Source organism: Cavia porcellus, unplaced genomic scaffold, assembly GCF_034190915.1.
Source record: "Cavia porcellus strain 051 isolate PalLab524CR breed Dunkin Hartley unplaced genomic scaffold, mCavPor4.1 scaffold_5, whole genome shotgun sequence".
Lineage (NCBI taxonomy): Eukaryota > Metazoa > Chordata > Mammalia > Rodentia > Caviidae > Cavia > Cavia porcellus.
The window spans coordinates 4,628,704-4,772,882 of record NW_026947488.1 but is presented as its reverse complement, the minus strand read 5'-3'; the positions used below and the strand labels follow the sequence as shown (position 1 = coordinate 4,772,882).

The following is a 144,179-nucleotide window of genomic DNA, read 5'->3' as shown; positions in this document are numbered from 1 at the left end:
AAGAATGTTAAGAGTGTAGGTCAGCTGGTGAACCCAGAGCCCAGGATTGCTGCTGACTCTGATTGACCTCCTGATAAGGTGTAATGAAGGTTTAAAAAATTCTTAGAGTTAAGGGTTAAGAAGATTCCCTGCCAAGCTTTTTCTTTCTGAGCACTGGGAGAGAAAGCTTGAGTAGTTAATATTATGTGATTTAGAAGATGATAAACTAACCCTGTCTCTTCTCCTCCTGAGGCTATGTTCTTCCATCATCCACCTTTGGACCCATTTCTGCCTTGTTTCATGGCTCACATGTGTTTAAACAGGACAGAACATCCGTGAGCCAAGCATTTGTCCATGTCCACCATACTATCGGGCAAATGAGGAAAATGAACATAGAGGTAAAGGCCAGAAGCTTGCATGAAGTCTCCATCCGCTGGGCTTCGTGGCCAGTCTGCTTCCATGGGTCTCCTGAGGCCTGCAGCTGTAAAGAGCACAGCGGGGCTGGCCTGAGGAGGACAGGCAAGCTGGGTGGCGGGCCTGCCAACAAGCAGAACTGCAGTGTCCTCCCGTGGACCCCGCTCTGTCCACTGACCAAATCATTTTCACGCAAGAGAGAAAAGGCGGTTACAAACACTTGCAGGTACTCACCTGGAGGGCCAAAGACAGTGGACTAAAACCACGGTCTCTTCAGCTCATGCGTTTCATGGAACTTTGCATAACGAGTATCCTTTCCTTGCAGTATTCAAGACTGCAATAACTTGGAGGATACCACAGATGGGTGAGCTCTTCAATGTAGCTGGCCCAGGTGGCCTGTGGCCACCAAAATAACCTTGGCAAGGCTGCGGGCAACAGCCCCAGGGCATGTTCCAGCGAGAGGGTGGCCCTTGGAACTTCCGAGTGCAGGGGGCACCCCTGGCGAGGTGGGCTTTCTGAGTCACTGCTTGCCTAACCAGATCATTTTCCTCCCTCAGAGGCAGAATGTTCCCAGGGGATTCTGAAATTTTAGAAGCTTGATTTTAAAACAGTACCGTTCCCATGAGACAGGTGCCCACTCTCCCCTGGGTCGGAGGAAAGACATGTTTGCTGCTCATCCCTGACTTGTCCGAGTGGAACAGGCAGCGATTCCTGTCCCTTGCTGGCATAAAGGAGCCCCCATGTCTCAGTGACACCGTGGAAGCCCCCGGGCTCAGGACTCCATATTTTTTCTTTGAGGTCCCTCTACCCCGGGGAAGATGCTCATTCTCAAAAGCAGAACCGAAGCTCAGTAGCAGTGTAAGATTTTAAGCATGACGAATTCCCTAATAAATAAATACCTCCCAGGCATCAGGCACACCCTTGACCACTGTAGTGCAAAGCCCATAACGTCCGATGCAGGCAAAACTGCAGAGACCAGAGAGGCCACTGTGAAAGCACCCGGTCCACAGAAGTGAAGTCACAGAGAAGGCTGCTTTACCCTGGCTCCCTCAGCTGACAGCAAAGTCCCCAGGGCACTTCTTTCCTGCCTTTCCCCTCCCTCCTCCCTCCCTTTTCTTTCCCTCCCTCCCTCTTTCCTTCCTTTTCAGCTGGAACATTCCAGCTCAGTTGTTTGTATAGCTGAAATCAACTGGCTAATTGTCAGATTTTCTCTGCTTCGTAATAAGTAGTTCTTACCTGAGCTGCATGCTTACTCATGCAAGATAATAAGAAATACAGAAAGCCACAGAAGCATTTAGAAGACAAACAGGTTATAGAATTGCCTATTAGGAAATCCAATTTGAAATCATTTCCAAAAGGTTCTACATTCTTTCCCTTTGCACCCAGCTGCCAGCGCTCCTTAAAGCTTCCTGCGCCTCGAACAACAATGCGGATGTTTCCAGAAGGTCACATGCATGTGGCTCCGTGGGGGCCTCAATTACTTTTTCCTGAAAGGAAAGGAAGGTAGAAGGAAAGCACTGAGACATTCTGGGGACGTTTTAATTAGGTACAAAAAGGCAAATGCAAATCTCAGATTTATTTTTTTAGAGACCAAGATGGAGCTGTGCACTGGTCTACCTGTTGCCAATGAAATTGGAGGCAGCAGGTGGGCGGGGGGGGGGGGGCGTCTGTGTGAACACGAGCCCGTGCTCGGTGGCTCAGATCCGGGTCCGTGGAAGGGCCGTGCTGCGTACGCCAAATAATGCGTTCCAAAGATTTTTGTGACCAAATGGAAAGAAAAATATGTTATTTTCATGTTATGGTAATGTGCTTTTCCCCCCTCCTCCCTGCCACTAATTATGCCATTTCAAGAAAATAATTGGAATTGGCTAAGAGAAATTAAGAATAGAAACTCGCAAATTATGTAACCTAATGAATCTAACTTTTGGTAATGAACCTAGTTGCTACTTAGCACGCATCACTGAAGCCTGCGTTAAACAGAGGAGCCCTGCTAATTCTTTTAATTCAACTGAGCCATCTTTAATAATTCATAATTAAGTCTGGCTCAGAAATGATAGTCTCCATGGCAATATTGATTTATTTTCTTTTTAGTGTCTCTGCCAAATGTCGAGGATGTCAGGATTCTGAGTCACAAAGGCACACACCGTCAACAAAGATCACACAAACAAAACAATAATGAGATCGCTTCACCCCAAGCTCTTTCTCTCCGAAGTCCCAAGAAAGATGAGCTATAAGTGAAGAAAATGGAGTAGAGGCGTGACCAGCGCTGATTAGTTTTCAGCATGAGTAACAATGATGCAAACACCTTGCTACCAGGAAAATAGAAGCCATTTAGGTGTGGGTCTGAGATGTGGCAACAAATGTTCCCAGTGATGGGAGAGGAGACCCTGCCCTCCCCGTCTCCATCTCCGGCTCACTTTTCCGCTTGAGGGAACGCCAAAGTCTGCATCGGCCGAGAAAATGAGCTGCATGAGGACCAATTCAAAAGAACTGCCCTATTTGGTCTCCATCACCTCTTCCACAGGCCCTTTAATTGAATGCACTGTAGAGCTGAGAATATGTGCTATTACTGTGGACTTGCAATTCTCCAAATGGCCCTCCAACGGTGCCCTCCAATGGTGCCCTCCAACGGTGCCCATGCGTCTTGCTTGCTTTTCCTAAGAATGTGGTTCTGCTCCTGCAGAAATAGTCTCCAAAGACCCACCGTCTGCACCCTGACCTCGGACCCTGATGGAAATGAAGTCGCCTCCAATGCAGTCTGCAGAGCAGCCCTATTAATTTTAGAACGTGTAGTAATGAAAACAGTAATACTTATAATAAAACTAATAGGCTCAATTAAAGTCTATCTTCAGAAACATAAATGGGAGTCACACAGTGTATAAGTATTGTATTTTAAAACTCCAATTAAAAATCTGCCTGGAAGAAGGCTAGAAAAGAAACCCAGAGCCTGGTCAGGACCTGCTCAAACATGTTAGGTCTCAGAATATCCAATTCTTAGTCAAAATTGCATTAGCTTCCCAGGATCTGCATGTGATTTATGGTGTGTTTGCCCCTAACGCCTCCCGCCAGCTGAGCAATGGCGTTTTATGAACAAGAGTCTGATGTGTGCTAGGAGCATAGTCAAGGCTTTGGAAAGTGGTTTGAAAAAGTCAAAGACCAGCAGCTTCTTGCAGATGCAATGGCTGGGCAGTCAGAGACACAGACAAGGTGCTGTGCTCGGGTGAGGGGCATTGCATTTGCAAAGTGGGAAGGGGCTGCACACACTCGGCCCCCTGCGTAGCACCAGCTGTGACTAAGTCCTGAATGAGTGCAGTGATGTGTGCGGGGTAGGGGCAGGCCTGGAAGGACAGTCCGATCTGCCCCACCGCCTCTGCATTAGCCAGCTGGGCGATCTGGACCAGAGTCAGGACGCGTCTCAGACCCTGTCTTCCTCTAGTCAGGAAGCAAACACAGTCACCTCTCCTCTGCCTGCTTTGAAGTTTGTAGGAAGAACGTGGAAAATAGAAAAGCGAAAGGTAAAGTGTAAAGCAGTTTGAAAATTCGGACGCCAGCTCCTTTCTTACCAGCTGTGTGGTCTGAAGTCACTTAACCTTCCCGCACCCCAGATGCCTTATGTATGAAATGAGTGTAACAGTTAAATCCATCTCGTAGGATTGCACGACCATGAAGTGAGTTCATATGAAGTGCTCAGGATAGTGCCCAGCACATCAGAAATGCTAACAAGTGTTTCCTGTTAGTGCGCTTATTAATGTATCATCAAAAAGGAAAATAAAAAAATGTTTAAACATCATCTTTTATTTCTTAAAAAGTACTCAGCTTCCTTCCACAGTGCCATGGAGTTTTCCACAGAACATCCTGGGAGGCCTCTGAAATACATCCTGAAAGACAAGGTTGTTAAGAATCTTATCAAGGATATAATTTTAAAGCAACGTGTGACTCCCACAAAGTAGAAACGAATTAGATTTTACCCTCAGCAAGTGAATGTCCAAGTCAGTCTATGCAGAAGTCAACATTTGTTTAGTTTCTTGCTTTTTTCTTTTTGGCAACAACTTTTTAAAATTAGAGCACATTGGTAATACAGGACGGGGCTACTTGTTTCGGGAAATCGGTTTGCGCATTAACATACCACTTGTTGGGGTTCACTGCGCAGTGACTCCTCGAAGAAGGCTGGCGGTAAATCCACCTGGAGGCACCTTCCAGGAGTTGCAGCGTGGTGGAGGCCGGGGCGGTGATAAAGCCATGGGCTGCTGAGGGAGGAATGAAAGGGCCGAGGAGCCCTTGGGAGGAACTAGCAAGTTACTTCTCCTGGGTATAAATGATGAGGGTTGGGCAAACCTTGGAGCTGGGGAAGAGCTTGGATGGGATGGAGAAGGGACTGGCACATCAGCAGAGCGAGGAGTGTGGAGCCAGGGCAACATCGGGGAGGGCTGCTGACGGCTTAGGGAGCCGAAGCACAGGTGAGCCGCTGGGCAAACTCAAGAGGAGCCTACAGAACCGTGCTCAGCGGGCTGAGTTTCTCTAGAGACAGCGTCAAGGCTGAGAACCAGGCGGGAGGAAACGCACCTCCAAGGCAGAGGAGGCAAGGAGGCTGGCCTGGAAAGGGCAGCCGCGTGAGCCCTGAGCAACCTGCCAGGGCAGGGCTGGCTGCCTTTAACCCACATCAGACTCCCTCATCTCCTGACTCCACATGGCCCCATGCATTCCCATCTTCAGATGAGGGATAGCGAGAAAACCAACAGGCTAGGAGAGGAATTCCCTCCTGTTGGCAGGACTCCCGAACTGGGAAATCCAGGGAACTGGAAGACAGCGTGAAGAGGCAAGAGGGGAGGGAAACTGAGGAACAAAGAGTGGGTCTGGAGTCCTCCCATCCACCCGCTGGGTTGAAGAGAAGGCAGGGAAACCTCGGTGTGGTTTCCCAGGTGATGAGGCGGAGCAGCGTCTGCAGCGGGAGCAGCCTGGATGGTGGACACGGAGGTGTTGGCAGTATCACCCCAAGGCGCTGGCCCGCCCGGCTGCCCACCGCAAGCTCGGGACTCTCCAGCCCACACCACAGACACTGATTGGTGGAGCGGCATATGGATGGATGCACACATTCCTCAGAGGTGTACATCGCTGAAAATAAAGAGCCGACCCAAAAGGAGATGGGGAGATGCAGCTCCATACTCTGAAGCTGTCCTAAGCCTCAGGCACATCCACAGGTGGCCTGGGAAATGCTTCTCTCCCAAACCTTGCTACTGACTCAAAGTTTCCTGTTTTTCTATTCCAGCAGCTTTCCTGAAGTTTGGAAAAATAGAAAATATTCCTCTGTGTACAAAAACATGAATTTCAAAATGAATAACCTGGTGAAACAAAATTAAAAAGTTGTCTGTAGAGATAACACGGTTGTCAGGCACCGGGGTTTTATTATCAGGGCTCTTAAAACTGAACTAAACACAAAGCAAAATTTTTTCCCTCCGTGGTGTACCTGGAGGGTGTTAGCTCCCTGGCTCTCAGATTCAGGCTGTGGGCAGCTCAGACATTGCCTACACCTGCTCAGTGGGACATCGGAACTATTCTCTGTCTCTCTGTGCTGTCTCTGTCTCTGCTCTCTCTTTTCCCTTGCTTCCTTCCTCCTCCCTCTCTCCCTCCCACCTCCTCTCCCTCTCTTTCCAATAAGCAAAGCCTTCTGATACAGCTGAGATTCAAAATGTCAACCATATCTGAAATACAAATCAAATCAACAGTGTCCAAAATAACCAACAACAACCAAGGTGCTAATAGTTGTGAAGTGTCCCCAACGGCCCCGTGGACAGGACACTGATGCTTCCTTATCTCAGAAGTAGCCTTGGGGCAGCCGAGGGATGGAATCGGCTACACCACGATATGTAACGCCAGATGATGGAATGACATTCGAAGTTGAGTGTTTTTCACATTTCTTAGGGGATGATGATTGCTCTTGGCAGAGATATTTGGATCTCCTTTCTCTCTCGAGGACACAGCTATGCTCAGCCCGAGCTGGAGCAAACATTCAGCCAGGAGGGGAGGGATGAATTATGACTTCACCTCATACAAGATGTGATGCATTGGCACATAGGCAATTAGCAGCGGACTCCTCAAACAGATGTCAAGATTCACCCTCCGTCTGCGAAAAAGTTCCCGGAGACAGCGGGCCGTGCAGCCGGAGGGCCTCAGCTGGAAACCTGCTCCACTGTTCACTGACTTTATTATTCAGTGGTGAACTGAGCCATCCTCGGCCTCGGCTCCTCGCTTATAAAATGCATTTACACTGCTCACACGCGATGGAGGGGTGGTGCAGCAGCGTGAGCAGCCCAGGTCCAGCACCGTGTCTGACCCGTCCCTGCGCAGTGGCCTCCTTTCACTCATTTGCCATTCACATGTTCCTCTATGATGAACTTTTCCTTCTTTCTTGCTTTTTATTTTTTTGGAGACAGTCTCAGTTTGCAGCTCAGGCTGGCTTTAAGCTAACCACATAGCCTGACCTGGCCTTGAATTCTCTGCAACCCGCCTGCCTCAGCCTCCCAAGTGCTGGAATTACAGGTGTGCGGCACCATGCCCAGCGATGAACTGTTATTTATAGACGGGACCCTGCTGAGCACAGAGCCGTGAACAAACATCTCTTCTACGGCACAGCACAGTCTGCAGAGCCCACAGAGCATTTCCGGACTTAGGCAGGTGCTGAGAAGGGCTCAGGGCAGAGGGATGCTCAAGAGAGTGTGGGGCAGGAAGAGAGAGGTCCAGGCCGGTGGCTCTCAGTGGGGGCAGCTGTCACAGCAACCTCCAGGTGGCGCCCAAGCTTCTGTGAGCACCCATCTGCGCCAGGCATTGGGCCAGGCTCTGGGAACACCACTCCCAGGAAGGACAATGTGGCTACCACACTCATGAGGTCCATGTCTAGGTGGGAGCGATGGCTGCTACCATAAGTGGCACACAGCAAGTAGAAGGTGACAAAGCTGACGTGGGCATGGACACCCAGGACAGCCTTACAAGGGCATCTGGCCTGCCCCAGGCCTCTGGGAAGGTGGGGACCTGCAGGCCCTGAAGGGCTGGGCCATGCTACCAACTGCAGCCCCTTCTGTAGACTCAGGACCCAACTGGGCATCAGGTCATTGATGCGAGCTGCGGACAGCCTGGCTTCCAGTCCTCTGGCTCCTTTCCCACCGCGCCCGTGTCACCCTCCCTGGGTCATCGAGGACCTAAGGAGTCCGGGGTACCTGAAGGACTTGGGGTAGAGGAGGCTGCTCACCCGTTTCCTGCTTTTGGAGTCACCGTACAGCTGTGTGTGTCCTACTCTTTTGGGCTGCTTAAGTGAAGCCGACTACATAACCATGTATGAGTGGCAGCATAACCTGGGTATTCGTAACAATGTTTAAAGATTGGGGCTTGAGGATCGGGCTGGCTAGGCACACCGCTCCTCACGTGGGCCTGGCTCACTAGATCAGGTCAGGTGATGCTCAGGATGGGTCACTCTCTGTGGTGGGGACCATTCTGAGCACTGTCAGGTATTTCACAGCATCGGGGCCTCTGTCCACCTGATGCCACTAGCACTCCCTCCCCAAATGTCTCTAAATGTTGCAGAATCACCCTCCCGCTGTTGTGGACCACGGGTTAGGACTTGTGGGTGCTATGTCACATTAGCCATAAGGAAAGAGAGGAGGAAGGAGCCTTTTACTGGTGAGGACTTCCAAGCAGAACAGAGAAGCATCCTTCTTTGAAGTTAGCGGTTCAGGGTGAGGAACTCACAGTCAGCCCCCTTGTTGGGGGGCTTGGAGACAGAGCAGGGTACAAACCCAAAAAACACAGCAGAAACAAGGAATGAGGACCACGTGGGGGCCATTTCCCTCCACAGTGCTGGCTCTGCCTGGAGGAATAAAGGGCTAAAGCAGAAGAGCTTCGGAGTAAGCTGATGAGGAGAGACAGGACCCAGCACACCTTAGCTTCTGGCTCGGCCTCCAGCTCACTGGAGCCCGGGAGGGAGGCCCCGCTGTGCTGAGGTCTTGGCCCCGGGACCCCGGAGCTGGCCGCAGACCCCTGCCACCTAGCCATTCTAGGATCGAGTGGGCAAGGCTGGATGCATGCCAGATCATGTAGAAAAGCTCCATCCTGGGAGTTATCCTAAGCCTCCCGCGATGTCCAATTATTCTAGTTGGCATCAAATTAGCACGTCTTGGCTAATAATGCTCATTTTTGCAAGTGGTCCTTATCAGTTTTATTTTAAAAAATTCAGAGTAGCCCCCAAGAAATGGACTAGATTAGCTGGCAGAGCCATCCACATTGCAAAAAAGGTCCATTTTCATGAGCTCTGAATTGACGCATGCTTTTCCATAAACGCAGGCGTAGGAGGAGTCGTGCTAATGGCTGCCTTGTTTGCTTCCTTTCTTTGTCTCTCTGTCTCTGTCTCTGTCTCTCTCTCTCATGCATAAATATGAAAGAAAAATACATCTCTTCTCTGCTATCTCCCCCTGCTGACTCCTGGGCTCCAACAGACTTATTGCTGGCTTGCTGAAGCCAGAGGCCGGGGTCTTGGCCTCCTTTTGCACGTTACAACGTGAAACAGCCAAAACCTCTCACTTGTGGGAGTTCTTCCCTTCCCTAAAGATGGGGAAAGGGTCCCTCTCTGGTCATAAAAAATGCGGCTTAAAAGCCAGGAACATCTGGCCACACTGATTGCTTCATGCGATCTTCTCCGAGGCTCCCTGCCTGCAGGTCTCCCCGGGGTGGTCCAGATGTTAGATCCACACAGCCCAGCCCAGAGGAAAGGGCCAAAGCAGGAGGGCCTGGAAATGTTGGCTTATAGAAAGTGCTCCTCTGCACACAGTGAGGGGATGTTGGGGAGTAGAAATGTCACCCTGGAGGGGAATGGTGGCCCCCTGTAATCCCTGCACTCTGGGAGGCTGAGGCAGAAGGATCTCAAGTACCAGTCCAGAGAGACAGAGAGGGAGGGTAGGGGGACATGCAGTTCAGTTGGAAGGCTTTGGATTCAGTGCCCCATAAGGGAAAGGAAGGGAAGAAGAAGGAAAAAGAAATGGCATTCAGAGGTTCAGGTCACCTACCCCTCAAGGACTACCTACCCCTCAAGGCCCTCAAGGACTGCAGCAGTGGGCAAGGGCACTGGTCAGGGGACGCTGCTGCTCAGCCCAGATGCTAGCCTCTTGCCAACAGCCTGCTGGAGACTTAGGCAGACAACCAGCCACTCAGGTTCTCCACCGAGAGGACAGTGCACTCTGCTCCCTGGGTCAGTGTGAACATCAGAGGAAGTATTTGTGAAGCACAGACCAGGCTTTGACAAGCAGTGACACACTGCGGCCACCGCAGTTACCGTCGGTGGTCACTAAGTCGGAGAATTCTTTCCCTTTGCCCCAGCTGTGGAAGTACAAAGTAACCTTCCCTGGGAACCCGGCACCCTCAGGAGGAAAGCTGAGGCTTTGCCAGGATTCCAGTCTTGTTCATGGATGGAAACTTCGAGTCTTTGGATCTCAGAGAGGAAAATTTTTCCCTCGGCGCCTGATGCAGCTCATTTGTGAGGCAACAGCACCCCCTCTGGTCAAAGAGCAGGATTTCCTCTAGAATTTTCTCTGGCATCCAGAGAGCAAAGCTGAATTACTGAGTGAGGGAACTGTGCCTGGGAGTCAAGGCAGCCTCAACCCCTCCTGTTTGCGCGCCCTGCATCTGGTCTCTCCAACTCACCCCAGATGTTACTCCTTTTGAATCTGTCAGATGGTGCGGACAGAAGTGTTCATCGGAGGGAGCCCACTGTCCCCCCACCTCCGCCTCCAAGGTTTAGAGTGTGTAGACCCCTCTCCTTGGCCCCCTCCCTGGCTCTCTCTGCACCAGTACTTACTTAGTGAAATCCAGTTAGTTAACCATGGCCTTTTGCAATGCTCCTGGGGGCTGTGATTGGACCCCTGTCCCCTTCCCCTATTACCGTGGAAACTTGGGTACCAGTGGGTTCTGTTGGAATTTGTTAGCTCCTGGAACAACATGTAAACAAAAGAGAAAAGGGGGAGATTTTTTTTGCAGCCAGCAGGCTGCAAAAAACACCCTTTGAAGGTTTCCTGGTGGTCAGTGAATGGGCAGTAGGAACTCCAGGGTGTCCACTTGAATCCAAGCTCCATGGCCTGGGCAGGCAAGTTAGTCCTCTGCAAAGCAGCCTCCTGCTTTGTGGGGCTGCTGTGAGGGCCACATGAAGCCATATTCGACTACATCTGTCCCCCAAGACTCCACCGTTCAGTCTGCTCCCCTCCAAGCGTATCCTTCATACTGTGGGTGGCGTGTGCCCTACCTCAGGAATCACCCTCCCATGGTCCAGGTGTTACCCCTCTGACCACACAACATGGCTCCATGGCTCCCTTCTTACTGGGAAGGGTCTAACCTGGCCTGTGGGGTCCCCCCACAAAGTAAAGCTCTCATTCACCAGTCCCATTCTCCTACTTCTATAACCACTTTTGCTCTCCCATGGCCGTGGAAGGTTGGAGAAGTGACTCAGAGCATGCGTGCTCAGCAGCTCCTCTCTGCTGCTCCTAGCTGCCTTGAAGCCTCAGACACCTCCAGGAGCTAGGTGACAGCCCTGCTCCTACCCAGCTCTCAGTTCCCGTGATGGCTGTCAGAGAACGCCTGCGTTAATTAGTTCTTCCCTGGTTCCTATTAAGTGGCGCATTAGGTAATTATCCCGGGGTGGATCCCAAATGGAGTCTATTTAAAGTGTTACCCGAATTTGTGAATGAACTTGATGGTGGTTCAGTCTCTGCTCTACCATCCCAGGCCCCAGAGGCGCGTGCCACGGTGAAGCCAGGCCTCAGATGGCAGCGGGTCACACCCACCAGGCTCTGCATGCTCAGGTGCTTGCTGAATGCGATTGGTATTGGCTTCGTCATGGTCTGCAGGTCTCTTCAGGCTGCACGCCTGCTCCTCCAGTGAGGCCTCTCCTCGGGACGGGCAGGGCTCTTTCATGTGTGGTTTCTCGCCTGCCTTCTGTCAGGGCTCCTTCTTCTGGCAGTGGCAACTTCTTTCTGCTGGGGAAAGAGTCTGCTTCAAGTGCTTGGTTGTTTTTGTTTTGTTTTGTTTTGGGTACTGGGAATTGAACTCAGGGCCTCCCACTTGCCAGGCAGGCGCTGTGTCACCAAGCTACATCGCCAGCGGCCTGAGGCTCTTGTCCGTGTGGTTCCCAGGGGTCACCCTTCTCCCTCCTGGCCTGAGGGTGAGCACATTCGGCCTGGCTCATCCGAATCCTAGCACTTGGCTAATGATGGCAGGCGCTGGGGCTGGGTTTGCCGAGATCACTGTGGGACTGTGTGACGTCCCGTGGTTCCCTCCAGGCTCCTGCTGTGCCGTTCAAAGAACTGGATGGAGACAAGTGATGAATGCAGAAGGATAAAAGAAGGAAAAGGAGAAGTAAAAAAGAGAGGAAAGATGGACGTGAAATGAAGAGAGAGAAGACACGTGCTGCACCCGGAGCCATCACTGGACGAGTAAGAAGACAGTGCCCACGCGGCCGGCCTTGCCTCTGGCATCACCTCCGGGCCTGCAGATGCTGTTCGGCACGTGGCTGGCAGGTCCCGTCCTATTGTCCAGCCTCCTTGTCTTGCCCTCATCTCCTCAAAGTGACAGAGAAAATTCTTCCTTCCCTGCAGGAGTCGCAGGCTGGAAGGCCGGGAAAGCACCCACAGTCACGCACAGGCTGGTGCTCACGCCTCCGGAGGGCTACGGAAAGGACAGAGCGTGGCTGAGGTGGGCTCAGTCAACAGCACTGCCGCCCGCCTCAGGCTCTTAGATCCCTTTCCCACGCCGTGCTGTAAGGCCCCTTGAGCACTGCACAGAGAGAACCACAGGAAAGGAGCTGAGGTGAGCCCATCTGCCCACAGTCATGGGGCACCAACTTGGAAACTGATTTCTCTGCATCACCAGGATTGAGTTGCTGTGGTTTGTATACCCAGGTCTTGGAAATAACCTCCATGCCCACTGACGGAGGAAAGGCTGAAAAAGGTGTGGTACTTTATACAATGGAGTACTACTCAGCTATAAAGAAGGATAAACTAGAGACTTTTATAGGTAAATGGATGCAATTTGAGGGCATATTCATTAGTGAAATACGTAAGACACACATGAGTAAACATCACATTGTCTCACTAGTGTGAGAAGCTCAAAGAAACAACATGTATATTGCATGCAAATAAAAAACTAGTTAAAGTAGTTATGCTACTGATTTTTCTGAGTTCACTGAAAAGAAAGATTTACGCTGATATTGTCTGGACAACTGGACGCAGATGTCCTGAGCTCTGGGTGAATGATTTGGGGATGACAGTGCGCAGTGTGTACCGTTGTTGCCCCCTGTTGATGTGTTTTGAAATTTTGTTTTTTCTTCTTTTTTTTATCTTTGAAATAAAGTGGATTTGAAAAAAATATTTAGGTGCTGGCAGCTTCAGCGACTCCTGGCTGTACCCTTAAGGGAGATCTCCAAACCCCAAATCACTTCTGAATTCTTGATCCTCAAAATGTATGCCACACCCTGAGAACCCCATTCCGGCTGTGGAGTGCATTGTTTTTTGTTTCTTTTTATTTCTTTAATTTATTGCAAATATAGTGAAATGCAATGCTGAGAGATTACTTTTAAAGGTCTTCTTCTAATTAAGGTGTCATGTTTGCACTTTCTTATGGCCTCAGTTGTGTATTTTCACGCAGGTCCTGTGTTACCTCGAAAGTCAAACCCAGCCTGCCCTCTGCCCTCCTGCTCAGGCGTCTGCAGCCCAGCTTCACATTAACACTTGCACGGGTGGATCACAGGCAAGAGGCAGCCCTGCTGGGAGCACTGTGTACAGCTAACTGCAACTTGGGTATTTGAAACAGTCTTGGCTGCCACCACAAGGTCTGAAAATCAATGTCATTGTCACAGGGAAACTCCAGCTCTCAGCCCAGGTGAGCTCAGCAGAAGGCTCCTGAAGAGAACAGTGTGGTGTGGACACAGTGGGCAGGAGTGGAGCAGTGCCCTAGCCAGTGTTGAGGTCACCCGAGTCCCTGTTCCTCCAGGTCCAGGCTCAACCCCAAGAAAGACTGTCCTTTCCCACGCACTGAGCCAGACTCCACCCCACACCTCCTCTTTGGCCATCTCCCTCCTTCTTCACAGGACCAACGCGGTAGCCACTGTTGTGTCCCCACCCCACAGAAGGACACACGGAGTCACAGGAAGCTGAGCCCTCCGGGCCAACAGCAGTTGGAAGAGCCTGATACCTGCGCTATGCAGGGACCGTCAGACTCTCAGACTACAGCTGGGAACAAGACAGCAGCTCTGTCACTGGTCATACCCGGGGCACCGACAGGCGTGGGGGGCAGTGAGGAGCACCTAATAGTCCAAGGAGCAAACCTCTACAGGCTTGGGGAAAAAGATGCAGGAAGCCGAGGTGATATTAAAGGGGGTGCTGGTGTGGAAAGGAGGGGGCCAGGGGAGGTCTGAGACCTGAATTAGACAGAGTGAGCAGCAGGGCATGGACCCGGGCCACAGCCTTCTATGCAGAGGGCGATGCAGGTGCAGAGGCCCTGTCGAGGAAGGACTCAGGTGACCGGGAATGAACAGAGACAGGCTTCCTGAGCTATGGGCAGGGTGAAAGCGGGGAAGCTGATATCCAGGGCTGGGGTGACCCGAGCACTCTGGCCTCACCACAGGGCTGACAATAAGATACCCTAAAAATAAAGTGGCCATCTCCATTCCTAGTAACAGCCAAATGCTCCACTATCTAACATCCAGGGCTTAAAGTGTGAACTGCTACCTGGCCAATGAGTATAAAATGTACATGAATATACCCATGGAATGAGTGATCTGTGTCTCATCAGCAAAGCCTCTGCTGTCAGTGGAGCAGAACTCGCCAGAACGTGGTGATGAGTCCACAGTGATACCTCTGGTTAGCAGTAGGGGGTGCAAAAGTAGCTTAGGGTTTCAAAAGTGATCCTGGAAGAAGAAGGAACCATTGTCCTGCCTTTCCCATCAAGCTGCCCCAGGGACTAATGGCCTTGCCAGGCCCAGGGTGGATTCAGCACAGCAGCAGATGCTCCATGACTATGAGAAAACCAACACAGGCAATTCCCAGGGCCCATGCAAGCTGAGTCTGGATGGATAGATGATGGACGGATGATGGGTGGATGGATGGATGAATGTATGAATGGACGGAAAGACAGATAGAAGGACAGATGGATGGATGGAAGGATGGATGGATGATGGACGGAGGGATGGATGGGTGGATGACAGACAGAAGGATGATGGATGAATGATGGATGGATGATGGACAGAAGGATGGATGGATGATGGATGAATGATGGATAGATGGATGGACAAATGGATGGATGGACAGAAAGACAGATAGAGGGAGGGATGGATGAATGGATGGATGGTCAGATGGATGGATGGATGGATGGATGGACTGATGCAGTGCTTCTGTGTGCGGGTGGAGGAGGGAATACGGCTGGCCACAGGCAGAGACTACAAAGGTCTGCACATCTGCTTTCAATTAATGTCACAACGCTGCTCTATTTTCTCTTTTCAAACTCACCCCAAACCAAACAAAATAAAACAAAGGACCCCCTTTTTTCTTAAATGAAGTTAAGAGTTTTAAAGGCCGCCGAATGTTGACTGGTTAAATTCCTTTGCAGCAGTCTACAGAACTGCGTTTGAGGCCCAAGCCCCTAGGTGCCTCTCTCTGGCTCTGCCCATTCTGGCCTGGGTTAGAATCAAGGTGTGCTGGGGGGTGGTCCCTAAAGAAAATCAAGGGGCCATTCCCAAAGAATGGGGCAACAAGCCCAGTGGGCACAGCCCCCTGCAGTCCACTAGACTGTGAGCTCTCCTAATTGCTGGCATCTTGGAATCAGAGGAGGGTTTGAAGCAGAGCAGAGGCCCCATGTGGCCCGGGAATCTGGATATTAAACCTTCCCCAGTGGCTCTAATGAATAGCAGAGTGGATGGCCTCCCCCAGAGAGCAGCTGCGAGAGTAACGACTTAAAAATCCAGCTATTAAGCTGATAACAATAATAGCAATTATTACTATTATCTTCAGGGAGAAAATTGGGGCTCAGAGAAGTCAGTTGGGACAGCCAATGTGGGCTGAGATATGGCTTCCGTGGGTCCAAAGCCCATGCCAAGACAAAATCTATTTTAACTTAGCCAAAGTGAGAACACTTATGTGATTTCTCTTCCAGTCCATAATCAGCAATCACTTTATGTTTTTGTTTTTCAAGCAGTAGGCAGTTGACAGGGCTTGAGGACTAGGAGGGGAATTAAAGCTTTCTTCCTGAAATGTTCCCAAATTCCAGATTCTGAACAACTCACTGAAGTTGATGGTTGCTGAGTGCAGTCAAACCGGAAGCGGTCGCCCTGTGGCCTGGGGCGGGGCTGGTCCTCCCTGGGCACCTGCTAAAGAGAGGGAGGCACACGTGTAGGGGGGGCATTCATCTCTTTGGAGTCACAAGTGGGTTCTCCTGGACCAGGACAGGACCCGAGGGATGATGCAGGGAGACATTCAACAAGTGGCCCTGCACACTCCCCCACAGTGGGCGGGCTCGAACTTCTGCAGGAAGGGTGGGGGCGCAGTGGGGCTCTTGTGGTCAGGGCGGAGAGCCCAAGGTGTGGTATTACCCATACTGTCACCAGCTTTCCTTGCCTGCCTCTCTCTGTGTCTCCCCTTGACACCAGTGGTAAGCGGGCATCTGTGTCACACATCCAAGCTCGCCTGTCCCAGAACTCACCACCAGGCACCTTCTCCCATTTTGAAGACAGGGTACTGAGTCAGGGTAACCTCTAGGGTGCAGGGACTTGAATCTGACTGTACACTGTGCCCCCAGAGGCCTCTGAACTGGTGGTGCAGGGACTACCCCTAAACCAAAGAAATTGGCGTCTCTGAGCTGTCACCCACGTGGAGGCAGAAGGCCCTGGAGTCACTGACTGCCTCACTCAGGGCTGCATCACACAGACGTACGGCTTCTTTCCACTCTTCTGGGGGGTGTCCAGCATCGCTTGGATTTGAGGAAAGAGCCTTTGCTGGGGCCTGGAAGAGCAGAGAGCCCCCCACACCTGGCTAGTCCAGTGGCCTGGAATCCTTCCTCCTGTTAGTGACCACAGCTGTCTGCAGTGGAGGGTGCTCCTCCCCATGCCCCGTGTGTGGCCCATTCAGAGCCGAGACCTGGCCAGCACAGCACCCCCACCCCAGATGCATCTCAGCTTCTTGCAGGGAGATCTTGCTTCTGTGGGGTGTTTTGTCTTGTCTGGTATCTTTGTTCCTTTTGTTTTGTACTGTAGCCTAACCGTGTGTTCTCCATCGCCGCAGTAACAAATCACAGTGAGTGCATCCATGTAAAGCCTGACTTTTTAGGGTTTCAGCTCTAACACCTGAAGTCCTGGTGGGCTTGGATCCTCAGCTTTGGGTTCCAGGGGACTGAAGTGTAGATGTCAGCAGAACTCAGTCTTCTGTGGGATCCACCTCCAGGGCTGATCCTTCGAAGGCTGGATTCAGGTCCTTGCACCCAAAAGACTGAAGTCCTGGTCCCTGCCGGAGGTGAGCAGGGGGGGTTGTGGTGAGGTCGTGTATAGGGGTGCCTTGGGACCGGTGGAAGGATGACAGGTCTGCTCCCCTACCTGCCCAGAGCAGAACTTCTGCAGGACAGGGAGGAGCAGCTTCCGGTTCTGACCAGGTGTGCTCCAGGGGCTCCGCGGAAAGGCGAGCCCTGTCGCCAGCCGAGCTGCACTTAACCTGGGGCAGAGCAGGAGGGGACCCTGGCTTGCAGGGTGGGGTGCAGGAAGTGACCGGTGGTGGCTCCACTGCTACTTAAACTTGTAGCCTATTCAGAATGAACGTGTGCCTCTAGGAAAGTTTTCAAAATGACTAGTTTTTGTAATTTTCACCAGATCCCCTCTCCCTCTGTGCAGAGGGCTGCCTGGGCTCCCCCCCAATCCTAGTCCCTGCGAGTTTTCAGTCTGGTGGCTCTTTTCCTCTGTGAAAGTCTCCCCCTGGTGGCCGCGTGGAGAACAGTCCGAGAAACCTGTAAGCCGGGTGATGATTGGGGCTCAGCTAGGCTTGTTGTGGCAGGTGGTGGGGAGCGGTCCGATGTGGGTCTAGTTGTAGTTAGAATTTCCAAAAGGACTAGGCACGGGACAGGAAGAAGGGGAGAAGAGTCCTTGAAAAATTCCAAAGTTTGGGGGCAGGAGGGAAAGGAGAAGGTGCAGACACAGGTGAACTCAGGGGCTGCATCGGCGAGAGGGCCTGTGGGCCTCAAGGTGCAAGCCAGAGCTCGGGACTCTGCAGACCCGCAACTGCTCAGGTCCATGCACAGCTCAGGCAGCTGCGAGCGCCTCCAAACCAGAATGTTCTGAGGCCTTTGCGTCCCCGTCAGGGCAGAGCAAGCGACGCAGTTGCCCTGGTTGGTGTGGGAGGGGCCGGAGTGCCAGGGGTGCAGAGCCCCACCCTCAGCGCCTTGTACACCGTGAGGCCCGCTGATAGACTCCAGCCTACGGCCTGCCGCGGTGCAAGGGTCCTTGTGAGGTCAAGGGATAAACTTGAAATTGGAAAGTTTAAACAATTGCATTTTCTAAAATTTAGTCCTATGAAAAAGTAAAAGATAAAGCTAATTTTTGAAAACTTTTTCTTTTTGCTTTGCTTTGTGATAGACAAAGCAGAAGAATTCATGGTCACCTTAGGTCACCTCTTGCTTTGGAGGTCTGGGTCACGAGCTACAGTCTCTCCCCTGGCAGCCAGTGGAGAGACGTGCAGTCACTTCTAAATTGACAGCATCCCTGAGATGGTAGCACGGCCTGGGACAGTTGTGTAACCCTGTTTTTCATGACGATCACTCAAACCTGTTCTATCTCTTCCCTCTCCCGGGTTTGATCAGGTGGGTCATCCTCCCACCTTCCGTGAGCCGTAAGGTCAGCATGTGGCCACCTGGGCACACAGGGGCGCGCCTGAGTTCCTCTTCTCTTCTTCAAGCTCCCGGCCCTGTATAACCAATCAAATCACACCATTCATGGCTGGCGGAGCAGGCTTTCTGCTTCCTGGAGCTGAAAAGTTCCCCTTTCTTTTCCTCTGTTGAGCTCTTTCTGCCTTTGCCTGCTAATTATCCTTCCAAGCACAGGCTGAGGGTCCCTGATCCAAAATGCTGCCAACAGGAAGGATTTCAGATTCCAAACTTTTGAGTATTTGCATGTGCATAATGAGTTATCCAGGGGCTGAGGGCCAAGACTAAGCAAGAAATTGACTTATTTGCATGCATACCTTATATACACAGCATAAAGGTGATTTACATAATATCTTTTCTGCCTTAGCTCTATCGCATGAGATCAGATGTGGAATGTTCCACGTGTGATGTCATGTTGGAAAATAAAAATTTATGGTTTTTGAGCATCTGGGATTTAGGGTTTTCAGCTTGGCAATATTCAGCTGTGTGTACGTTTAATTTGGCTACGATCCTTTCCACTAGAACCGCTCCAAGACAAAACTCTCTCCGCCAGCCTTTTCCACGTCTATTTATATGCAATGGAAACCTCACGTTAAAGTGTTCAGATTAATGACTTTAAGGCTGCTATATATTTATGCATGTGCACCTTGTCTGCTTGGGGACATTTCCATCTCTTCCTTGGCCTCTGGGAGGCTTTTTTTCAGTATAAATAAGTTTTGTATTTTCTTCATTTTTGTGTCAGTGGAGTTGTACATTTTTGTCTGGCTTCTCTCACTCTAGAAAATCTGCTTTGACATCCTTTCGTATTTTGAGTGTATCTATAATTGTTCCAGTTTTTTAGTGCTGGAGTTCAGTGTGCGGCTGTATGACTGTCCATTTGTCCACTGGTGGGCTTCTACCTGTTGCTAGCTGGCTGTTAGGAAGCTGTCAGGCCATGCAGGGCTGGTCTTTTTCTATTTCACTTAGACTTCATTCTTATGTGTCATACAATTAGACGCATCAAATTTGAGAATGTATCGGTTTTTTATGTATTTTTATCAGGCCTAAATACTATGCCGAAGTGGTGGGGCTTCTCTATGTTTCTGTACACAGCTGATACTATTAGCTTTTGGAGGAGTGCCAGGGAGCAAATCTAGGGCCTCATGCGTGCTAGGCAAGTGCTCTGCCCCTGAGCTACGCCATAGCCTGTAATACTGGGTTTAATTTTTAGGTTTGTGTCAAATCAGAGTTAGGAGCTGTAGAGATTATGTAATGAGAGTCAAGATTCTTTTCTTTCATCATGTGAATGCTCACTTCTTCCAGCTCCAATGTCTGAAAAGATGGCTCTATCCCTTGGAATTTGCTTTGCTCCTTATTGAAAATCAGGCAGCTACATATGTAAGAGTATGTTTCTATGCTTACTCTATTCCTCTGGTCTGCTCGCCAGTCTTAATGCAGTAGCATATTGTCTTGATTACTGCCTTATGGAAAGTCGTGAAGTCTATTAGTTTATAGTCACCAAATTTGTGTACAAAGTTGTTTTGGCTGTTCTGGGTCCTTTGTATATCTATGTGAGTGTTAGCTATAGCATGTGCCATGCCAGATTAATTTTTTAAAATGCTGCTGAGATTTTGACTAGGCATATTTTGAGTTGACAGAGGAGTATTTGATCTTCCGCTCCATGACAAATTACATGTATTTATGGAGATCTTTTTAGATTTACGCAAGCAAGAAGACTTTCTAGTACTCAGTGTATTGATTTTGAATCCATTTTGTTAAATTTATTATTATTTCATGCTTTCTGATGGTATTGAAAATATTTTAAAATTTGTTTCTAATTGTGTGTTCATATATGGAAATATAATTTTGTGCATTGATTTGAAGCAATCCAAATAAAAATTCCAACATGCTATTTTTGACAATAAATAGCTGCTGTACTAAATGACCACATAGCCCCTAGTTTTTATTGCCTACTGGTTTGAGTGTGCAGTACAAGGGATCACATTCCCCGTGGAGTGCTGAGGCCTGCACACGAGACATCTCAGTTCTGTTCTCCCTTCTTCCTCGCCCATCCCTCCTGCTGCCTCCTTTCTTCACTGTCTTCCCTCTTACAAAAGATCTACCTTCCTATTTCCTATCGTCTATCTTTTATTTTACTCTTTATTTATATTTTATGTTTTTCATGTAAGAGAAACCATGTGATACTTAAGCTTAGATGTCTGCTGTATTTCACTCAGCGCTTTGGTCTCAAAGTGCACCCATTTACCTACAAATGACTCCGGTTTATCTTCCTTACTGCAGTGTAGTACTCTATTGTATAGAAATACCATACTTCCGTTACCCACTCACCCATTGATGATATATAAGTTGCTTCCAACATTTAGCTGTAATGACTTATACATAAACATGGGTATGCATGTATCGCTGTAATCTGATGTTTTTAACTTGTTAAGCAAGTTATCTAGAAGAGATATAAGTGGGTTCAGTGGAATTTCTTGTATAGTCATTTCAATTGACTATTTTTGATTGGGTCTTTTATTTTCAGGAGGTCTAATTGTTTTGAGTTCTTTATATGTTCCAGTATTAGTCCTCTGTCTGAGGAATCATTGGCAAAATTTCCCCATCCCGTCCCGTCCCATCCCGTCCCGTCCCGTCCCGTCCCGTCCCGTCCCGTCCCGTCCCGTCCCATTCCATTGCATCCCATAGTGTCTCTTTCCTCCATTGGTTGTTTCCTTCACTGTACAGACCTTTTTAATTATATATGATCCCATTTGTTGATTCTTGGCGCTATTTCTAGTACAGCCAAGGTTCTGTTCAGAAAGTCCTTACCTACACTTATGTCTTCAAGAGTTTTATCTATTCTGTCTTTCATCAGATTGTTTCTGTTTTAACATTTGGATGCTCGATCCATTTTTATTTTAGCTTAGTACATGATGAGAGACTGAGTCTGGATTCAGTCTTTTGCATGTGGCCAGCCAGTCTTCCCAGCACCATTGATAAAGACGGTATCTTTCCTTCAGTGTATATTGTGTTTCACTGATCCCCGTGTCTGTTTTGGGCCACTATTACAGACTTTTTACCATCATGCTTCAGTAATATGACTTCAAGTCCTGGACTGTGCTTTCTCCAGCTTGCTTTAGCTACCCAGGACTGCTTGTGCTATTCTGGGTCTCTCCTGGTTCCATGTGAATGTCAGCATTGCTTTCTCCGGTTCTGCGAGGAGTGCTGTTAGCCTTTGGATCGAGACTGTATTAAATCTGTGTGTCAGTTTTGAGACTATGGCCATTTTGACTATATTTGTTCTGCCTACCCAGGCACAAGAGACGTCTTTCCATTTCTCCATTTGTTTTTTTTTTTTTTTTTTTTTTGGTCTTTTTTTCATTTTTATCGGTACCGGGGATCGAACTCATGACCGCCTGCTTGCAAGGCAGGTGCTTATGCCGCTGAGCTAAACCCCCAGCCCCGTCTTTCCATTTCTGATGCCCTCTTTAATCTCCTTTTCCAGAGTACAGCAATTTTCATCATAGGAGTCTTTCACTTCCTTGATCAGGTTAATTCCTAAATATTTAAATATTTTATGCTACTGTGAATGGTATTGTTTTCCTAATTTCTTTCCCAGTGATTTTGTTATTTGTGTATAGGAACACTATTGATTTTTGTATCCTGCTACATTGCTGAGTTTGGTTATCAACGCTAGACATCTTTCAGTGGAAATTTTTGAGTCTCATTGGTAGATTGTGTTATCTGCAAATAATGACAATTAGACTTCTTCCTTTGCTTCACGGACCCCTTTTAGTTTTTTTTCTCCCCTAATAGTTCTTGCTAATTCTTCTAGTGCATACTTTATTGAATAGGAATGGTGATAGTGGGACGTCTTATCTTTTCCATGGTTTTAGAGGCAACCATTTCAGTTTTTCATTATTTGATGTTATGTTGGTAGCAGATTTCTCATTTATCAGGTTGTGACAAGGCCCCTTCTGTAATTATTTCATTCATGGTTCTTTTCATGAATGGGTGTTGGGTTTTGTCAAAGGTGTTTTCTGTGTCTATTGGGGTAACCATGTGACTTTTGTCCTTTCTTCTGCTTATGTGATTTATTACATTTATTAATTCATATATATTGAGCCGCCCTTGAATCCATGGGATGAAGCCCACTTGGTCATGATATGTGATCTTTTTGATGATTTGATGTACTCTGTGTATCAGTATCTTGTTAAAAACTTGTGCAGCCATGTTCATTAAAGAAATTGGCCTGTGGCTCTCTATTTTGGTTGGATCTTTGTCTGATTTTGGACTAAGGGTAATGGTAGCTTCCAGGAATGATGTTGGGAGTATTCTTTCCCTTTCAATTTAATTAAAGAGTTTGAGGAATAATGGGATTAGATCTTTTCTGAAGTTTTTATAGAATTCAGTGGTGAATCCATGGGGTCTTGGGCTTTTCTTAGTTGGCAGAATTTTATTGTTATGGCTTCAGTTTCATTGTCTGTTATTGAATTATTTAGGGGTTTTCTATAATCTGGTTCAGTTTTGGCAATTCATATATATCTAGGAATTTGTACATATCTAGGAATCTATCCATTCATTCTGAATTCTTCAACTTATTGGTGTACAGGTTTGCAAAATAATTACTAATAATCTTGTGGGTTTGGTTGGTCCATTGTGATTTCATTTCTAGTTGCATTGATTTGGGCCTTTTCTTTTCTGGGATAATACTGGCTTGTAATACTGGTTTGTCTGTTTTATTTATTCTTTCAAAGAAACAGTTCTTTGATTCATTGATTCATTTTTTAGTCACAATTTCGTTAATTTTTTCTCTGCTCTTCATAATTTTCTTCTTTGTACTAGCTTTGGCTTTGGATTGTTCTGTGTTTTCAGGACCTTTAGGCACATTGTTAGTTTATTGTCTTGGGTTCATGCTATTTTTCTAATGTGGGCATTCAGAGCTGTAAATGTTCCTCTTGGGACTACTTTTATTGTGCCTGACAAGTTCCGATTTTTTGTATTGGCATGATCATTTGGTTCTAGTAACTGTCTAATTTCTTCCTTGATTTCCTCTGTGACCCATTGATTATTTAAGAGTGTATTACTTAATTTACATATGTTTGCATAATTTCTATGCTTTCTTTTGCCAATGATATCTAGTTTCATTACTTGGATAACATACATGGTATAAGTTCAGTTCTTTTTCATTTACTTAAGCATGCTTTATGGATTGGCATGTTTGGAAGAAAGTTCCATGTACTGCTGAGAGCATGGATTCTGTTGTTGAATGGAACACTCTACAGATATCTGTTAAGTCCACTTTTTTGAAGGTTTGGGTCAACTCTGATATTTCTTTGTTGATTTTTTTGTCTAATTGATAGACAAAATTATCTGATATTGAGATATTAAAGTTTTCTGTATATAATTGCATTGATGTGTATCTGATATTTTATGTTAGAGTTTGCTTTATGTAGCATTTGTTTTATAAGGTTGGGTGTGTCAGTGTTTGGGCATACATGTTTATAATTATTATCTATTCCTGTTGAATTATTCCCTTAACCAATACATAGTGATTATCCTTGTCAATTTTGGCTTGAAATCCACTTTTTCTAAAAATAGGATAGCTATTCCTTCTTACAGTCAGGTTCCTGTTGCATGGAATATCATTTGATTTTTATTTTGAGTTTATAAATTTCTTTTTAATTAAATGTGCTTTTGTATAGAGCATATGGTTTAATTTTGTCTCTTGAGCCATTCTGCCAATCCGTGCCTTTTGGTTGGAGAATTGAGACCACTGACACTGAGGGTTATCAGCGAGAGCTACTGGCTCATTCCCATCACTGCGTGATTTTCCTGTTGCTGATTTTCTTTTTCTGTTGTCCTTCATGGCTTTCATTCTCTGGTAGAATCATTCTATTCAACTTTGGACATTATTTGCTTCACAGTCTCTTCCTTGAGAATTTTCTGGAGTGCTTCTTTGGTGGTCATGAATTTCTTAAGGCACTGTTTGTCATGGGAAGCCCTGTTTTTCCATCAAATTTTTGTCTGTTTTTTTGAGTCAAGGTATTGCTGAGTAATTCAGGCCAGTCTTGAATTTACTTTATAGTTCAGCCTGGCCTCCAACTCACTGTGACTCTCCTGCCTCAGCCTCCAGAGTGCTGGGATTCCAGACTTGTGCCACTGTGCTCTTTGCATCAATTTTGAAAGATGATTTTATACATTATATCAATCTGGGTTGGAAGAGCTTTTTTAATTAACACTTCATTCCAAGTTATTCTGGTCTTTAAAAATCCTATATTTCCTCAAATTTTTTGTCTGTTTGTTGAGAAATCTGCTGTAATTCTAGTGGGTTTACCTCTGTGAGTGATTCATTTCTTTTCTGTAAGGACTTTTAAAGTTCTGCTCTTGTGTTGAACTTCTGTGATTTTGATTATGATTGTCCTGGAGAGACATGCCTCTTCTGGTCATGGCTATGGGTTTTATATTTCTCACTTCCCTGTATGCTAAATTCTTTCCCAATATTTGGAAATTTTTCTACTATTACTTCTGTAAATAGGTTTTTTATGCCACTTTCACTGTGCCAATTTTTCATTAATTCCAATTAGTCTTAGTCTTCTTTGCATCATGTGGCAGTTTTGGGATCCACTTTATGTGCTCTTTTGTTGTTTTAAGTTATCTCTGTAAACTCAGTCACTGACATCACCCTGTCTTCCAGTTCTGAAATTCTCTACTCACACTGGCCACTTCTGCAGCCCGTATTTTTAATTTCGTGGTTTCTGTCTGGTATTTTTTCATGGGCTCTAATTCTTCATTAAACTGGCCATTCATGTCTTTTATCATTGTTTAGCTTCACTTAGCTTTTTAATATTGTCTTCTGTAAACTCATGGATCACTTTGTTCACTAATTCTATTATCCATTTAGTTACATCTTCTTCGAGCTCACTGAGCACTTCATTGATCTGTTTATTTTATCTCCTCTTTTACCATTACAAATAATTCACCTGTGTGACTTTTGATTCCCTCTCCCTGTACGTTCCTTGGATCAGTTCTGGGGAGCTGGGAGTTTTGGGAGGTAATTTGTTGCCTTGTTCTCATGTTTCTATATTTTTGTTTGTTTTGTGCTGAAGTTTATGGGCACTTACAGTTGAGAGATTTTTGTTGGTAGTATCGGGACCTCTTCAGTGAATGTCTGCTTTTTAGTGATTCATTCCAGGCATGTGTAACTGTAGGTCTTTGCATATGCCTCAAGATTCAGCTATCTCCACTAATTTGGGAGACAAAAATGCAGTGTAATTCTCACAATATCTAGTTCTCCAGGAATGGGCCGCAGTATTGTTTATGACACTAAGGTAATCCTGATACTGGCATATGGAGAAAACCAATTAATAACAACAACTTTGCTATCCAAGGAATATCAATAAAATCAGTAACAACAACAGCATCTAAGATGGATACTGGCTATTGATGTACCCAAAGAACCAACAGCATACCATAATTAACCCTAACCCTGTATTTTTAGTATAAGCCCTAAGACAAAGAAAATGTTGGCATACAGTAAATTTCTACTAAATGTAACAAGTGTACCTTCACTAGCAGTAGACAAGTGTTCAACCATAATAGCATAGAGTTAACTATCTAAGTAAAGATTAGTAAAGCCTGACAGTAATACTTGCAAGGATAGAAGGGTTGGAGAATTGAAGAATGAAAAAAGTAAGTTTGAAAAGTTAACCAACAGATAATGAGAAAAAAATTAGAAAAGCAAGCTAAAAGATTCCACTAGAGAGTGAAAAGAAATTCATAGAATTAGGTAAAAGTTACAGAAAAGAATAAGAAAAAAGTGTAAAATAAAGGAAAAGAGCAAAATAAGAAAAATTACAAGGAGAATAAAAGGAAAAAAAAAATTAAAAAAAAAAACCCTAAACCCTCCAAAATCAATGAAGGAAAAAGAAAAAAAAGACAAAATATATCCTTTGTATTTTTGAATGAGCAGTGTCTTAATTAGTTCCTCATGGCTGGGACAAAATATCTGCCACCAAGAGTTAGAAGAGGCTAGTTTTATTTTTGTTCACAGTCTGTAGTGGCTTCAGTCCATTGTTGATGGCTCCAAAACAGGGAGGCGCTGCAGAAGGGCGTGGCAGAGATAGACCAGCAGGCAGGAAGCAAACAGTGATCAGGGAGGGGGACGGAAGACACACCTTCCAGGCCATGTCCCGTAACCCACTTCTCCCTCCAGGCTTCACCTCCCAAAAGCACATTGAGTGGTAAACTCACCAGTGGACTAATCCACTGCTGAGTACCCTGCACTCAGGATCAGTCACCTCCCCAAGCCCCACATAGGAGTGCGTGAGGCTTTGGGGAAACATGTAGATATAAACTGAACATTCCACTTTGGCCTCTAAAAGATCTACGTGCATCCCTTTTGCAAAATGCATTTCATCCTCTCTAAGAGTGGCTGAAGTCCTAACAGTTTAATTTTGTCCCAGGATCTGCAGTCTTAGAATCCAGAAAGTCATGGTTCTCTCCAAGTTATAGCCTTTCAGCTTTTGCGGTGCCCCTCTCCTGCTCCAGAAGCCTCTGTCCATAGACTGCAGACTGTAGCAACAAGCTAAGGCGCGTCCTTGCTCGTGTTGGTAGAAGGGGAAATCAGTGAAACCACTGGTTTCTATGTAAGCAACAGAACAGGGTTTCAGGCAGACTGCTGGGTTTCCTGCAGCACTTTGAGATCCTCTGAAAGCTACGCTTGTAGTACCCGGCTTCTTACCACAGAGGACCGGGCCCCTTGTCCTTCCCAGCCTGAAATTAAACTTTTCAGCAGATCTGTGTCTATCCTGCTTTCATGGCTGTCACTTGTGACTGTCTCTTACCTAGTTGGTGTGATAGGATAATGTTAGAAATCCTGAAGTGAAGTTTTTCTGTGGTTCAGTAAAACAATTTATCCCTTCCCAAAATAAATTCAATTAAATTCTCTCCAATACAATAGGTGCTGCATGGAATTTCTTCTCCAACCCTATCCTACCTTGAAAAAATCACTTTGAGTAAAAAAATTTCATGTTGTTTTCATCGGTTATGATAGCTGGGGGCTTTTTTGGGGCCAGAGTTGGTGTGGTCTATTATGTCTCCCTGGACCTGCTGACTTTTTTCCTCAGGTACTGCCCTCATCCACACCAAAGGTTGACTGGTTGGTTGGTGCTCCATCCCAAGAAGAAACAAACTGTAGAGCAGGCTAAGAGCTGGTGAACGGCTGCAGCCAGGGTGCAGAATCCACGGGTGCAGAATTCTGTGTGCAAATGCACCTCCTATCTGTATTGAATTCTGTCTCAATCACTTTTCTCTCGTCACCGAGGCAAAATACCTGACACCCAAAATTAAGAAAGAAAAGGTTTATTTAGGTAATAGTTTATGCAGGTTTCAGTCCATAATCAGCTGTCTCCCAGCCAAGGTGGTGCGGCAGCAGGGCAACCATTTATGTCAGCAGAAAACAGGCCAAGCAGCAAGAGCAAAATAGAGCTCTTTCTGTGCCTTATAGTGTATGCAGGTACTCACCCTAGGCTGCACGTAGCACTCACACCCATAATCCCAGCATTGCACCATGAATGAGTTACAAACTCTAGAAGCCGGCTCCCATGAGTGTATGAGACTTTGGGGGACATCCAGACTCAAACCGTAACAGTTTCCATCCACATTGGCAGCTTCCATTTGTGGTGCTGGTTTCTGACTGCAGTGGTGGTGTCAAGCCTATCAAAAAATAGAGCTTTCCAATTTATTGTTATTTTCCAACACAAGGCAATATTGGTGCGTGTGGTTTTTAACTATTATTTCAATTTCTTAACTGATATAAAGACATTGAGTTCTTTCTTTGACATCTGTATTGGTACTTTTTGTCTTTCAAGGAATTTATTTCATCTAATTTATTGTCATAAAGTTGTTTGTAATTATTATCCTTCTAATGTCTCTTACCTCCTTAGGGCTGTTTATTTTCTCATTTCTGATGATTATTATTTGTCAATCTCCTTTTCTTGATACATCTATAAAAACTTACAAACTTCATTTACTTTTTTAAAAAAAACAGGTTTTTTCATGCTAGTAGCTTCATTTTCCTTGCTGTTTAAGGTTTTAATTTTTTATTAATTTCTAATCTTATTTCCTTTTATCTACTTTCCTTTAATTTATTTTTAATTTACTTTTTATTTGTGGTGAAATATGCACAGCATTCAATTTACCAGGTTAACCATTTTTACACAGTTCAGTAGCATGGAGGACACAGACTTAACATTACTGTACAATTGTTGCTGCATGAAATTGTTGCCACCATCTGTGTCCAGAATGTTCCCATCTCCCCAACTGAAACTCTAAACCCCTTAGGAATTAACACTCTGATTCCCCCATCCCCAGTCACTAGCAACCAGCATTCTACTTTCTGACTCTATGAGTTTGACTCCTTGTCTTGGTTACTTTTCTCTAATTGTTGAGAAAAAATACCTGATGCGCAACATGAAGGAGGGAAAGGTTATTTCTTACAGTTTTTGGAGGTTTCAGTCCATGCTCAGCTGGCTCCAAGGCAGGATGGTGTGGCACAGGGGCAGCTGTTCATGGCACCCGTAAACAGTGAGCGAACATGGGGAAAGAGAGAAAACATGCCTTCTTCCCTCTTCTATATTGTATGCCAGCACTGTCCCTGGGTGGGTGCAGCACTCACACTGCCAGTCCCAGTGCTAGACAACAAACCAATCACAAGCGCTAAATTCAGCGGCCTCCGTGACTGCATGAGGCTTGAGGGGCCACCTACACACAAACCATAACACTGCTGTAGAGACTTTAAGTAAGGGGAATAATACAGTGTGAGTCCTTTTATGACTCACTTATTTAGCATAGCAATTTGAGTGACTCCCCTTGAATGCAGAACAATTGCTGAAATTTTGATTGTATCAAGACTTATTTCCAGAATCTGATATACCAGAACTGACTATGGTGTTTCCTTTTCTCTTCAGTTGATTCTAAGCATTGCAAATAAGGCTTGTGAGGAAGTACTCGCTAAAGCCATCAGATAGTTTCTTGTTTCCTTGCATAGTAAAGGAATATCTGTAAAAGATATGAGCACAGCAGGATGGCAGAGCCACTCAGCCCCAGGAATGTCAGCTGGAGCCTCAAAGCAAGAGGTTATTACTCCCCAAGGCACAAAAGTTTACATACCAGAAACTGAAGCAACAGCCTCCAAAAACAATTCAATTGCTACCTTAATTGAATTATGCGGATTGATCTTTCTGCATGTCATTATCCCTGAATTTTGCAAAGATGCTTTTCTCCCTAACCAGCCAGCCAGCTCACGATGCTCATTAGTTCCCACCATCCTCACTGTCACTCATCCTCAAGCCACCCCCTTTCCACAAGGTAACAAATTCTGGGAGAGGCCTTGGATTGGGGCCTTTGTCTGCACATCCTCACAGGGATTGGACTTAGGCCCACTTGGCTGCCCTTAACTTGGAATATGTCTTGGTGCCTCTCCTCTCACCTTGGCTTGCATTGGAGTTGGTAGATTGGAATTAACTTGCTGGGATTCCATGTCTCAATGGAATTGTAAATATAACTTTTTGGATTGTGAGGAGGACTGGGAAAGAGATTACAATACTTGAATTATGATAGTCCATATTTGGGATTACAGTATGCATTTGTAAGAATTATCCATCAGACATTCCTTTCTATCTACATTCCGTGTGGGGATAGGCCAGGTTTTGTTTATCTGTTTATCTATAATGGACACTAAGGTTGCTTCCATTTTTTGGCTGTTTTGAATAAGACTGCTGCAACACAGTATACAAATATCTGCTCTTCTTTCACTTCTTTGGGCTGTGTATCCAAGTGGAATTGCTGTGTCATTTGATGATTCTCTTTAATATTTTAAAAAATTGCCATATTTCCCATAGCAGCAGTACCAATTTACGTTCCCAACACCAAATGCACAAACTTCCAATTTCTCCATATCCTCCCCAATATTTATTTTCTGTTTAATTCTTATTCCTGTTAGAATAGCTGTTCTAATGTATGTGAAGTACAGTCTCATTGTAGTAGCCTTAATTTAATTTTAATGTTTATATCTTATTAAAGTTAGAAACTTTAGAAAGTACAGTATTCTCTGTCCTATTCTGTCATTCTACTTCTAGTGAAATTCAACTTCTCTACAGATTTGGAACAAAAATCTGCATATCAAGACAAATTATTGTGAATTGATCCCTTGTAAATATCCAGTATATTTTAAGGGAATACAAAGCTCTATAAAAAACAGAGTACTTAAGGCAAATCACATTAGCCTCCCTCTTTTGGTGTTAAACAAGAGTTGGCTGGTGGTGCCCTGTCAGAGCTGCTGGTTAAATTTTCAGAAACTTTGTGAGCTACTTCTATGTATTATAAATTAAAAATGTCAAACACATAATTAAATTATATTTAAAAACCAAAGCAAATGATTACTTAGGAGTCATCATGTCCCAGTTATTTAAATAGATGTTTCTATTAGCTGTGCTCTGGGGGTTGTTTATATCTGCCTGATGAAATGCTGTAAGATCTTGTCACCTCCCCCACCCTGTTTTCAGTAATGTCACACTAGTAGCTTGACATCTGCAACAATAAGAATATTTACTCTATGCAAATCAGCCCTTGATACATTGTTTTGTGTCTAGACTGATGGAACTGTGGGGAAAATGTTAATAATACAAATTAACCTTAAATGTGTGTCATGTCTGCATTGTGAGTAGCACATATTGTGAGTAGCACAAGAAAAAAACCTGGGGAAATAATTCTTCTAATGTTCATAAACTATTATCTAATTCAGCAAAAAAGTTGCTCATATCATTGTTTAGGCGTGAAGTTTTGACAGGTCATTGTGATTTTGCTTTCATCTTATTAGTTGACATAAATGAAAATATCAGCTAGCATTTAGGTTGGAAGCGTAACTGTTTGTCAGTGCTGAGAGCCCAATTCTTTGCTGAATTGGGTATCAATCAAGTATTAATTTATAGCCTGGTGATGTGGTTCTATTGTTGGTAGAATTTTAAAAATTGGTAATGGATTTTTGTGAGAAATAGCAAGTTATCTGAAGTTAAGTTGTATGGAATCCACAATAACTTATTATAAACCAATCACTTGCAGGCTATTTGCTGCATGTCTGTTAAATATATAACAAATGGGACTTCTGGGAGAACATGGCAGATAGATAACAGCAGCTATGGAGGCTCTCTGAGATAGCCAGCTTAGATTTCAGGAATGGTGCGGTGTGGGGAGTCCTAAGCAGGGGGAAATATACCTTGCTGACCCAAGAACAAACTAAGCTGAGAGAAACCAACTGGAAATGCAATCCCAGTGCTATGACTGGAACAGCTAAAGTCTCAGTGCCAAAGCTGGAACCTGCGCCTCTGGAAACCACGGCTTGAATTTCCTGCCACTGCTGCTGCATCTGAATCAACACAGCAGGGATAGAGACATGAAAGCTCTGAGAGTGGCAATCAGTGAACCGAACTGAGAACAGAGCTGGCAGGGAGCCCTGCATTGACCTTCAGTGAGTGAGAGGAACAGGGGCCCTTCCATAGACTAGGTGGCTCCAACAGAGGACATTCTGGAACCAGGCAGACTAGCCGGAACAGGATGTTGCAATGACTTTAATCACATATTCCGCTCTCAAGCAGGATTGGTGGGGAGCGCTTGACCTGGGTGATGCCGCAGACTAAGACCCAGTAGGCTAGCCCAAACCAGGTCGCTGTGCCTGGCAGTGCAGCCTAATGCAGTGAAGCCTTCAGCAGGTTGACTGACCTGGAGGGGCAGGTCCAGCGTAGGCTACCCAGGTCTGTGTCTCCCTAGTACACTGCAGTGGGTGAGAACACCTAGCTGGCATGATTCAACAAACTGTAACCAACAAAGAAAGAAACAGGGCCTCCTATATATGCTTGTATGGAAGGAACAAAAAGTACAGGAAGAGAGAGCAACAAGAAAGGGTCCTCAGTCCCCAATCCTGAGAACACTGATCCAGGAAAGGTAAATGCAAAGAAGAATGAGGACAGAAAACATGCAATATCAGGCATGGCACCAACAGACATAAAGCAATATCTCTGGGACCTCATAGACGAGTTCAAAAGTGAAGTATTTAACCAAGTAAAGCAAGATATAAGTAGAATAGTTAAAGAAATGTTAAGCACCTCCCAAGAAAAAGCAGATGATGGAATGGAAGAACAGAAAAAAGGGGGAGAATTATTTGATAGAGAAAATAGAGAAAATGTACAATACATGAAGCAGGTTCAAAGAGATTACCAGGAAACTAAAAACTCTTGAAAGCTGGCATAACAGCTTGAAAGAAACTAAGGACAGATCATCTGAACTGGAGGACAGATTTATAATGTGGGAGCATGAAAGCAAAAACTTCTTAAAAATAACAAGGAAACAAGCAATAACAATACAAAGGATAGAAGATGATAAGAGGATCTATAACTTAAGAATTAAGAATGTAAAAGAAGAAGCAGGGAAAACAAACAAATGAACTGCAAAGGCTATTCACAGGAATAAAGGATAACTTCCCTAATGTAGGAAAAGGTAAAGATACTCAGATCTATGAGGCATACAGGACCCCAGCCACCTACAACCCAAACAGAACTACACCAGGCATATAATAATCAAAATTCCAGAAATCCAATATAAGAACAGAATATTAAAAAGCCGTCAGAGACAAGAAACAGATCACTTACAAGGGAACACCCATCAGAATTACAGCAGACTTCTTGGCACAAATCATAAAATTATGAAGAGCATGGGGGGAAATATTCAAGCTTTGAAAGACAATAACCTCCAGCCAAGATTGATATATCCTGCACAACTGTCCCTAGAAATTAATGGAGAAACAAGGTGCTTCCAGGATAAAGAGGAACTAGGGCAATTTGCAACCACCAATTCAACTCTACAGAGAATACTGCAGGACATTCTAAAAGAGAAAAATACCTGGATTCCAGAAACAGTAGCAGAGAGGCCACAATGAATGGAGCAGAAAGCAAAATGAGGAAGACAAACTGACAGCTAATGACAGAAAAAGAGCTCAACAGCAATGAGGCAGAGAAGGTTGGATGGTATGAACAGCTATTTTGGAGAAAATAAGACATCATAATAGCTAGTGCTGATTTAATAACATCCTGTTTTGAAGTCCCAACAAGCTTTTGTTCTTTTGTCTCCATCGGTCTTAACATGTTGTATCTTATTGGATTTTATTATATGTGATAATATAAACAAAAACTTTTATAGACAAGGAGATTATACAGAAACCATTGTTCACTTTCTGTTAGTTGGTTCTAAATACCCTGTAATCCTGTCATTCTCTTGAATGGTTTTACATTGTCTTGATATGTTTGATGTGACAGTATACGAAATTATATTCAAAGATTTCAAGGAAAGAGACACTATGGTTACTACTTTTATGTCGGGATAGCTTGTGGTGAAACACTATTTTGCTTAAATGGTTGTGTTCTGACCTGTGCTGTTTTATTGTTATGTTCTCTTTTATCTCAATCTCCTTTTTTTATTTTTGTCTTTTAATTAAGGGAAAAAATAAATAAAAATAGCAGGATATATTATAGTAACCCACTTTGATTTCCTATTAACTTGATTTGAAACCTTGCTCTCACCATTTTGTTTTGACTGATTTTACTCTATTTTGTTTTGCTTGATAGTACCAAGTTTGAGAGTATAGGCAACAATTGTGAAGACAATAAGATTCACTATGATGCCCATTCTGGTTGACTATTATCTTCTTTTGAAGTCCTGTAATGTCTTCAATGTTTTGGTTTTATTGGTTTTGTTCTTTACTGTTTTGTTCAATTTTCTTAGAACTGATGATATAGGCAATTCTTTTTAAGATAGCAAGAGGCATTATGGTAACCATTGTTGATCACCTTGTATTCTGTTTTTACATTATGTACTATGTCCATCCTTTTGATTCGACTGACTCTGTTTATGTCACATTTGGTTTTATTCTCTTCAAAAAAAAGTAATAAGAACTGTGGGAGTAATAAAACCAAAAGTGTGCAATTGTCATTGTAAAAAAGAGAGGAAAAGAAAGTGCTCTAAAGGATATAACTGCATGTATATTTAAGCGTGTAAGATAGATAACCCTATTACTGAGTTCTTGTTGGATCATTGAACAGAACTATTTGCAGTCTCACTGTTTGAATGTCCACTGTATATGCTTTAATTTTTTAACTTGAACAACTATTTCTAATAAAACAATATGTAATCTATTAACTAGTGATTTCCTACTGCTTTTTGAAATTCTGTATAATTTGTACCCTTTTTCTGTTTTTTTCTCTTTTTCTCAAGTAAAATTTAAAAAGAAAAAATATATAACAAAGTAAGGAGATAAACTTGTAAACGTTTTAATTTTTCTGTTTTGCCGACTGTAGTTACCTCTTTTGCTGCCTCCAGTCCTCTCTGGTGGCTGCCAAGTTCTTGTGACTCTAGGAAGGGGCAGGACCAACTGTAGAAAACCGGAGCCCTGAACTTTCAAGTAGCTGCCAGACGAGGGCTGTTTCTCAAACCTTTGCCAATCACAAGCTTAGGGAAGTAAATCTTCAAGGATATCTTGGACACATCAGAGGCCTCCGGTTTAAAAAACATGGACTGAAGAGTCCCAAGCTTAGTGTGCAAAGAATTCCCCTAGGGATGAACACCAGAGTTCACCTTCCACGTGAGACAACCAGTCAGGCAGGTCGTTCACAACACAAGCGTGTGATTTGGGCAGGTTAACTTTCCTGGGTCTCTGTAGCCCCTGCCTGTGGAGCAATAGCCTTCTCCTTCTTGCAGGGTAGAAGGAGCATGGGCATGAGAAGAACTCTGCTTCCCTGGTACCTGATGGTCTCTGAAAGGACTCTGCTTCCCTGGTACCTGATGGTCTCTGAATAAATGCAAGATGCAAGCTCATGGTTAAAAAAAATCACCTTTGTTCTGTGTATTTCAAGGTCCTTCTGTACTTAAAGGAGGTTTGAAGGGCACAAAGTGGTGCACAAACACAGCAGTGCTCAGAGGTATAGAAAAGCTAACAAGGGAAGGTGAAGAGGGTGAACACCAGGATGTGCAGGAGATGGGACCAACAGGGCTGGAGTACAGAGCATCACCCATGACCCTCCACACCGTCCAGAGCGGCTGGCCACACAGGGAGGGCACGCATCTGTGCCGCCACAGCTGCTGAGCCATGAAGTCCTGGAACCTACCTGGTACGGCTTCTTCCTCCAAGCTCTGAAATATACGAATTATGTTAATGACAAGCATGTTAGTCACTTTCTGTCCAGAGCCGTACGCAGCTTAAAGGAGGACAAGCCCGTGGTTTCAGAGGTCTCAGTCCCTGGTCACTGGCACCAAGGCAAGAAATATGGCCAATATGGCACGGCAAGGGAAAGCAGCTCAGTTCCTGGGAGGTGTAAAGCAGAGCCCAGGGGAGGGGAGCAGGCCCAGATGTATTCCCCAAGGCCACACCCGCCATGACACACTTGCTCCAGCAAGGTCCCACTTCTTCATAGTCTAGGCAGCTGTGAACCAGCGCTCTCATACTCTACCGTCTCACCAAGAGTCTCTTAAGCCAGTTAAATTAAGAAGGATGACCAGCATAACAAATATATCCATGTGTATATTGCCATGTAGACCCAAAAAAACATAATAGGGAGTAAAATGTGAAAATCCCTTGAGTAAAAGTAAAAGCATAAGAAAAACATTTCTAAGAAATGTAATGCATGGGTGTCCCCCACTCCTATGGCTTTCTGCAAACTCCTGGAAGGGTCTTCTGTCCCGCTGTACAGATTCTTGGGGTACCTGCAGGAGCCTGAGGGACCTGGCCAGATGGGTGCTTTCTGGGAGAATCAGTGCATAGAAAAATGAAGCAGTGAGCCAGACGCCCCTGCTTCCTCCTAGTTCTGACCTAACTTTGTGACTGTGCTCCTTTTCTCCCTCATCATCCTCCACCAGTTTTGGTGCTTTTTAAGTGGTCACCAAGACCACTTAGCTGGGTTCCAACCACTAGGAGAAAACGGTTCTTTCCCCTAGGAAATAATAGCGCAACGTTGGCAATATGGTAGACCCATTTGGTGTGGCAGGGGGCTTCAAAAATAGGTGTTTGTTCAGAATCCATCCCTAGCTACTTTCATTTAATTCTGATATTAACTAGGCATATGTCATATGAATATATAAACCTAGTAGATTCCAATTTAAAGCCTGATTGGAGAAACATTATCCCAGAGCAAACAGTACAAAATAAGCAGCTAACAATGATAAAAAGAGACTGATACTGGCACCAAAACCAACATATAGATTAACAGTACAGAACAGAGTGTGCAGAAACAACTCTAGGCACTTTCAGCCTGCTGATCTTTGACAAAGGGGCCAAAAACATACATGGAAGAAGCAACGGCTTCTTTAACAAATGGCACTGCAAAAACTGGTGACACACATGCAGAAGATTGAATCTAGATCTGTGTCTCTTACCATGTACTAAACTAAAATAAAAATGGATCAACCATCTAAATGTTAAAACAGAAACACTCAATCTGCCGGAAGATAAAACAGTAAAACTCTTGAAGACCTAAACAAAGGCAAGAACTTTCTAAAGAACACCAGTTGCACAAAAAATAACACTGAGAGTCAACAAATGGGATCCTACTAAATTAAAAGAAAATCTTTTGCACAGCAATGGAAATGACCAACAGAATGGAGAGACAGCCTGAAGAATGGGAGAAATTTTTACCCACTCTATTCTTTGGATACAGGACTTGTCTTAGTTACTTGCTGATTGCTGAGACAAAAATACCTGACACTCACAACATAAAGGTTTAGTTGTCTCATAGTTTGTAGAAGTTTCAGTCCCTAGATGGCTGGCTCCAAGTCAGAGTGTCATGGCAGAGGAGAGACAGGCCTGGCATGGTAGGTAGGAAGCAGCAAAGCTTCCTTTTTCTTTCCGTTTTTATTCTACCAGGTTGCAAGTCTGTTGGTTGATGCCACCTACACCTAAGTGGGTCTTTCCTTTTCAGTAAGTCCATCATCCACACCTGTAACAATGCCAAGCCAATCAGTGGACAGATCAAAAATCACACACTCACGGTCCAGTATTATGCAACCGTGTCCCAGTCACGTACCAAAAGTCCCCCCGATGGGCACATGAGCCTTTGGCTGGACAGCTAGATACAAGTCATTACAAGACTAGTGTGTAGAATATATAAAGAACAAAAGATTAGAACTCCCAAAAGATAAGAATCAATTAAAAGTAGGCAACCAAAATGGATAGATACATCTCAGAGGAAGTACAAATGGTAAATAAATGCATGAAAAAATGTTTGACATCTCTGGCTGTTAGAAAAACATAAAACAATGCTGAGATTCCACCTTACTCCAGAAAGAATGGCCATCATCAAGAAATCAAATAACAAACGCTAGCAAGGCTTCAGGGAGAAAGGGATGCTTCTCCATTGTTGGTGGGAGTGTATATTTGTACAACCACTGTGGAATCAGCATGAAGATTCCTCAAAATACTAGCAGTAGAAATTCTACTGGACTCCGTTATTCCTCTTCTAGGAATCTTCCTGAAAGAGCTAGAGACATCGTATTACAGTGACATTTGCATGATCATGTTTTTGGCAGCACAATTCATAACAGCTAAAGCTTAGAAGCAGCCTGCTTGGCCCACAGATGAATGGATAAAGAAAATATTGCATTCATACCCGACACTATTCTATCCTAAAAAACAATAAATTCGAGTCATTTATAGGGAAATCGGTGTACCTTGAGACCATGATGTTAAGTGAAATAAATCAGATAAGACACACAAGCTTAAATATTGCATGATTTCTCTTATATAAGAAACCTGAAATATAAATAAAGAGCAAAGTAAAAGACAGATAATAAGAAATAGGAGACAGAGCTTTTGCGAAAGGACACCAAGAGGTGGAGGAAGGAAACAGGAACAGGGAAAGGGGATGAGAAGTTAATTAAGATGTCTTATATACCTGGGCCAACTCTTTGTGGGGAATATAATCATTACTGTACACATTCACCAATAAACATTTTTTTAAATAAGCAGCTCACGTGCCCCTACCCCACCACCATCCTGTTAGACAGACATCTCTCTAGTCGCCCATGTGACAAGCAGGTCACAGGTCACTGTGAGCTGCAGTCCAGGTCCACTGCCTCTGTTGCTCACTGTCCTGCTTTCTACCATCTTCTTCGTCTGCATCTGGGGAGAACCAGAGTCTGGCTGCTGCCCTCAGAACGTGCAAAGGTGGCAGTGCCCCTCCCTTGGCCAGGTTACACCGTGAGCAGATGCACAGAGGAGGCAGCCCTCGTGAGTCCTGCTGTCTCTACAGCGGGTTACCTGGCAGAGAAGAGGGGTCACCGCTGGGACTGGACAGTGGGAAGCTGACAGTCAGAAGCACCAGGAGTCCTCAGACCTGCACCCCTACAATGCAAGCACAGCCAGCACCACACTGACAGCTCAGAGGTGGACTCCGCCCCGTCAAGTCCTGTGGAGGCCCTGGCTGTGTGTCTGTGTGGCTGAGCAGAGACGCCACAAAATCACACCCAGACTCCCAGCCCCTGTAACCCCGAGGTCACGAGCAGTGCTGTTTTAAGCTGCTAACTTTCTGGCAGTCTGTCAGCAGAGCACACTGACAGTCCAGACAGAAGTGATCTTGCAGCCCTGTGCCTGCCACTCCAGGAAGCCGTACTCGGGCATCACAGGCGGCCTCTGGGAGGATCCCCAAGGACCTTTGCAACATGTCTCCTGCTGCTGTAACCCAGCACCACAAACTTAAGCAGCTTAAGCAACAAAATCTTTTTAGCTTTTGGTTCTGCTGGTCAGAGCCTGAGTGACCTTCCCGGGCTAGTATCAAGGTGTCAGGAGGGCCACGCTCCTCTCTGGGGTTGTGTGGGACATGAGCCCTGCTTTAAAGCTGCCCACATCCCGGCCCCGGCCCCTCCATCATCTCAGCAGACCTTTTGCACATAACATCCCTCAATGGCAAGGACCCTGTGCCGCCCCTGCAAGTGCTGAGGACACCGTGCCTGATGAGCCAGATCCTCTTTCTAAGTCTTTATGACTTCTTGCCATGTAATAGAGTGAACTCAAAGGTTCTATTAGGAATTAGGACCAAGCCTCTTTAGGGGCAGGGCACCGTTTTGCCTCCCAAATCACCCTGCACCTAATTTTGAACCTCTGTTTCTCTGTAGAACCCCTCGTGGCTGGAAGGCTGGGCCTGCAGCTTGAATCCTGCTGTCCTGGCTTAGTCATTAGTAGCAACTCTTTTTTCCAAATTGTCCCCAAATTGCCCCCACCTTTTTTGAGTATCAGTTCTTAATCTTAAAATAGTTAGTAGTTTCTTGATATCAATACTGAGTTATTTTTTTCACTCCTCTAAAGACCTCATGGATTTTTTTCTTAATTGTGCATTTAAATCAAGTCAGTTGAGAGGATTTTGTCCCAGTTGACTGGTGTCTTTCCACAGCTTCTTTATTGTGATCAACAACCACCTATTAACAAAATAAATCATTTGTCTGAAAAGATTCCCCAAACCTGGATTTTGCTAACTGTGTCTTCAATGTGGCCTTTCAACAGTCCTGAATTCTTTCCACCTCTGCACTTCCCATAAATCGATAGTCAGGTCTAGAGGCTTGATTTGTTCAAGTTTGAAGTTTTAAACCAATTTTTGAAACATTAAGCTGATTTCCTAGGATTCTTAAAATGTGAGCAATTTAGGCTTTGTTTGGTGCCATTTTAACATGTAAACTTAAGCATTGTGTATTTTAACACACTGTACTTTCTGTTCTCACGGATGTTGAAATCAGCCCATCTCCGGGCAGAGTTTATTCATGTTGGTTTCTAGGGCTTCTCTGTGCTGCATTTGATCGTGCCCTCCTTTTCTGTTAGGAAAAAATGCCCGGGCATCATCTGGGCCGTTTCTAATCCCAGACATGAGCTCAGTAACTTCTCCAAGGATTTCAGTTTCATTTTAGAGGCGAATGATGTACAGTCCTACTCTCTGTGCCTGGGCATTTGTCCCTGTTGCAGTGGTCATTATTTCAGGGTCTTTCCATTAAACAGGACTAGGAGATATGCACACTTAAGGGTAAAATACGTCCCAAATTCACACTGATTTTAGGCATTTGACTGAGCGTTGCTGGTCTTGCTTGCAGATACTGCCTTCTAAGAATCTGAGCTCCCAATGTCAAAGTAATGCTTGCAGTTACTGCCTTCTGAGAATTTGAGCTCCCAATGTCAAAGTAATTGTTTCACTGCTTTCTCTCCCACGATGTCTACAAAACACTCTCGGAACAACAACCAAGCACTCCTGGCACAATTAGTGTCGCTGAAATCAGTCTAAGATGTTTATCCAAGCTCTTTCCTCTCTGGTGTAAGCTATTAGGCTTTACAGTCAAATAACGGTGTTTTACAGTCAACCAAGACAACCTGTGCATGAGCTGTTCTGCCAACTCAGTATGCAAAGAGGTTTATTTATTTCAATTTGACTGTAATTATCGGGGATTGCTTTTTAAAAATTTACATGTAATTATATGATTTTAGTACATAATTATATAATTTATTACTATTTATTATTAATTTTGTATAATTATAACTAATTGCTTATAATTATGTACAATATTTGCATGGCTGTAATCATGCTACTAACTGAATGTTCCCTGAGAAGACTTCCTCTTCACCTCCGCCCTGACCCTTTCTCCTTCTGGAAGCAGACATATCTTTAACATTTTGAGTTTTCACTTCCCCTTTTAAAATACAAGCAAACATATTTCTGTGTTGTGTGTTTAGGCTGCTACCACACAGTGCCCTGTGTCAGGTGGCTTAGACGTAGAAATGTACACCCACGGTTCTCAGACCTGGAAATCCGGGGTGCAGGTGCCAGCAGTCAGTGAGGTCTGGTCCTGGATTTAGAAGGGTGTCTTCTCACACAGTGGAGGAGGTGAGAGGACCCCTGGGTCTTCTCCTTAAGGGTTTGCACCCCATTTACCACGGTGTCAGCCTCAGGACCCAGGCAACTCCCAGGCCCACCTCCAAACTCCACCACACTGAAGGTAAATTTGTGGGGGGGAAGGACACAAATATTCAATGTAGAGCAACTCACACACATATTGACGCCATTCTTTGCTACATTAATAGTAATGTGCTGTGTTCTTTTTTTTTTTTTTTTGTCTTTTTCATTTTTATCGGTACTGACCACCTGCTTGCAAGGCAGGTGCTTACGCCGCTGAGCTAAATCCCCAGCCCCTTCTTTTCTTTACACTGCAGCACACTGGAATTACTCCATGCAGTCCTGCCTCAGCTGAGTGACCCAACATTGTGTGGGTGTGCTGCTGTGTACTCGTGCTCTCATAGTGGGCATCTGAATTTTTCCATATGCTGGATATTTTTAAAAAGCTGATGTGTGTGTGTGTGTGTGTGTGTGTGTGTGTGTGTGTATTTCTGCCTATGAATATTTCTTAGAAATGGGATTGCTTGGCTAAAAGATTTGTTTTAGCTATTTTTCTCTTGCAGAGATAAAACACCCGACTCCCAGAGTTAAAGGAGGAAAAGCTATTTGACTCACAGTGTGTAGAGGTTTCGGACCACAGTAGGCTGGCTGCAAGGCACGGTGGCACAGCAGATGAGGGTTACAGAGGAGATGCCTTCTCCAGCAGGCAAGCAGGCAAGAATGACCAAGCATTCCTTCCTTGACCAAACAGCTTCCTTCTGCCCTCTGAGTGCTCTGTCCAAGCTAGAGGACTAGGGCAGTGCCAAAGCAACCAAGGGACTGAATTAGTAACCAGGCACCCTCAATCCCAGCATCACACACTCTAGATCTGGCCACCTCTTAAAAAGCCCCACCTGTGACCACACGAAACTTTGTGAGACATCAAGACCAAAGCCTTAACACCATTTTTTTTCTTTAAAAAGCACCTGGTTTCCTTCACAGATATTGTGCTGTTTGTGTTCCCTACTGAGTAATATGTGCGAAAGCCCATTTTACAGTCTTGACAATAAAGAGTGGAGTCCATCTCTTAGAAGTGCAGCAAACCGACAAAGAAGGTGCACACATCACGCCGGGAGGCTCACGCATCACTGCTTTGCTTCAGTTAGGCCGAACTTAAACTGTTGATTTCCGCATTCTTGGCTTGACCGAACCAGGAACCGTCCCATTACTGTTTCACTAGACAGACTTGGCATCCACTGGCAACTCTTGCTTGGATCCAGTATTTTATTAGGGCACCAAAAGCGGAATTTGAAAAAAAAAATCTGTCCAGCACATTAAATTTATTACCTGCCACTTCTCTCATGCCTGTTGGGTTACTGTGAATTTTAATAATGCAGGGAAGTGTGACTGAGTGTTTTATTTTCTCCTTTTTTCATAATTATTTACAATAATACAAGGGAGAACAGTGCTTAGAGAATGCAGTCTGAGGCTAGGAGTGCGGGCCGTGTTAAATACTAGTGAGTTGTATTTTTCTAAGCCTTTATAGCAGAAAGAAATATTTAAAGAAAAAACTTGACTTCCTCTGATATTTTCAATTCAAGTTTAAGACCAGCAGGTATTAATTCACTTCACTGATTAAACATTTTTATGTCTCTCCTTCCTTCCTTCCCAGCATCGAGGACTAAATTCATGGCCTTCACTCTGAGCTATATCTTCAGTCCTTCATAAGTTTTTAAAAGTTTCTAGACAAGGTTTCACTAGTTCATAAAATTGCCCAGGCTGGGTTCACACTTGTGATCGCCATGCCTCTGCCCCCCAGAGTGCTGGGATTAGGGGTGTGCACCATCACCCCGGATCATGACTTCTTTTTTATTACACTGAAAGTGTTGGCTTCTAACAGCTAAGAGAGCAAAAGATACAAAGAGCAGAAGAGTTCATCATTTGCTTTATCTCATATTATGTTTATGGCAGTATCAAAACTACCAGGTCCACAATAATGCAGCTTTAAATTTCTCAGTCGTGTTTGTCCTCAGACTACATCCTGTCAGGAATACACAACCTACAAACTGCGCTTCTGAGTGGACTGAACCAATGCTTTCCTTCAGGTGTTAATATGCACCCAGCTCTAATTCGGATTTTTAATTATACAAAAACATACAGATGCTCCTGACGTTAAAACTATGAAAATCGCATGCAGAGAACTCTTGCATCATCTCGCCCCTCCATCCGATTCCATTCCTGTGAAAAGTCACCTTGTTTACTAGATTTTACTTACTTTCCTATAGTTTCATTTTCATATTATAAGGACATACATTCCACTTTTCATATATTTTCCATTGCTTTTTTGAGGAGAGTGAATCCTAGGAGCTGCATCAGTGCACTGGAATAAAATTTGTACATAGAATTTTCCTCTGTCAAGTCCTCCTCCCCGGTCTTTGCACTTCCGCTAGAAATGTTCGAGATTGCCTGCCTCTCTGTATTGTCAACAGAGCCCGCAATCAAATGTTCAGATATTTTTAAATTAGGTAAGTGGCAATTTTCATTAGTAATTTTCATTAAAACTGAAGCAGAGCGCTTTCTCGTTTGATTAAGGGCCATTTGCATTCCTTTTTTTCTGTGAATGCTGTTGTTTATATCTTTTGCTTGATTTTTAAAATGTTTTATGCTTGAATTCTTTTAAGATATAAGCATTCTCTCTATATTAGAGTTACAATAGTTTTCACAATCATCCACATAAAACATGCACCATCTTGTTCATTGTTGCTGAGTAGCTTTCCGCATGCCAAAACTTGCTTATTCACGGATTGATGGAGATGTGAGTTCTTATAATTGAGGACCATTATGAATAACGCTGAATGTAAGTATGTGTGTTCACTTCTTTTGGATAATTACCTTTGAGCAGAGTCATTGGGTGTGTGATCAGCATGTATTTGGCTGTCTAAGAGTTTGCCACACAGCTTTCAAGTCAGCTGCATGATTTTGCAATCTCATCAGCAAGGCAATGGGTTATGAGTATTAAAGGAATTAATGCTGAAATATTTTAAAAGTGTAAGGTGTCATTTCTACTACAATATATGTTGTAGGTAGGGGTTGTGCAGAGAACAATTAGAATCAGGACATGGAGTTTATAGTATTGTTTTATGATGATCACTCGGAGTTAACACAAGAAAATGCAGGAAATCTATCCACAACACCAAAGACATAGAATATTTAGTCAAGGGCCTAAATCCCATAGCAATGTCCCACATGAGTCCAGATGAAGACCCAGAGCTCATGACAGTGACTCCCACAAGTCCAACTGGAGGTCCAGAGCCCCCAAGAAGGACTCACACCAGTCTTTTTTATGGATCCGTGCTGGGAAGGCCCAGAGGTCAGTGATGGAAGCCAGAAAGTCTATGCCAGCAGGGTGAAGGAGCTGTGCTGGTGGGTTGAGGGTTCTATGCAGGAGCCAAGAAGTCACACTCACGACAAAGACCAGGGCTGTCCTGAAAGGAACCACAGCTGTCCTCAGCGACACGGAGGCCCCGAGCTTCTCCAACGACAAGCACAGTTGGGTACATGCAGGAAGCCAGCGGGACGAGTTCATCCTGGAGACCAAGCAGTACACGTCTTCCCCACCAGAGCCAGAAAGCGATGCTCGATGTGAGGACCAGAGCTTCTCCAGGAGAACCAACAGCTCAAACAGCAACACGTAGGAGAAGCCACAGTGCCTCAATGCTTCAATGCAATAACGCCTCCCTTCTCCTTCTCCACATCTCTATTTTGCTGGCAACTTTCCTCAGGTGAAACATCTATGCTCAGTACCATGCTGATGTAATCCAGCGTTAAGTTGACCACCAGTTCTTAATCCATAACAATATACTTACCCAACCACCCATCCATCTGTCTATACAGGCTGCGTAGAGCCTATATAGGGACTTGAGGAGCCCAAGTCCCTTGGGATCCTCAGCATTTTTTTAAGACTGCAAAGGGGTCTCAAGAGAAAAATATGGAAATGTGGCTGCTATAGAGAACGTTTAGGAATGGAGCATCCATGACTAGCTTTCAACAGGGGACCCCTATTGTTGCAGGCAGCTGAGTTAGAAATATTAAAGGCGGTGAGACAGGGCTGAGTCCTCAAAGGAGCCGGTGCAGAAGCCCAGATACCTTGTAACCGTGGGGGAGACAGACACCTCCTGTTGAGAGCCAGGCCTAAAGACAGGAACCATGTCCTAAGGGACTGATATTCTAAATAGTTCCCTATCACCCTGAGGAAGCCAGGAGTCACCATTCTAACCCCCTAGGGAAGCGTCACAGCTTTTTAAGAATGCCCGCTTTCTCACTTTCCCATTTGTCCCTAATGTAATCAATTTTGCCTGAACTATTAATCTTATTGGCTGACCATAGTTCTGTCCTACCTTATGATAAGGAAGGGAACTGCTCTGGAGGAATCGGGCCTGACCTCAGGGCTGCAGACCTAAGTCACGAGCCGCAGGAAGCAGCTGCTGAGCCCAGCGGGAACGGGAGTCCCGGCCTCCACAGGCAGAGGGCGCTCCCTGCCTGCCCGGCCCCGGGCTCAGAGCTCCTGCAAGCTGCGCCCTCTGCAGGGCCCGGCTTCCGCACCCTTCTTCTCTGGTGCTGGGTCCCTCTGCAGGGCGCCGCCCAGCCAGGCCTCTGTGCACACGGGGAGCCTCCCTGGCCTGGCAGGGCCATCAGGACAGATAGCAGATCCCGCTCCACACCCAGCACCCGGGGCTGCTCCTGCCCTTCTTCCTCCTTCCTCAGAGGGGACACAGGGCGCAGAAGGGCTCCCGAGGTTCAGAGTTGTGGAGGGGACAGGGGGTAAAGACAAGGGCTGGGCAGGAAATGGCCGTGGGCAGGCTGGAACAGTTATGCCCACCTGGTCCTGCCTAGGTCCTGGGTGAGCACCGTGGGCTCCGAGCTCCTGGCTCAGCTCCGGAGTTGCTCACTGACTGCTGGGCCTTGGTTGGTCTTGCAAGTCCTGTGACGCTGGGGTGCAAATGCGGGACATTGTTTTCCCTGGTCATTTAAATTTTTAAAATTTCATTTGCTTAGAACAATGCTACCTGTATTAGCAATTAACCAGGAACCAACAAGTAGCAAACACTGCTTATGTAAAATTTCCATGACTTTTGAAAGCTTGAACCGAAGCCTGCTGCGGCACGCCTCGCCCTGCGCCCTCTGCTGGGCATTTGAGCGCATTTCTTGGAGAAGGCTCCGACAGAAAGGCGCAGAACCTGGGCCGCGTTCTTTGAGGCGGCCGCTAGAGGGCGAGTGACTTGCTCCAAAGTCCAGCGTCAGCTCTAAACCCTCCTGCTGCCCTATAGCAGGTGGAAGCCTGGCAAAGGCTAAGGGGACAGAGCGAGAACTTTGCCGCGTGCACACGCAGGTGTTCACGGTCTACGCAGTCTGTTTCATCGGGTCCACTTTTCATCAAAGAATCCTAAAGCAAACCCAGATTCTGCACCCAGTATTTTCTACTGTAAATAATTCAATGTATCTTTCTTCTAGAAATCACTTCTCAAGTACTCTGTGGTGAGCACAGTCCCATGACCAGTCACACCTTAGGAAATTACTGCCAGCTCTATAATATCATCCACTGCCCGCTCCAGCCTTTGTAGCAGCTAGATAGTCTCAGGAACGCCTCCTGTAGCTCGTGGGTCCAAACGAAACCCACAGATTTGTGCCGAAGGTATTCCTGCCAGGTCTTCCCCGCTTTCCTCGTTGCTGGTGGTCTGCATATTGGTTAGTTTTGTTTTTGTTTTCACTTTTGGGGTGACATGTTTGCTGCAGAATTGGGATACATATCTTGTTCCGGGGCATCCTAGGTGTGGTCCAGCTGCTCTGGTGGCCTTTGACTCCAGAGATTAAGGTTGGGTCCTGATGCCACCTATCAAAGGCAGGTGCACTAGTCAGGTCTCTCCCCTCACCATGATGTTGGACTGCAGAATCAGGCTTCTCAAAGTAAAGTTCTCTGGCTACCATTCACACGGAGGTGTGAGCGGCCACCATCTCTGCCAACTACAAAGAAGCAGGGCTCTAATTCTATCCTCTGAGCAGCATTGTAGCCGGAATTTGTTGATTGATAAGGACAATTTTCCTGACAAGGGATATGGCTTGTATTGTGAAGTTAGGAGCAATGCTTTTATGTTTTTTCTTGAGTTTTTTAAATACAGAGTTTGTATATGAGTAATTTTTAAAGCTTTACCCCCTTTGGCTCCCTGGACAGTAGGAGCCTCCACAGACTGTCCCCTGAAACCTCAGGCAGGACCCTGCTGTCCCCTGGACACCCTCTCCACCAGTGGTGAATGAGGCCAGCTCAGCTTCCTGAGCCTTCCGCCCAGCAGTGAAACCAGCCCTTTCTGCAGGAAGCAACCATGGGTGCAGTGAGGTGTGACGGGGGAGGATGGCGGGTGTGGGAGGTCCAGCCTCACACGGATGCTCAGGGCTTAGCCAGCTCTCACTGTTCCATGTGTAACCTCACTGCACCCAAGAAGGTTTCAAGAACCATGCATGGTCTCTAACTGCCCGAGTGGGACAGAGCTTTGTCCTTGGTGAGAGAGAGGAGGCCGAGGGAACCAAAGGAAGGTAGGACATGAGTCATGGCTGCTGTGTTCCGGAACTCATAGATGCCACGGTGCTGTCCCTCACTGTCCACCTGCCAGCATAGTCACAGTGTGTACAGGGACATTACTGACCCTACCTCGAGGAGCGTCACTTGACATACAATCTGTGCCCCTGGAGCTGTGTTCCAGGAAACAGTTCAGTAGCCCTCGATGCTGTGCACGGCAGTTGCCTGACCCAGGCCGTCTCTGTCCCCACATCACCTCAGGACAGACATCACCAGTCAGTCTCAGAGCTCTCTTCCAAGAGCCCTCAGGTATCTTGTGTCCTTAAAAGGAATGTTATGATCCTTGAAAAGTGGTGAAGTGGCATCAAAATACATCTTGGGTTTGTTTGTTTGTTTGCTTGCTTGTTTTTTGTTATTTTTCCACCTCTCAGATCCGAGGCTATATCTTGGCCATCAGGTCTGGTCTCCCTGGAAACCTAGTGTGTGGGAAGTAGAGTCCCACTGAGGGGGAGCAGCTCCTGAGAAACTCCCTGGCAGGGTTTCAGAGCTGAAGGGCAGGTCGGCTCTCCAAGACAAAGTGTCCCTCTAGTGGCAAATGTAAGAACTGCGTGGGACTCCAACTTTCACACCAAAGGGAGAAGCTCCCAAAACGGTTCCCCAGTGGCTGTGGGCAAGAGGGTAGACGAACAGGATTCTGGGAGCAGCAGAGAGCCCTTGGTCAACAAAAGGGCTCCATACCAACTCTTAAAATCACACATCTTTTGAATGTGACATGATGTCAAATCTCAGTTTTTGTGTTAATATACAATGATCCATTTTTAAAAAAATCTGAGTAAAATGGATGTCCTAGGACAGTGGTGGCAAACCCAAGGCACATGTACCTCTGCAGGCTGTTTGTGTGGCTGGAACCTCTGAGAGATTCGCCATCCTGTCCTAGGAGGAGGCTGCTTTCCGAAGTCCAAAATCTTTGCTAACGCCTGAGACTGCACACCAAGGGGACAGACAGAAAGCTTCCTTGGGAGAGGACAGCTGAGCAGAGGAGCAGGCATGTAGCCAGCCCACCTGGCAGGATTTCACAGTACAGTGCTTTCCCCTGTGGGCCTCGTCTGTCTCATCTGTCGACTCCAAATGCCTATTTTGATCCTGTCTTTTCTGTGCATACAAGATCCACGAAGCCCTCTTTCCAATAAAATGGGTTATAGAACAGGATGAAAACCAAAGATGGTTTCTTTTGGGTGTGTGCTTTGTATACGCTTGGATTTTTAAAAATTTACTTATTTATTTTTACTGGGAATTGAACTCATGACCCCACATTTGCCAAGCAGGTGCTTATGCCGCTGAGGTATATCTCTGGCCATATGCTTGGATCTTTAAAAAGGCATCTGTGCACTCCATTTCCTCTGGTCTCCTAGAGGCACTTTCCCGCTAGGGGTAGTAAACATTCAAGCCTGTGCATGCCCTTCAGTGACAAAATTATCTCAGCACAAGCAGAGAGTGGCAGAAGAGCAAGATCATGCTGCACAACTGTTTTACGTACACAAATTAAACGAAAGTGTCACCTTAAACTTGCAAAATGCTAAGGTGAATTTAGAGCCTTAGACGATGGGCCTCACAGGCTTTCCTTAACCCTTCGGGCCATCAGTGAAGCTTCTTCCCTTCCCTTGCCGTCCCGAGGCAGGATTCACCTGCTGCCTTGCCTTTGTCAGCACGTTAGAGGTGACACGGTGCACAAGAGCGGCCGCCCCTGATATTAGCCCCCTGGCTTGGGTGCAGGCCCTGGCGGAGCCCAGGCCGGTGGGGTGGACCTGACCCCCACCACTCCCACTCCCTGCTCTCAGCCGCCCCATGCACCACCGCTTTCCCAGGCTTTTTCTAGCTCTGTTCCACCAGCGTTTGCTTGGCATCGGCTTGAGCTTCAAGCTCAGCCCATGCTTCTGTCTCCCAAAGGAGCTCCCATTGGCATGTTTGCTGTGATTTTACACTGCTTTCTTTCATTTTTACTTTTATTTTTTGTGGTCCTGAGGATCAAACTCACAACCTTGCACTTGCCAGACAGGCGCTTTTGCCACTGAGCTAAATCCCAGCCCTTTTCAACATCTTTTTTTTTTTCATAGCTTTCCTTTAAATCATGTTCATTAACAAATAACAACATTTTTCCTAAAATCTGGGGCACTTATGGGAAGCTTGGTACATGGTTATTCCCAGATATCCATAATTATCGTCACCCATCCCCATGGTGCCCTGCTGGGCAGTATGTCCCATCGGCATCCAAAGCTCTGCTGCAGTCCTACCCCATATGTGCTGCTACAAGGGACTGCAGTAGAATCCCTAGTGTGCTAGGTGTTTGGGGGAGCCCCACACTAATGGTCCAGAACAGTCCCATTAAGGAGGTGCACCACAGGTGTGACAGGAAGGAGGACAGCCTCCGGGGGCTGCACAGGGCTCATCTTTCAACCTGTCAGGGACATGTGTGGTGCCAAGACTTCCGTGAATTTCCTGGAGGCACATAAAGAAAGTGTCTCTTTCTGATAGAAAGTTGCTGACAGACCAGAGGATGACATGGCCACGTCCAGCTTGACGACTGGATGATTAGGGTGATTTGTGGAGTGGTGGTTAGCTTGCGAATCACCACACAATTGGTTGTGTTGCTACCCACACTTACCGAGTTCCTATTTTATGGGGCTTGGTGTTTCACAGCTAAAGTGAGAGCAGTCTCTGTCCCCTCCTCTCCTCCGCTGTTCCTCTGAAGCCCTATGCCTTTTCTCTAGTCAAGAGAGGCTGGGAATTCCTTACTCACATGACAATTATGGCCTCACTTCAGCTCCCGCACTCCAGTCCAGCTGGAGCAGGGCCTTAGGAGGCCTCCATGGAGGGAGAGCAGCAGCTGTGTCCACAGGTGGTGGTGGCTCCCTCTGGCGGGCCTGGTCTTCCTCTGAACGGGTGAGAGAAGATAGACCTCATCGTGTGCTCAGACCGTCCTAAGTAACTTCGTGGGGTTAAGAAGATTGAACACACATAGTAACAGCTACATTACAGCATCCAAAGACAGTGATTTGATAAGATTAATGGCCATCTTTAAAATCACAGCAGGAGGAACATCTCTAGCAGTGCGTTTAATTGTAAGGAAAAATATTGTGAATATCTATGTTTACCATGATAATGTGAAATTACCTGAGCAGTGAATATACAGTGTGATAAATTTTATATGCACCCATGCTATTGCAAAACTTTTATGCTTTTTATTGTGTCATGACTGGCACAGCCCCAATGAAACAGAAGACAGGAGACGCTTTTGTGGACGACAGTTAACTGCTGCTTTATTCACGCGGGCTCTGGTTTATATATTTGGCCGTGACCAATCACAGGCTGCCACGAGGAAGCAGGGCAGGAATGGGACGCAGGCTCCGGCTACCATATCCAGCTGTGGCCAATCAGGAGTTGCCACAGAGTACGGAGTGAGCACGAAGTGCGCATGGGTTGGCTAATTTAAAGAGGGACGTAGCGCATTGCGGAAGCTGGCGTGGTCCTTAGTCCCGGGTGGGGTATGGTATGTTGAGCGCCTGTGCCCAACAGTGTCACTTTCCCCTTAATTATGTATTGTTTTGTGACTTGTCCTTTTTATCTTTTTGTATGCTTGATACATTATGAGCTTATGGGCTGAGGAGCCATCATGGCAGTATGAGCATTTCTGATCTAAGTTACCACCCTTGGACTAGTCCTCTACTAACTATAATCATGTCTGAATACATGCTGCTTTACATATTCTCTTGTGACTCTCCCTGTGGCTATGTATTCTTCGCAATGACTTTATGAATGCCTTCTACTTCATGTAAGCACTTGTGGCACTTACTCTCATTGGCTTTGAGATCTGCCTGGGGAATTTGTGGCGCGCACGTCTGGGTGTACCTGAGTCATCACAAAGGTGGGGCATTGAAATCTATCTCTGATGTTTCTGGCCACCATGGACTAAACAGCTTTGATTAATCATGCCCTTCGGTTACTGACCCAGAAGACCAGGGACTGAATCCACTGAAAGCCTGAGCCATATGAAACCTTTTTTCTTTAATTTGTGAGTGGCTGGTATTATTTCCCAGCCAAAGTCCTCTGATCCAGCACAGATTCTTTCTTTACAAACACTTGAGTATTGGGAAGAACCCAATGAAAGGTCATGGAATTTTGTTCTAAGCCTGAAGTGTCTGGCCATTGCAAACACTTTCATTTCCTCAATAATTCCAGTTCTGACCCTAGAGACTAAGGAACTTTCCAAATGACTTGCGCATCCTTGGTCATTATAAATTAGATTGAATTGGTTCCCAGCCAGACATTTGCATGCATATTTTCTTTGTATATTTAGCTTAACTTATGTGTTGCACTCATAAACTATAGACAAAAATGATTGGCCCTGGCTCACGTGTTGCAAGGGGTAAATAAAAAGACTTATTGAGATTTTGTTTAAAGTATCCCAGTACTGGATGGGGACATAGCTCAATGATGGGGCCCGTGAGGTCCTGGATTCAAACTCCAGTATTGAAAGAAGAAACCCACAAGTAGGCAAAAGAAGCAACCTAGTTTATTAGCACCTGTGTTACTGTGATCCCCTGAGGCACATGCTCACACATGGCCTCTCACTTACACCTCCTCTTCACAGCTTTACAGAGAACATTTTGAAAACCTGGAACATAAACTCTAAGGGTGAGGTGATTCTCTGAGAATTGGGCCCTTGTCATGTGTGACTGTGAGGTTCCTCACTGCCCCCCATCACTTGCCCACCATCAGGATAAGGCAGGCTGCTGGTTCACAGACTAGACCACCTTGTGTAATGAAGTCAGCTTCTTCTGGTTCATTTTAAACTGTGGGCTTGATTGGACTAAGAGACTCTGGGCTAGTGTGGTGGTATATGCTAACTCAAGAGGATTACTAAAAGTTTGAGGCTGGCTTGAACTACATAGGAGATTCGGTCTTTAAGAAAGAAACAGTTTTGTTATGTCACATTTGGTTTTACTCTCTTCCAAAAAAAGTAATAAGAACTGTGGGAGTAATAAAATCCAAAATGTGTAATAGTCATTGTACAAAAGAGAGGAAAAGAAAGTGCTCTAAATCATATAACTGCATGTATATTTAAGTGTATAAAATAGACACTGATATTACTGAGTTTTGTTGGATCATTGAACAGAACTGTTTGCAGTCTCACTGTTTGAATGTCCACTTTATATGCTTTAATTTTGTAACTTGAACAAATATTTCTAAGATGACAATCTGTAATCCATTAACTAGTGATTTCCTACTGTTTATTTTTTTTCTGAAATTCTGTATAACTTGTACCCTTTTTCTGCTTTTTTTTTCTTTTTCTCCTTAAATAAAATTAAAAAAAAAAAGAAACAGAGAGAGAAAGAAGGAGCCTGGATTTGGGGGAGACATGTTGGATCATTTTGCTCTACCACACCCTTCTGTCGTGTTCTTGCCTTGGAGATGCCTAACCACAGACTGAAATCCCTAAAACTATGAGCCCAAACAAACTCCATCTTTAATGTATTTTCACCAAGTGTTTTGTCTCAGCAGTGAGAAAGCTGTCCATTACACCCATTACACATCTTTTAAAACTCTCGACTGTTACTTTGTCTCAGAAATTCTTCCATATATTACACATTTGTCACAAATACCCTTAAAATAGTTATCCATGATGAATAAAACCTTCTAAAATTTGAACAAGTATTTTTGTTTGTCTGCTTTGTTGTTTTTGTTGTTTTTCAGGTCTCGATTCACTGTCTAAATATAATGCTTGAGTCCATCATTTGTCAAAAATTAAATATCTGTTAGGTGCTGGAGAGTTAGACCGAGGCGAAGCAGCCCAACTCCATCAAGAAGACGTGGCTGAACAGGAGGCAGAGCCAGAGGAGCTAAAAAGACAAACAGAGAAGCAGAAGATGCAGCTAGAGGAACAGGAAAACACTCCTGTTCAGCAGAGTTTTGCCATCAGGGTCTCCACGGCACACTTTGTTTCAGATACATTGATGTTACCACCTCCTACGTCATTGTCCAACGCGGAGCTGTTCCCACAGGAGCAGAGGACCTGGCCAGACTCAGGGAGTCCCCAGAACAAGCAAAAATTTAGACTAGAGGCAGAGTAGATCCTGGCAGGCCTGGTACCTCCTGGGGATCGTGGTCCCAGCAGGCAGAGCACAGGGTGCAGAGGGAGCTCCGCCCAGGAGCGAGCTTCCCTCTGGAACACTGCGGGACAGTTGGCTGTGCCAGCCTGTGGTTCAGAGTATTCAGTCCTTGTTCCTTGAGCAGCAGGTGAGAAGGCTGCACTGATGTCAAAGCAGATTGATCAGAAGCAGAAGGACCCCCAATCTGTGTCCTACAGGCCCTGGAAAATGTTGATACTTGACAGTTAGATACATCAGAGCCAGAACTATCTGGAAAGTAGAGATGCGAACACTCCGCAAAATCATGTGCAGAATTTTAATCTTTCCCTGCAAGAGAGCCTTTCTCAGTCCTGGTATTTCCTTCTCTGGAAAATTCTCTAGGCTGAACCCTGGAACTGATTGGTGGGCTGTCAAGAGTGATAGCCCAGCTGCTGCCACGGAAGGTGACAGAGTCACAGTCCAAGTCTGGCCAGGGCCCTGTCCTCTTTCACCCGGCTGAGCACAAGGGAGGGCTTCTCAGGTTCAGTGTGCAGGGCAACATGAACACCTACTTGGTACTGTCAGCGGGACAGAGGGCCAGCTACTGGGGGACCTTAGCAGGAACTGGAGTCGGGACAGAGTGGGAGAGAAGCCGACCAAGGGCAAGAGACAGAGAGAAGGGCTGCAGCTGAGGGTGGGGGAGAGGCGGAGGACAAGAGCCCAGGCAGAGCAGGCCTCGCTGGGGGACCAGCCAGGCCTGAAACACAGATCAAGACTCCAACAGGAGTCAGGTCCCACAGCAGACAGCATGACTGAGGAGGCTGGGACAGGGACCCAGACCAGGAAACCAAGGCTCTGACTGCAAGGACCACAGCCAGGACCACCAAGACCTCTGATGTGGCACCACCCTGCTCACGCCTAGCACTCAAAGTGCCCAGGGGCGGCACTAACAAGAGAGCCAGCCGTTAGCTAGATATGAGCACAAACTGGGAGACTGGATCTGGACCCAGGGAGGAAACTGTCAAAAGACAGTGACCTGAGTTCTCCCTTCCTAATTCCCAGTCTACCTATTGTCACAATCATACCTTGGTGTGCCCAGATTCCATCTGACCTATGTTGCCCCTGTCTGATATAATCACCCCATTTACATATGTTTATAGCGCAGCTTTGAACGCCACCCGCTTGGGCTTCAGCCAGCAGGCTTCTTTGGAGGAGGACTGTGTAATTTCAAAAACACCACCATCTGCCACCCTCACGGTTGGTTAGAAGCTACACCAGCCACAGACCTAGACTGCTCTGTAACTCTAGTAAAGCACACACACATTAACACTCTGGGCACCGCCACCTCTGCCTCTGCCCCTGAATCTTTCCCTAGCCTGCTACCCTTTCTGCTTTGCTCATTATCCAGGGAGTGCTTGCTAAATCCTCTACTTCTGATTCTTCTTCCCTTGCAGGTTTTCTTGGGGAGGATCCAAGAGCGAGAAATATCGTACAACTGATATCATTCAGCCCCTGAGGATGGTCTCAAACTCCAGTAACAACGTTGGTTTGATTTATTTGAAAACAGTTCTTGCTGGCCAGTGTCCTTGAGAAAAACTCTGGCGGGCATGGTTTCTTCTGTTTCACTGTGGAGCTGGGAACTGAATCCAGCACCTTCACGCTGAGCTACTTCAAGAGCCCTTTTGTTTTCTATTTTGAGGCAAGGGTGTCGCTAAGACTCCTAGAATGGGCTTGTACTTCCAATCCTCCTGCCTCAGGAGGAGTAGTGTCACTACAGTCACTGTTTCTGTATTCCAGCGACTTTATATTGATTTATCTCTTCTAAGTGAGTGTGCACCCTGGTCTTTCACAACCACAATTTGCCATTTAACTAGTTCTATTGTTTTGAGAACAAACTGCCTCATCGTGTATGGTGGGAATCCCCAGAAGTCTCCTGGAGTGCTGGGATGGTAGGCATGCACACAGACTTCACACTGGAAGGTCATTTTAAAAAGTGAAGTTAATAAAACATCCCTATCAAAGAAGAGACTTAGAAATAACTAGAATACCTTTATAGAATATTCTAGGGTTCAAAGACTACCATAAATTTGGATATCCCGGTTTCTTATGAAATTTCACATTTGTGCTTTCCGCGGTTGGGGCGTGGCCACCCCCAAACAGGGCGGGGCCATTCTGCATCTGGGCGGGGTCTCTCAGAGGTGCGATCAATGGGCGTGTCCTAAACCAGAGGGCGTGGCCGCAATCCCGCCCTGTAGGCCGAAAGCCTTCAGGAAGCCTGAGCGCCAGGTGCTGCCGGTTGGGGCGGGTCCGCGTGGAGCACGGAGGGGCGTGGCCGCCAGCATTGGCGTTGGCGACTGTGGGCCGCGCAGGCGCGCTGGGCGGCGCGCGGCCGTTTGAGTGAGCGGATCGCGGCCGTGCCCCTCAGGTCCCTGGTGCGCGTCGCTCGGCGTCGTCGCCCGGGGGTCGCCCGCGCATTTCCTCAGCGCGGACGGCGGGAACGCGGCGCGGGGCGAGCCCGTCGAGCCTGGCGGGGCCGCGATGGAGGAGGCGGCGCTCGGCCCGCGCTCCCGGGACAGCTGGCTGAGGGCACGCGTGTGACTCGGTTCCCTGTAACTTCTGGCCCACAGCGGGGCCGCCGGGGGAAGGCCGCGGGCCCTGAGGAGGGCCGAGGGCTGAGGGCCGAGGGCCGAAGGCGGAGGGTGGAGGGCGGAGGGCCGAGGGCCGAAGGCGGAGGGCGGAGCGCAGAGGGATGAGCGCGGAGGGCTGAGGGCTGAGGGCTGTGGGCTGTCCCGGCGCTTCGCGCTTTTCTGTGCCTCGCGGGTCGGGTCCACGTGGAGGAGGGCGCGAGTCTCCTCATAGTGGCGCACCTCCCGTGCTCCCGAGTGGCCCGGTTGAGTTAGAAGATGGCCCCTGTCCTGCGCAGGGTTGTTTGCTCCCAACTTTGCTTTGTTGTTGACGTAATCGCAGCACCGTTGTTTCACCGTGGCAGCCCACCCTTCCCTCTTTGGCTAAGGTGAATTTGTATATTCTGGCAATCTTGTCGTTTGTCGTTTTCTTCTGAAACCATTTGCAGATTCACTACTGATGAGTCATTCGGGTTTCGTTTTTTTGTCTTTTTGGTACCAGGGATCAAACTCAAGGCCTGGTGCTTGCCAGGCAGGCGCTTATGTCACTGAGCTAAGTCCCCGGCCCAGGTTTTTTGTTTTTCTTAGGGTTTTTTTTTTTTTTTAAATCCCTTTTGTTTTCTTTTTGTTTGGTGAGAGAGATCAAACCCATACGGACCCTGGCCCTATTTACTTTATGCATGTTAGAAAACGACTATTTTCAGAAAATGTTTTTTTGGGGTGAAGAAGTATGAGGTGATTCTTTTCCTGTCAGCACATTTCAGATGTTACTTGGCTGTGACTCCCATTGTGTCTGACATGTCTGCAGTTAGCCTTAGTCCCTTTGTTGGTGAGGCCTCTTTTCTTTGGCTATTTTAAGATTTTTCAGTGATTTGATTGAGATTTGATATGGATTTATTATTTCTTGTGTTTGCATTTGCTAAACTCTTAGAGGTGAAGTTTGTACTGTTACCAAACGTCATTATTTAGAATGTTTTTCCTGACCCCTCTGGTGTCAGATCTCCCAGCCACTCTGTTGAGAGTAGTCCTGCAAGCTGCTGTGGTGTTAATACACCTGGGTGCCGTGGGCTGATAAGCCGGATGGTCACTTGAGCCCATCAGTTGGGAACTAGCCTAGGCAAAGTAGTAAAACCCCATTGTCCAGTGGCACAGATGCGTGGTTTATTCTCTTGGCTCAGTTATATTTCATATGACTTATACTGCTATGTCCTTGGCACCTTATATCCATGCTCTTTTGTTTGGTTTTGTTTTCTTGTTTCCTTGCCTGATGTTTTATGGGAGCAATGCATTATTTTAATGTACATGTATAATTTTAAGTTTTCCTATGGGTCACACCATGCCCCATTGTTGAATCTCTGCATTGCATTGATTTGTTTGTTGCTATCACACAACACTTGCATGGCCAGGATTATCTTGTAATCATTAACAATGAATGTAGGGCTCAGGAGCCGAGGGGCTAGGCTGAGATTTTGTGTTTCCGTTACCATCACTGGATAATTCAGCTTGCACAGCTCTGCCAACCATCTGTTACTGGCTTGACATGCATCAGGTTCTCCTCTGATTATTTGCAGGATTTCTTACTGCTACCTACCTTCACTCCTGTGCTTTTAGGATGCAGTGGTTATCGTTTCAGTTAGAGATGATTCTTTTGGGGATATACTACCCGCAGTGATCCTTCACACAGATCATAGGGAACTCAGCATGAAATTAAAACTGTGTCACTACAGTCACTGTTTCTGTATTCCAGTGACTTCATATTAATTTATCTCTTCTAAGAGAGTGTGCACCCTGGTCTTTCACAACCACAATTTGCCATTTAAACAGTTCTATTGTTTTGAGAACAAATTGCATCACTGTGTCAGGTGGGAATCCCCAGAAGCTGATTCCTCCCCGCATCCAGTATCCTGGAAAGCAGACATGCTTGTGGCCAGTGTTGGAATGATCCAGATCCTTGCTGACTTTCCCACCTGTAGGACATAGTGTCTGGCATTTTTCCCATGTGCATAGGAACAAGCATATGTTGACAGAAAGGGAGATTTGGGAATTCACGTTTTCCAAGTTAGCACACCAACTCATTGCAGCTGATTTTCCTCTAAAATTTTAGGCTCCCATAACTACTATGACATTCTGCTACTCTGAATAAAATTATCCCTTAAAGGCTCATGTGTTCTGAGAGAGGACATTTGGAGGGTGGTTGGGTCATGAAGATGCCGAGTAGATCAATGGGTCTCATTAATGGTTAGAATTTATTTTGTAAGAAGAATCCTGGGAGGGTCTGTGCATGTTATGGTCTGTGTTGCTGTCATATTCACAGTCCTCCTCCTCAAAGATTTTATTGATGTCAAGCTTTATCATTAGTAGTTTTAAAATCTTCACTTTTAGATGTTGATATGCCATGATCTGATGGCAGCATTGGGAGGTGATGTAAACAGGAGGTGGGTCCTAAGTGAAAAGGGTGCTTCATGGAGCCTGACTGTGGGGATGACATCAGGTTCTCTGGTCCCTGGGGTCAAGGGGCACTGAACTTAGATTTTATATCTGTTTCCCAGCCCCTTCCTTACCCTCTGACTGTTTCTCTCTTTTTATGTTTCCTGTCTGCCGTGAGATAAACTACTTCCCTGTGCCACGCCACCTCAGCTATGAAGCTTGCCCTCGCCACCACCCAGAAACAACAGAGCCAGTGACCATGGACTGAAACCTCTGAATCTGTGAGCCTAAGTACATCTTTTGTCTTTTATGTTAATATGCTCATGTGTCTTATCACAGTGATCACATCCTACAACACTATCCAAGAGGATGAGCTAAAAAACAAGCTACACAGTGACCTAGAGCATGCACACCTGTTCCTATGATGACTTCACCTGTTCACTCAATGTTTTTGAATCCTGCTGGTATTTCCTTTTTATATGTAGTTTTGTGGGTGCCTGTTTTTATATAACAGGGTTTTAGTATACTGTTTTCATACATGTGTATAACCTGTTTAGATTATATCCATCTTCCCTATTGCCTTATCCTTTCTTTCCTCCCCTTGTCCATTCTTCTTGCATCATAGTCTCCCTTATTTTCTGCCATTTATTTATGGTTATAGGTGTTAGGTAAAAACATGGAGTACTTTTCTTAGGATAGTTTATGTCACTTGATATGTTGACCTACAGTGTCACTAATTTTCCTAAAGTGATATAATTTTTTAACTTATTTCCAAGTACTACTTATACGTACAGTACACGTTATCCTTTCATCCATTCATGGGCACCTATGGCTCTTGTGAATTTTGTCACCATAAACATGACGCTGCAGTTATCCTTATATGGTTACAGTAAAAATCAATACAGGAATTCCTATGTCAGTGATGGCGAAACTTTTAGTCCTTTCAGTGATACAAATAGCTTGCTGCAGCACGCATGCTGTAGGTTCACTACCCCTGCCCTGTATAATCACTGCAGAGGTACACAGTGCAGTGACTGATTTAATTTCTGTGGTTATGTACTAGAGACTCTTAGAGTTGGCTCATATGGTAGTTGCATTTTTAGTTTGTTTTGTTTTTGATTTTGGAACGGAATCCACAACCTCACACTTGCCAGGCAGGTGCTTATGTCTCTGAGCTAAATCTCCAGCCCCGATTTTTAGTTTTTTGAGAAACTTTTTACTGATTTTCATAGTGACTACACTAATATTCCCTCAGCAGTGTAGGCAAATATATTTCATATATTGTTAACAAGATTTATCCTAAGTAGGGTGAGATTGAATCTCAATGTATGTTTGTATTTCCCTACTGGCTAAAAGTCTTAAATATTTTTTCTTATATGTACTGGCCATTTGTAATTTTTTGAGAAGTGTCTCCTCCATTCATTTGCCTATTCATTGACTGAGCCTTTTGGAGTTGTGTTGTAAACATATTTAAGTAATTGTAGATATTAATGCTGTATTGGAAGAGTAGCTGGAGAAAGTTTTCTGGCAATTCCTAGGCTGTGTCTTCGTTCTCTTTTCCTTTCTTGTGCAGAAATTTTTAATTTGATGTTGTCCCATTTGCCGACTTATACTTTCCTGAGTGTTGGAATCACATTCAGAAAATCATTCCCTGTGCCTTTGTTTCTTTTGTGTGTTTTTTTCTAGTTCTTCCAGAGTTCCAGTTCTTATATCCAGACATTTGGTCCATTATGAATTTGTTTTTGTACAAGGCAAGAGATAGGGATCTAGTTTTAATTTTTAAATACAGATGTTCTGTTTACCAATACCTCTTCTTAAAGAAGCTATTTTTTTCTGCAATATGTATGTTTGGCCCGATTGTCAGGAATCTGATTGCTTTCATTGTGTGTGTTTGTTTTTGTTTCCTCTCCTCTCTTACCCTGGACCAGAAGAGACTTTTTTTTGCCAGTGTCGTTCTGCGTTTGTTATTATGCTTGGTGGTGTAATTTGAAATCAGATGTCCTGATGCCTCCATCCTTGTTCTTTCAGCATAGGATAGTTTTGACTGTTCTAAATGTTTTGTTTTCCCAAAGGAAGTTTAGGTTTCTTTTCTAGTTCTGTGAAGAATATTATTTGAATTTTGGTGAGGATTGTAATGAATCTGTACCTGACCTTTGGTCATTGGGTCAACTAACCGTAGTAGTTCTGCTGATGCATGAACATGGTGGGGATCTTTCCCTCTTCTGGTGTCTACTCCACTATCTTCCTTTAGTGCTGTTGCATTTTCATTGTAGATGTCTTTGACTTCTTTGGTTAGGTTGGTACCTTATTTTATTTCATTTTTAGCTACTGTTGTGAATCTTCCTTTAGTGCTGTTGCATTTTCATTGTAGATGTCTTTGACTTCTTTGGTTAGGTTGGTACCTTATTTTATTTCATTTTTAGCTACTGTTGTGAATGGTATTGTTTTCCTGGTTTCTTTCTCAGCTAATTCACTGTTGGTGCCTACCAAAGCTGTTGGTTTCTTAGTGTTAGTTTTGTGATCTGCTATTTTCCTGAGTTTATCAGCTTACAAAGTTCTTTCATTGATTCTTTAGAATCTTTTAAATATAAGATCACACCATCTGCAGATGAGGATAATTGACCTTTTTCCTTTCCTATTTGTATCCATTTTATTCCTTTCTCATATCTAATTTTCTGCCTAAAAATTCAAGTACCTTATTCAGTGAGAGTGGTTGAGAATATATATATATAGTTAAGTGTATATATAAACTATATACATAAACTATATATATACACTATATATATAAATTATTTATATATATATAGTTAAATATATATAAACTATATATGTACACTATATATATAAATTATATATATATAAACTATATATATATATTGTACCAGGGATTGAACTCAGGACCTTGTGCATGCCAGGGAGGCGCTTATACCACTCAGCTGTATCCCCAGCCCAAGAATAGATATTCTTTCCTCATTCCTGGTTTTGGAGGCAATGCTCTAGTGTTTTCCCATCCAGTATGATGTTGTCCATAGGTTTCTTGTATATAGTCTTTATTATATATGGTATGATCCTTCAACACCTAGTTTCTTTGGGGCTTTTGTCATGAGGCTATTTAAAATTTGTTGATTATTTCTGGATGTATTCAGATAATCAAGTGATTTATCTTTGATTCTGTTATGTAGTGCATAACATTTATTCATTGGTACAAATTGAACCATTTTACATCCATGGGATGAAAACAGCATGATCATAGTGTTATAGGCAGCTAAGTTAGATAAACATGTTATAGGCAATCAGATAGGGTTAGGTCCTTGAAGGAGTCAGTGCAAAAGGCCAGATACCTTGCAGCTATGGAGGGAACAGACATCTCCTGCTGTACGCCAGACCTCAGGACAAAAGATAAAACAAATGTAACTACATAATTCCTAAGGATAAACATCAGGAATATTCTAAACAGGTATCAGTTACCTTGAGGAAGCCAGGAAGAGCCACTAACCCAGCAACCTATAGGAAAAGGCCCTCTTCTGTATCACGCCTGCTTGCTAGGTGAGTCGGCTCCCCATCTGATCCCTATTTGATCAGTTTTACCTGAGCAGTTGTACTCGTGATCTTACTGACCATAGTTTGGTCCCACCTCATGCCCATGCCCACCTTGTGATTTGCCATTTTTCTCCACCTTGGACCTGCTTCACCTTATGGTTTTGCTCTGTAAAATCCCTAGAAAAGGCAGGGTCTTTGTCAACCCTCTTGGGATCTCTTCTGTCTGTCTGTCTGTCTGTCTGTCTCTCTCTCTCCCGGACAGAAGCTTTCTTTCTTCAATAAAGCTCTCTCTCTCCGACAGAAGCTTTTTTTTAAACCTCTGTTGTTCCTAAAAGTCTTTTTCTGATTTTAGAGAACATGACTTGTAGTGGACATCTAGCATGTTGGGAGTTTCTTTCCCCTATGTTATCAGTGTGTAATCTGTTTAATAGGTGGTTGAGTTTGCAATTATTTTATTAAGGATTTCTACTGCTATTTTAATGAAGATATTGGTGAATAGTTTTCTTTTTTCTTATGTCTTTGTCCAGTTTTGGTATCAGAGTGTCATTGACCTAATAGAATTGGTTTGGAAGTATCCTTCCCTTTCTATTTCATGGAATCATTTAGATACAGGGATGGTGTCATAGCCTCCAAATATGATATAAGGGAAATATTATAACTTTCAACTTGTTAGATATCTGATATGCTGAGTTATCTAAAATAAAATAATAATTTCAGGACAAAGAAGGTTAAGAGTAGGAAACATTTATGGAGAGAAAGCTCCTGCTGAAGGGACAGGAGGGGGAGACCCCTGGAAAGTGGGTTGCCCAAGGACCCCACTTCTCAGGGAAAGTTTTATAGAGCACAATCATGTGGGAGCTATGTAAGTTATAGCTGTGATCAACTAGTAAGATTATAAGTATAGCTGCTTAGGTAATATTGATCCAAGGGGGAAGCAAGTCATGTAGCTAGCAAGCATAGAAAGAATGAAGATCTCAGGTAGGTGATTGATCTGGGAGTCTTGGTTGTCTGCTGAGGTGACTGATGCCTAGCTAGTTTTTATTAGACCAGGTGTTACCACTTATCTCTTGGGGAGTATGGAGGCCTACTCCTTTTGTTGTTATCTTGAGGCCTGGCCTCCCACTGATGTGTCTCTGGCCACAGTTGTGTGTTTTCACATTTTGTCCTGGCTCTCTTGAGGACCTAGGTCTATCTGACTGCCTATAATATTTTACCTAACTTAGCTGTCTATAACAGTCCCTGCTCTGAAGAGGTATCCTGAATTGCCTTATTGATGACTGTTCTGGCTACTTAAGACTAAAGGGGGTTGTAGTTGTGACTGGCAGTCAGGGACACTCTTCAGAGGGCCTTTGATAAGGCCTTTGATAAATGGCAGGTGTTTTTTTCTTGGGTAGATGTATAGCTTTAAGTCTGGAGGAGATAAGGCCAAAGAAACAGTTAAGTGTGCTTGGGTCAAACAATAAAATCAACAAGGCTATTATGAATATAAGCAAAAATATTTTTTTCCAGGAAGAACCAGTAATAGCTTCACACAAAGAGAATAGGGAGAAAGCCTAGGGAATTTCAGAACCCAATATGGCATTAACCTATCTAATATTTTGAACAACCATTAAGATATTAGGAAAAGTGTCAGGAATGTACACACAACATTTCACTTTTATAATTGTACAAGTACTCCCTTGTGCTGCTGTCAGGATGTCTAAGGCTGTCCAGTTTTGGAGGACAGCTTTGTCTCATTAATTTTATTTTTTATTTAGGAGACAAAGACCAGTTGAAATATGTTAAGGCCCAGTGGGTACTTGACAAGGGGAGCAAGCCACATACCTAGCAAGGTATTTGTTGTAATGACTCTGCATATTCCTGTGCCCACGCTATTAAAGGTATCTTTTATAAGTTCTCAGGAGTATTTAGATGACTGCTCACTCTCAGAGACAGTCTCAGGTTCCCCTGGTGTGAATTGGGTGTGATGTCTCCAGAGTCCAGGCCTGCTACCTTGACAGGTAATGGAATCAACAGGATCACATGTACTGTCTTTCTTAAGTTGGTGTTTGAGATACTTTGTCAGCTCCTCTTTGGTGTGTTCTACACTGAATAATCAACACTTCAGAGGGCACATGGAAAGATGAAAATTTATCTATCTCTTTTGGTTTTAGTTTTCTGTTGGGTATTTCAGATTAAGAATGAGACCTGTGTCAGTCAAAGTTAATCTCTTGCTGTCTCCCAAGGTCAGGTATGTCTCCTCAGGCATTACTTTTGGAGCTATATACAGTCTCTCAGCTCCTGCATCAGCTGCCAGGGTGGGTCACAGTCTTGCTTGACCATGATGCTTTCTGTGATGGCATAGGAGGCTTTTCTCTCTTGGGCACTCTGTACATGTGTTGATCTCTATCTTATGGGTTCAAGCAGTCTCCCCACCCAGGAGATTAGGTTACTTGCCAAGGTTGTAAGATCCTGTAGGAAAAGTTCTCATTGGGTCCTCATTAATCTTGGAGGGTCAGGCCAAAATATTGACTGTTGTCTTATCCCAGTTACCTTTCTAGCTGTGGTCTCTGTACTTTCATTGTGGAACACCCAAAAGAGAAAATCAGTGTTATCAGTGTTGCAGTAGGAGCAGTGAGCTTAACTATTGTAATCTCATCTGAATATCAGGTACTGTGAAGTATAATGTATAGCCAGAGGACTGTTACTTACTTACTTATTTATTTATTTATTTATTTTACCAGTTGTGGTTGGTTTGGTAGCTGAATCCCTGTAGAGTATCAACAGACAACAATTATAAAATTTTATAAAGAAAACATAGTATTTTGCCATGACAATCAAGACATTGTTGAAACACATTTAAACACATGTCTGTCTTAGTATAGAACTGCTTATTTAGTTTTATCATCTCTATTTAGCATATAAAGAAGTTCTCACCTAATATGGTAGCCTTTAATAGGACATCATCAAAGAACAGTGTGACGTCTGGACTCCTCAGTGTTTGAGCATCTCATATATAACATGCATCACATAGGCTTTATTTTTAGTCTGTCATTTGACTGGTGGTCTCATGCTAGTTTAACATATACCTCCTATCACAACTCACTGAAGCACAAGAGAAAGGCACATATTTGAGTCTACGAAAAAGGTTAAACAGTTCCACTTTTACTCTTAGAATACCTGTTTACCCAGAAGGTATGAATATGTTTAATACACAATAATATCAGCAATAATAAATGTCCCTGCTATATGGAAACCTTTATCTTTTAATTTAGTTTTATATTAAGGACATTTTTAAACAAGAAAACTGTATTGTCTTACCCACAGAAAACTCAACCAAAGTAAACATATTACAAAAAAGTAAACATAGTAACATGTTTAGTAATGTTTACTGAGGTGTGTCTCCCATAAATCAATAGAAACGGTTGGGGTCCCATTAATGATTAAAGGCTGGAAAAAGCTGTTTCTAGGCATCTGCTCATTTATTCACCAAAGGGAGTCCTGACCAGCAGTTTTTCTAAGTCCAGGGGTCTCTATTTAATTGTTTTAGCACTTTTTGGATGACTTAGGAGAACTGGATCATAATATTTAACATATTTATTTTAACCAATGAAAGACTCCAAGTACACAGACAACAATATTGTATCATATTTGTGAAATCAACCTTGGCATCATTTTGATCAGCTGGAAGCCTGAGCAAAAGTATATCTTTAACTCTGACATTTACCTATCAGTCAGCTTAAGTTACAGACAAACAGCTTAAAAATCCAAAAGGCAAAAGACAAAAAATTGTTGCACTCAAACAAAATAGCTATAAGTATTATAACTGGTGATTGATTGGACAGACAGATGGACGACCACACATAGGACTAGTTGTTTGTAAACCAAGGCGTACTTGGATATAGTATTTGGCCAAGTCAAATTATAATAATTCTTTTACAGAATAAGACTAGTCAGAACTTATTTATAAGTCAATTAACAGAGATCTCTTATGATAAGAGTCAGAAGAAGTAAAAATGTTTTACATTTGTGAAAGCAAAGATAGTTTTTAAGATGAGCGCCAGGATGATAGTTTATCTGATTGGAATATCTAGCTATATCTAGCTATCTAGGCTTCTAATTGTTCTTTTGATAGTCATAGTTGTTGAATAAACACAGCTGATAGCCAAAACTGCCATTTTGATAGCCTCATCTAATTGTTCCTCTAGAGGAGCCGACTGTGAAAGGTACTTTTAACTGTTGCCAGGTGTGGGTGCACAGGCCAGGTTTGGGTGTAGAAAGACTAGGTGGCACTCTTCAGAGTAAGTATGCATTCTAAACAGAGGGAGGAAGGCCTGCCAAGGCTTTTACCTGCCCTGCTATAGCAGGATACATGGCCTGTGACCCTTGGACCATATTTAACTATAAGCCTTCCTTTTTAGAACCTCAGTTAGCATATCTTCGGGAATAGTGGCTGGCCTGTTAAGATATTCTAGAGAGAAATCATGACAAGAGAGGCAGTCCTCTGGGAACTGGGGCTGTGCCTATTCTTTAATAATTGTCCTCATTTAAAACTGTTGTTAAACTCGTAAGTTTCCTTGGAATATTTTGCTGTATCATTGAACTTCTCTGTGATATAAAAATCAGTCAGCATCATTCTTGAGGAGAAAGGGAAGAGGAGTGAATCTCCACTTCTGTCTAAGACTGAAAGGCAGATACACTTGAACTAAAACCTTTGTATTCATTTTTAAGAGTTTTAATATTAAAAATAGACCAGTTTTTTAAAATATGGTCTGGAGATAAGTGAAAGTCCCACTCTAGAAGGGTCCTAGAGCGGCAAAGCTACCGGGGAAAGAACTGTCTTGGATTAAAGCTATTGCAAACTGTGTTATTTCTCAGGGGCAAGGCAGTAGAGAAGGGACAGAGGAGTGACTGTGTGGCACAGGAACCTAAGCATTTTAGGTGTAGGAAGACTCTCCAATCCTAGCAAAATGTGTCCAGAAACAAAAGCTATGATTGACTCCAACTGCATTGCCAAGTAGAAAATTAACCCAATAATCAAGGGACCTGAATGGGTGCTTCTTTAACCTTTTGAAAGAGAGAGAGAAAAACATGATAGTGTTCCAACTCTATTGTTTAGGGCTTACTTTTCAAATAAAAAACCTGGAATCAAAAAGTTCTAAAATCCAAGCCTGCACAAGATACTTATCACCATCTCTGGGAATAGACAGAGATAATGTTAATAGTCCAGAAGAAATCTCAGCTCTAGAACAGATAGGTCTTTGGGAAATTTTGGGTTCTTCATCTAGTCACGTAGGTAACTTCTCTTTACTGCAGTGCTAGCTAGGATCTGTTTAAACTCACTCTGAAAATACATATCACTGGATATCTAATACACTTGAGAAATTCTCGGATTAAAGTCTGTACCCATTCTCTCTCTTTAGAAGCCAATGCTTGATTTAAATGTAACATTGTATCCTTCCATTCTAGTTCAAATATCTGAGTAGACTTCTAAAGTCATGAATGTATTTATCAGGGTCATCTGAAAACTCTTTTTTAGATCTTTCTTGATCTATTTTAAGTCACTGAAAGAAAAGAACAGGATCACGGGTATAGTTGAATTTGTCATTTACTCCCTACACAAGAAAGAATTATTTTTCATGCAAAGAAAGTCTGAGTACAGCGAAGTTTTGATCATTTTTCTTCTTTCTTCCAGTATTGTTCTAGCTGTAAAATACTATCATAATTAATATTTTGCTGTACATTCCATTTTGTTTCTAGAAGAGTAGGCAGGCCATGAGCAGGTGCTCTTTTTTAAATATGTGAGCATTAAACACCTTCCAGTGCTTAATACATTCTAAAGGAGTAAGAGACTTTGACATTGTGTGTCCCATTTTGAAATGCAAGGAAAAATGGGCATCCCTTGATTTCCACTTGAGTTTTGTGTTCTCAGGGCAGCCCCTGAGTTGACTCAGCTCCAGGGCAAGTGGCTGCCATCTGGAGAGGTCCAGGAGATAAACCCAGCCACAGACTATCTGCCCTTTTACCAGCATGTGACTCTGTCTTCCTGGGAACTCAGATTTTAACTCCAGCCTAAGTTACAGTTGATTTCAGCTGTAACAGTCATGTTTAAAGAAAGAACCCTTCTAGCAAGACCAATAATCAAGAGACCTAAACCACTGCTTTCTGATTCTTGAAGAATGAGAAAATACCAGGAGCAAGTTAGAAACAGTTGGAGCACTTCTCCTCCTGTGGAAGAGATCGCTTCTAGACACGAGTGGTTCAAGGAATTCCACGCTGGACCCGAGGCTGAGAAAGCCTCTTAAGACATTTGAGTTATCTATCTGATCACCTAGGCCACCTTTCTGAGCAGCAAGACAAGACTACGGCTGTTTAAAGTCTGATCTAGAATTTCTGTCTCGGAAGCTCACAGGTTAAACACATACTAGTCACCTAGCAACCCCAATTTACAAGTCAGCAAGGGCTCATTCATCAGTTTTTACATGCACATGAGAAAAAGAGAAAGGCTGACTAAAAATCTCTTGTTTTCTCTTAGCGTATGTAAGGCACAAGTGTAAATTGTTTCCTTATAGTTGTTCTCTTCTGTAAAAGGCAAACAGTTGTTGCCAGCTGCCTCAGTTTAACCACCTGGAGTGAAGAGTGATCTCTAATCAAGGAATTTTAAAGTTAATTTCAGTGAGTTGGAGAAAGACTCAGGAGAATTTAACTTAGACCTTTGTCCTAACAGGGATTTGTTAGGGTACTTAGAGAGTTACTTACTTTGCCTGCCCCATCGGGGTCTACCTTATTAGCAAAGAGAGAACAGTCCAAACCTGTAGCTCAACTCTTCAATGGAGGCTTTAGGAAAGGCTGTAATAGTGTTGTCTCTGGTCACTCTGGGACAGAGGATACCAGAAGATCATTGAAGGTTCCCTCTCACCTGCCTGAGGAGTTCAGGTCGGGTGATAGGTACCTGGAGATTTATCTGCTGGTTACCCAGTCAGGATGTCAGGACTCAGCTTCCACTGAGGAACTTTTGGGTATCTGCCAGCATCGCCTTTCCTCAGTGTCCTCTCAGTTTTCATGGTCCACAAAACCAGAGATGTGTCTCTAGGAAGAAACCTAGCTGTCAGTGTCCTCTAAGGGACTGAAGAAAGAGCCTGACTTCCCTGTCTTTGGTGTTCACAAATGTTCATTTTTCTATAGGCTCAATGTAAAGGTTCTTAACTTGAGAGGGTGGGAGTGGTCTACTCTTTCCTTCTCTACTGGCTCTAAGAGGACAGTAGAGGTGGCAGAAAAGATGAAAAGGAAGTCTTTCTTCTCATGCTTACGACGAGCCATCGAGACAGCTTGCTCACAAGTCTTCACTCTCAGCCTGGAAAGGAGCCCCAATTGCTTCCTCACCAGCGGGAGGTCAGGGCAGAAAGGAAACTGAGGCAAATCAGGCTCAACATTTTCTGTGGTGTGTAGAGAAGGATTAGGCCAGAATATCTCAGTGAGACCTGTGCCCCAGGTCTAAGAAGTGTCCCTTGACATACTGTCTTTTAACTGATGGAAGGGGCCTGTGATAATATTAATAGGCATGTGTATTTTCAAAAAATATAAATTTAGAATTCATAAAAAGACCCATTTTACAGCGTTTTCTAAATTTACTCTGTAGTTAGTATCAAAGCCCACGAGATGGTGCGTTAATGTTATTTTTTTCTGAGAAAACCTCAGCCTTCAAAACAAGTCAAGCCAGTGTAAATGTACTGCATATAAAGCAGGACTGTAAGATTGTGCCAACCAAAGTAAAATGTCTCATGAAAGATCATGACATTTCCATGATCTTTTCATGTTCTCAGATTTACCATCATTTTAACAAAAGGCAAGAGGCAAGCAGTTGACAAAATGCTTAAAATTTAAGAAATAAGCAACAAACAAGAGTGAGGATTTTGATTACCTAAGCAACTTGCAATCCATAATCTATGCAACAAAAGCAAATTCTTAGCTCCATCCACTTACCTGAATGGAAAACTTTGAAAATGATACAGGGATAATGATATCAGAACCTCCAAACATTAATACAAAGGAAATATTACAACTCTAATCTGTTAGATGTCTGATACGCTGACTTCATGTTCTCTAAAACTGAAGAATGAATTCTAGGAAAAATGGATGTTAGGAATACAAAATATTTTTTGAGAGATAGAAAGCTCCTGCTGGAGGGACAGGAGGGGGCACCTGGAAAGTGGATTGCCCAAAGACACCACTTCTCAGGGGGAGTTTTAGAGAGCACAGCCATGTGGGAACAGTGTGGGGTATAGTTGTGGTCAAACACCGAGGTTACGAGGATGTGCGCTTAGGTAGCGCTGAGCCGGTAGGGAAGTAAAGTCAGCTAGCGAGCAGGCATGGAAAGAACAGAGAACTCAGTAGTTGATGGATCTGGGGGTCTTGGTGTCCTTGAGGATGCTGACGCCTATTTAATTTTATTGGACAGGTGCTAGCCTTTCTCCCTTGGGAAGTATATATATATATAGGCCTGTCCTTTTTTGTGTTATTTTTCAGCTGCTGTGTCTCTGGCCACAGTTGTGATGCATTTTCACTTTTTGCCCTGATTCTTCATTGAGGACCCAGCCCTACCTGACTGACTGATCTTAGAGACAATGCTTTAGTGTTTTTCCCATCCAGTATGATGGTGGCCATGGGTTTTATGTGGTAATTATTACATGTGGTATGATCCTTCAGTACAAATTTCTTTGGGGCTTTTATTGTGAAGTTATGTAAAACTTGTAGATTTTTACTGGGCAAATGCAGAAAATTGTGTGATATTATCCTTGATTCTATTATGTTGTGTGTAACATTTATTAATTGGTGTAAACTGGACCCTTTTGCAACAATGGATTGGAAACATCTTGGTCATAGTGTGTGATCTGTCTTTGTATGTTATTGAAATCAGTTTGCAAGTATTTCATCAAGAATTTTTACAGTTATGTTCATGAAAATACTAGTGAATAGTTTTCTTTTTTCCTACGTCCTGTCTTTTTTTCCTGTCAGGGTGTTATTGGCCTCATAGAATTGATTTGAGAAATATCCTTCCTTTACCATGTCATGAAATCATTTGAAGAGCATTGTTAATAGTTCTTATTTCACTGTTTCATCACTATTACACATAAATTCCTGTGTACCGAGGTTTTATTTTGCGATAACCTTATGTTACCGCTTCAGTCGCAGTGATTTTTTTTAAAAATCTACTTAGGATTTTTGTTGTATTTTGGTAACTCATAAGTGCCTAGATACTAATCTTTTTTTGTATGTGCTCTACTTTATTAAAATACAGGTTTGAAAAATAGGCACTAATTATCATCAGTCTTTCACTGTGGTCTCTTCACATCTCTCTTTTTCTTTTTAATTGTATCGATTTAGGCATTTTCCCTTTTTCAAGATTTTTGGATAAGAGATTTTCAGTATTTTCTAAAAGGCAGCGTTCTGGGTTGTTGACCCTTTATTCTGCTCTGGGACCCTGTCTTACTCATTTCAGTTCTGATGCGCATTTCTTTCTTGGAGTTGGCTTTGGTTTTAGTTCATTCTGTTTTTCACTTGAGATACATCATTAGGTGGCTTATCTGACATCTCTGTGATTTTCTGCTGTAGGAACTCCTGGCTAAGGATTTCTAACTTTGAATTTCCTTCTCTGAAGCTCAGGGATCCTGGTATGTGGTCTGCTCATTTTCATCTCACTGCAGGCTCCTTTCTGAATCCTTGAAGTGGGGAAGGGGAGGGGGAACTCTGACCATGACCACATGTAGGTCCTGATGAGATTGTGATGGGCTCCTGTGGCTGTCAGAGGCATGTCTGGGTCAGCCCAAGGTCTGGCTCAGGCCTGGGTGAAGCCTGGGTGGTCGCTGTCCCTTTAAAGGGAGGTGGAATGTTTGTCCATTGTCTGAGGTCACTAGGGAGCCCCAGGTAGGGCAGGCCAGTTGGAGCCAGACAGAGGGAGAGGTAAGAGGTGGGCTGTGCTCAGGAGAGAGGCTGTGGGGCCTAAGTGGTGGAGAGATAAATCCCCTGAATGTGGCTCCAGCGGCATCCCCAGGGAGTGTTTAGACCCAGGCTGTCCTAAGGCATCTGGGAGGAGCAGTGTCCTTCCTTCCACAGAGAAGCCCCACCCCGCCCCTCCCGCCACCCCAGGGAGATTTAGTCACCATAAACACTGGCTTTTAAAACTCCTGATAGGGTGTCCACTAAGTGATGCTGTAGCCACAGTGTTAAGAGGTTTACAATAATTGTGGACATCATTTTGTCCATGTGCTTTCTATTTTGGGCCCTTGTCTCATGCCCGAGTTGAGTTTTCCTGAGTTGGGTCCCCTCATGAGCAGGCTCTACTGGGGCAGAGGCTGCTGCCCAATTCCTGACCCTTGAGGTTTGTGGGGGCTACTTTCTAGGCCCTGGGCTGACCTGGTCCCCTCTTGAATGTACCTGGCATGTCTCCTACTGGCCGGAGGCCTTCAAAGACAGAAGTGGACAATTTCCACAATTTCCAGACGCCCTGAATGTGCCTGTCAGTCACTGGCATAGTGGAGCACTTGGGAAGTTTGCATCTCCCTTTAGTTTTCCTTCATCGGTGTTACCTGAGGGCTGTGACACATTTTCTTTCCCGTAGGTGCTCTCCCGGAGGACCTCTGCACTGTCTGGGGCTCTGTGCCCTCTCATTGGCCAGTGGTGACTGACTGAAGAGCAGAGGCCTCGCTGTGGGCGGGACCAGGCCGCTTTGGCAGTCTGGTTCCTGTTGTACTGAGGATTTGAGGAGGTGTTGTCCATGTACTCAGTGCTGGGACAGGTAAAGAGCCAGTCCCATTAAGAAGTAGCAACGAGTTAGTGTCTGTGTTTCCACCTTCAGAGTCACATTCTTTGCAAAGAACCAGATGCAAGGAGCCTTCCTGGTTGTTTGAAATGCCACCAGCATCACCCAAGGCAATGGCTGGAACATTGATTCATCTCCTAATCTGATTCATGTTTTTTCCACTGGGTGTTTTTTTAGTGTTCACCCCTAAGTACAGTGAGTCTCATCCCTGATGATGGTGGATTTTACTTATTTTTTGTTTATGCCTGTATACTGTGTGTGCCCCCTTTGAGGAGGGTGGATTCCTTTATCAGTGCTCACAGCTGTATATTCTAAGTCCCCATTCTGGTGATAATATTAGTGCTCACATTTATTAGTGCTCACATTTCCTCTCTCTGATGAGGGTGGATTACAGAAGAGGGTTGTCCTTATAGGAAGCCATTCCCTGATGCAGTGTCAGTGAGCTTCCTGGGGTCCTGTCTGTGTGCACCCAGTGCCGTCTCCCCAAGGCCTGATGGGGCCCCTCTAACAGTGTCTCTGGAAGAAACTCAGTGTTCTGTGCAGAACAGCACTCGACCCTCTTCAGGGTACTTCTCGATTTGGTCCCTCTGGGCTGGGGTGTGACAGAGTGTGTTTTTAGTGAGCTCTATTCCCTGGGTGTGAGCCCCTGCACCACCTTAGAAAAATAACAATTTGGTACAAACTGTTGGTTTCCATGAGCAGGAAGAGTTCCCCTGAAAGGCTTTCTGGTGGCAGTGACTTGGCAGTGGTGACTGTTGTCCTGGGGCTCTGTGCTCTGTGTCTGTAAGGAACCATTCTCAGTGCCTCATAGCAGTGGAACTGAACCAGCCCTACTGGGAGAGAGTAGCTCAGGGCCCCTGTGCTGGACGCCTCACACGCGGGTTCTGGGCCCACGATGGGGCTCTCTCCCCTGCCTTAACTGGGCAGTGTCCCTCCAGCGGTGGGCCCCCTTCCTCTATCCTGTGATGCATTCCTGGCTTCTGCAGCCTCTGGCTGACTTTGAGAGTGGTTCAGGCTTGCGTGAAGAGGTCACCCGCAGGCGCCGTGTATCACTAGTAATAGAGTGCCACAGGGAGAAAGAAATGAGTGCTCTGAATTTTCAGTTTTATGTATTTTGACTTTTTAGGGTATCATTGCCTGCCAGTCCACCCCCTAGGATGGAGCGAGGAATAAAATCAGAAACATAATCAGCATTGATGTGTGATTGATAGCTGGATAGGGTCGAAAGGACCCATCCAGGTATGTACCATTTTCTTCTACTTCTGTCATTTTAAGCAGGAGTAAAAGTCTGGCGCACACGCTTTAGTGTTGCAGAAAGAAAGTGAAACAGAGGCCCGGAATTGAGGCTGAAGCAGTGTCTGCGTCCAAGCACAGAGGGGACTAAAGACCATTTCCTGCCTCACAGCCCATGCTCCACAGTGGGCTGTCTGATCCCTCGATGGCCTGAGGCTATGTCCACTCTCAGCCCCCTGTAGTCTGGTGCATAGGGCCCTGAGCACAGCTTCCAGAGCTAGAAGGGACCTGGCCCGTTCTTGCAGTGGGCACAGAAGTGGCCCAGTGCTGGACGCCCTGTGCTTGTGGGCAAGGCCAGTCTTGCTCCCTGTCATGGGAGGGGCGGGGCCTCCAGGTGGCCCTGGGTGTTAGCTGGCCGCACTGTGGAAATTGCATCCTCATCCCCTCTTCCCAAGGGCAGACCAGGTCCTAGGCAGGTGAGCGGGGCACTGTGTGGTGTTGGGAGTCTGGATTGTTCTCCACTGAGCATTTGCTATATTCTTAAAGTTCAAGATTCGCCCAGGGTTGCCTCACAGCCACTGCTTAGGCAAGGAGGTCAGCAGCCTACAGCTCATGTACAGCTGCACCTTTCCCAGTAGGGATCCGTTTGATTTCCTGCTGTTCCTATTTCCCCCAAGCAGGCACCAGGCATCAGGGTGCACCCGAGGAGGAACTCGGGGTTTGTGCTCAAGGTGCGATTGCCTCCCTCTTCAGGCATGGATGATGCGGGGGACCAGAGCAGTGAGGACACATCTGAGGCCAGCAAGCCCCTGAGGAAAGAATTCAGGAAGACCTGGGGGAGCCGGAGAATCTTGGCCCCACAGCGGAAGGGCGCTGGGGACAAGGAGGGGAACTCTGCCAGGCAGAGGCTGTGCAGCCCCTCCCCGCGCCACAGCAGGAGGCCAGGGCGCAGGGAGCTGGCCAGGGAGTTCCTGAGCACAGTGTGGCCACCAGGAAAGGATGTGGTTGTGTCCCTTGAAGAGTCCACAGAGCCAGCATCCTGTCTGGAGACCCCTGTGCAAAGCGCCTTGGGAGGGTACATTGAGAGCAGCCCCCGGATGAGGAGGGGACCAGTGCCCAGCTCCCGCTGTGTGAAGGAACGCCCCGCCCCTTCTAAGAAGGCCAGAGGATGGGCTGAGCCATGCAGCACCTCTGACAGTGCGGACAGTGAAGTCCGTGATGGCTTCACTTTGGAAGCACTTCAGGATCACCTTCCTGGAAAGCCAGAGCCAGAAGCAGCAGGGGGGCGGCTGCAGGGTGTCCACAGTCGCCTGAGGAAGCCGCTGAGGGAGGGGCACCCCAGCTACACTGCAGAGGCCGAGGCAGGCAGTGCCGGCCACAGTGCGCTGCCCCGCAAGCTGGACACTGACACCGAGGCTGCCCAGAGGGCTGTGAGCCAGGCAGCAACAGATGACAGAGCGCATGCATTGGAGGCAGCAATGAAACGGGGACCTGAAGACAAAGACCCCAGGCACCTGGGCAGACCTCAGCCTGAGGGCGAGGGCTGTGACCCCAACGCCATGTCCTGTGTCTGCTGCCAGCCTCTCAGCAACAGGTGGGTCAGAATGATGGGCGGGGAGCTTCCTGCTGGCTTTCAGAAAAAGTCAGGGTCCTACCAGGCAGAGTACTCCATACCTTCTCCAGCGGGTGGGATTGGTACACAGTTAGACTGGAAAAAGCTGCACAGTCCCTGGGGGAGAGACAGAAGCTGAAGTGCAGATGACTGCCTGCCACCAGCCCTCCACGCTGCTGCCACCAGCAACACTTTTTGCTTAGTTCCAGTGTTGAGCAGCAGACGGCGGGCAGAGCTCATTGCTCCATCCTAGAGCTACCTGCATCCAGGGCTGTTGCATCGGTGGTGTGGGCGCATCTGCCGTTCCAGATACCCAGGGCAGGGGCTGGGCAGCCCAGACCCTGCAGAGTGAAGACCCAATGGTGCCCATGTGGCCTGTGCTGGCACAGGTGCCCGGGAGGCTCGGGTGCCCTGTGGACCTGTTGGGGATGGTGCAGTGTTGCTGCTGTGTGCAGGCACACACACAAGCCACGAATTCACTGTGAAAAATTTCCGGTGGAGAAAATGACGGAGCAGGCTGGTTGCATGTGACTGAAAGGGAGGGGAAGGACGCACACGTCACTGACCTGTGCTTGGGCCGGTTTGGCCTCCCAGCCTGTTGGGCAGTGATTGTCGCCATTCCCTCCCCGTCCTGAGACACCGCTTTGTCCTCTCAGGGTGGTAATCTTCTGTGACCGCTGTGAGGAGTGGTTCCTGGGTGACTGCGTGGGTGTTTCTGAGGCTCGAGGGCAGCCCTTGGAGAAGAACAGGGACGATCACCTCTGTGCAGCCTGCACTACCCTGCAAACCCAGCACAAGGGGACTGCAGAAGCCACCGATGACCAGGAGCCTGGGCGCAGACCCAGAGGTGCTGAGGACATAGAACGCAGGAGCAGCGGGCCAGGCACGCAGAGTGCCTGTGCCAAGCAGGGGAGCCAGGGCGGAAGTGAGGAGACTTCAAGCTGCAGCGGTGAGAAGCCCGCGAGGACGGCCTCGCCTGTGAGTATCTGGAAGCCCTGGGAGTGTGCAGGGTTAGCCCTGCCCATGGCGGACTGGCCGTGAACAGAAAGCCAGAGCCCAAAGGGGTCCTCCCTTCTTCCCGAGTTGGCTTTGCTGGCCATGCAAGGGGTGTGGCCTGGGGAGGCCCACAAGGAAGTGTCCTTCTCTCAAATTCCTGCTCAGTGCCACGGGCCCCAAAAGAGCCCTTAGGACAAATAGGTTGCTGACCTCCTTATGAATGTTGGCTACATTTTCCTGCAGGACTCAGACTTGACTGCAGGACCTCAGCACCGAGCCCACCCCAGCCCCTTCTTCCGTTTCTGTTCTGAGGCAGATTTCACCAGGCTGGTCTGTGTCCAGGCTCTGTTCGAGCTCATGCCCTTCCTGTTTCAGCCTCCCAGAGTTATGGGGTGACACATGTGGTCCCCCATGGCTTACTCTCCCAGTTACTATGCCAACACCTGCCCCTCTGCCTGGGCTTGAGGTCCTGTGTGTTTTGCATGTGTTCTTTGGCTCAGTGCCTCTTTTCCCTGCCAGGGGGTCACTGCCTGCATGTCCTTTCCCTCCTGGCCATGGCTGTCACATCTGCTGCCCTCAGCAATGCTGGTGAGAGCTACCCGCCACTGCGGTATCTCTGGTCCAGTTGTGTGACAGCCGACTCAGCGCAGTTCGCCTCGAGCCATCCCGGGCTCCTGGCTGCCTGCCTGTTCTCCGGCAGGCACAGAGACAGTGAGGTAGGGGGGGCCATGTCTCTGAGCCTCTCTGCCTTGCCAAGCTCGCCGTGTGTGTGCTGCACACTGAGGCTGCAAGGTCCTGGCCACTGCAAACCAGAGGGAGGACGTATTAAGAGCGACTGCCTGAAAACGTGGTGTCCTCTGGTAGCACCCATTTACTAAGGGAGGGTCCCCAGTTTTCTGTCTTCAGCATCATAGTTTGACCTGCCCCACGTAAGCCGATGTGTCACTCAGAGACTGGGCTTTGGTGCAGAACCCTGTGCCCTGCTGATGTGATGTTCCCTGGGGAAATGTGAGGGGTGGCTGTGTGGCCTGGACCTTCAGACAAGCTTTAGGGTTGGTCAGCAGGCGTGGGCAGGCATACTGCTCCTCATGGGCCAGTGCTCTGTGAGGAGTCACCAAGGTACAGCTGGAGGCCACACACCAAGGCCCCATGTCCCCAGCTCAGAGCCTGGACCGCTGAGCTGGCCCGAGACCTCATGGGGCGCCACTGGGGTTGGAGACTCTGCTGGGGAGGTGTCCCTCCTGGAGCCCTCGCCCGTGCAGAGCATGCGTTCCTGCCGCCTTGGTGACGGTGGTACTGAAGAATCATCACTGGTTTTCTGGAGCCCCTGTCATCCCTGTCATCCCTGTGCTCCTGTCTTAACCACCTCAGCCCCACCTTCTGCCAGGGCCTCTTATGTCCCTCCAGGCCCAGGGCCTCCTGTCAGACTTTTACCTGGTTAAGTCTCAACTTTGCGACTCCACGTTGTCTCACCAGGGTGGGCTGCCATTTGGTCCCCAGATGTCCTCAGTGGTGCTCAAGCTGAAGGGGAGGGAATTGCAGAGTGTGTGCACAGCGACAGCCTTCTCATCCCACTCAGCATGAGCTGCAGGAGTGGTTACACAGTGGTGCCCTGTGCAGCGGACAAGATGTGCAGTTTGCTTGAACAAAGATGATTTCTATTCGCGTTGAAAGTTACTGTTAGAGAGTCTCTCACAGATGTAACCTTGGTGTCATTCATAGCGTGTGACAAGGTACATTTCATGCCCGCATGGTGCCCATCGTCTGATGCCTCCTGTTGGCTTCTGCAGGTCACAGTGGCTCCTGGCGCTGTGCCTTGCGCGGGCCCTGGGTGCTCCAGTGTGGCGCAGCCTGGCACAGTGTACTGCAGCAACAACTGCATTCTCAAGCACGCAGCAGCAGCTATGAGATTGCTCAGTGTGCAGAAAGGACGCAGGCTGAAGCCTAAGAAGAAGTCCAAGATGAAGCCCAGAGAGCTCCATCCCCCAAAGCCTAGTGTGCAGGTGAGCTGAGCCAGGTGACCACTGGGACCTTTGACACAGCCATGTGTGTGACAGTGTGTGTCCTGTGTCTCTGTGCTTATTTACTGAAGGTGTATAACATGGGCATTGCAGGTGTCATGCAGGTCCCATGCCCTTTACCTCTGTCTCCTGCCCTTAGCTGACAGCTCAGTTAACCTGATGCAGTGCAGGAAAGTGGCCACCATGCAGGAATAAGGGCCATGCAGGATTCCCAACGCCAACGCCATCTGGGTACTCATAACCACCCCTTGTGTTTGTATGTGACGCAGGAGGGTAGGTAGGTCCCAGACAGGATGCTACTTTTTCTAGCTGTGATCTAGAAGAATCAGGGATGTTTCAAAATGAGGAGCTTTGTGTTAGTCACGAGTTATCCTGAGCTCATCTGGAAACAACCGTCAGTGCTTGGCCTGTGTGGACTGTCCAAATCCTGCCTCTACCTGCTCTCGTGATCCCGTGCATCGCCTGTTGCCTGCTTAGCCTTGGATGCCTTGACTTGAAGGCTTCTCATTTAGAATCCCACAGCTGCCAAAGGTCAGGGCCAGAACACAGAGTCAGGGAACAGCAGACCAAAGGTTCAAGACTTTCCCTCAGCATCTAAACCTCCAGAGTTTCCATCTAGGAGTAAAATGGTATTTGCTTCCTCTTGCTTGCGCATCCCAGCACCTTTCTGGGGCTGAGAGCATCCTGACACCCGCGCAGGCCGTTTGCACCATGCCAGGGCTCAATCCTCTGCATCACTCAAGTGGCTCACCGTCCTCTTGTCCAGCAGACAGATGTCTGCAGAAGGATATTCCATCTCAGCTCTGTGACCCAGAGACCTGAGCTCTGCAGCATTCAGTGGGAATGTGAGGACCCCAAGTGTGCAGTCTTGACCACAGGAGCAGCTGTAGCGGCCCAGGGTGGAGGAGGTGTCTGAAGGTGAACGAAAGTAGTCTTGTGACATTAACTGCTGTGTAAGCGACAGCAGAGGTGAGGTTTCTGACCTTAACCACTGGGCTTTACTGATTATCCAGGCAGGGGTTACAACATCCTCTGTGCACAAGCGGCCACCTCCAGATGAAATCGAAAACCCGGTGAAGAAGGCAATGATAACTCCTAGGGGCGACACCATGGGGAAGGAGGCAGCCAACAAAAGCAGCATGCCCTCCCGAGCCAGCAACCACCAGGCCAGCGCTGCAGTGCCGCAGAAGACTGCTGCTCCCTCCCCACTGTGCTGGAGCAAATGTAGGTGTCCCCCTATGTGAGCCTCTGTGTGCCACCTGCACTCTGGATGGCCACGGGGGTATGTGGGATGGGCAGTTGAGGCTATGTTTTAGTGCAGTGTGGACGCTCATCACCATTAGCCCAAAGCAGATGCCTGTGTCCCGGGCTACTCCAGAGCCTGACTGACTATCCCTCACCTGTGGCCCTTCCAGTGTTAGCCAAAGAAAAGCCTCGCTACTAATGCTCCTGGTCGGGGTGCAGTTCTTAGTGTCCTGCTACGTGCAGGGGGCAGGCTCTGGCGAGTGCTTGTATTATATCCAGCAAACCCGGGTCCCTCAGGGCCTGACCCAGGCACAGATCCACTGCTGCTGAGCTCACTTCATCGTGACCCTGCACAGAAACCGAGCTTTCCCCATTACTCCTTTGCCATGCTGCAGGCATCTCTGTGCAAACTAGTCAGATAGCTTTGGTACAGTTTTAGAGTTCCATGGAATTTTTGACTTGACAACAGACATTTGGTTCACACAGATTTTCACACATTACGCATCACTAAAGTGAGCAGAAAGAGCTAAGGCACCAGAGTGGGTGTGGTCCTGAACTCAGAGAGCAGTGTGCTTGCTGAAGGGGGAGCCATGGCGTCAGGGGTGTCGGGAAGATCTTGGCTCCTCTGCAGTGTTCAGGCTGCAACCCTGGCCCAGGTTTGCAGTGAGTGAAATGAAGATACTTCAGGCTGGTGTGTGAATCCACAGTTTAGATCACACAGCTTGGACCTGTCCTTGTTTCTCTGTCTCATGATTCAAAGCTGAATTCTAAATATTCGGATTAGGATGCACAGAGCACATTTTATTATCTGGTAGACCTGGTTTTGGATCAGGTTTTGTTTATGCTGTCTCCCTCTCTCTAGGGCTGTGACGACAGCCTTATGCCACAGGTGCCACAACAGGCTGTTTGTCCCACTGAGAGCTCTAAAAGGTTCACCACGACTGCTCCCGTGTATTTTGTCCTTTTATAAAATACCACCTGGTAGAGTACCCCTGCGTTCTGGAGTACATGCCCTATTTTCTCAGCCTGTCATACAACACCTGGGGGCAGGGACTGATGCAGGTAGGTACTAGGTGTTACCTGGTTAAGAATTTAAAATCCATAAGCCCAGGACTGCAGATGGAACCACAAGGACTGTAATCAAATGCACCAGCAGCTGTACTTTGATGGAGCTCAGTACACGTTACTAACGGTGGATTAAGCAGTGAACTCCATGCTAACAGGTACTAACTCCATGCTAACAGAGCAGCTCTATAGTAGCTCCTCTATAGAGGAATGAACACTGAGACCTGAGCACTGCTTGCATGTTGAGAGTATGACGGGCCGCCGTGACAGGCACATTACACTGCAGGGAACGCTTGAGTGTTTGACCGCAGCCAGAATGCCTGGGTGATGGGCTTAATTTGGGTTCAGCCCCATGAGTGCATGAGAGTGCAAAGCCTGCTGAAACTTCGAGGGGTCATGTGGGAGACCCTGTGTGTGGGAAGGGTGGATGAGGGAGGGGGGAATATTAGGTTCTGCCATCACCATGCCACCTTCAAGGGGAACCAAGAAACAAAGAGAAGCTCACGGCATCATAGAGAACCCATTTCTCTGCACAGGGGTGGGAGGTTTGCTCCTCTTTTGCACAGTGGGTCTTCAGTTCACAGGCTCCATTGGCAGGAAGTTGGGACAAATAAGCAAGTGAACAGTGTTCCCAGCACACGCACATCTCTTAACTTGAAACTGATGGGCATCTGGATGATGGCGTGCACGAGGGGCACACACACTTGGAGCTGTTGGCTTCTGGAGTTTTCTGTTGTCCCAGAAATGTCATCTTCCACAACAGTGACTGAGAAGATGGTAAGGAGACCGGTAAAGCAGTCCAAAGGGCAGAAGCATGTCTGTGCCCCTCTGCTGTCCAAATGTTTCCGCACCTGTGGGGTGGCAGTGCACGATCTCCTTGGCCCAATGGGCAGGAGGGATGGGCAGCACCCACAGCCCTGGCCCTGCTTTCCCAGCTGCCTGCAGGCTCACAGGCTGGGCGGGTGGGTGATGAGGTTCAGAAGAAGCCAACTCTAGTCACATGTAGCCTGCTTTCTCGGGAGTTGACCCATCTCTAGCTCCACGTATCCATATGAGAAGAACCGCATGGCAGAGCGGCCATCATAGCTCCTCATGGTGGAGCCTCATCTGCACCCTGTCCCCCGAGTCCCTGGGGCCACATGGGAAGCGGTGGACCTTGCCGCTCCTCTCACCAGGTGTGTGATTCCTGCTGCATCTCTGTCGTCCTCTACACCATGTACCAGGATTTCTGTATGAGTTTACAGCTCACGGTAACAGCATTTGCCCTCTCCAAGGTCACAGTACCCCTGCTGGGCTGTGTACCCTTACTCCTCTAGGATTTCCCTGTTTCTCCCTCCCCATGACTGGTAAGGCATTAAGTGGGCCAAAATGTTTTTTCTTCTTTAAAGACTCCTGCCTTAGGATTTTTCAGTGATGTTCCATTCTACTCACAGTCTATGGTGGTTTGGACCCCCTAAGTGGGGATGTGAACAATTTAAACCAGGAAGGCATTCAGTATCATCATGGAGATGAAAAGGCAAAACGACATAGTATGTGGGCCGTCCCAGTGATTTGCTGTGCCCGTAACCCAGGCAAAGCGTTTCTTGGGTGACCCTTCATCACACAGAAGAAAGTCCTGGAGATGTGAGGAACTGAAGGGCAGAGCACAGGTTTCTAGGGGGAACTCAGGCTGTAGGCCCAGGGCATGGGTGATTGAGATCTTAAGAGGAACAAATTCCCTTTGGTACTTACATGGGAAAGCTATAACCTGGGAGAGAGAATGCCACTCTCTGACCTAGAAATCTGAATTAGACTGGAGGTCATGTTTTACCAGCTGGTACAGCCATTTTTCTGTCTTTGCAGGAGTTACCAAAAGAATAAAATGAGTGAAAACTAAATGTTATGTGCAAACCAATTTCCTAATTAGACAAAATTTGTGCTGATAAAGGAATCGACTTAGCAAATATTTCTGTGTTAATTGCTGGATTTTTCTTGGGTGTCTACATCATCACTGTTTTGGGGTGTTTATTTTAATTGTTGTAAATTTAAAGAAAATAACTTACTGCTCAGAAAACTAGGTCACTTGTCTGTGAACTTGGATGGGCCAAGCGAGCCCCTCCCTAGGGCCAGGCAACCTGCCAGTCTGTCCTGCAGCTGTCCCCTACCTGCTGGGAACAGGTGTGAGGGTGGATGTTTCCAGAGGGTTTGTCTCCCTGAACTCACCAGCTCTCCACGGCCTTCCTGCACACTGCGCATCTCCTCTGTTACTCCCTGAAGATCCATCCTCCAGGAAAATGGGACAGCATTGCCAGGGACGTCCAGTACAAAGGTGCCCTCTGGAGATACCTCCTATAGTGCCTCAATATTGTACCCATGTGTATAAAATTATCATAATGAGGACTTTTTTTTTTTGTATTTGTTACCTATCCACACACAGCTGGTTACAGTTTCAGCTGCAAAAGCTAGAGAAGCAAATGTACTTAATTTGTTTCGCTTAAGGTTGGGCAGATTTCTCTTGCCATTGTAAAGTAAGAGTTTGGCTCCATTGCTCTTTACCAGTTGACTGCTTGTGAGGTGCCCTGGAGGATGGAGACCCTGGACATGTGGTGGGGCAAATGGGGCTGTGGTTCTGGATCTCATCCCTGTTTTCAGAGGCCCTGCTGCCTGTCCTGATGCAGTTTCCATCTTGGCAATTGGATGGGGTCTGGCTGATGGCCAGGGGAGTGCAGATATTCTACCCACTTTGTTCCTGTGGCCTGGGATACCACCCAGTGACCGACTGATGGCGTAATAGCCCACACTCTGACCTTCTGGTGTGAGGAGACCCTTGATTCCTGCGTGATGCTGATACTGTGCTCAGCGGCCAGCTGTGTTGGGCTCTACCCTGGATGATGGGATATCCAGGCAAAAGGCCAGCCTTGGCAGCCCGAGTTTTGTCTGAGGCCACAGCCCAGGCTCCTTGGCTGCCATCCCTTGTAGTATTAAGCCTTAGAGCAGTGCTTTCTTTCCCACAGGGCCAAGGCGGGGGGAGCCAAAGGAAGGGGGAGCTGCTCTGCAGGCATGTGTGTCTGGCTGTGGGCACCAAGCATTGCCCCTCTCTGCGTGGTGCAGGCTGGTGCACAGTGCCACCTGGATAGGGCCCATGCAGATGCAAACTGGAGGCTCAGACTGCAAAAGATCTGCTGCTGGCTTCCTGGAACCTTTTTTGGTGTTAGAAGTGAGGACACACGGAGACTGTTGTGTGGGGCTGGGGGTTATGGCTCAGTGGGAGGCACCTTCCCTTACATGTACAAGTCCTTGGGTTTAGTCCCCTGCAACACAGAACAACAGAGGGAAAAACAATGGGGAGAAGCACTGCAGATTTACTCACTCAGAAAAGGAAAGGAGTTTCTTACTGTCATTGAGGCCTCATACTGCAGCCTGGCTCCCATTCAGCGGCAGAGGTGTATGAGGACCTTCGGCTGTTGCTGTGTAGAATTCTCGGTGTGTTTTAAACACCTCCCTCTGTATGGAAGAAGGCTGGATGTGTACCACAAAGCAGGTGAACTGGAGGCAGCTGTCTCTTGGCATCACCCCAGATTTCACTTTTTTGCAAATAATTTGTGTACTATAGTATATGTACTATAATTATATTTAATTATACATATTGCTGTTTGAAGCCCAAGCAAGGAGTCACAAAACATTGGGTTCAAAGGAGCAGAAACCAGTGGTTCGTGGACCCAGAGCCTGTTGGCTAAGGAGCCACATCCCCTGTGCGGCATGGTGACCCCTCTGGGGTAATTGATGGCCTTCATCATATGGATGTGTCCTGGAAATACATTATCGACTTGGATTTTGCCTGAGTAAGAAGGGAAATACAGTTAGGCCAGTAGAGACTTCATGTCACTGAACATGATCCTAAAGCTTCCCACTGAGAGTAGACGCCAAAGATTTCAAGCCCACATGTGTTTGTGACCAGAAACAAGGTCAGGGTTCACTGTTGCTCATGATTTGCTTCAGGTCGTACTGCACAAGTGTATAGAGGTTTGCTTGAGATTCTGTAAGAGTCTCAGAGCTTTAGAGTTTAACAGTACAATGTCAAAAATACTGACAGGCCTTCTGTTCCTGGGCATCCTCAGTAGCTCTGGTCCTGGACTCTTACCCAGCATTCCGTTTGAAGGACAGGCACTATCCATCCAGGACTGTGGACCAGCCTCCCCAGTGTTCTGGGACAGCCTCGTGTGTCATTCTGTGTTGACATGTGTGGGATTTGGTTCTAGCTGGGAGATTTTCCCTGTTTTCTGTTGATATTCTGGTGACCTTTCTTGCCGGTCAAAAGCACCAGGTAATCAGCTCCTCAGGCTGAGGAAATTGCAGCTGCAGAGTTGCGTGTGTCGTCAGTAGAGCAGCCTCACGGTGTTCTCTTCACCTGCGTCTTGGTGTGGAAATATGGTCTCCAAGAGCCACGTCCAGGACAGTGAGGTGACAGGTGATGCTTGTGCTGACAGGGATCCTGCCTCTAGGACCCCTAGGGTCAAGAATGAGTGGGAACAGGAGTGGACCCGTGTCCCGACCTGAAATGATTTTTGAAACTTATATTTGTGTTTGATGAGCTGAAATTTCTCCTTTAATTTTATAGCTTAGTGAAGAAATGAGGTCCAAGATGATTATCTCTCTGGCTGATGCAAAAGCTTTAAAGGACACATATGACCCAGCCCTGTGGTTTATTGGGGAGAGTATAGACGGAGAGTGTAGTTACTGTCATAAATACTGCTGGCAGCCCTGGCTTGCAATGCTTTTCTGAATTTTAAGGTTTTTGGATGCTTCTGGAAGTGCACCATAGCAATGCCTGGGAAGCACTGTGAGACTTCTGCCGAGTGTGCTTTGTTGCCCTGTCTCACCCAGCATCTCTGTGTTCTGCTCCGCAGCCCCAAGGGACCCCAGGAGCACGGATAGTGCAGAGACCATGACCCTTCCAGGCTCCCCAGTGGGCAGACATCTGCTGAAGAAGCCCCATCCTTTCGTGAATGTGACTGGAGCCAAACCGACCATTAAGAAGTCACCCTCAGGCTTTGGGGGCCCCATCCCCAAGAGGCCCCTGCTCTCGGGGGCCCCAGCAGGCTGCTCCTCTAAGGCCAGGCAGGGGGGTCCAGTATCCAGGCCTCGGGCAAGGGATCTGGAAATGCTGGAAGCCAAGAGAAGACCTGTGGTGACTTCAGGCCCCATGGCTTCCGCAGCCCCTGGACACCTTATGGCTTCAGGTGCTGCCTGGTCCCCACCAGAGTCGCAGATTTGCCAAAGCACAAGGCGCTGCCTACAGAAGAGGCTGAGGGAAAGGTGGGCTGTTCGCCTGCATTCAGCTGTGGACAGGGGGCTCCCATTCACAACTGCCCCACTTTACAAACCACAGGACTGCAGATGCCTGGCTGATGTGGCCCTTTTCCCACTCCCTTCAGAGTCTGTGACAGTGGAGACTTAATCGTGACAGAAAGTGAGGGTGGGAAAGCCGCCCTCCACCTTGAGAAGGAGATGCTTAATGTGTTCCCAGGGATGGACCCCTGCTACAGGAGCGAGCACCGCAGCGTTGTTCTCCACCTCCAGGGTGCTGAGCGCCAGGTGTGTGGCTCGGGAGGGAGGAGCCATCTGATTGCTGCCTGCTGAGGGTCATGCGCACACCTGATGTCCTACTCGAGGACATCTATGTCCTCCCCTGCAGGTCCCTCCCCTCCTGGCTCATTGGCTGTCCTGTGTGGGTCTTGGTGGCCCTGCACCACCACAATCACTCAGACCCTAAGCATCACCACAGTCCATCATGGGGCCTCAATAAGTCTGAGATGTGTCCCAGTGAGCGAAGTGTCCCTGCTATGGCTGCAGGCCCCAGGCCACCTTTTATGCCTCATCTGCTTACTGTCCAGTAGCTGAGGCTTCTTCCCGAGCTGCAGGCCTCAGCCTGTGGAGGGAGGATGAGCCCCAACCTAGCTCGGCCCGCAAACCTCCTGCCAGGGCCATTTTCCTGGGTTCCTTCCTTGAGTCTGAGTCCTTCCCTGTGTTTTATTTATGTATCTTTTGAAAGCCGTAAGGCTAATTAAAATGAAACCTGTGGAGATTTAATCTCATACTGTTCTAGTACATTTAAATAAGCATGAGCCAAACACATTAAGACATGTTCAAATCTGGACCTGTTGTTCTCATCATAGATGTTTTAAAAAAAAAAAATCCATTGCCCCGTGACACGTGGAAATTGAAATACTGAGGACAGCTGGAATTGCTCTCATGCTACGCTAGTGATGGCGAACTTTTTAGAGCTTTCCACAAAAACTAACAGCCTGCTGTGGTGCACGTGCTGCAGGTTCGCCACCGCTGTCCTATGCTCTCAATCTCCCATTAGTCTTAGACTCAAACTTAGGTGTTAACCATCATCACGCAAAACTGAGTATCATAATGTTCCTTGTGACAGCTGTCAGAACTCACACCAAACAATGTCATCTGGGTTGTAATAATGGATGTACTTTTCCAAACTGTATCTAAGTACAAGTTTAAAAAAGAAGGCTGAAAAGTGCTACTTGCCTGTGCTTTAGAACCGGGATCAAGGGCACCTCTCATGTCAGCAAGGCCAGGCGGATCGATGGACCTCTTCCTGCCTTCTTCCCAAGTCCCTTTGGATTTGTCTTCCACTGTGGGTCTGGGGTCTGTTTTCTGAGGCTTTGGGTGTTCAGCACAGTCCATGCAGCGTGGCCATGAAGTCAGCTCTCAGCTGGGCCAGGCTGGTGCTTCCTTCTGAGAGGCTGCTGGGGAGCAGGAGGGAATCCCCCCAGGGTGTGGCTGAGTACTGCCCTCTGCAGGCCCTGTGGCCCTTACTCTCTGACACCATCTGTGCTACTTCGCTTACCCACATCGCTGCAAATTAGCAAATAACTGCGTTTTTCAGTAGTGGTTGGAAAGGTAGTGGTTTACAGGGACTTCAATTGAGTAATGTGCAAAGAAAATTCTGGAGGAACTCCCGAGAAGGACACCAGAGGAATTAGTGTCTAAACAGCTTTCCACATGGAAAGACAGGCCAACAAGGTATGTGAGTGCAGATGGCAAACGGCCATATGAGTCTCTGGAAGCTCAGTTGTTCAGCATCATCTGCTCTTTGTTTTGAGCTCAGGGTTTAAGGCTCTGATTTTGTGTTTATCATTTTGGGGACCAGGTCCCTATGTGACAGCAAGAATGATCCAAGAATGGTACCATGAGGCTGGATGTGGTAACGCACATCTGTAACCCCAGCTCTTGGGAGGCTGAAGCAGGAGGATTCAAGAGTTTAAGGCCAGCCTGAACTGCATAGTGAAACCCTGTCTCAAAAAGACAAAAAACAAAACAAATTTTAAAAAATCACCATGAAGCTGAAACTGTTCCTGAGGTAGACTATCTTCCATCTGTACAAGATTGGGATGTAAGCATTGCGGACCTTAGCAGTGGCAGGAACAGTAAGTTTAACCCCTCCTAGTGCTTGCAGGGTCTGCAGTGAGGAGGGGAAACACTGAACCAAGACAGGTGTGTGTGGGAGCTAGCTCTGACGGTCCCAGCACCTGCACCCAGTGCCACCTCTTTTCCAGCGGTTCTTATAAGACTACTTCCTGTGCACAGTCATTCGGACATGACGGGGAAAGGAAACGACCTGGTCATTTTCCCCTTTTTCTTTGAGGAGCAGCAAAGATCAGTACATGCTGTCCATGTGAAGAGTGCAGCGCCTCTCCTTGGTGGCCCTGGCGGGAGGTCGAAGGGTCAGACAAGCCAGCACCCGGCCCACCTTTCTGCTCTGAACTACAAGATTTGTACAGGTGAGCATAGTCTGGGGTGAACTTTCAAAACTCAAGAAGCCTTGATTCTGTTTAAAATCACTGATTCAGGCCTACGTGAAACAATCAGAAAGGCTGACATGGTTTTCTAGAGTTCACCCTACCTTCATCCTGTGCCTTTGGTGCCTGTAAGAAGCCACTTTACTCAACAGCAGGCTGTGATGGCACTGCCCTTCTCACTGACTCTGTTTTTGCTTTCTTCAGATCAGGTTCCATCTGAAGATGAACCAGGTCCTAAAAAACAAAAAATATCACCTTCTGCCAAGCAAGAGGACTTAAAATCCCAGCCTGGAAGCTCCCTGCCTGATCGGGTTTCTCGAGTATCTGCTGAAGGATCTGCAGTGGCTGCCTCAGAGTCACACCTGGGAAGGGCCTCTGGCCCAAAGCCAGAGAGAAAGTATGTCACTGGGCCTCCAGGGGACCGAGGTGCCAGACCCTCCCCACTCAAAGTCCTCCCCAGCTGCCCAGATGGGGTGGTCACCGCAGTCACAGTGTCCAACCGTGACCCCAGGACTGCTGTGGGTAGGTCCTGCACTATCATGGCCTCTGCTGAAAACCACCTGGACAGCACCCATATAACTGAAGCCACACCAGGCCTGCCAAAGCCTGCTGTACTCTCTGTGACATTGCCCAAATCCATACTTGTCAAGCCAACCTCGTCCCTGGACCTGAGGCATCTGTCAGTTCCACCGTCGCCAGGTGTCAGGTGGGTGCCCGGCTGGGTGTGAGCTGCCCAGGGTCCTGTGGTTTCTTTGAGATGAGCAAGGGGAAGGTGGCAGTGAAACACAAGTCTGAAGTTTGCCCCAGAATCCAGTTCACACCGAGGCTCCCACCAGGCACCTAATCACTGTATGGAAGGGACAAACAGTACAAACTGAAATTTGAAGTCATGTGATCATCATGATTTGCTGACTATATATTCAGTTTACTTTCTTTGTCCAAGTTTCTAAACTATAAGGATTTCAATAACTTCTTGGCTAAGGTAAGTTAGCAAATGAACAGGATTCACTTCTGCTTGTAAATATATTGTCTTCACCTTTTTGTGATTTCCACTGAACAAAAAGATTGACAGTGTTTTGCTGTGGTTTTATTTAGCAGCATTTCAGAGTCACGGTCCCCCCGAATAGGAGACAGGACCTTGCCTTCGTTTCCCCTCAGCAGCATCTGGAAAGGCCTTATTCACATGGAGAGCATAGGCAAATTTGTTACTAAGGCGTATCCTGTCTCTGGGAGTTCTGTTTGTGTCAGTGAGGTGAGAACCCAGGGTGCATATGCCCCTGCGAGCATGTCCTAGGGGACCCCGTGGGCGGGCAAAGCCTGCCTGTCACACTTCATCTCCTGCTCTGTGCGCCTCTCCGGGTGGAGTAGAAGTTGCTGCGGTGAGGAGAAGGCTATGCAGTGCAAAGAGGCAGAACCCAGGTGTTCTGACTGGGTTTCAGCTGTGGTTTCCTAATGCGTGTACTCCCAGCTTTCAGTGCAGCAGGCTCCTGCTTCGCGAAAGGAAGCATAGTGACCCTGGCTATGGCGAGCTCGGCCAGAAGCAACTGGTCAGTCCTTCTGGCTAATGCACAAAGCATTATTCTGTGTTCATAAAGTGACCTTCTGATGGTGGCCCTGTTGGACGCAGGCAGACATCACACCACCCTTGGGCAAGGCAGCTTCTAATCCTTGGTGGTGTTTAACCGTTCACCTCAAACACAAATGTGAAGCTGGCGCCACTTGCCTTGAACTAGTTGTGGTTTTCTTGAGTTTGGAGGGGTTTTGTGTGCTGAAATCCCCTATTATCCATTTACTCCGAGTCCTTCCTGTTTAGGACCTGCCGGATACGATTCACATCGGCGGGAGGATTGTGCCAGAGACAGTGTGGAATTATGTCGGCAAGCTCCAGTCTTCCGTGTCCAAGGTATCTGCAGCTGTCTGCAACAGTCAGAGAAAGTGTTCCAGTCTGTCTTGTATATCCTCTCTCTGCTGGGCTAACAGTTGAATTATCAGTCTGGAACTTACTACAGGTTTAAAATGAAACCCTTAAATTTGTGAAGATGCTGTACCTCGTGGTGTGTTTGAATATTGCAGTAATATGAGTTTGCTTCTGATGTCATATAAAAATGTGTGCAAATTTGGTTTTGGTAAAAATTACACGCACTGTGTCTCTCTCACTCTCATGACAGCTGGTAAAGGGAATGATGAGGAGGCTGGGCTCAGCTGCTGCCCTGAGCCCTGAACTGGCTTTGTTTCCCTGGTACCCCTGAGACTGAGTTGGGCCTGGGGTTTGCATCTGGTTCATGGGAAGGACGATCCTCTCAGTCCTGTGCGGCTTCACCCTGTAACAAGGAGGCAGCTGGCGCCCCTTGCAGGTCTCTTTTGTCGTGATCCCTGCGTGCGGAGTAACAGCTGCTCTGTGTGGGCCCTGCTTGCTGGTGGGCCCTGCATGCCGATGCCTCACTGCTGCCAGGGCCCTGTGCGACCCGACCTGGGTGGAGGGGAAGGAGCATAGTGAGCTTCGGGCCAAAAGTGAGGTTTTGCTTTGAAAGCCTGAAGCATGAGCCTGGGTTTTCTTTACATTTCTTTACTTTTGCACACTGAACCGGGAGACAGAAAATGACAGTGGGAATCACCAGGACTTATGTGGGAGGCTCAGGCACAGCCTGTGACTGGGCTGGCTAGTGGCAGCCCAGTGAAGGCTCTGGCGTGCTTTGTCTTGCAGGAGCTGTGTCTGATCTGCTTTCAGCCTGTGACCTCGGAGGAAGAGGGGGCCTACACCTCTCTCTACTACTACTTCAGCAGCTGTGGCCGCTTTGGGGTCGTCGCTAATACCCACAGGCGGATCAAGGACCTCTACCTGATCCCGCTGAGTGCCAAGGACCCTGTGCCACCCAGTCTCTGGCCCTTTGCAGGTCCAGGTAAGAGCCTGCCTCGTGGGAGGTCATTAGACATGTCTGTCCTCACATAGCTTCCTCATGACACAGAGATGTCACAAGCAGTTTTGCTGCACCAGACTGGGCATTCTATGAGGTAACATTAGGAAAGCAAGGGTAGTAGAGTATGACCAGGTGTCCCATCCTCTGCAGCGTGGGGACATGGTCCTCCGGGTACACTGATGAGTGGGAAAATAGTTTCCAAAGCTTTTGGAAGAGGGAGAAAGCCCGCTGCTCTCATCATGCTTAGAGCCGCCTCGCAGGCAAGGAGCAGCTGGGGAGGGAAAGGTGCACTCCCCATGCCTGGGCACCTGCTCTCCAGTGAGCTGGGTCATTGTACAGCTGCTTCCTGCTGAGGAGCCTCTCACGGGAGTGATTCTTGGGGATAAGCGGCATCTCTCAAAAGATTATTTCAGGTGTGCTACTAAAGTTTCATAACATCTTGCATTGAGATAAAGTTTGTATAACTACTTTGCTCACTTGGAAGGGCAGTTTAAAGCATTCTTTACGAATTAACCAAAGGCATATTCCTGACTTGTCCTGGGTTGGGGCAATTCCAAGATAGTTCTGGGTGCTAGGACCTGAGCTGTTCCCAGGCCTGGGAAGAAGGTGACCGAACTCCAATAGGGAATTGGCACTCAGAGGCTGAGTGGAAGTGGCTCCTTGGCCATGCTGTCCCTAGAGATCAATCAATTCTCAAAACCTGTGTGTCACATGACACATGCTCTTTAAAAGATGGGGAGGTGGTGGCTAGCAGTCGGAAGCACTCGTGCAGTGTAGACTGGTGACTGTGAACCTTTTAGAGCTTTCAGTGATACAAACAGCCTGATGCAGCGTGCATGCCACAGGTTCACCATTGCTGCCCTGGATCCTGTTCCTTAGCATTTGGTCCCTGTCACTGGGTCTCAGAAGATCCCCTGTGGCAGCTAGGCAGAGCTTCAGAGCTCCAAGTGCATTTGCGCTGCCCCTAAGCCAGCTGGGCTTCTTTGGGTGCAAGAGCCTTCCCTTGTGTTGTGTGGAAGTGTGGTGGTGGACAGCACTTGATGCTTCCTGGTCTTGACCGGTTGGCATCAGTGGTCCTTGGAGGCATGGACTCTACCTAAAGGGCCAGAAGCCAGGGAGCTGCCTTGCTGTAACAAGCATGCAGTTTGGTCACTGTGCCTGTTTGTTCTGCCCCGGAAAGATGCATCTTCAGAACGTCACGATGCAGCCATCCACAGATAGGAAGATGAGGTGCACAGGAATGGGATACTCTTAGTGATGCTCTCCCACTTGCTTAGGGCAGAGTGTGCAACACACAGTTGTCTTGAGAGGGCTCTGTTCTGTGACCAAACTCCTAAGGGACTCTCTTGTTGTCTCCCTGCTGCGATAGTCCTCACCTGCACCCGGAAATACAGGATTCACAGACTTCATTTTCTGCTGATAGCCCGAGGCTTGCAGTTGTTTTACAGCCACTTCTGCTTGAGAAAAAGCCTGGAGTTGTTCAGGCTCCCAATCCAGTTTGCTGCTTCTTTTACTAAATAAAGTGGTCTCAGTATTTCTGTTAATTGTGGACTCGGTGGGTTAGGTGTCCCCAGATTCCCAAAAAGGCCGCCGTTGTTTGTGTGAAGTGGGGGTGGAAAAGCCTGATGATCTGTACCAGCAGAAGGCATTGCTTTTATGTGGGTTGACCAAATGGCCCCCAGCCATGACAGATGGCCCAGGTTCTGCAGCTTGAAGGTAGTGGTGGCTCATCCTGTTCTTTAAGGCTGGATTATTTCTGTGGATGATGCCTCCTCTGGGTCTGGAAAGCACTCAAGGTTCACACTGTATCACAGATGTAATGAAATACCAACTTGGGGTTGGTGTTGTGTATGGCACTGGGTCAACCAGTACCATCCCAGGGCATAGAGTCAGGCTATGCTGGCACCGTGGGGGAACATTGAGAGTCCATTGTTGACCTTTCCACAGGGAAGCAGACGGTTCCCCATTTCCTTCAACAGCAGAGATACTGAAAAAAAACCCATTCATTAAATCTGCTACAACACGATAAGTAACAGTCTCCCCAATTTGTTTCACATACACTGTCAGGCATAGCAGCAACTAATGCAGGTGTCATTTATTTAATACTCATTAATCTGCACCCAACACCAACTTCCAGCAGGCTGCCTCCTCAGCCAGACTGCGTTGTTAAAGAACCATGGGGGCTTTAGCTGTGCCCGCCTCACCCAGTTCCACGGGTCGTCTTTATCACAGGTTGACAGCACATATTGGCACTCTACACTGACCCACGGTACCGTGCGTGAGGGTCAGGCCCACTGCACAGGTGCGCACTTAGCTACTACTCCCCTAGCATCCTCTTGATTTGTGCTCACTTGGGCTCCATTGTGCAAGGTCAGGCCCATTACTGTTTCCATTTTGAATTTATACTGGAGGCATGGACCTGTATATGTTTGTGCACAGGAAGAGGTGTGTGCATGGGCCTCCCTTATTTCCTCCATAGCCATCCCCATATGCCATCTGTCCACTGCACTTTCGGGCATTACCATGGACACCAGTGCACTGAGCACCCGTGGCTCCTAATGCCTACACAGGTTGCTAATTTTCTTTTTTTTTTTCTTTTTTTTTCTTCTCTTTTTTTTTTAAATTTTATTTAAGGAGAAAAGAAAAAAAAAGCAGGGAAAGGGTACAAGTTATACAGATTTACAGAAAAAAAATGAACAGTAGGAAATCACTAGTTAATGGATTACGTATTGTCATCTTAGAAATAATTGTTCAAGTCACAAAATTAAAGCTTGTAAAATGGACATTCCATCAATGATACTGCAGACAGTTCTGTTCATTGATCCAGTAAAACTCTGTGATATCATTTTCTATCTTATACAGTTAAATATACATGCAGTTACATAGTTTGGAGCACTTTCTTTTCCTCTCTTTTGTACCATGACTATTACACATTTTGGGTTTCATTGCTCCCACGGTTCTTATTACTTTTTTGGAAGAGAGTAAAACCAAATGGGACATAACAGAACAGAATCGGTCAAGTCAAAAGGGTGGACATAATAGATAATGTAAAAACATAATACAAGGTGATCAACAATGGTTACTATAATGCCTCCCGCTATCTCTAATAGAATTGCCTATATCATTAGTTATAATACAATTGAACAAAACAGTAAAGAATAAAGCCGACAAAACCAAAACATTGGAGACATTGTAGGTCTTCAAAAGTAGATAAAAGTCAACAAGAATGGGCGTTATAATGCATCTCATTATCTTCACAGCTGATGCCTAAACTTTCGAACCTGATACTATCCAGCAAAACAGAATAGGGGAACATCAGTTAAAAACCAGATGGTGAGAGTAATACAGGGCTTTAAATCAAGGTAATGAAAAGTCAAAGTGGGTTACTATAATATATCCTGCTATTTTTTCCTTTAATTAAAAGGATAAAGATAAGAAAGTAAATAATGGAGTGGAGATTGAGATAAAAGAGGGCATAACAACGAAACAGCGCAGATCAAAACATAACCATTTAAGCAGAATAGTGTTTCACCACCAGATAATCCTAACCTAAAAGTAGTTACCATATTGTCTCTTTCTTTGAAATCCTTGAGTACAACTTCGTATACTGTAGCATTAAGTATATCAAAACAATGTAAAACCATTCAAGAGAATGACAGCATTACAGAGTATTTAGAATCGACTAACAGAAAATGAATAATGGTTTCTGTATAATCTCCTTGTCTTTACAAGGTTTTTGCTTATACTATCGTACATAATAAAATCCAGTAAGATACAACCTATTTAGACCATTGGAGACAGAAGGACAGAAGCTAGATGAGACTTCAAAACAAGATGATACTAAATCAGTATTACCTATTAAGATGTCATTTTCTCCAAAATAGCTGTTCCTATCATCCAATCGTCTCTGCCTCATTTCTGTTGAGCTCTTTTTCTGTCAGTAGCTGTCAGTTTGTCTTCTTCATTTTGTTCTCTGCTCCATTCATTGTGGCCTCCCCGCCACTATTTCTGGGTTCTTTGTATTTTTCTTTTTTTAGAATATCCTGCAATACTCTCTGTAGAGTTGAATTGGTGGTTGCAAATTCCCCCAGTTCCTCTTTATCCTGGAAGCACCTTGTTTTTCCATCAATTTCCAGGGACAGTTGTGCAGGATATCTCAATCTTGGCTGGAGATTATTATCTTTCAAAGCTTGAATTATTTCCCCCCACGCTCTTCGTGATTTGATGGTTTGTGCCGAGAAATCTGCTGTAATTCTGATGGGTGTTCCCTTGTAAGTGGTCTGTTTCTTGTCTCTTACAGCTTTTAATATTCTGTTCTTGTATTGAATTTCTGGAATTTTTATTATTATATGCCTGGGTGTTGCTCTGTTTGGGTTGTAGGTAGCTGGGGTCCTGTATGCCTCATACATCTGAGTATCTTTACCTTTTGCTAAATTAGGAAAATTCTCCTGGATTATTTCTGTGAGTAGCTTTTGTAGTTCACTTGTTTGTGTCCCTACTTCTTCTTTTATGTTCTTAATCCTTAAGTTATGGATCCTCTTATCATCTTCTTGTCTTTGTATTATTGCTGTTTGTTTCTTTGTTATTTTTAAGAAGTTTTTCATTTCATTCTCCCATATTACAAGTCTGCCCTCCAGTTCAGATAGTCTGTCCTTAGTTTCTTTCAAGCTGTTATGCCAGTCTTCTATAGACTTCTTAGTATCTTGGTAGTCCCTTTGAACCTGCTTCACGTATTCTATGCTTTCTCTGTTTTCTCCATCAAACAATTCTCCCCTTTTTTTCTGTTCTTCCATTCCACCATCTGTTTTTTCTTGGGTGGTACTTAGCATTTCTCTAACTATTCTGCATACTTCTAGCTTCAGGTCGTTGATAACTTCATTCCTGAATTGGTCTATGAGGCTCTCTATATGGTGCCTTATGTATATTGGTGCGGTGTCTGCTATTGCCTGTTTCTCAGAATTGGGGGCCGAGGAGCCTTTCTTGTTGCTGCCTCTTCCCATGCTGCCTCTTCTTCTCTGTTCCTTATATATGCAAGCTTATATAAGAGGCCCAGCTTCTCTCCCAGTCAGCCACAGCCTGATCGAATTGCGCCAGTTAGGTGTTCCCGCTCACCGCTGCGCACCAGGGAGTTACGGACCAGGCAGCCTACGCGTCTCCCCTCCCGGCCACCGTCAGGCTCTGGGATCTGGGTTGGGACAGCCTACCAGGTCCGCCCGCAGCGTCACGCAGGCCAGGCACTTTTCACCAATCCCGCCCGAGAGGGGGATGTGTGGCTGGAGTCGCCACCGCGCCCTGCTCCCGCAGGACTGCTCGGGCCCAGAAAGTCCTACCACAAACTGTGGTAGAGTGTCAGCTTCTCTCACTCACCTCACCACAAGTCAGTGCACGCCTCCCTGCCGTTCGCAGATTGCCGTTCTCAGAGCTTCTGCGCGTCTCTCTCCTTGCCGAGCCACTGTAGAGGCAGCCAGCCGCTGCGCGGCGGGAAACCCAAATCGCGGCTTACAATGGCGTGGGGTCCAGCCTCCACACCGAGGCTTTTCTGTTCCTGTTTTAGCACCAGGAATGCATTCCAAGTTGGTTTCTCTCAGCCCAGTTCGTTCCTGAGTCAGCAGAGCATATCTCCACCTGCTTATGTCTCCTTAGTCCGCACCATTCCTGGCTTCTGAGCCGAGTCTTTCAGAGAGCCTCCGGTAGTTGCTGTTATCTGTCCGCCATGTTCTCCCGGAAGTATTTTCTATTGTTGTTATTTTTGCATGTGGCCTCCATTCTCCTGCTGCAGCCTGCATGGATAAAGTTGGGCCGGGCTATTCAGGAGGCCTTGCCTTGCCCCTGGTCCAAGGGACTGGCATGTTCCCACACCAGAGCAGGGAGCAGGTTTGCAGGATCCCTGTTTTTGAAATGCCTAGAAAAGTACTGTTTACATTTTAGCTTTAGTCTTTTTTGGTATCCTTAGTTTATTATGAGTATAGGCATAGAGGGACCATTGATGCAGTCTGCACATTCTTGATCTATGTTACGTCTTAGTGATCCCATTTCAAGCAATAATTACTTTTTAAATACTTTAGCTAAACCTCCTCCTCTGTCTCCTCCCTATGATATACTCTTTCCCACCAGTTTCTGATACCTCCATGCTCTGGGTAAGCACTGTAATTACAAGATTCAAATATCAAGTAGGTCTATTTGTAAGTTAAAAGTCTCTGAACTTTTTCCTAAACTTAGAGCATTCCAACATTTCAGATAGCTCTGTTTTCCCCAGCAATTGTATTTCTGAAACCAGGTACGGATGCTCTGTCATTGGTCATTGTAATGACTTGGGCTTGCCCTTCCTTGCACGTTTACTTGAGTAGATTCAGCTTGACTTACATGTTGTACTTTGTACACAAAAGACTACCATGGCTGTTCCCCTCTTGGCACATGGCAAGAAGAAAGTGAGCTTTCTTTCCCCCGCATAGTATTATACAGTACAGGGTTTGGTTATAGCTTAAAGGACAAATACTTGTCTGTGCAAGGTCCTAGATTAAATCCCCTGTCAGAAAAAAAAGGGGGGAAATAAAAGAATCCTTTAACTGCGTCTCTGTGATCTTCCTAACATGACAGATAACTACATGTGGCCTTAGCCCACCCCCCTGCACTATTGATGGAGCCTTATCCATAGCTTTTAAAACATAAACCATAATTACTAATGATGGGTTGAACTGGGCTGATGAACATCGAGTCCTCAGGGTATACGTCTCACCTGCCCTTCCAGACAGCTGCAGGCAGGCGCAGGCAGCTGTGCTGCTGGGTTCAGGGACTGGACCTACCTGGTCTTTTGCAATCAGCTGCTCACTTATTTATTGTAATCCCAATATTGTCTATTGAAATCCCTTAAAATATTGTAATCCAAATATTGTAACCCCTTTCCCTTCTGCCTCATAGTCTAGGAAGTTACGTTTGTAATTCCACTGATATGTTTTAAAATCCGGTGAATTAATTTCAATCTACCACCTCCAGTGCAACCCATGGCGAGAAGAAAGATACTAAAAAGCATTTATAGTTATGGGCAGCCAAGGGGCCTGAAGTCCAGTCCAGATGAGAATACATAGAACAAAGGCCCTGATCCAAGCCTTTTCCAGAATTTATTATCTTGCAAAGAAGGGAGTGGCTTGAGGATGATTATGGCAGAAGTTACATGAGAAATGTGAGCTGAGCCAGCCAGGGTATCAACAAAGGGACCTCTGTAACACAGGGATAGTGGGATGCAGAAAAACCGCTTTTCATACATTTATTTGCTGTTTGCATTTCTTTATCTGAGAAGTGGGTATTCATCTCAGATGCCCATTTTTATTTTATTTTAAGAAAGAATAAACAAAACAGAAAAAGGGTAGAAATACATAATTTCAAAGAAAAAATAAACAGTAAGAAATCGCTAGTTGATAATTACATATTGTCCTCTTACAAATAGTTGTTCAAGTTACAAAAGTGAAGCATACAAAGTGGACATTCAAACAGCGAGACTGCAAACAGTTCTGCTTAACTATCCAACAAAACTTAGTTTATGGTTAACAATCCTATACACTTAAACATATATGCAGTTATCCCTATTTTCATGTTATGTTAAGATTAAACAAACCAAAGCAGGCTAAAATCACTCTGAACAAAGATTAATAGTATTTCTGGATTTTACATCATGACACTACAGGATCAGCACTGGGTACTGTAGTAGTGTTTATTTTTCTTCAACATTTCATCATGCATTATAAGATCAGTTCTCATAAACTGTTTATAGGTTCTATGCATGCATGAGTATCTACATGTCTTTCTATCCTTTCTATATTAGAGGGAGAAACAAAACAAAGCAAGACAAAACAAAACATGTTCCTATAAACACATGAAACAAAAAATTCATATAAAACCACAGTACAAGATGCTTTACAGTGGTTACTGTGTTGCCTGTTGTTATCTTCAATAGAATTGTCTATATCATCTGGCATAGTATAATTGAATATAGTAGTACATAACAATATTAATAAAAACAAAACATTGTAGATAGTGTAAAACTTCAAAAGCAGGTAATAATCAAACCAGAATGGGTATTGTAGTGAATCTTGTCATCTTCAGTGTAGTTGCCTATACTCTCAGATCTGATACTATCAATCATAACAGTTTTGAATAAAATCTGTCAATACCAAACAGCAGTGTAAGAAACCAGATTCAACTAAGATCAGTCATGATAAAACAGTATAAGTTATACAGAGCTTCAGCTTAAGTTAATAGGGAATTAAGGATGATTACCGTATTATATCCTGCTATTTTTGGGACAGATGTCTGTGCCCTCAGATCTAGTGCAAGTAGACAAACTGGGACAGAATATAATCTATCTAAGCAGAGTGGTATAATATGGGTTTTAAATCCTGATGCACTATTAACAATAGCCTCTGCCTTCTTTTTTTAGACTATTCCTCCCCTTTCACTCCTCCAGGGTGCACTGTGCATTTTTGGGTCCCATCAACTGCCTCAGTTTTTAGATTGAGTGGGGCTGAAAGAGTTTCCAGTGTGATAAAATAGAGGCAATATAAAGTAAAAATAGCCTTTACTCCAAGGACGTGGAGAGAACTCCATGACCACCGATGGCCTGGTTTTCTCTGGCTGGAATGTGGAGCACCTCTGACTAGGGGTGGCACTTAGGGTGGGCATTGATGAGGCTCAAGGAGCTGATTGGTGTTTGCTTTATGTGCAAACAGGAAGGGGAGTTGCAATTAAGGCTGAGGAAGAAGCAGGAAGTGGTAGGCATTCCTGCTTTGGCCTTCCGCCATGTTAGACCACCGCCATAATTTCTACTAAAGCAAGAACCTTTCATTCCTGTCTTTGTATTGTTAGGAAAAGGACAAAGCCTCTCTCTTATTACTTACTGCTGAAAGGGGATGGAGTATTAGTGTTTAGGAAGGTTGATGGGATGATGGTTGATGCCCATGTAGAAGCTGGTGCCAGGTATTTCAACTAGGACAACTTCATCATTGGTGCATGCCTGCATCTTAGACTAGAGAAACAAAGAGACAAAGTGCTATGAGGAGGCAGTTCACTATTACATTTAAGGACCCAGGGGAGGTAGAAAGAAAGGTGTCTTTGATTTAAATTTTCTGTTCCATCAGGGTCATGGTGAGGTAGAATCATTACCATGGTGAGGTAGAATTCTGAAAAATAAGTGTGGGGTTATGAAGATTGAAGTTATTTTTATCTTATAGGTTAACAGTTAAAAGTGGAGGTAGGTAGGGTTTGTCTCTGGTCCAGGAGTTGAGCTGGAAATAACAGGGGTGGAGAGGGCCATGGCTGTGTCACTATAAGGGAGGTAAGAGCCTAGGCCCACAGGAATCTCATGTTTGACTAAACAGGTGAGGGTAGAGAGAACTAAGACAGTTGTCCCATAGAACAACATGAGGACAATTTTATGCATGATGTGGGAGTCTTTAGGAAAGACTGCCAAGAGTCCTGCTATAAAAAAGATAATTAATGGAATATAAGGAATTAGGAACCAAATTGGATAAAAAAAAAACATGACTCAGCCCGAGAGTTGTGGCTGTGAGACCTTGGTAAAATCGAGATGAGTAGGCGATAGGATGGTTAGAACTAGGGCTGGGAGGGCACCGCTTGGGTGATATGGAACCAGGATGGCAGTCCAGCAACTGTGACTACTGTTGGGGTTGCCAAGAAGACCAGGTAGGGGCCATTCCACCTTGGTTGTAGTCCTGTTGAGTGATCTGAGAAATAAAGGCTAGACCATTATCTGACTGAATACTCTGAGGCAGACCAAACTTTGGGATTGTTTCCTGTAATAGGATTTTAGTAACTCTATCAGCAGTCTCCCTGGTTGTGGGAAAGGCTTTTATCCATCTTGAAAAAGTACAAACAAAGGCGAGAAGATATTTGAGAGTTTTGTGGTGGGGCATATGTATAAAATCTATCATCCAGTTCTGACGAGGGTGTGTCCATGAAATTGATGAGTAGGAAAGGAAGGGGGTGCTGTGTGTCCCTGAGGAGTAGTCCTAGCACACAGATGACAAGTGTGAGTAATCTGAAGAATGATAGCCTTTAGAGAATGATGTGTAACTACTGGGGCTAAGAGTCTTATAGAGCCTGTGCTTCTATATGGAAACAGTTATTTAAGTCAGTGATGATGTAGACCTAGATATCTGACTTTTGGGGAAACTATTTGGGATTTAGCAGGAGAGACCCTGTACCCATGACTGCCAAGAAAATAAAGGGGACTAGCTGAATGCTGTATGGCTAATGTATGGGATGGAGAACATAAGAGAAAGTCATCTATGTATTGAAGGAGAGTGCTAGGTTTGAGATCAAGTTCTGCCAGGTCAGCAGCAAGAGCTTGTCTACATAAGTGAGGACTATCCCTGAACCCTTGGGGGAGCACTGTCCAAGTAAGTTGTTGAGAGCTGAGAGTATCTGGATCACTCCATGTAGATGCAAAAAATTCTGACAATAAGGGCATAAGGGGATGGTAAAGAAGGCATCTTTAAGATCTACAACTATAAAGTGACTGGGGGAGGGAGGGATATGAGAGAGCATGGAATAAGGGTTTGGCACCACTGGGTGGATTGGAGTAACAGCACCATTGATTACCCTAAGGTCCTGCACTAAGTGATAAGACCCATCAGACTTGAGTACTGGGAGAATGGAAGTATTATAGAGTAAATGGGTAGGTTTAAGAAAACCATTGTCTAAAAGGCACTTAATTATTAGGTTTAAGTCCCTGTAAATGTTTGGGAGCTATGGGATATTGGGGAACACAAGGAAAAATGGAAGGATCTCTGAGATGAATTAAAATAGGCATGGCATAGGCAGCACAGGTGGGATTGGAGGTATCTCAAACTATGGGATCAACCAGAGAAGAAGGGAGCCTGGAACCTGCATGGAATAGGCCCCATCTGCAAAGGCTACATAGGTTGGCTGCCAGCACCCCCTGTAGAGACTGAGGACAATATAGCGGCCTGAAAACTCAGGAATAACACTGCACATGGCCTCTATGTCCACAAGTACAGAGAATGCCTTACCTGAGACCTCCAGTGGGACTTGGGGCTCTGAGAAGTATACCTTAATGGAAGGCTGTGGTCCCCGAGCCCTGTCAATCTTCAGCAGCAAGTCCAAGTAGATCAGTCAGCAATGAATCTGGTGGTGATGAGATCTATGAGGGCAAAAGAGTTAGAGGATGGCTTATCCGCTCTCTGGCAGCTAGGACAGTCGCTCTTCCAATGGCAATAGGGGCAAGGCCCCAGAAGAATCCTGGGGTTGGGGCACTTTCTTGCCCAATGCCCTTTGTTGCACTTGAAGCATGGTCCGGGAGGAGCTCAGGCAGTTCCACCTTGTCTCAGTTAACCTGTCTCAGAGCTCCAAGTGTCACTGCTAAAAGATCACATTGTTATTTTGCCTTCTGATTATCTCTATTGTTGAAAACACAAAAAGCCATATTAAGAAGGTCTTCCTGTGGGGTTTAGGGCCAAGTTTAGCCTTTTGTCTTGGGATTTGGCCCACAGTGAAAGGTATCTGTCTCCTCCACAGTCATAAGACATCTGGTTTTTATCTTGGGTAGGTGTACAGCTTTAAGTCTAAAGGAGACAAAGGCAAAGAATCAATTAAGTATACAGGAGTCAAATAATAGAATCAACAGGGTATTTATGATAATAACTTTAGCAGTGGATTCTCATAAGGAGGATAAGGATAAGGGCCAGGGAATTTTAGAAACTGACGTGTCATTCATTTGTCATACACACATTTAGGTTTTGCAACTGTATAAGTATCTCCTGTGTTGTTAGAATGTCTAATACCATCTGATTTTTGGAGAATGGCCTGTTTTATTAATTTTACCTTTTTATTTAGGAGAGAGATCAGTTGTGGTGTCATTTAATGCCATTTGAGTATAGTTAATTATGGCCCCAATATGCATCATATAACCTTTTTCTGGAGAAGATCTGATGGATCCCAGCAAAAGGAATCTGAAAAGAATTTATAATTATCTCTTAATTTTAGTTGTTGAACATCCAGAAGATTGATAACAGTACAGTGCAGTAGAGGCAGTAAGCTTAACATAGAACATTAAATGAAAATATTGTTTTCTATTAGCTATGGGTGTTTTAACATTTGATCACTGAAGAAATTTGTATACATTAGATAGATTTTTCTTTAAAGATTAGTGTTTGACTGGTGACCTTTAGTTGGTCTGTCATGAATCTCCTAGCTGGAGCACAAGAAAAAGGCAGACATCTGGTTCTGAAAGAAAACACTTGTCATCGTAAACAATCCCAGTTTTATATTTGAAGGCATGAATATACCATCAGATCAGCAACAATGAATTTCTTAGTCATATAAAATTTAGTTGAGGTGTTTCCCATAAGGCTATGGAGATAATTGGGGCCTCCAATTAATGAACAAGAGCTCGTTAAAGTTACCAGGTGGACACTTTCTTGTTCATTAGTTGAAGTCCTGTGCAATGTCTCCTCACCCCAAATGATTTTGTTTAACCAATTTTAGCATCATTTTTACCAGCTAGCAACATAGGTGGAAGCGTATTTTTTAAATCAGATCATTTGATTAAATGATCTGAGTATGTAAAAGAGGAAGAAAAATAAAAAGGAACAGCTGTTTACAGAGCAGGCAAATGGACAGAAAACAGATATATAGACTGACAATCATAAAATTAGAGTGCACTCATATATATTTGGCCAATTTGAACTATATATTCTAGTGTGAACCTTTTTGTAGATCAATTAATAGAGATCTCTTGAAATAAAAATACTGGAAAAGGAACCTAATTTATGGCTAATCTGAGATACCCCAGAAAGTTAAAAAAGGAACATGAATACTAACTAATCTCTTGAGAATGGGGTCAGCCTGTTGCCAAAGCAGGAGCAGAGACTGAGGCTGAGAAGGCTGTGGCCACCGAACAGCCAATGTCCTGCAGGCATGTGTGGGCAATTATCCAATGATTGGCTATAAAATGGCCACTCATCACCATGTGACAAGGAAATGCAGGCTGTTTGTGGGTTACCATGTGACCCACAGCAAGATGGCTGCTTCTGGTAACACAGTGAGGGGGTGAAGATGGCAGCTGGTCATCATATGACCTGCAGTCGGATTGCTGCTGATTCCACGAGGGGCCACAGGGGAGTGGCAGTTGACCCTGAGACTCATCACAAGATAGTGGCGCCCTGCCACATGGCAGAGGGCCACAAGATGGTGGCTGTCTTCTACTCAAGCTGCAGCAGGGTGGTTGCTGACAACCATGTGGCCTGCTGGAAGGCTGGAATGCACCAGACAGGCAGTGAAAATGGCAATGCAGGGGAAGGGGACAAAGAACCCTCAGATGGAACAGATGGCTCTGGTCGGGGGATTGAGAAGTTGGAGAATGGGAAGAGATGTGAAGGGAAGTATTAGAGGCTACTGTGGGTGAGGAAGGGGAGAGGACGGTGAAGGGTGCAGAAGCCAGAAGCCTCTGGCTGAGAAGGCTGCAGGGTTTGGAATGAGAGATGCATGAGAGGAGCCGTAAAGACAGGAGCTGCTCATCTAGAGGGGTCCAGTGGGGAGGGAGGGGGAGATCCTGGGGGAGCAGAGCGAGCCAGAAGTATTTGGGCCATCACAGAAGACAGAGTGAGAGAAGGACACGTCCTTAATGTGAAAAAGGCCTAATGAAGGGTTTCTGCCAACTTGTAACCCTTGTGACAAAAGCATAAATAAAATATCAGCTTTTTAGTTTTTGCAGCCTTCTAGAGGCCAACAGCACCAAGGTTATGAACAAGGTGCCCCAGAGGTGTGTTTTTCAGGGAAGGAAGGTGGTCCTCATGACTGAATTATAAGTGAGCTGAGAGAACAACTTCACCTAAGGACATAAGAGCTATACCTCCCCCAAGGAACATGGAAGCTGTCCTGGGTCACACTTAACAAAAGAGATTGTCACCTCTTTGGAAAGGGACAGGGAAAGTCCCAACACCCATTCTCCTCTGCAGGTCACCGGAAGAGTGTGGAGCGGGGCCCTAGGGAACAAAAACATCAGTTTCACCTCAACCCTATGGCCTAAGGAGCGTGAAAGCTGGTATCCCTGTTCGGGGATGGGAGGATGGGTTTTCTGCTGCAAACGGAAACAGAAAACCCTGGAAGGCAGCTCACCTGTGTGGAATGAGGAAAGTCTCTGTTGCATGGGGTTTAGGGGCAGCAAGTAAACAGTCCGGGAAGAAGAAAAAGGTGGTTCTTAGGCAGGGGGCCCAAACTGGGAGGGATTCCCAGGATCCACTCCCTCTGCTGAGTCAAGGCACCATTATGAAAGAGAGACTATAAAGTAAAAATAACCCTTATTCCAAGGACATGAAGAGAACTCCATGACCACCGATGGTCTGGTTTTCTCTGGCCGGAACCTGGGGTACCCCTGACTAGGGGTGGCACTTAGGATGGGCATTGATGAGGCTTGAGGGGCTGATTGGAGTTTGCTTCCTGTGCAAACAGGAAGGGGAGTTGCAATTAAGGCTGAGGAAGAAACAGGAAGTGGTATGTGTTCCCGCGTTGGCCTTCCGCCATGTTAGACCACCGCCATAATTTCTACTAAGCCTAACAACCTTTCAGGAGCAGCCTGCTATTTACCTAAGTGGTTCCAAATGTTCTTCCTCCTGGAGTTGATCTCAAGTTGTATTCCTTTATCTACAAAACCTGTCTTTTCAACCTATTTTCAGGTGCTGGTCAAGTTGCCCCTATTACTCTCTGGTTCCCTCAGACCCATTTTTTGAATTGGGCCTTTAAATTTGGAAGGATTGATTTTTCTGAGCTCTTTATATGTTCTCAATAGTAACCTCTTGTCTGAGAAACAGCTGACAAACATTTCCTCCCAAACTGTGGGTTCCCTCCTCACACTGATGATGGTTTTTCTTGCTGTGTGCTCTTTAATGACATCTCAGTTGTTCATTATTTGTGGCAGTGTAATCAGTGTTTTGTTCATAAAGTCTTTGCCTACACTTAATGTCTTCAAGAGTTTTACCTATTCTATCTTCCAGTAGATTTATTGTTTGTTTTAATATTAAGATCTTTGATCCATTCTGAACTTAGGTTAGTGCATGGTGAAAGATACGGGACCTACTTTAATCGTTGGCACATACAGAGCCAGTTTTTCCAGTACCTATTATTAAAGAGGCTATTTTTCTTCCAGTGAATGTCTATAGCACCTTTGTCCAAGATAAGGCACCTTAATGTGTCTGGAGTTATTTCTGCATCTTCTAATCTGTTCCATTGGTCTTTGGGTCAGTTGTTTTGCTAGTACCATGCTGTTTTTATCACGGTAGCTTTATAGTATAATTTTAAGTCATGGATTGATATACCCATTGTCTTGCTTTTGTTGCCTAGGATTACCTTTGCTATTCTGTGTCTTTTCTGGTTCCAGATGAACTGTAGGACTGTTTTCTCTAATTCTGTGAGATGTGCTATTGGAACTTTGAGATTGTATTGAATCTGTGTAACAGCTTTGGAAGTATGGTCATTTTCACAATATTTGTTCTTCCTACCTAAGAGCATGGGATGTTTCTTCATTTTTTAATGTCTAATTCAATCTCCTTTTTCAGAGTATTGTAGTTTTCAATGTAGAGGTTTTTTACAGCCTTTGTTAGATTGATTCATAGGTACTTCATTTTCTTGGATGCCACCTTAAAAGGTATTGTTTCCCTGATTTTTTTCTCAGTGAATTTGTTATTTGTGTAGAGGAAGGCTATTGGTTTTTGGGTGTTGGCTTTATATGCAGCTATGTTACTGAATTTGCTTATTAAATCTAGAAGTCTTTTGGTGCAGTTTTTGGCGTCTTCTACGTAGAGTATCATGCTATCTTTATTCCTTTTATTTCTTTCTCTTGTCTAATTGCTCTGGCTAAAGTTGCCAGGACTATGTTGAATAAGAGTGGAGATAGTGGACATCCTTCTCTTGTTCCTGACTTTAGAGTGAGAGCTTTCAGTTTCTCTCCATTTAGTAGGATGTTGGCTGCTGGTTTGTCATACATAGTTTTTATTAGATTGAAAAAATCTCTCTCCAATTTTCTGTAGGGTTTTTATCATGAATGGGTTCTGGACTTTGTCAAGACATTTTTCTGCATCTATTGAGATGATCATATGATTTTTGCCCTTGGGTCTGTTAATACGGTGTATTAGATTTCTGGAGTTAGATATGTTGAATCATCCCTGTATCCCTGGTGTGAATCCCACTTGATCACAGTATATAATCTACTTGATGATTTTCTATAGTCTGTTTGCCAGAATCTTGTTGAGGATTTTTGCATCCATGTCCACTAGGGAGATTTGCCTGTAATTCTCCTTCTGAGTTGAGTCCTTCTCTGGTTTTGGCATCAGAGTAATGCTTGCTTCCAGGAATGAATTTGGGAGTAGTGCTTTCCTTTCAATTTCATTAGAGACTTTGAGAACTAGTGGTATTAAGTATTCTCGAAATTTCTTGTAGAATTCAACAGTAAATTCATCAGGGCCTGGAATTTTCTTTGTTGGTAGGTTTTCAATTATATCTTTGATTTCATGATTGATATTGGTTTATTTAGGATGTTTATATGTTCTTGATTCTGCTTTGGTACTTCATATGTGTCTAGGAATCTGCCCATTGCTTCTGTATTTTCCATCTTCTTAGAATACAAGTTTTCAAAGTAGGTATAGATGATCTGGATTTCTGCAGGGTCTGTTGTGATTTCAGCGTTTTCATTCCTAGTTGCATGTATTTGAGTCTTCTCTTTTCTTTTTTGATAAGGTTGGCTAAGAGTTTGTCAATTTTATTTAATCTTTCAGAGAACCTACTCTTCCATTCACTGATTCTTTGTATTATTTTTTTAGTCTCTAATATATTAATTTCTGCTTTGATCTTTATATGAGCTTTTGGCTTAGCCTCTTCTTTTTCTAGACGTTTGAGGCTCACCAGTATGCCCTGGAGTTTAGCCCAGCCTGGGCTTTCCTTATGTGTGTGTTCATTGTATGTGTCTTTTCCTTATATGTATATTCACTGCCATAAATTTCCCTCTTGGGCCTGCTTTCATTGTGGCCCATACGTTATGTTATATTGTATTGTCATTATCATTCAGCTGTAAAAACTGTCTAATTTCTTACTTAATTTCATCTCTGACTTGTTAGTTTATGATAGTGCCATTTAATTTCCATGTGTTTATGAAGTTCTTGTGGTTTCTTTTGCCATGGATTTCCAATTTCAATGCACTGTGGTTTCTTTTAATTTACTTAAGCATGTTCTAGGAGCCACTATGTGGTCTATTTTGGAGAATGTCCCATGTGCAGCGGAGAAGAATGTGTATTCTAATGTTGTGGGGTGGAATATTCTATAGACATCTACTAAGTCCATTTGTTCAAAAGTTTGATTCACTTGTAATATTTCATTATTTATTTTATTATCTAGTTGATCTGTATTTTTGAGACAATGGGGTATTTAAGATCTCCCAATACAGTTGTATTAGGGCTTATTTGATTTTTCATGTCTGTTAGTAATTGTTTTATATAGTTGGGTGCACTGGTATTTGTTGCATATATATTTATGATTGTTATCTCTTCCTCTTGGATTTTTCCCTTTACAAGGATGTAGTGACGTTGTGTATCTCTCTTAATCAGTTGTGGCTTGAGATTCACTTTGTCTGAAAATAGAATAGCAACCCCTGTTTTTTTTCCGGATTCCTGTTGCATGGTGTATTGTTTCCATCCTTTAATTTTCAGTCTATGAATTTCTCTTTGAATTAAAAGTGTTTCTTGTATGCAGCATATTGTTGGAACTTGCTTCTTGATCCATTCTGGCAGTCTGTGTCTTTTCATTGGTGAACTGAGACTATTTACACTGATAGTGTAATTGATACGTACTAAATTACCCCTGTCATGACTTCCTGTTGTTTGTCTCCCCACCACCCTGTTTTTTCCCCTTCCCTCTAATTGTTTACCTTGCTTTGTGAATTCCTTCTGTTCATGGAGCTGTAATCCTTACTATCTCTTTCTAGAATGTCCTTCAGAATATTTAAGAATGCTGGCTTGTTGGTTGTATATTTCCTGAGCTTTTCTTCTCCATGGAAGTATCTGTCTTCATCGGTTTTGAAAGATAGTTTTGCAGGGTGTCTCGATCTGGGTTGAAGGTTGTTTTCCTTTAGAGCTTAGAATACTTCATTCCAAGCTCCTTGATGTGAGAGTTTGTGCTGAGAAGTCAGCTTTGATTCTGATGGGCTTTCCTTTATAGGTAATTTTTTCCCTAGTACCTTCTAAGATTCTATTCTTGTGTTGAATTTCTGAAACTTTAATTATGATATGTCTGGCTGTAGATTTTTTGGGGGTACTATGGCTAATTGAAGTTCTATATGCCGAAGTTATCTGTAGGTCAAATTGTTTTTCTCTATAGGGAAGTTTTTGCTATGAAATCTATGAACATTTCTGATGTCATTGTGGTATCTTCTGCTTTTTCGTTGACTCCAATCAATCTTGTTACTCTTCTTTGTCTCATCTAGCAGCAGCTGGATTGATTTCTCACAGACCTTTGCTATTTTTTTTTATTTAAAGAGAGAAGAAAAACAAACAAACAAAAAAAGGACATAAAAAAAACCAATGCAGTAAAAGGGTACAAATAATACAGTATTTCTAGAAAAAAATATATACAATACGAAATCACCAGTTAATAGGTTACATATTATCTTCCCAGAAACAGTTGTCCATATCACTAAATTAAAGCATATAAAGTGAACATTCATACAGTGAAATTGGAGACAGTTCCGTTCAATGATCCAACAAAAGCTCAGTTACATGGTTTTCCATCCTACACACTCGAACATACCTGCAGTTATATCCCTTAGTCCACCTTACCTTCCTCTCTTTTTTACAGTAACAATTAGACTTTTAGGGTTTTATTACTCTCATGGTTCTTATTACTTTTTTGAAGAGAATAAAACCAAATGTGACTAAGCAAAACAGAGTCAGTTAGAACAGAAGGGTGGGCATAGCACGTGATGCAAAAATAGAATACCAGCTGATCAAAAGTGGTTACCATTGTGCCTCTTGCTATTTTTAAATTGAGTTGTCTATATCATCAGGTATAATAGAATTGATCAAAACAGTACAGAACAAAACCAATAAAATCTACACTGACGGCCTTACAGGACTTCAAAAAAAAGGATAATAGTCAATCCATATTGGGCATCATAGTATATCTTATTGCCTTCAAAGTGATTGCCTATACCCTCAAACTTGATACTTTCAGACAAAATAGAGTATATAATAATCAGAACAAGATGGCGAGAGGAATACTGGGATTCAGTCAGGTTAATAGGACAACAAAAAGTTACTATAATATGTCCCATTATTAATTTAGTTTTCCCTTAATTACAAGAATGAGAGAAAATAGATTAATTTAAAAATAGGGGGGAGATTGAGATAAGAGAGGACATTGTAATAGAACAACGCAGGGCAGAAACAAGCAATTCAAGCATTATTGTGTTTCACCACCAGATAATCTAACATAATAGTAGTCACCATAGTGCCTCTTTCCTTAAATTATTTGAGTTTAACTTCGCATCCTATAATATCAAGCATATCTAGACAGTGTGAAGCCTTTCAAGAGAATGCAAGAATTAAAGGGTATTTAGAGCCTGCAAATAGAAAACAAACAATGGTTTCTATATTATCTCTTTGCCTATAAAGAATTTTGTTTATACTATAGCATATAGTGAAATATAGTAAGATACAACATGTTAAAACCAGTGGAAACAGATGTACTACAGTTTGATGGGACTTCAAAACAAGACAATATTAAATCAGCACTAGCTTTTATGTTGTGTTGCTGTCTTCAAAATAGCTATTCGTGCTATCATAGATACTAAAATTGAACAACCAGGTTAAAACCATTGCGGTTAATGAGTAAAAACATTATATGGCTTCAAACCAATATGATCGAGAATCATGATTATCACATACTTCTATGTATTCTTATCATTTCTTACAGTAGGGAGACTATTCGGTATTTATACATGTGAGTTTGATTTATTTCACTTATGAGTATGGTCTCAAGCTGCATCCATTTATTTATAAATGTCTCAATGCGGTCATTCTTTATAGCTCAGTAGTACTCCATTATATAAAAATACCACAACTTTTTTATCCATTCTTCAGTCGATGGACACTTAGGTTGTTTCCAAGATCTGGCTATTACAAATTGTGCTGCAGTAAACATGGGTACACATATATCACTGCGGTATGATGCTTTCAGTTCTTCTGGGAATATGCCTAGAAGTGGTATAGCTGGGTCATATGGGGCTTCCAGTCCTAGTTTTCTGAGAAATCTCTAGACTGACCTCCACAATGGTTGCACTAGTCTACACTCCCCCCAACAGTGTAGGAGAGTTCCTTTCTCTCCACAGCCTCTCCAGCATTTGTTGTTGTTGGTTTTTTTGATCTTGGCCATTGTTTCAGGAGTGAGGTGAAATCTCAGTGTGGTTTTGCTTTACATTTCTCTAATCACTAATGATAATGAGCATTTTTTCATATATTTATTTGCCATTTGTATTTCTTCATCTGAGCATTGTTTATTCATCTCAGATGCCCATTTTTGGATGGGGTCTTTGAATTTTGGGGGTCTGATTTTTTAAAATTCTTTAGAAAGAAGTCCTTTGTCTGAGGGGCAGTTCACTAAGATTTTTTCCCAGTTTGTGGATTTTCTTCTCACCACGCTGGAGACTTCTTTTGATGTGCAGAAACTTTTTAGTAAGAGGTGATCCCAGTTACTGATTCTGGGAAGTATTTCCTGTGCAGTTTGACTCCTTTTCATGAATTCTCTACATACTCCTATACTTCAAGGTTTTTACCCAATTTGTCTTCCAATAGATTTAGTGTTTCTGTTTTAATATTTAAATCTTTGATCCATTTAGATTTTATTTTAGTTCATGGTGATAGGCATGGGTCTAGTTTTAGTTTTTGACATATGGAGAGCCAGTTTTTCCAGCCCCATTTATTAAAGAGACTGTCATTCTCCCAATGAACATGTTTGGCCCCTTTATTGACCTTAAGATGGTTGAGTGTGTTTGTAGTTGTGGTTGTATCTTCTAATCGATTCCACTGATCTTCAGCTCTGTTTTGGTTCCAGTACCATGTTGATTTTACTACAGCTGCTTTGTAGTATAATTTCAAGTCAGGGATTGTGATACCTCCTGCCTTGCTTTGCTGCTTAGAACTGTCCTTGCTATTCTTGGTCTCTTCTCACTCCAGATGAATTTTAGGAGTGATTTCTCAAGTTCTATGAGGTATGTTGATGGTATTTTTATCGGGATTGCATTGAATCTGTATAAAAGCTTTGGGAGAATGGCCATTTTCACAATATTTATTCTTCCTATCCATGAGCAAGGGATGTCTTTCCATTTTCTGAGATCATCTTCAATTTCATTTTTCAGTGTAATATAATTTTCCCTGTACAGGTCTTTCACTTCTTTCATAAGAGTAAATCCTAGATATTTCATTTTTTTGGTTGCTAGTGTGGCTTCTTTTATTTCTCTGTGACTTTGTTGTTAGTGTATAGGAACACTATTGATTTTTGAGTATTGATTTTATAGCCAGCTACATTACTAAATTTATTTATTATATCTAGCAGTCTTTCAATGGAGTTTTGGGGACCTTCTATATAGAGTATTATGTCATCTGCAAATAATGATAGCTTAACTTCTTTTCCTATCTTTGCACCTTTTATTTCTCTCTCTTGTCTAATTTCTCTGGCTATATTTTCAGTACTATATTAAATAGGAGTAGAGATAAAGGACATCCTTGTCTTGTGCCTGATTTTAAAGTAAAGGCCTTCAATTTTTGGCCATTTAGTATGATGCTGGCTGTTGGTTTGTCATAGATGGCCTTTATTATATTGAGGTAAAGACCATCTCTTCCAATTTTCTGCAGGGTTCTTATCATGAATGAATGTTGGACCTTATCAAAAGCTTTTTCTGAATCTATAGAAATGATCATGTGGTTTTTACTTTTGGCTGTATTGATATGGTGTATTACATTTATTGATTTACATATATTGAACCATCCCTGCATGCCTGGGATGAATCCCACTTGTTCATGGTGTATGATCTTCTTGATGATCTGTTGCATCCTATTTGCCAATATTTTATTGAGGATTTTTGCACCTGTGTTCTTTAGGGAGATTGGTCTGTAGTTCTCTTTTTTAGTTGGGTCTTTCTCACGTTTTGGTACTAGAGTAATATTTGCTTCTAGGAATGACTTAGGAAGGATTGCTTCCCTTTCAATTTCATTGAAGAGTTTGAGGAGTGTTGGCATTAGGTCTTCTTTGTATTTCTTGTAGAATTCTGCAGTGAATCCGTCTGGGCCTGGGCTCTTCTTTGTAGGTAAGGATTTAATTACTTTTTTGATTTCATTAATAGAGATTGGGTTATTCAGTAGTTTTACATCTTCATGACCTATCTTTGGTACTTCGTATGCTTCTAGGAATCTGTCTATTTCTTCTGTGTTATCAAACCTTTGAGAGTAGAGGTTTTTGAAATAGGTGTTGATGATTTTCTGTATTTCTATAGGGTCTGTAATGATTTCTCCTCTTTCATTCCTTATTGCATGAATTTGAGCTTTTTATTCCCTTTTTAAAATAAGGTTGACTAGGGGCTTATCAATTTTATTTATTCTTTCAAAGAACCAATTCATTGATTCATTGATTTTTTGGATTGTTTTTTTAGTCTCTATTGCATTGATTTCTGCTCTGAAATTTATAATTTCTTCTCTTCTTTTGGCTTTGGGCTTGACTTGCTCTTCCTTTTCTAGATATTTGAGGTGTAACATTAGGTTGTTTATTTGTATTCGTTCTGTTTTCCTGATGTGTGAACTCAGTGCTATAAATTTTCCTCTGAGGACAGCTTTCATTGCATCCCACAGATTCTGGTAAGTTGTGTTTGTGTTTTCATTTTCTTGTAGGTAGTGTTTAATTTCTTCTTTGATTTCCTCTGTGACCCACTGATTACTCAAGAGTGTGTTATTCAGTTTCCATGTGTTTGTGGGAATTTGTAGTATCTTTTATCATTTATTTTTGATTTCATAGTGCTATGGTCCGATAGCATGCAAGGGATGATTTCAACCCTTTTGCGTTTATTTAGATATGTTTTGTGAATTAATATATGGTCTATTTTAGAAAATGAACCATGTACTGCTGAGAAGAATGTGTATTCTGTTGTTGTTGGGTGGAATACTCTGTATATGTCTATTAAGTCCATTTGTTCACAGGTGCAATTCAGTTCTTTTATTTCTTTGCTGATTTTCTGTCTTTTTGATCTGTCCATTGGTGTCAATGGTGTGTTAAGATCTCCTGTTAGAATTGTGTCATTGTTAACTTGGTTTTTCATTTCTGAAAATATAACTGGGTTCTCTGGAATTTGGTGCATATATATTTAAATATATATTTAATATATATTTATAAATAAATATATATATTTATATAAATAAATATAAATACATATTTATATATATTTATATTAATTTTTTTAATCTCTTCCTCTTCGAGTTTTCCCCTAACCAGTATATGGTGACCTTCTTTATCCCTTCTGATCATTATTGGCTTGAAGTTCACATTGTCTGCAAACAGAATAGCTACCCCCTCTTTTTTTTGGGTTTCTGTTGAATGAAGTATTGTTTTCCATTCTTTGACTTTCAGTCTGTGGGTATCCTTTTCGGTTAGATGGGTTTCTTGTAGACAACATGTGGTTGGATTTTGTGTCTTGATCCATTCTGCCAATCTATTTCTTTTAATTGGTGCATTGAGACAGTTTACATTAATGGTTATAACTGTTCTATATTGGTTTATTGTTGACATGTTATCTTTCTGCTGTTGCATCTTTGTCTTTGGGTTCTGTTTAATTCTCAGCTTTGTTTAGTGGTTTTTTCCTAGATGCATTTAGGCTGTCTTTCAGTATTCTTTGCAGGGTTGGCTTGGTGATCATGTAGTTTTTCAGCAGTTCTTTGTCATGGAAGTATCTTATTTCTCCATCCATTTTGAAGGGCAGTTTTGCAGGATACATCAGCCTAGGTTGGAAATCATTTTCCTTTAGAATCTGAAATACTTCGCTCCATGCTCTTCTTGACTTTATTGTTTGTGCTGAATAATCTGCTGTGATTCTGATAGGTTTTCCTTTATAGGTGATCTGTCTTTTCTCTCTTACAGCTTTTAATATTCTATACTTTCGTTCGGTTTCTGGGATGGCCATTACTATGTGTCTGGGTGTAGTTTTATTTTGATTATGGCTATTTGGAGTTCTATATGCTTCACTGATCTTGATATTGGTTTCCAGTCTCATGTTTGGGAAATTTTCAGCTATTACTTCTCTAAATATCCTCTTGACATCCTTTATGTTGTTCCCTTCTTTTTCATTCATCTGTATTAACCTTATGTTGTTCCTTTTTGCATCATCTTGCAAGTGTTGAATTGTTATTTCCTGATTTCTTGTTATTTTTAAAAGATCTTTCCTTTCCTGTTTACTGGCTGCAATCTTGTCTTCAAGGTCTGAAATTCTATCTTCACATTCATTGAGGTGGTTTTTACAACTTTCGATGGAGTTTTTGATTTCCTGTGTATCTCTTTGCATCTGCTTTATATATTCTGTTTGTTTCTTATATTGTTCATCCAGGGATTCCATCTTTTTGTTTATCTCCTCAAGTTTTTTTAACTGTGTCTTCTTTAGATATGTTCAGCATCTCTTTCATTTCTTTTATCATTTCTTCTTTTATCTGAGAGATTATTTCTAGTTTGATTTCCTTTAAGCCTTCCCAGAGTTGCTTCTTTATTTCAGTTACTATTATTTCAGGTATTTCAGGAATGTGGCATAGATTTTCTTCTATGCACATGGCTCCTAGGCTTTCTTGGGATGGGCTGGATGTTTGAGACTGCATTTTGGTCTTTCGTTTTGTTATTTTCCTGTATTTTTGGGCGCTTCAAGGTTTGTTCTAAGTTAGGTAGAGAGGTCAGCCAGCCTGGGACAGAATTCCCTGCCCCCTCCTTACTAACTGATTTCGACAGGAAGCGGGATCCTGGGCCCCAGGTGAAGAAAACAGTTTGGCGGGCTGGGTGGGGTCCCCTGCCTCTGTTGGACTTACTCCACTGACAGGAACCCAAATCCTGGGCCCCAGGCGAAGAAGAGAGTTCCATGCCTCCACTGGACTTACTGACACACAGGAAGCTGGATCCTGGGCCCCAGGCAAAGAAAATAGTTCGCTGGCCTAGGGCGAGGTTCCCTGCCTCCGCTGGTCTTACTGGACTACAAGCCTGCCTTCAATACCTGAGATCCTATCCTCACATTTGCCTAACCTACTTTGATTTTTATTCTCCTGGATATCTGCTTGAATCTGCCCTATGGATTCCATTTCTTTACTCCTCTGAGCTTCCATACTTTTCTTAATTTCATCTATTTTTTGTCTGTATCTGCTCTATCATCACTAAGCATGGTCCTTATTTTGGACACCATCTCCCAGTTATCTGGGAGATTATTTCTAATTTCATTTATTCCAGAGCCTCATTCAATTGCTTTGTTGTTACTATTTCAGAGATGCCTGGTGGGGGCTTTCAGATTGTCCTACTTCATTGCTACCTGGATTTGTTTTTGGCAAACTCAATGTGTGGGGTTGAATTTTGTTTAAATGTCCTCTCATTTTCTTTTCTCTTTTTCCTTTTCTGAGTTTAATTCCTGGGGTGATGATTTGCCTATTTTGGGTTGCTTTATCCTTAGTATTTAGGACCCTTAGGTGATGATTACTTCTCTGAGGTGTCTTCCAGGTGGAGCTGGTTGTCGGATTTTGAGTCTGTTGGAGGATCCTACCTCTTCAGTTTGTTTGGCCCAGCCATTGGTTCTTTGGCACTGTGCCACAGTATTTTTTGTGACCCTTAGTCAGTCTTGGTCTTGGAATATCAGGACAAATAGCTGTTTAGTACAACTATGTCAGCTTTGGCTATAGTGGTACCGATAGCATTGAATACAGCATAGAAAATGACAAACTGAGCTAAGCCTTAACTTGCCACTTTTAACCATATAAACTAGACTTGTGATTATATAACAAAACATCCCTCAAAATTACATGTGGTATACAATTATATGTCAACTAATATGTCCGTTTTGCCCTCAGGGGTTAAAATTTAATATACTTTAAGGAGAAAATAGAGAATCGGAAGAAGAGAAAGAGATGAGAAGTAAGGTTGGAAGACCAAGGGGGATCATGCTAACATTGGGAAGCTGATGTAGAAGACTGGAGAGAAACAGTGAAGAAAAAGATGAAAAGAACAGAGCAGAACCACAGAGAGGCTAGAAACCACATTCTCACTTATGTAAAAAGGTCAAACAATGACAGAAAGAATAAAGAAAGAAAAACAAAACCTAAAAAATCAAAAACAAACATGAGAGAGAAGAGGGAGAAGACAGAAAAAAAAGTCCACTTCCAGGTTTGCCCACGCTTTCTCTGCTTTCACTGGCAGACACCTGCGGAGGCAGAGTCCCAACCCATGTCAATCTGTCTCCGCAAGCCAGCAGCAGCTTTTTGGCGGGGTAGGGAGTACTCTCAGGGAGCCTGTACTTCCTGCTAGAGACCGTCAGTCACATTTGGCCCACCATCTTCCGTGTAGCTTCCTTGGGTCTGAGCCCTGCTGGCAGCCACTAGAGAGAGCCACAGTTCTGAGTTCTGATCTCAGGCTGCCCATCTCCAAGATGGCTTCAGCCCTGTTGTTTTCTCCCACAGCAAGGGTGGGACCCTTGAACTCACCACCAGCCAGTGCAGCCCTTCATGCCGCTGCTCTCCTCCATGTCCACTATTCCCCTCCACTGATGGTCACCATCCCCACCACTGTGTGTCCATAGCTTCAAGTGGCTCCTCTCATGCAGTGAGTCCTGTCTCGGAGAAGGCACTGCTGGCTAACCTCTACTTCCTCCTCCATTGATGCTTCTCTCTTCACTGTCTGGGGCTTCATTTTGCATTTCAGTTTCTTCCTGGGTCCAGGGCACCCACCTTCCCCCTTCTTGTCTTCCTCACATTGCCACATTCTAGCATCTGAATGGTGGCTCTCCAAGACTTTCTCTGTTGCTTAGCACTCTGCCACCTTCCCACACTCTTCTTCAGTTTTTGATGTGTAACCTTTTATGGCCTGAAAGTCATAGCCTTTCATCTTGTGGCTCAAACCCAGCTATTTGGCTCTGCCATCCTATTGTGCTCAACCATTTATGGGGAATGTGGTGCAAGGAAACAGGAAGCTGCCGGCTGGCTTCAAGCATTACATACCAGTACCTTAGCCAGTCTTGTTTGCATTGCTTAGACCAGTTGAAGAGAGAAGGACATAGCACATACAGCTCTGTACACAGACAGCTCTCCATCAGTACATGGAGAGAGGGTTTGGCTTAACTAACGTGGAACCCCTTGTTCTGGGAGGGGAGTTGCCTAGGTCGTCTCCTACAATTACTGATTTGCTTTTGCCCCAGAATCTCTTCCTCTACTTCTTGAACATTCCCCCACCCCATTCTTTAGTAGCATTTATTTTTGAAGGCTGAAACCTAGATTTCGATTTAAAACTTTGCTAATACTTTGTTTTTCAGGCCTTGAGTCACCACGTCCAAATCTGCTCCTTGGGTTGGTCATCAGTGAGAAACAGAAACACCTTCCAGAGCCTGTGGAGCTGGACAGAATACATGAGAAGGCCCCCCTGGACACGCCAGGCCGTTATCACCTCCCTGCAGCCCCACGGTCCAAGAGGAAGCCCCCGAAGAGCCAGCCCTCTTCTGCAGCTGTGGGGACCCCAACAGCTCTGCTGCCTCTTTTCGAGGCCCCTGTGTGGAAGACACTGTTGTCCCTCTCCCCAGGGGCCACCTGCAGTGTCACCACTCCTGCCACAGCAGCGCCAGCTCCTGAGGCAGCTTCACCTGTCCCTCCGAGGCCTACGGACCCAGCCTCGCCACTGAGGTTCCTCCTGCAGACTCTCTTCAAGGGGAGCTCCTTCCTGGCGCCTCCTCCCCATGACCTTGCTGGCCTGACTCCACCTCCCCAGCAGGACGGCAAAGCCAAGGGCCAGGCCGGGCTGTCAGGAGCACTGCTTCTCGATCCCATCGTCCAGCAGTTCGGCTGCTTCATAAGCAGTGACACCCGGGAGGAGGAGGAAGATGACAGGCCCTATGACCCAGAGGAGGGGTACGACGTGGAGCGAGCCTCTGACACCCCAAAGTGGCGGGGTGTGAAAACCATGCCTGGCGCTGCAGAGCAGGCCGAGGTGGCCTACGACCCAGAAGACGAGACCTTTCTGGAGGCGGCCAGGGTGACTGTCGCTGACCTGCCCAAAGTGATGTGCACAGATCTGGGCAGCAGCTCCCAGGAGAGGCCTGGGGACCACAGGGAACGTGGGTCTCCTCCTGCTCAGCAAGGGCACCAGGAAATTGGGGAGGAGCTGAAGTCTTCGTTGGCTAGAAGGCGGCGCTTCCCCCAGGAACCGCGGGCCCTGGACCAGAGTTGGGGAGCCCTTGGCCCAAACTACGCCTCATGCTCAAGGCCCAGTCGAGACCCCCAGCAGGCCAGACCCCTGGGTGAGAGCCGCAGGCCTGAGACCCTTGCCGGGCACTGCCATGCTAGGAATAGCATCTAAGAGGGGTGGCGGCTTTGAGGAGGAGCTGCCAGCCAGGGAGACAGACCCACAGCCACACTCCTCGCCCTCCCATGAGAACCCTGCCCACCCCTCCAGAGCTCTATATCCGCCACATGGCTCATCTGCCCCTACAGGGGACACCACACTGGACACAGGTGGAAACCCACTTGCCCCAGGGCTGAATGTCTGTGTCTCTAACATTCACTCTGCCACCATGTCCTGGAGGTGATCTGTGGTGAGGGTCCGGTCCCCACATGTGGGCTCAGGGGCCCATCAGACGGGAAGGAGTCTGTGGCCCCTGACCACAGGACGAGGCAGCTGCCTCCTGTGGAAGCCACCACCTGCAGAAGGGGCCTTGCTGGACTCTTGAGTCTCAGTGCCTTGATCTGGATGAGCCACACCCTGGAACATGTGGGAGTAAATTTTGTTTGTAAGTTAGATGGTCTGACGTATTTATCACAGCAGCCTCAATGCACTAAGGCAATGCTGAGTTTTTACTGGAACTGATACATCGATTTTTGAACTGACTTCTTAATCCTGTAGATTTTAACCCCCCCCCCCCCCCCATAAACATGGCATGCCTGCCCATTCGGATGTCCTCTGTGTGTCGTGTTTCACTGCTCACGTTTCTCACCTCTCCCACACTCAGGAGCTGAGGGTGTCCTTTTAGTCAAGGGTGGTGTGTACAGTGGTATCCTTCGGGGTTATAACAGCTGGAAGCTGCCACTGCCTGGTACCACTGCTGTGCTGCTCTGTTCCTAAGTTGTAAAAACAAATGAATTTTTCAATTTTTACCATGCAAGGATAAGAGTTAGAAGAATCTCTAAATCAGTGTGGTGGTGCAGGCTTGTAATCCTGGTATCGTGGGATTTATTGAAGCCTCTATTAACGAATAAAGGCTGGAATTTGACTGTTTCCAGGCAGCTGCTCCTGGAACCAATGGGAGTCCTGGACCAATGGGAGTCCTGTCCCAATAGTTTTCCCAAACCTGAAGGGTTCTCACTTATCTTATCAAATTTTTGATGACCTATGAGAACCAGATCACAATACTTAACATTTAATTTTGACTAATTAGAGATTTTTGAGTCATTATATAGAGAAAAATATGTATTGTATTCATATAACCCATGTTAAAATAATTTTGACCATCTGGCAACTTAGATGGAAGCATGTTTCCAAAAATGCAAAAAAGAAAAATGTGTTGAAAAATAAAACAACTGTTTACAAACTAGACAGAAAGACACATACACACATACATGTGACAATTTAGTTATAAAATCAGAATGCATTCAAATATGTTTGGTTAAATTAAATTATAATTTATAGTTTTTAAATTATTATAGTCTATTTATTATAAATAGACTAATTAGAACTTTTTTAGGTTAACAGAGATCTCTTGCCATAAGAATCAGGAGAAATAAAACCTTTTACACCTGTGAAAGCAAAGACAGTTATTAAGATGCTCCCTAGGCTGACAATTTATCTGATTGGGATATCCAGATATATGGGCTACTCATTGCTTTGACAGCCATAGTTTTTGAATAGGGACAGTTGATGGCAAGATAATTCTATTTCCAAGGGGGTGAACAGACCAGGTTTGGGTATAGAAAGAGATTATCTCTGAGAATAGTGGCTGGCCTGTGAGATATTCTGGGGAGAATTCATGATGAAAGGCAGTTCTGGCAGACATAGGAGTATGGCCTGCTTTGTGGTCCTGCTGTGGGATGGAGTAAGGGGAGTGTGGTGCAGGCTCACTTTTTTTTTTTCAATGCAGGCTGTGTGCACAGGCACTGTGGTCCTGCTGTATTTGATCTTGACTTTTATGGTAGCACCAGGGCTGTAAGGGTGGCAAGCAGATTTCGGGTAGGGCATGAAAGGTATGCCAGGTGCCAGCTTTTGGCATTACAGTCACACAGCCTGACCCCTGACTTGGGATTGGTGCCCAGGTGAGTTAGCCAGTGTGCAGTTCCTGGAAGTTCCCCCTAGGGTGTGTTTCAAGTCAAATGGCAAAGGACAGTGGTGGAGGGAGTCAGCAAGAAAAAAGGGCGGAATTGGAGACAAAATCATTACCTAGCACTTTATAAATTTACAGTGAAGGTTTTAGAGCTTATGACTGATTGTTAAAGTACATATTTTAAAAAATCTTATAAAAAGGAAATCTCTAAAAAAAAGGAAACTATAAGGGGCAGGAAAATATCAGAAATGAGACCAGACCAGGAAGGAAACTGAGGCTGAACAGGCTTGATATTTCCTCTAGACTGTAGAGGAGGATCAGGCTAGTTTGTCTCAGTGAAACCTATCCTCCAAATCTTAAGAACAACCACTGACTTGCCTTTTAACTGGTTTAAGGAGCCCTATGGTTTATTAATGGTCATATATATATATATGTTATTGTTGTCTAAGTTAAGATTAAAACTCACAGCAGTTATATCAAACATTTTAAGCAAGTCTAAATATCATAAAACAAATATAAGCAAAACATTCCTTTAAAGACATGTTAGGCTAAGCCTAGGTACAACTGAGACCACTGAGGCAGGCAAAGTTGAAGCAACATGCAAGAACTTTATCACCGACCCAGTGTGGTCAGGCCAATGTCGAAGAGACCACTGGCCCTGAGCAAAGGATGAGGGCTGTTTTTACAGGGGATTTTAGGGGAAGTTAGGTAATGCTGAGGGGATGCAAAATTTTGGGTCACTGAGTAGGGGCTCTCAGGCTAGGTGATGGAAAGGCAATGTTGGGTACAGGGGAGGCTGGCAGATACAGCACATCACTTGTGGATTTTCATGGGACCAGCTCTTTGAGCTGTGTGGGGACAGCTGCCAGCTTCCTGTTGAATGCCTAGGTGTGAATAAAAATCTGGGGGACACTGGCACAGGCCTGGAGATAGTTTAAGATCATCACTTCCAGCAGTTAAATGCCTGTCCAGTTTCCAACTACACTAGACTAGGCTCGGCAGTTTTCACAGGCCTAACTGGGCCACATTCAGCAACTTCTCAATCCTGGGAGCTAAGGCTGCGTGAGGTTGGATCATCACCCACAGTGGTTAGGAGCCTGTCCAGCTTCCTGGAACACTGGAGGTGGCACGGGAAGTCCTGTGGGCCTGACTGGACCACGCCCAGCAGCCTCCATTCAGTCTCAGGAGCCCAGCACATAGGAAGCAATTCACAACATGCCCAGGGGAAGCTTTGGAACACCACTTGATACACGGAAATATAGGAAAATGACAAGACTAGAGACCAAAATGCAATCTCAAACCTCCAGCCCATCCCAAGAAGCTTAGGAGCCATGTACATAGAAGACAATATAAGCCACACACCTGAAATAATAGCAACTGAAATAAAGAAGCAATTCCAGGAAGCTATAAAGGAATTCAAATCAGAAATAATTTCCCAGGTAAAAGAAGAAATGATAAAAATAATGGAAGAAATGCTGAACACATCTAAAGAAGACACAGCCAAAAAATTAGAGGAAAAATGCAAAAAGATAGAATCTCTGGATGAACAATACAAGCAAACAATACATGAAGCAGATGCAAAGAGATATACAGGAAATCAAACATTCCATTGAAAGTTGTAAAAACCACCTCAATGAAAGTGAACATAAAATTTCAGACCTCAAAGACAAGATTGAAACAAGTGAACAGGAAAGGAAATATCTTTTTAAAAATAACAAGGAATCAGGAAATAATCCAACAGCTGCAAGATGATGCAAAGAAAAACAACAGAAGATTGATACGGATAAATGAAAAAGAAGGGGACAACACAAATGATATCAAGAGGCTATTTACAGAAGTAATAACTGAAAATTTCCCAAACATGAGAATGGAAACTTACATATGGATTAGTGCAGCATATAAAACCCCAAATAGCCATAACCAAAATAAAACTACACCCAGACATATAATAATCACCATCCCAGAAACCCAACATAAGAATAGAATATTAAAAGCAGTCAGAGAGAAAAGACAGATCAGCTATAAAGGAAAACCTATCAGAGTCATAGCATATTTCTCAACACAATGAAGTCAAGAAGAGCATGGAGTGAAGTATTTCATATCCTAAAAGAAAATGATTTCCAACCTAGACTGATGTACCCTGCAAAAGTGTCCTTCAAAATGGATGGAGAAATAAGATACTTCCATGACAAAGAACATCTGAACTTCATGACCACCAAACCAGCCCTGCAAAAAATACTGAAAGACAGTCTAGATACACATAGGAAAAAACCACTAAGCAAGGCAGACCAACAGAATAGAAAAGATACAACAGCAGAAAGATAACATGTCAACAATAAACCAATATATAACAGTCATAAACATTAATGTAAATGGCATCAATTCACCCATTAAAAGAAACAGACTGGCAGACGGCCTCAAGAAACAACATCCAACCACATGCTGTCTACAAGAAACCCATCTAACCCGAAAGGAAACTCATAGATCGAAAGTCAAAGGATGGAAAACAATACTTCATGCAACAGGACCCCCCCCCCCCGCAAAATACGAGCGTAGCTATTCTGTTTGCAGACAACGTGAACTTCAGACCAAGAATGATCCGAAGAGATAAAGAAGGTCTCTACATACTAGTTAGGGAAAACTTCAAGAGGAAGAGATAACAGTCTTATATATGCACCAAATTTCAGAGCAACCAGCTATACAAAGTTAAGTATTAACAGAAGTGAAAACTCAAATAAGCAATAACACAGTTATAACAGGAGACTTTAACACACCATTGACACACAGGGACAGATAAACCAGTCAGAAAATCAGCAAAGAAATAACAGAACTGAATCACATCTGTGAACAAATGAATTTGATAGATGTATACAGAGTGTTCCATTCAGCAACATCAGAATATACATTCTTCTCAACAGTACATGGAACATTCTCTAAAATAGACCATACACTAGCCCACAGAACATATTTAAGTAAAGGTAAAAGAATTGAAATTATCCAATGCATGTTATTAGATCATAGTGCTATGAAACTCAAAATTAATGATAAAAGAAACTGAAAAAAACCACAAACACATGGAAATTGAATACACTCTTGAGAAATCAATGGGTCACAGAGGAAATTAAAGAAGAAATTAAAGAATACCTACAAGCAAACAAAAATACAAATACAACTTACCGGAATCTGTGGGAGGCAATAGAAGCTGTCCTCAGAGGAAAATTTATTGCACTGAGTTCCCACATCAGGAAAACATAATGAATACAAATAAATAACCTGATGCTATACCTCTAACATCTAGAAGAAAAAGAACAAGTCAAGCCCAAAGCCAAAAGAAGAGAGGAAATTATAAAAACCAGAGCATAAATTAATGCAATAGAGACTAAGAAAACAATCCAAAAAATCAATGAATCAAAGAGATTGTTCTTTGAAAGAATAAATAAAATTGGTAAGTCCTGTTGTAGTCAGGGGTTGTACACAGAGAACAATTCAGATCAGGACACGGAGTTTATAATATTTTTATAATTGTCACTGGAAGTTAACACAGGAAAATGCAGGAAATCTATCCACAGCACCAAAGACACAGATTATTTTAGTCAAGAGCCTGAACCCCACAGCAATGTCCCACATGAGTCCAGATAAAAATCCAGAGCTCAGGACAATGCCTCCCACGACGAGTCCAACTGGAGGCCCAGAGCTCACAAGAAGGACTCATGCCAGTCTCTTTTACAGATTCATGCTGGGAAGACCCACGGGTCAGCGGTGGAAGCCAGAAATGTCTATGCCAGCAGGATGAAGGAGCTGTGCTAGTGGGATGAGGGTTCTACGCTGGAGCTGAGAAGTCACACAACAAAGACAGGGCCTTCCTGAAGGCACCACATCTGTCCTCATTGACACGGAGGCCCGGAGCTCCTCTGATGACAAGCACAGTCAGGAAACAGTGTGACGAGTTCATCCTGGAGACCAAGCAGCACATGTCTTCCTCTCCAGAGCCAGGAAGCAATGCTCAATGTGAGGACTAAAGCTTTTCCAGGAGAACCAACAGCTCAGACAGCAACTCATAGAAGAACCTACAATGCCTCCTTCATACCTCAGCCCCTCAATACCTCCCTTCTTCTCCACCTATTTATCCTGGCTACCCTCCTCAGGTGGAGCATCATTGCTCAATGCATGCTGATGTAATCCAGCTGGCCTTAAAGTTGACCAACAGTTTTTAACCCATAACAAGTCCCTAGGCAACCTTATTTTAAAAAGGAAAGAAAAAACTCAAATTCATGCAATAAGGAATGAAAAAGGTGAAGTTACTACAGACACTGTGGAAATACAGAAAATTATCAACATCTATTTCAAAATCCTCTACTCCCATAGGTTCGATAACATAGAAGAATTGGACAGATTCCAAGAAACATAAACTACAAAATCTGGGTCAAGAAAATGTACAATTGCTGAATAACCCAATTTCTATTAATGAAATTGAAAACATAATTAAGTCCTTACCTACAAAGAAGAGCCCAGGCCCAGATGGATTCACTGCGGAATTCTACAAGAAATATAAAGAAGATAATGCTGACACTCCTCAAACTCTTCAATGAAATCAAAAGGGAAGCAATTTTTCCTAAGTCATTCCTGAAAGCAAATATTACCCTAGTATCAAAACCTGAGAAAGACCCAACTAAAAAAGAGAACTACAGGCCAATCTCTTTAATAAACATAGATGCAAAAATTCTCAATAAAATATTTGCAAACAGGATGCAGCAAATCATCAAGATTATATACCATGACCAAGTGGGATTCATCCCAGGCATGCAGGGATGCTTCAACATATGTAAATCAATAAATGTAATCCACCATATCAATAGAGCCAAAAGTAAGAATCACATGATCATTCTTATAGATGCAGAAAAAGTTTTTGATAAGGTCCAACACTTCATGATAATAACCTTACAGAAAATTGGAGTAGATGGTCTTTACCTCAATATGATAAAGGCCATCTACGACAAACCAACAGCCAGCATCAAACCATATTAAATGGCCAAAAACTGAAGGTCTTTACTCTAAAATCAAGAGCAACACAAAGATGTCCCCTGTCACCGCTCCTATTCAACATAGTACTGGAAATACTTAGTCAGAGCAATTAGACAAGAGAGAGAAAAGGAGTAAAGATAGGAAGAGAGGAAGTTAAATTATCATTATTTGCAAAAAACATGATACTCTGCATAGAAGACCCCCCAAACTCCATTGAAAGACTCCCAGATATAATAAATTCAGCAATATAGCTGGATACAAAGTCAATACTTAAAAATCAATAGCATTCCTATACACTAACAATAAAACCACTGAGAGAGAAACAAGAGAAGCCACATTCTTCATACTAGCATTCAAAAAAATGAAATACTTAGGAATTAATCTCACAAAAGAAGTTAAAGATCTGTACAGGAAAAATGATAATACCTTGAAAAAGAAATCAAAGAGGACCTCAGAAAATGGAGACATCCCTTGTTTATGGATAGGAAGATAAATATTGTGAAAATGGCCATTCTCCCCAAACTGTTATACAGATTCAAAGCAATTCCAATGAAAATACCACTAGCATACCTCATAGATCTAGAGAAATTGCTTCTAAAATTCGTCTGGAACCAGAAGAGACCTAGAATAGCAAAGGAAATTCTAAATAGCAAAAGCAAGGGAGGAGGCATCACAATCCCTGACTTGAACTTATACTACAAAGCTACTGTAATAAAATCAACATGGTACTGGAATAAAAACAGATCTGAATATCAATGGAATGGATTAGAAGATACAACCACAACTACAAACACACTCAACCATCTTATCTTTGATAAAGAATCCAAACATGTTCACTGGAAGAACTATAGTCTCTTTAATAAATGGTGCTGGAAAAACTGGCTCTCCATATGCTGAAAACTAAAACTAGACCCATGTCTATCACCATGTACTAAACTAAAATCTAAATGGATCAGAGATCTAAGTATTAAAATAGAAACACTAAATCTGTTGGAAGACAAAATGTTGTCTTCCAACAAACAGGTAAAAATCTTGAAGATATAGGGGTAGGTAGAGAATTCATGAACAGGAATCAAACAGTATGGGAAATACTTTCCAGAATCAATAATTGGAATCATGTCTTACTAAAGAGTTTCTGCATGTTGAAAGAAATCGTCAGCATATTGAAAAGAAAACACATAAACTGGGAAAAAGTCTTAGTGAACTGTCCCTCTGACAAAGGACTTCTGTCTAAAACATATAAAGAATTTAAAAAAGTCAGACTCCTGAAATTCAAAGACCCAATCCAAAAATGGGCATCTGAGATGAATACACAGTTCTCAGATGAATAAATTCAAATGACAAATAAATACATGAAAAAATGTTCATCATCATTACTCATTAGAGAAATGCAAATTAAAGCCACACTGAAATTCCATCTCACTCCAGAAAGAACAGCCAGAATTAAGAAAACTACCAATAAGAAATTCTAGAGAGGTAGTGGGGAAAAAGGAACTCTTCTGCACTGTTGGTGGGTGTGTAGACTGGTGCAACCTTTGTGGAGGTCAGTCTGTAGATTCCTCAAAGAGCTGGGCTTGGAAGTTCCATTTGACCCAGCTATTCTACTTCTAGGCATATTCCCAGAAGAAATGAAAACATCATACCGCAGTGATATATGTGCACCCATGTTTATAGCAGCACAATTTGTAATAGCCAGATCTTGGAAACAACCTAAGTGTCCATCAGTTGAGGAATGGATAAAAAAGGTGTTTTATTTTATACAATGGAGTACTACACAGCTGTAAAGAATGATCACATTGAGTTATTTATAAATAAATGAATACAACTTGAGACCATACTCATAAGCAAAATAAATCAAACTCACATGTATAAATACCATATAGTCTCCCTAGTGTAAGAAATGGTAAAAGTACATAAGATCTTATTTTAATCATGATTTCCCACTACATTGCTTTGAAGGCTTATAATGTTTTCATTCATTAGTTGGAATGGTTTTGTTCTGTTTGGTTTGATTTTATTATGTGTGATGATATGAACAGCTATTTTGAAGAAAACATAACATGGCAGTCATTGCTGATTGAATATCATCTTGCTTTTGTTCTTCTGTCCACCATGCTTTTGTTCTTCTGTTTCCATTGGTTCTATCCTGTTGTGTCTTATCGGATTTTACTATGTGTGATTGCATAAAGAAACTTTCTATGGAAAATGAGATAATATAGTAGCCATTCTTCATTTTCAGTTATTTGGTTCTGAATGCCTTGTAATACTTTCATTCTCTTGAATGGTTTGATACTATTTTGTTATGTTTGATACTACTGTATGTGAAGACATGCTCAAGTATTTCAAATAAAGAGACATTATGGTAACTACTGTTGATATCCAGTTGTCTTGTTGGAAGAACTGTATTGCTTACATTGTTCTGTTCTGATCTGTTTTGTTTTGTCCTCTTTTGTCTTAATCTCTTTAAAATAAAAAAATAAGAAATCTGTTTGGGGAGTTTTTCTCTCCTAGTTGGGTGGGGATTTAGTTCATAAACATGATAAGAAACATTATAAAGTGATTTATAAACACTGCAAACAGTGGCAAACAAGAATGACAATTATGATTACCTAATATAATTCAACTATTAAAAATAATAAAATTATACTCGTATTTCCTGGTAATTATTTGTTATGAAAAAATAAAGGTGTTGTGTTCTGGTCACTGAGAGCCATTTGGGCTTCTGCTTGAGAGAGAGTGGAACTGGGAAGCCGTTGACTGCAAAGGTGAAGGATGTTCAGTGGAGAGGGGGTTAAGTTTCAGAGAAAAAAAACCCATGCAGCCAAAAGCAGTGCTTTGGGAGCTGGGAAGCTGTAGGGAGCAGCTGCAGCTGCAGATTGATCACGTGTGTGAGGCTAAAACAAGGCCAGCCCTGAAAACACAGAGAGCTCAGAACAAGTCACATAAACAAGCTTCTCCAGCTCTGTTGGAGAGCACCAAAGCTGAGTACATGTGCAAGGCTGTGGCGTGGCCCGGGCATGATTGAACTGAGAATGAGGAAACACCTCAGGGTGCAAGATAGGCCACTGTGGAGGTCATCTAGTGACTTGCTGGATAGTTTTCCTTAATCAGCATCATCTGTTTCTCTGAGGGGTCCTTGAACCCCTCCCAAGGTCCTGCTGTGGTTCCTCCATTGTCCACTCAACTCCTTGTTTGTTCTGATAAATAAGGGCTGCCCAGGGTCAGTCAGCCAGCTGGGTAGCAGAGTTACAAGCTCTGCTAAGGATTTCACTCCTCCTGCAATCCTAAAGGCCATGCCCTGTGTCTCATTCCTTTGTACCTTTGCTGTGTACCCGTTTGGGGGTTGGGGGTCTAGGAACAGATCCCAACACAGCTCTGAGAAGGCAAGGGGCTCAGGCCACCCAGGCAAACAAGGGGCTATGGTGTCTATTTCAGAATCCTGATGCCCATCATAAGCAGCTGGTGTGAATTCACAATCTTGGTTAGGTGCTAAGAGATGGAAAGCTGGAAGTCAGGGGTGTGCAGCTTGCTCAGCCACTGCCGAGCGTGCAGTGGGTGGTCAGGAGGGGGCAGCATTGCTGGACACCAGCTGTGGATTGATGCCAGTTTCCAGATGTCCTGCAGTGCTCAAAAGTATAGTAAATGTGGAGGAACACAACCATCATCTGGTGGGGCCATGACAGTGAAGGGCAGAGTCTGCAGCACTTTCCTGGACTGTAATGCTCATGCTTTTCATTCAGGATCACCATGGGCAACTCTGAACCTTGGTTGGACAGATCTGTGCTCCAGGACAGGACCTCTCTCTGAGTTTCACAGAGAGAGGTGTCCACCACATGCACATCAGTGACCTGAGACTTGATTTTCACCATGAGCCCTGATGTGAGCCTTTGCTAAGTGTGAGGCAGTGCAGCCCTTCTGACCTGATCTGTCCTCAGCTGTCGCACAGCAGAGCACCCATTCTTGCTGTCCATTGCTTCAGCCCTATGCCTTAGCCCACAAAGCCTCTTTCATCTCCTGCTCCTGGTATAAGATTCTGGAGAGCATGGTTTTCACAGCTGTCCATTCGAATCTCATATTGTGGCTTGAGTCTGAAACTCTGGGACCATGTTTCCTACGTATTTAGTCCCCAGAGTTTGTAATTATCAGAGAAGTATTGATGATATCTCAAAGTTATGAATTTAAATACATCAGTTATAGAACATTTGGTAACTGAACATCAATTACAGTGAAAGATGTACTATTTGCTTAAAAACTTGCAGTCATGTTTACACATAAATAAAATTGATAGTGGGGTGTTCTATGAATCTCCCCAGGAGGTGTAAAATAAAAAACTGCTCTTAATTGCAAAGGTGCCAACCAAAAAAAGAAAAAACAATCAGTGTGTTGCTTTCTGTGAGGAAACAGGTCTCAAAATGCAGTGAAGCAGATAAAAAGAAAACAAGAGGAAAACAAAGTTATAAGATCACAGGCCACAGACTGCAGGCCTGAAGCTTGGACCATAGTTTTCCCAGCTATTTCTTAAAGTCTTTTCTTCATAAAAAGCAGAAGTGGGAAATAGGAAGGGTAAAGTACAGATAAGTCAGAACTTAACTGTTGAACTACCCCAGGGACCATCTCTGCCTATACCTGGGCTTCATGTTTACTATTCTTTTGGGAAAATCTTAGCAAAATGTCTTATGCTTTGGCAGCAGCATTCCCCTGAGACTAAGGTCTTGTTTTCTTTTCCTTTTACACTATGGCTTTAGCGAGACTTCCTCCCTGGAGTTACAACAGGTACAGTTAATTTAAGACATGTGTTTCCCCACATATCCCCCTGTTGATTTAGCAACAATCTTTTGAAGTATTAACGTGAAGGCTGCAATTTGCTTCTGGCTCCATGGAATATTCTGGGTGAGCATTACCAGCTTACAAAAAGGAACAAAGAACAATTATAATACCATATAGAACAGTGATAGATGTTTGGAAAAAATGTAATTGTTTTAAAGGATTCAAAGCTTGTATTTCTGACTTCCAGGAAGATAGCAGAGCAGTAAGCAGCAGAAAAAACAGCCTCTCCCTAAAATACAGCAGTGTGAGGAAGACAAGAGGAAGAAACAGGGTCCCCTGGATCCAGGAACAAGCTGAGTGCGAATTGAAGCCCATGGAGAGGGTGAAGAGAAAAACTTCAGCAACAAAGGTGATAGCTGGTGGCAGCTTCCCCCTGAGGTGGGAGAGGATGCATGAGAGGATGCATGTGGAACCTGATGACACACGGTCACAGTGAGAGTGATGGCTGGTGACCCTAGAGTCCTCTGCAGAGAGGCAGTGTAGAGGAGTGGTGGACATGGAGGACTGCACTGGCTGGCAGTGAGTGCAGAGGACTTGGTCCTCCCACAGGGAGAGAGCAATTAGCCAGGACCCATTTTAGGGTGGGGCCAGATAAGCCCAGAGCCCAGAACTGCTGCCAGCTTCCTTGGCAGCTCCTAGCTGGGTGCAGACTCCTGACAATTGCTTGAACTGAGGTAAGCCCAGTGAGTCTGGTCTCTGTACAGGCCTGCTGAGGTTATCCACTACTCCGCCATAAAGCAACTGCTGACCTGCTGGGATAGATCAGCACCATTCAAAAGTCTGTTTGCAGAAGCTGCCTACTAATGAAACCAGAGAGAATCCTGGAACTAACTTTCTTTCTTTCTTTCTTTCTTTCTTTCTTTCTTTCTTTCTTTCTTTCTTTCAGTTTAAGTTTTTTCCCTTTCTCATTCATTGATTTTTATGAGTGTGAAAGTGGTTCCTGATCTTTGTGTGGCTGTGGATCTGTCCTGTTCTTCCTCTTACCTCTTCCATCTCTCTTTTACTTCAGTCTTCTACACCAGTTTTCCCAAGTTGGTGTGATTCCCTTTGTCCTCCAACCTTACTTCTAATGTCATTCTTTTCTTCTACTTCTCTGTTTTCTCCTTAGTCCATTTAAAGTTTTAACTCTGAGGGCAATATTGACACATAAAGAACTTATATATTGCACAGAATTATCTGCTTTGTTTTACCTTTTTTATATAATCACAAATCTGGTTCATATGGTTAAAAGTTGAAAATTAAGGGTTAGCTAAGTTTGTTGATTTATATGCTATGTTAGATGCTATCAGAGCCGCTATAACCAACAGTGATATAATTATTCTAAATAGCCATTGTTCCTAATAATCTGTGATTGAGATTAACTAAGGGTCACAGAAACTATGGTGGCACAATGCAAAAGTCTCAGTGACTAGGTCAAACAAGCAAGAACTTCTCATCTTCAACAAACTGAAGAGGTACAATCTTCCAACAGACTCAAAACTCAAAAACAAGCAACACATGGAAGATACTTCAGAGAAGTAATCATCACCTAAGTGTCTTAAATATTGCCAATAAAGCAACCACTATAGGCAACTTACAAACATCACCCCAGAAATTAAACCAAAAAAACAAATGAGAAGACACTTTAACATGCAACCCCAGACATTCAGTTCATCAAAGGCAAACCCAGGCAGTACTGAGATGGGACACTCCAAAAAGCCCCACACTAAGTCTTTCTGAAGTGGAAACAACAAAGCAATTGAATGAGGCTCTGGAAAAAATGAAATCAGAAATAATATCTCAGATAACTACAGAGATTACTAAATTATACACCATGCTAATGATGCCAGAGTAGACACAGACAAAAAAAAATAGACAAGTTTAAGCAAATTATGGAAGCACAAGATAGCAAAGAAGTGAAATCCATAAAGCAGCTTCAAGCAGATATCCAAGAGAATAAAAAGGCCATTGAAAGTATTAAAAGCAGATTAGGCCAATGTGAGGACAGGATCTCAAATATTGAAGACAGACTTGCACTTTGTGACCAGGAAAAGAAGGATTTCTCAAAAATAGCAAGGGATCATGAGAAACCAATCCAGCAGCTGCTAGATGAAACTAAGAGAGTACTTTGAGATTAATTGGAGTCAATCAGCAAGCAAGATACCTCAAATGACATTCAAAAAATGTTCACAGACGTCATGACAGAAAATTTTCCAGGTGGAGAAAAACAATTGACCGACAGTTAAATGTGGCATATACAACTTCATTAGCAATGATCAAGAGAACAAAAACTACAGCCAGACATGCCGTAGTCAAGAGTCCAGAAGTTCAACACAATAATAGAATCTAAAAGCTGTTAGACAAAAGAAACAAATCACCTATGAAAGAAAGCCAATCAAAATCAATCTGACTTCTTAGCACAAACTCCCATGTCAAGGAGAGCTTGGAGCAAAATATTCCAAGTTCTAAAGGAAAACAACATTTAATCCAGATTGATGTATCCCACAAAACTATCTTTCAGTATTGATGGAAAAATAAGATACTTCCATGACAAGCACATTTGAGGAAATTTATGACCACCAAATCAGCGCTCCAAAATGTTCTGAAGGACATTCTAGAAAGAGATAATAAGGACTACAGTTTCATGAACCCCAACAGAAGGAATCCATCAGAGAAGGCAAACAATTAGAGGGAGGGCAAAAAAAAAATAGGGAGCCAACAACAGGAAAATAACATGACAAAGATAAGTCAATATATATGTGTTATAACCATCAAAGTTAATGGTCTTAATTCACCAGTCAAGAGACACAGACTGCCAGAATGGATCAAGAGGTAAGATCCAACAATACGCTGCATACAAGAAACACATTTAATTCAAAGACAAATTCACAGACTGAAAGTCAAAGAATGGAAAACAATACACCATGCAACAGGAACCCAGGAAATACAGGGGTAGCTATTCTGTTTGCAGACAAAGTGAATTTCATGCCAACTGATTAAGAGAGGTAAAGTTCATTACCTCCTCATAAAGAGAACATGCCAAGAGGAAGCTATAACAATCATAAATATATATGCAACAAAACCAGTGCACCCAACTAAATAAAACAATTACTAACATATGAAAAATCAAGTAAGCCCTAATACAATTGTATTGGGAGATCTTAATATCCCATTGTCACAAAAAGACAGATCAACTAGACAAAAAAATCAATAATGAAATATTAGAAGTGAACCAAACTTTAATAATGAAATATTAGAAATAGACTTAGTAGATGTCTATAGAGTGTTCCACCACACAATATCAGAATACACATTCTTCTCAACTGCACATGGAACATTTTCCAAAATAGACCACATAGTGGCTCCTAGAACATGTTTAATGCAAAGGAATTCAAATTATCCCACACATACTATCAGACCACAGTGCAATGAAATTGGAAATCCAGCCTAAGGAAAAAACAAAAGCTTCATTAACACATGGAAATTAAACAGCACCCTACTGAAAAACCAGTGAATCACAGATGAAATTAAAGAAAAATTAGACAGTTTTGATAGTTGAATGATAATGACAATACAGCATACTGGAACATGGAGACACAACAAAAGCGGTCTTACCAGGGAAACGTATAGCAGTAAACACTGGTATAAGGAAGACAGAGCAAGCACATATAAATGACTTAATATTAAACCTCAAACTACTAGAAAAAAAGAGCATGCTCAATCAAAATTTCATACAAGGGAGAAAATGATAAAAATCAGAGCAGAAATTAATGCATTGGAGACCAATAATACAAAGAACCAATGAATGGAAGAGTTGGTTCTCTGAAAGATTAAAATTGACAAGCTTATCAAAAAAGGAAAATAAAGACTCAAATCCACACAGGAATTAAAAGGCTGAAATCACAATGGACCATGCAGAAATCCAGATCATCTATACTTACTTTGAAAACCGGTATTCTAAAATAATAGAAAATACAGAAGCAAGGGACAGATTCCTAGATACATATGAAGTACCAAAGCAGAATCAAGAACATATAAACATCCTAAATAAATCAATATGAATCAAGGAAATCAAAGCTATAATTTAAAACGTATCAACAAAGAAAATTCCAGTCCCTGATGGATTTATTGCTGAATTTTACAAGAAATTTAGAGAATACCTAACACCACTGCCTCTCAAACTCTCTAATGAAATTGAAAGGAAAGTAATACTCCCAAGTTCATTCCTGGAAGCAAGCATTACTTTGACACCAAAACCAAAGAAGGACCCAACTCAGAAAGAGAATTACAGGCAAATCTCCCTAGTGGACATGGATGCAAAAATCCTCAACAAGATTCTGGCAAACAGACTATAGAAAATCATCAAGTAGATTATATACTGTGATCAAGTGGGATTCACACCAGGGATACAGGGATGATTCAACATATCTAACTCCAGAAATCTAATACACCGTATTAACAGACCCAAGGACAAAAAATCATATGATCATCTCAATAGATGCAGAAAAATGTCTTGACAAAGTTCAGCACCCATTCATGATAAAAACTGTACAGAAAATTGGAAGAGATGGTCTTTATTTCAATCTGATAAAAGCTATGTATGACAAACCAGCAGCCAACATCCTACTAAATGGAGAGAAACTGAAAGCTCTCACTCTAAAGTCAGGAACAAGAGAAGGATGTCCACTATCTCCACTCTTATTCAACATAGTCCTGGCAACTTTAGCCAGAGCAATTAGACAAGAGAAAGAAATAAAAGGAATAAACATAAGAAAGGAAGAAGCTAAGCTATCGTTATTTGCAGATGGCATGATACTCTACACAGAAGACTCCAAAAACTGAACCAAAAGACTTATAGATTTAATAAGCAAATGCAGTAACATAGCTGCATATAAAGCTAACACCCAAAAACCAATCACCTTCCTCTACACAAATAACAAACTCATGGAGAAAAAAATCAGGGAAACAATACCTTTTACAGTGGCATCCAAGAAAATGAAATACCTAATAATCAACCTCACAAAGGCTGTAAAAGACCTCTACATTGAAAACTATAGTACTCTGAAAAATGAGATTGAAGAGGATGTTAGAAAATTGAGAGATAGCCCATGTTCTTAAGTAGAAAGAATCAATATAGTGAAAATGACCATACTTCCAAAACTGTTATACAGATTCAATACAATCTCAAAGTTCCAATAGCACATCTCACAGAATTAGAGAAAACAATCCTAAAATTCATCTGGAACCAGAGGAGACATAGAATAGCAAAGGTGATCTTGGGCAACAAAGACAAGATAGGGCGCATCACAATTCCTGACTTAAATTTATACTATAAATCTACTGTGATAAAAACAGTGTGGTACTGGGAAAAAATCCCAAAGATCAACGAAACAGATTAAAAGATGCAGAAATGACTTCAGACACACTAAGCCACCTTATCTTTGACAAAGGTGCCAAACACATTCACTGGAATAAGGGTAGCCTCTTTAATAAATGGTACTGGAAAAAAATGGCTCTATGGAGGCCAAAGATTAAAACTGGACCCATATCTTTCACCATGTACTAAGCTAAAATCTGAATGGATCAAAGATCTTAATATTAAAGCAGAAACATTAAATCTGCTGGGAGATAGAGTAGGTAAAACTCTTCAAAATATTGGTGTAGATAAAGACTAAGATAGTGAGGCTCCTGTGGTTACTGAGGAATCCCCTGAGAGCAAAGCCTTGGTGTCAGTGCCTTAACTTTGCTGACCAAGGTCCACTGGCTAGTACAGCGTGCCTGTATCCGTTCTCGGCTCAGGAGTGTTTCTCACGTTTCTGCCATACCATATGGAAGCCCCAGCAAGACTGTCATGGGGAAGGTCGTCATCTGAGGAACTCCCATGGCTCCTTGCCTAGGCGGCTGACCTTCGGTGGCAGGGCACCCTGGCTGCTTTCAGCCAGCCCCCTGGAAAGCCTGTGAGTGAGGACACTGTAGCTGTGGGACAGAGCAACTGGGCCCCACCTCCCGACCTAGATAAGCATTTGGAAATTTAGAGATTTGGTTTCATTTCTGTTTCATTCTTGGGCTCATCCAAGGACTTGTTTCCTTGGATTAGCTTTTGGTTAAATTTGTGAGGGTCTTCCCACCTGAAGTGTGGTCATTTATTCTCAGCATGGCCAAGCATTTGGTCAGCATTTGTCTCTGAATTTGTTCTGAGGGGTTGGTAAGAAGCGGTAAGCACTTCCCAGGACTGTTTGTCTTTTTCATGTCATTTTCATGTTATCCCCTATGTGTGTCCACAATCTCAAGCCACAGCCAAATCTGTCACTCGGCTTGGAGGACTGGTGGCCACCCTGCTCTTGCCTTTCTTGCCTGTAGTCCTGCCCTTGGAGACTCTGGAGGACAGCCCGCCTACCCCGCATCATTGTGGAAAAGTCATCTTCTCAAATCTGACTAGTCTTGAATCTTGCTTGTACTGCTGGTGGGGCAGGAGAGCCAAGACCTGCTAAGGCAGGCCGCCGTGCTTGGGTGTTAAACCAGGCTGCAATGGACGGTCCTGCAAGCCAACTGGTTTGGACTGCATGATTAACAACTCTGATTCAAAGGTGACTGTGGAGTAAGGATGGAACCAAGGACACTCCTTACCTTCTGTAAATTAGGATGGCCTTCTTTTGATCTGGGATGGCCATCAGAGAGGCACATGATCCTCAGGTAGGCAGAAGGGTGTGGGATGCTGTCCCTGGGAAACCTGGACACCCAGACCAGTTTCCTTATGTAGACTGCTGGCTGTGTGATTTTTGATCATGACCCGAGTGGCTTAGGATGTGTGCTTGTGGATTTCCTGATCGAGTTCTAGTGATAAAAAAAATGTCCTCAAACAAAACCCCCTGTGCTGGCCTCAGCTCCCAAGGGGAATGATCCATACCACCTACACTCCACCCCACTTCACGCCCTCCTTGTCCCCCAGCTAGCAGCCCTCTCCAGAGCCCATGGCAGAGTCCACCTCACTGAATGAGGACGTGTCTTCCTCAGACCCAGCCTCTGTTCTGTCCCACTGGCAGACTGCTACGCCAGGAACAAGAGGAAATGTTTGGTCTGTCTTGGCTTGTGTTCCTTTTAGGACTAGTCACCTGAATAATTGGAAGGCTCAAAATCCCCCTTTTTCAGAGCAGCCTCTGGCTCTGATTATCTTGCTAGAGTTGGTGTTTAAAGCTCACCGCCCCAATTAGGATGATTGTCAGCAGCTGCTGTTAACCTTGTTTCCTCAGAGGAGAGAAAAGTTGGAAATCAGCAGGGGATCAAGTGAGATTAGAGCCGCTTAACTGGGACCCAAGCACCACCACAAAGCCCTGAGAAAACCATTTCTTGTGGCTGCTCATTGCCCCCCAAATTTAAACAAAGTGGCCAAGGTGTACCAGGAACTGACCGAGAGCCTACCACTTCCGTCGCGTGCCTCCTGGAGGCTTTTCAGACTTAGACTCCGGTTTGCCCCATAGGCCCCTGAGAACGCTGGTATTAACACGGCCGCTACCCAGTCAGCCCCGTATATGCAGCAACGTGCAGAACTCAGTAAGGCTGCAGAATAGACGTGACTCAGTTGATTAAAAGTGGCCATTATCATAACGGAGAGGAAAAGAAGTGGAAATTTCAGAAGGAGCAAATGAAAGTGTTAGTGGCAGCTTTTAAGGAGGTGGCCCTGTCAAGAACCAGAGGAAAGAAAGTAAGGGACAGATGACCTCAGGCTGGAGGACACTATCTCCATTTAGCTCCAGACCAGAGTGCCTGCTTTAAGGAAAAGGTGCATTTGAGCGGGAATGCCCAGAGCACCTGCAGAGAGGGGGAAAAGGAAGTGTTTGTGATGGATTCAGGGATGTTTCAGAATGATGAGGTCCCGGGGCTCTGTCTCTGGGCCCCAGGGAACCCATGCTAACTGCAACTGTGATGGGGAAGCCTGCTAGGTTCCCTAACTGTCTCTTCCCCGTCCTGGGCCAGGAACTTCTTCACAAGCTGCTCTTTTACCTCTAAGAAAACTATTTTGACTACCAAGGAAAAAACCCCAGAGGAAGCTCACATTCTAACTTAGTTTTCCAATGTAAGAAAAACACTGTTTCTCAGATTTGGGAAGACTGGCATTGGTGCACCCAGTCCTCCTCTCTTGGGCTCAACAGTTCTCCATGGTTTGGGCAAAAGACACCCCCTCCCCAGACTTGGTAGCTCATGTGCCCCCTGTGTTAGTGGAGTTGGTGGGGCATGCAAAGGTGGTTCCCCTGAGACAGTGCCCAGGGACCATGAACACTTTAGAGGGAATTAGGCCCCATGTACAGAGGCTGCTTGAGACAGAAGTACGGAGAGAGTATCAGTGCCCACGGAACACTCTCTGTTTGCCAGTATGTAAATCTGGGGCAAATGAGTATAGACCAGTCCAGGAACCACCAACTGTACATACTTTGGTTGTCACCCTCCACCCTTCTACTTTGCTTAGTTTATTTCTGTCTACTCAAATTTTGTATACTGTGTTAGTTTTTTAAAAAAAACTATCAACTATTTTTATATGCGTATGTATACATACACATATGTTGCTTCAGCTTCTCAGAATAGTGAGACAATATGATGTTTACAGATATCTCTGATTTATTTCACTTATGAAAATGGTCTCAAATGCATCCATTTACCTATAAAAGTCTCCAGTTTATCCTCCTTTATGGCTGAGCATTACTCCATTGTATAAACATATCACAGCTTTTTAATTTATTCCTCAGTAGATGGACATTTAGATTGTTTCCAAGATCTAACTAATACACATTGTGCTACTATAAACATGGGTGCACATAAATTACTGTGGTATGATGTGTTTAATTCTTTTGAGAAGATACCAAGAAGGGGAATAATTGATTCAAATGGGACCTCTAATCCTAGTTTTTTTGAGGAATCTCCACACAGATTTCCACAGTGGTTGCACCAGTCTACACTCCCATCAGTAGTGGAAAAGGCTCCTTTTAGCTCCACAGCCCCTCCACACAGATTTCCACAGTGGTTGCACCAGTCTACACTCCCATCAGTAGTGGAAAAGGCTTCTTTTAGCTCCACAGCCCCTGCAGAATTTGTTATTGGTTGATTTCTTGATAATAGCCATTCTTTCCAGGGTGATGTTGAATCTCAGTGTTGTTTTAATTTGCATCTTATGAATAAACAGTAATGTTAAACTTTTTTTTACATATTTACTTGCTGTTTCTATTTCATTTGAGAAGTGTGTATTCATCTCAGATGCACTGTGTTAGAATTTTTTATTTAAAAATATATATAAAAGGGGAGATTAAGATGAAAGATGCTGACAATCATCCTAATTGGGGCGGTGAGCTTTAAACACCAACTCTAGCAAGATAATCAGAGCCAGAGGCTGCTCTGAAAAAGGGGGATTTTGAGCCTTCCAATTATTCAGGTGACTAGTCCTATAGTGTTTCACCACAGGATAACCCGATATAACAGTAGTTACCATAGTGTCTCTTTCCTTGAAATATTTGAGTATACCTTCGTATACTATAGTTTCAAACATAACAAGACAGTGTAAAACCATTCAAGAGAGTAAAAGTATTACTGGGTATTTTGAACCAACTAACAGAAAATGAACAATGGTTTCTATATTATCTCCTTGTCTATTACATATAATAAAATCCAATAAGATACAACATGATAAAACCATTGGAGACAGAAGAACAAAAGCTTGATGGGACTTCAAAACAAGCTGATATTAAAGCAGCACTAGCTATTAGAATGTCTTGTTTTCTTAAAAATAACTATTCATACCATCACAGACAATAAAATCAAACATCCCAGAATAAAACTATTCCAATTAATGAATGAAAACATTATAGGGCTTCAAAACAATATAATGGGGAAATCATGATTACCACATACTTTTATGTATTCTTACCATTTCTTACACTAGGGAAGCTATTTGGCATTTATACATGTGAGTTTGATTTATTTCACTCATGAGTAAGGTCTCAAGCTGCACCCATTTATTTATAAATATGTCAATGTGATCATTCTTTGTATCTGAGTTGTACTCCATTGTATAAAAGTACCATAACTTTTTTATCCATTACTCTTGAGTTAGGACACTTAGGTTGTTTCCAAGATCTGGCTATTACAAATTGTGCTGCTATAAACATGGGTGCACATACACTGTGGTATGATGCTTTCAGTTCTTCTGGAAATATGTCTACAAGTGGAATAGCTGGGTCAAATGGGACTTCCAATCCCAGCTCTTTGAGGAATCTACAGACTGACCTCCACAGTGGTTGCACCAGTCTACACTCCCACCAACAGTGCAGGAGAGTTCCTTTTTCCCCACAGCCTCTCCAGCATTTGTTGTTGGTAGTTTTCCTGATCCTGGCCATTCTTTCTGGAGTGAGATGGAATCTCAGTATGGTTTTAATTTGCATTTCTCTAATAAGTAATGATGATGAACATTTTTTCATGTATTTATTTGCCATTTATATTTCTTCATCTGAGAACTGTGTATTCATCTCAGATGCCCATTTTTGGATTGGATCTTTGAATTTTGGCGGTTTGATTTTTTAAATTCTTTATATGTTTTAGACAGAAGTGCTTTGACTGAGGGAAAGTTCACTAAGATTTTTTTCCCAGCTTGTGGGTTGTTTTTTCACTATGCAAAAGATTTCTTTTGACATGCGGAAACTTTTTAATAAGATGTGATCCCAGTTATTGATTCTGGGAAGAATTTCCCATGCAGTTTGATTCCTGTTCATGAATTCTGTAACTACCCCTATGTCTTCAAGGATTTTACCCAATTTGTCTTCCAATAAATTTAGTTTTTCTGTTTTAATATTCAGATCTTTGATCCATTTAGATTTTGATTTAGTACTTGGTGATAGGCATGGGTCTAGTTTAAGTTTTCGGCATATGGAGAGCCAGTTTTTCCAACACTATTTACTAGAGAGACTGTCGTTCTTCCACGAACATGTTTGGCCCCTTTATCAAAGATAAGGTGGTTTTTAGTTGTGATTGTATCTGCTCATCTATTCCATTGATCTTCGGCTCTGTTTTGATTCCAGTACCACGTTGATTTTACTACAGTTGCTTTGTAGTATAATTTCAAGTCAGGGATTGTGATGCCTCCTGCCTTGCCTTTGCTGCTTATTTGCTATTCTAGTTCTCCTCTGTTTCCAGATAAATTTTAGGAGTGATTTGTCTAGATCTATGAGATATGTTGATGGTATTTTTATTGGGATTGCATTGAATCTGTATAACAATTTTGGGAGAATGACCATTTTTACAATATTTATTCTTCCTATCCATGAGCAAGGGATGTCTTTCCATTTTCTGAGATCCTTTTAAATTCCTTTATTTAATGTATTATAATTTTCCCTATATAGATCTTTCACTTCTTTTGTGAGAATGATTCCCAAATATTTCATTTTTTGGTCGCTAGTGTGAAGGGTGTGGCTTCTCTTATTTCTATCTGTGTGACTTTGTTGTCAGTGTATAGGAATGCTATTGATTTTTGTGTATTGATTTCGTATCCAGCTACATTGCT

General features: G+C 44.2%; 1 protein-coding gene across 4 annotated transcripts; it reads left to right on the top strand.

Moving 5' to 3' along the window:
* The first annotated feature begins 56,318 nt into the window (after positions 1–56,318).
* On the top strand, positions 56,319–121,435 carry LOC100713511 (death-inducer obliterator 1-like). 4 transcript variants are annotated; one of them, XM_063248100.1, is made up of 15 exons: positions 56,319–59,271; positions 73,128–73,304; positions 74,455–74,567; positions 75,315–76,155; positions 76,830–77,151; positions 78,960–79,172; positions 80,204–80,414; positions 86,387–86,795; positions 86,915–87,074; positions 89,152–89,281; positions 89,504–90,005; positions 90,395–90,551; positions 91,113–91,202; positions 92,004–92,199; positions 119,819–121,435. In XM_063248100.1, exons 4-15 carry the CDS (start codon positions 75,317–75,319, stop codon positions 120,853–120,855), a joined length of 4,266 nt encoding a protein of 1,421 aa, XP_063104170.1. In that variant the 5' UTR covers positions 56,319–59,271; positions 73,128–73,304; positions 74,455–74,567; positions 75,315–75,316; the 3' UTR covers positions 120,856–121,435. The 4 variants fall into 4 exon arrangements, with proteins under 4 accessions (XP_063104170.1, XP_063104167.1, XP_063104169.1 ...); XM_063248097.1 differs by having other exon boundaries at positions 89,146–89,281; XM_063248098.1 differs by lacking the exon at positions 56,319–59,271 and adding an exon at positions 72,297–72,469 and having other exon boundaries at positions 89,146–89,281.
* The last annotated feature ends 22,744 nt before the right edge of the window (positions 121,436–144,179 follow it).

Coding starts and splice junctions, on each gene's coding strand:
- LOC100713511 (XM_063248099.1), top strand. CDS start 75,317: ATGGATGATGCGGGGGACCAGAGCAGTGAGGACACATCTGAGGCCAGC. Junction 79,173..80,203: donor CCCCAAAGCCTAGTGTGCAG/GTGAGCTGAGCC, acceptor CTGATTATCCAG/GCAGGGGTTACAACATCCTC. Junction 87,075..89,145: donor TCCAGGGTGCTGAGCGCCAG/GTGTGTGGCTCG, acceptor TTTTTCTTTGAG/GAGCAGCAAAGATCAGTACA.